Source organism: Giraffa tippelskirchi, chromosome 12 (assembly GCF_054371585.1).
Source record: "Giraffa tippelskirchi isolate mGirTip1 chromosome 12, T2T-mGirTip1v1.2.pri, whole genome shotgun sequence".
In the NCBI taxonomy this organism is placed as follows: domain Eukaryota; kingdom Metazoa; phylum Chordata; class Mammalia; order Artiodactyla; family Giraffidae; genus Giraffa; species Giraffa tippelskirchi.
In genome coordinates, this window is record NC_137286.1 from 79,025,119 (window position 1) to 79,147,014 (window position 121,896).

A 121,896-nucleotide genomic window follows, 5' to 3' on the forward strand; every position below is an offset into this window, starting at 1 on the left:
AACTTTGAAATATTAGCTAATTTGAAACTCACCATGTATGAAAGAATTATACACCCTGAATAGGTGGAGTTTATTTCAGGTATGCAAAACTGGATCTCGATCAACTTTAAAAAACCTTGAAAATACAACAAGTTGATGAATATAACAAAAGAGAAACAGATTCACTGGTATAGAGAACAAACTAGTGGTTACCAATGGGTGGAAAGGGGGCAGTAATACGAATGGAAGAGTGGGAGGTGCAAGTACTGGCTGTAAGATAGGCTCAAGGTATATTGTACAACTTGGTGAATATAGTCAGTATTGTGTAATAACTGTAAGTGGAAAATATTCTTTAAAGCTGTATAAACAATTTTTAAATTGTGGAAAAGATAACTAGCTAAATAAAAATCAATCAGTATAATCCACCATATGAAATAAGAAAACTCATGTAATATTATAAATCGGATCAGAAAAAAAAGAACAACATTTGACAAAATACGGTGTCATTTTTAATAAAAACTCTCAGCAAATTAGGCATATGGGGGACATTCTTAACCTGCTAACGAAGTACTATAAAAACTGTTATAGCTAACTTCATACTTAATGGTAAGAAACAGACATTTTCCCATTAAGATTAAGAAAAATGAAAATGTGTTGCTCTTGGCACCCCTTTCAACATCACACTGAAAAAACAAACAAAACAATACTGAAGAAGCACAACATTAGAGAACTGATACTGTTTCAAGATTTACTCTAGGACTATATTAATCAAAACAACTTGATGTTGGTGAGAAAGCAGACACATTGTCCAAATAAATAGAACGTGGAAACTAGAAATAAGCAAGAGAAATATAATAAACTTAAATTTTTGCAAGGGAGTAAAGATAATTCAATGGAGAAAGGATAATCTTTTCAAGAAATCATGCTGGGAAAACTGGACACAATTTTCACTTTAGCAAAAATGGAATCTAGATATAGACCATACTTCTTAAACAAAAAGTGACTCAGATTTAGAGCTAAATGAAAATGTGAAACTATAAAATTTCAAGACGAAAAAAATAGACCTCCATCTGGTGATACATTTTAAAACACAAGAATAATAATATTACTTATGAAAAAAATTATAATTTTATATTATTAAAATAAAAAAAATCATGTTTCCATCAGAAGATTTTAATCCAAAATAATAAAAAAAACCCTTAGGACTCAACCATTTGAAAACAAGCAACTCACTTTAAAAATGGGGGAAAAATACAAACTCTTACCTCATCCAAAAAATATAAAAGCAAGGAATAAGCAAAGACATGCTCAATAAGCTTTTTTTATTAGTGAAGTTCGAAAAAAAAATTGATTTATGTTAAAATAGTTAAATTAAAACAACGTGATACTACTACACTCTGTTCATAGAATCAAAGTCCAGATTCTAACTACATTAACTGTTAGTGAGGATCCAGGGAAATAGGAATTCTTATTTTTTATATATGGAAATACAAACAGTGCAGCCATTTTGTAATGTAATCTATCATTTTCCCCAAAGCTAAACATACTCTTTTCATGTCATCCAGCAAAATGTTCTCTTAGCTAGATTTTAAAACCTGTGTCTACACAAAAACCTGCATATAAATATTTTATATAAATTGTATTCAGGTTTCCTCAAATCAAACACTAAAGATATCTGTCAATAGGTAAATAAAGTTAGTGAATGCATGCAGTTGAATATTATTCAGCAATAAAAATAAATTAGTTTTCAATTAACAAAAAGATGTGAATGAATCGTAAGTATATAGCTCCAGGTGAAAGAAGCCAAGTGAGAGAGTCATCTATTGTATGATTAAGGTAATATGAAGTTTTGGAAAATGATAAACAATAGAGACAATAAACAGGGTAGTGGTTGCCAAAGTGTACTGAATAGATGGAGCACAAGGTTTATGTTTAGGGTGGTGAAAACATTTTATACAGTACTATAATGGTAAGTACAAGGTATTAAACATTTATCAAAATTCAGAGAACTTCACAGAATGTACAGTAAATTTAAAGCATGAAAACCAATAAAAAATATCAGGTAGGAACCCAGCAGGATCTCAGAATGGAAGGTAGACTCTGACAAAGTAATCTAAATATATTAAAAATGTGTGAAACAACTTCACTGAAGGGGATGGCCAAATAAAGCACTAAATTATATAAATGTCAAAATGATTGGAGTCTGTCAAGTCAAAGTAAAAGGAATTGTTGAAAAGCACTGACTCTCACTGAAAAAGTCTACCTCCATACTGTGGGGATAGAAGTTAATAGCTCTGAAACTACTATGCATGCATGATGGAGCCTAGAGTTAGTCACTTACTCATGTCTGACCCGGCAACCCCATGAACTGTAGCCTGACAGGCTCCTCTGTCCATGGGATCTTCCAGGCAAGAATACTAGGCTTGCCATTTCCTTATCCAAGGGATCTTCCTGACTCAGGGATCAAACATGGGCTGCCTGTATTCTGGGCAGATTCTTTACAATCTAAGCTACCAGGGAAGCCCTAGTCTGTGATGGGGCTGAATGATTAAGTAAATAAGTGGACATGTTGTGATTAATATTTTTCACTGTTGGAGTGGAAAGTTACAAGTAAGTAACAGAACGAAGCTAGAATAAACCATATAGTAAAGAATTCGAGTAGTAAATTTGCATAAATCCATATTAAGTGTAATAATGATACAGATGAACACATATAAAGCATTAATAGATATGTCTAAACACACAATATAAACACAGGTTAGAATATAGACATTTATATCTGTTTGGTCAATTGAAGTGCCTTGAAAAAGCAATATTCTATTAGCGTTGAGAATTTTTATCATCCAGACATGGACTTTTCATACCATTTATCATTAAAAGAAATGGATGGTCCTAGGACCGTAGCAGGAAATAAACAAATGAGCATGGTACATTATCTAATATAAGAACATACTCAAAAAAAAAAAAAAAACACCTTAAAACTGCTTATATTAATGGGGTTACATTAAAGCTATACAGAAGCCAAACAATTAGTCCCAATGTGAACTCTGAATGACTGGAGCAATAAAATGAAATTTTATGGAATTGTAACGCAAAGTATAGTATAAATATCATGAGTCCATATTGATATAAACAACTGATTAAACAAATAAATAACTGAGGCAGAAAAGAAAAATCCTCCTTAGAGAAGAACTCCAAATATTTGATGTATATAGTTAAAGTGTTAGTAGTTCAGTTGTGTCCAGCTTTGTGCGACACCATGGACTGTACCCTGCCAGGCTCCTCTGTCCATGGGATTTTTCAGGCAAAAATCCTGGAGTGGGTTGCCATTTCCTCCTCCAGAGGATCTTAACAACCCGGGAATCAAACCCAAGCCTGGCATTTGAGGCAGATTCTTTACCATCTGAGCCTGTGTATACTCCACCATTAAATGGTGAAGCATAATTTCCTACTCCTTAAGTGTCAACTGTTCATACTGACTTTCTTCTAGTATAGGATGGCAAATTAGTAAACAGAAGTAAGTTTAAGTAGTAAAAGTTGACAAGCACTATACCATTATTTACCTATACCAGGTAAATAATGTTTCAAGTGAATTATTTGGGGACTATGTTCCCTTGATATGGTGTAATTTACGCCATGATTATCCTCTCCAAATTCTGTTGGCCCAGTTTAGAAATGTGAAAAAAATAATGCAAAACCAAATGAAAAACAGTCTGCAAAAGAACTACCTCATCAGTACTTCTCAAGGTATTTCTTCTGGATCATAGGGAAAGCAAGATAATTCAATAAAAATATCTACTTCTTCTTCATTGACTATGCCAAAGGTTTTGACTGTGTTCAGTCCAGTTCAGTTAATTCACTCAGCCGGGTTCGACTTTTTGTGAAGCTATGAACTGCAGCACGCCAGGCCTCCCTGTCCATTATCAAATCCCGGAGATCACCCAAACCCATGACCATTGAGTGGGTGATGCCATCCAACAATCTCATCCTCTGTCGACCCCTGCTTCTCCTGCCCTCAATCTTTCCCAGCATCAGGGTCTTTTCCAATGAGTCAACTCTTCACATGAGGTGGCCAAAGTATTGGAGTTTCAGCTTCAGCATCAGTCCATCCAATGAACACCCAGGACTTATCTCCTTTGGTGTGGACTGGTTGGATCTCCTCGCAGTCCAAGAGACTCTCAAGAGTCTTCTCCAACACCAAAGTTCAAAAGCATCAATTTTTCAGTGCTCAGCTTTCTTTATACTCTAACTTTCACACCCACACATGACCACTGGAAAAACCATACCCTTGACTATACAGACATTTGTTGGCAAAGTAATGTCTCTGCTTTCTAATACGCTGTCTAGGTTGGTTATAACTTTCTTTCCAAAGAGTAAGCGTATTTTAATTTCATGGCTGCAGTCACCATCTGCAATGATTTTGGAGCCCAAAAAAATAAAGTCAGCCACTGTTTCCCCATCTGTTTCTCATGAAGTGATGGGACCAGATGCCATGATCTTAGTTTTCTGAATGTTGAACTTTAAGCCAACTTTTTCACTCTCCTCTTTCACCTTCATCAAGAGGCTCTTTAGTTCTTCTTCACTTTCTGCCAGAAGGGTGGTATCATCTGCATATCTGAGGTTATTGATATTTCTCTTGGCAATCTTGATTCCAACTTGTGGTTTCTCCAGCCCAGTATTTCTCATGATGTACTCTGCATATAAGTTAAAAAAATAGGGTGGCAATGTACAGCCTTGATGTACTCCTTTTCCTATTTGGAATCAGTGTGTTGTTCCATGTCCAGTTCTAACTGTTGCTTCCTGACCTGCATACAGGTTTCTCAAAAGGCAGGTCAGGTGGTCTGGTATTTCAGGCTCTTTCAGAATTTTCCACAGTTTCTTGTGATTCACACAGTCAAAAGCTTTGGCATAGTCAATAAAGCAGAAATAGATATATTTCTGGAACTCTCTTGCTTTTTCGATGATCCATTGGATATTGACAATTTGATCTCTGGTTCCTCTGCCTTTTCTAAAACCAGCTTGAACATCTGGAAGTTCACACTTCACGTATTGCTGAAGCCTGGCTTGGAGAATTTTGAGCATTACTTAACTAGCATGTGAGATAAATGCATCTGTGTGGTAGTTTGAGCATTCTTTGGCATTGCCTTTCTTTGCAATTGAAATGAAAACTGACCTTTTCCAGTCCTGTGGCCACTGCTGAGTTTTTCAAATTCACTGGCGTATTGAGTGCAGCACTTTCACAGCATCATTTTTCAGAATTTGAAATAGCTCAACAGAAATTCCATCACCTCCACTAGCTTTGTTTGTTGTGATGCTTCCTAAGGCCCACTTGACTTCACATTCCAGGATGTCTGGCTCTAGGTGAGTGATCACACCATCATGATTATCTGGGTCATGAAAATCTTTTTTGTACAGTTCTTCTGTGTATTCTTGTCATCTCTTCTTAATATCTTCTGCTTCTGTTAGGTCCCTACCATTTCTGTCCTTTATTGAGCCCACTTTTGCATGAAATGTTCCCTTGGTATCTTTAATTTTCTTGAAGAGATCTCTAGTCTTTCCCATTCTATTGTTTTCCTCTATGTCTTTGCATTGATCATTGAGGAAGGCTTTCTTATCTCTCCTTGCTATTCTTTGGTACTCTGCATTCAAATGGGTATATCTTTCCTTTTCTCCTTTGCTTTTTGATTCTCTTCTTTTCACAGCTATTTGTAAGGCCTCCTCAGACAGCCATTTTGCTTTTTTGCATTTTTTTTTCCTTGGGGATGATCTTGATTCCTGTCTCCTGTACAATGTCACGAACCTCTGTCCATAGTTCATCAGACACTCTGTGTCTCAGATCTAGTCCCTTAAATCTACTTCTCACTTCCACGGTATAGTCATAAGGGATTTGATTTAGGTCATACCTGAATGGTCTAGTGGTTTTCTCCACTTTCTTCAATTTCAGTCTGAATTTGGCAATAAGGAGTTCATGATCTGAGCCACTGTCAGCTCCTGGTCTTTTTTTGCTGACTGTATAGAGCTTCTCCATCTATGGCTTCAAATAATATAATCAATTTTATATTGGTGTCAACCATCTGGTGATGTCCATGTGTATAGTCTTCTCTTGTGTTGTTGGAAGAGGATGTTTGCTACGACCAGTGATTTCTCTTGGCAGAACTCTATTAGCCATGCCCTGCTTCATTCTGTACTCCAAGGCCAAATTTGCCTGTTATGCCAGGTGTTTATTGACTTCCTACTTTTTCATTCCAGTCACCTATTATTTGACTGTGTGCATCACAACAATCTGGAAAATTCTTCAAGAAATGGAAATTCCAGACCGTCTTATATGCTCCTTGAGAAACCTGTATGCCATTCAAGAAGCAACAGTTAGAACCGGACATAGAACAAGGGACTGGTTCCAAATTGGGCAAGGAGTATGTCAAGGCTGTATATCGCCACCCTGATAGCAGCAGCAGCAAATGCTCTGATTTTTTTTCAAGAGAAAATTACTTCCAACTCCGATTCTTGCAATCAGATTTCTGTCTCTGTTAATGGGATACCATCATTCCTAAGACTCAATCAGTAGCTTGATTGGCACACTTGAATTATCCTTCCCACATGTACAACCAAAGAGGCCACAAGTGAGATTTTTATTGTCTTCCTGTGATGAGCAATGTAAAACTGCTTTTAGAGCTTTTTTGTCAGTATTGTGTGTCTGTCTCTGCTTCCCACTGGATTAGAGGCTCTATCAGATGATGCCATATCTGAGTACATTTCTTCTGAGCACTTGGCACAAAATCTGCCAATTTTACTTTCTCAATAAATACTTGTTGAATAAAAACAAGTCCTTATGTCTTGTGAATTCCAATTCATTAATATATTTATAACCCTTTTGCCTCTCTCCATCCTTAGCACAGCCTCCTCTGTGACTTTACACTTCTAGTCTTATTTCTTTTCAGCCTCTTCTCTTTATTTCTCTGTATTGCAGCCAGAGTGGTTTTTCTAACCAGTATCATTAGCTTCCACCCCAACAGATAAGAGCCCTCTGTGGATCACCAATGCTCTTGGCATACAACCCACTTTTCCTTTTTTTTTTTTTGTCTTTTTACCACAATCTATCATCATTCACCTTGCCTCCTAGCTAACCTTACCAGTTTCATCTTTTCACACCTAATATTTCACTTCTACACCCCAGACATACAAACCACCATTATGTCCTTGAGCATGCCACACAGTTATTTACCTCTAAAGCTTGCACTCCCTTTTCCGTTTGAAACACTCTTTCCTTAATCTGTTCCAGGCTAACACCGAACCATTCTCATGTCTCAGGTTAAAGATGAGAATAAGTACAGATGCAAGAAAATATTATGAAAGGACAATTAGTTTGATTCTCTGTCCTAACAGTGCTGCAGAGGACATTGGGGTGCATGGATCTCTTTGAATTATTCTTTTCTCCATGTATAGGACCAGGAGTGGGATTGCTGAATCATGTAGTAGCTCTATTTTCAGTTTTTTAAAGAACCTGCATACAGTTCTTCATAGTGGTTGTACCAATTTATATACCTACCAACAGTGTAGGAAGGTTCCCTTTCTTCACACCCTCTCTGGCATTTATTGTTTGTAGATTTTTTTTAATGATGGCCATTCTGATGGATGTGAGGGGATACCATATTTTTGATTTGCATTTCTCTAATAATTAGTAATGCTGAGCATCTTTTCACCTGTATTTTAGCCATCTGTCTGTCTTCTTTGGAAAAATGTCTATTTAGATCTTCCACATATTTTTGATTGAAGTGTTTGTTTTTTAATATTGAGCTATATTTTACATTGAGCTTTATAAATATATAAAATATCTTTTATGTTGAGTTATATTTATATTATAAATGTGCTATATTAAGCTGTTTGCATATTTTGGAGATTAACCTCCTGTCAGTTGCTTTGTTTTCAAATATTTTCTCCCATTTTGAGAGTTGTCTTTTTGTTTGTTTGTTTGTTTATGGTTTCTTTTGCTATGCAAAGGCTTTTAAGTTTAATTAGATCCCACTTGCTTACTTTGGTTTTTATTTCCATTATAGTAGGAGGTGGATCAAAAAAGGTCTTGCCATAATTTTTTAATTTAATTTTTTTTATTATATTGGAGCATAGTTCATTTAGAACATTGCATTAGTTTCAGGTGTAGAGCAAAGTGGTATATATATGTATATATACACATATATATACTGTTCGGTGGCTAGGTTATGTCTGACTCTCTGACCCCATGGACTGCAGCACGCCAGACTTCCTGTCCTTCACTACGTTCCAGAGTTTGCTCAAACTCATGTCCATCGAGTCAGTGATGCCATCCAACGATTACATCTACTGCTGCCCCCTTCTCCTCCCATCTTCAGTCCTTCCCAGCATCAGAATCTTTCCCAATGAGTCAGTTCTCATCAGATGACCAAAGAATTAGACATTCAGCTTCAGCATCAGTCCTTCCAACGATTATTCAAGGTTGATTTCCTTTAGGAATGCCCGACTTGATCACCTTTCTGTCCAAATAACTCTCGAGAGTATATACATATATCCATTCTATTCCAGATTATTTTCCCATTTAGGTTATTGCAGAGTATTGAATAGGGTTCCTTATGCTATACAGTAAGTCCTTCATGGCTGTCTATCTTATGCATAGTACTGTAGGATGTGCTGGTATATGGGAGCAGTGGTGACCACTCCCCTTGAGTACCACTCAACAGTGGAGTTTCTTTCCTAGGTAGACCATGCTTCCTCTAGGGGAATTCCCAGCCACAAAACCCCTAATTCCTTTCTACCCTGCTGTAGCCATGCAGCCAACAGAGGTCCTCTCACTGATCCACTCTCTTAACTCCATGCTTTAGGACTCAACCCTTGTCATTATTGGTGGATTCCTATCTCAGAAACGGACACCCAGAGTTGATTCCCTAGAAGACTTTGGGGTGGGTGGCGCTTAAGACCCTGGGGTCCACTCGGGCGGAGGAAGACTTGACTCGAGGGGCAGGCGAGCCTGCTCTGATGGCTTCCCCTCCCAGTGCCCTTGGAGACAGATGGTGGGAAAGCGGTTGCAATTGTACCGCACTCAGCATCAACACCTTGCTTCTATGGTGTTCCAGGCTTTTCCCATAAACTTTCTTATTTGTGTAGCTCCTTACTCCAGTTCCATCAGGGACAGTTCCATCCGTGAACAGCTGTTCCTTCCCTGGACTGGTGCTTCAAACTTCACTTTTCAGCACCCAGTCCACCTCCGTAACAGGAGACAGGCTGGGTTGCGCAGGGCTGCAGCACAGACCATGTGTTAAGTTTTTACTTTGCCCTGCCTTCCACAGACCATCAGCTGTGTTCTCCTTTGCTCTCCTGGAGGTCCTTTTCTGTCCCAGCTGATTTCCCCACAATCAGGGTTTTTTGTTTTTTGAGTGAGGGAGCTTTCTTCATCTTCAGCTTCCTGCCGGGTTGCTGGTCCATTTTCTGATTCCTCTTTTCTTTCTTTCATCCTGTTTGGTTGCAAGGGGATTCTTCTTGTCTTTTAGGTGCCTGAAGTCTTCAGCTAGTGTTCAGGAAGAGCTCTGTGAGAACTGTTCCATTTGTAGATGCATTCTTGATGTACTGATGAGGAGAGATTAATTTCACATCCTCCTCTTCTGCCATCTTGACTGTGATTTATGTCAAACAGTGTTCTGTCTATGTTTTCCTCTAAGGATTTTAAAGTATCCAGCCTTATATTTAGGTCTTTAATCTGTTTTGAGTTTATTTTTGTGTATGGTGTCAGGGAATGTTCTAATTTCATTCATCAACATGCAGCTGTCTAGTTTTCCCAGCACTGTTTATTGAAGAGAATCTCTTTTCTCCATTGTATATTTTTGTCTCATTCTCATAGATTAGGTGACCATACATGTGTGAGTTTACCTCTGAACCTTCTATCCTGTTCCCCTGAGGCATGAATAAAGAAGTTGTGGTACATATATATAATGGGATATTAGTCTGCCATAAAAAATAAATGCCATCTGTAGCAATGAGGATGGACCTAGAAATTGTCATACTGAGTGAAGTAAGTGAGACAGAGAAAGACAAATATATGGTATCACTTATATGTGGGATCTAAAATGAACTTATTTACTAACAGAAATAGATTTGCAGGTGTAAAAAACAAACTTATGGTTACCAGAGAATAAGGTGGGGGGGAGTAAATTGGGAGATTGAGATTGACATATACACACCACAATATGTCAAATAGCTGACTAATAAGGACCTACTGAACAGCACAGGAAACTCTACCCAATACTCCGTAATGGCCCATATGGGAAAATAACCTAAAAAAGAGGGAATGTATGTATATGTATAACTGGTCCATTTTGCTCTACACCTGAGGCTAACACATTTTAAATCAAACACACTCCAATTTTTTAAAGAGTAAAAAGAAAAAAAAATGATATAAAAAGGAAAGAGAGAACTTCAGATTTCTGGTTGTTCATGTAAGACATTTGGAAATCATCTCTCCATATGTTGAATCAAGTCAAAAACTGAATCAACTGAAAAATGAACAATATTTCAGGTACCTGTAAGATAGAAGAGGACAGAGGATACTTCTGTCCCTAAGAATGTCCAGACAAGTGAATCAGGGAGTCACAGATTCGGATATGTTTCCTCTTCTATTATCTTAGAGTCCTGTGTAACTGTCCTTAATACTTAAAATTCGCCAAGGATGTAGTAGAGTGGAGGTTTCATTGTTTAAAATTTTCAGAAAGAGGTCAAAAGGTGCAAACTTCCAGGTGTAAAATTAAGTACTTGAAAATCCCTGCCAGTCCAGTGGTTAAGACCTGGGCTTTCACTGCCATGGATCTGAGTTCTATCCCTGGTTGGGGAACAAAGATATCATACTCTTCACGGTGCAGGAAAAAAAAAAAAGGATGAAGTACTCTGAACGAAATGTGTAATATGACGATTATTGTTAACGTGGCTTTACAGTATACAGAAAAGTTATTGAGTAAGTCCTAAGAGTACTCATCATAAGATTTTTTTTTCTTTTTTCCTGTTTTCTTAGTATTTATTTGACGTAGTAGATGTTAATTTACTGTGATAATCGTTGTACAGTATGTATAAGTCAAATCATTGCACTGTACACATTAAACTTACAGAGATGCTTTATGTCAATTATTCTATTTTTTCATGTGTATAGTTATTAATAACATTGATTTTTTATTGTGTAACTTTGTAAGGTGTATTTTTCAAAGAATCTTTGGATTTCATCTAATTTGGTGAATTTATTTTCATAATGTTGCTCATAATAACTATTTACTATGCTTTCAATGTCTAAGAACAGTAATGGTACCTTGTTCATTCTTTTACACTGGTTGTGTTCTTTTTTTTTTTTATTGTACTTGATAAACATTTGTCAATTGTAATTATCTTTTCAAAGAACCAATATTGTTTTATTGATATTCTATATTATTTTTTGTTTTATATTTCACTGATTTCTAGTCTACCATTAAACTGTTCCTTCTCTTTTATTTTCTTTGGGTTTCTTAAAGTTGGTAATTTGATAATCTTTAACTTTTCTTTGCTTCTAATGTAAGTACTTAAATGTATAAAAGTATACATTTCACACTGCAGACTATTAGAAGCAAGCCGCACACTTTGATATGTTTATTTTGTTATCATTTATTTAAAAATGTTTTCTATTTTCCCTTGTGATTAATTAGTTGACACTAGTTTTACATAAGAACTATTTTAATTTCTACATGACTTAATTAGTATTCTCATTCTGTTAGAATAAAAGATACAAATCTGTATAATTTTAATCCTGCAAAATAAATTATTGAGTGAATCTCAGCCTATGATATATCTTAGTAAAAATAGTATTGGTATTTGCAAATAATTTTTATACTTCTTTTGATGAATACTTTATCCCATAAATAGAAATTAGATCAATTCAGATATGTTGTTTAGATTTACCATATTTCTTCTGTTTGTTGTTTTGTTTTTTGGTTTTTTTACCAATTGTTCTATTCCACTTTTGAGAAAAATTTGGTACTCTTACTGTATTTTTCAATTTGTTTATTAATCTCTTACTTTATGAACTTCATTATGTATCTTTATGTTAGTAGTTGCAAATACATGTATGATTGCAATGTTTTTTTCAAAGTTTTGATAGTTTTACCAATTTGATTGTTCTTTTTTATCTTTGATAACAATCCTTGTCTACGTAGTTGGACATAAAACACACCTGATTTTTTATGCCTAATTTGATGATGGTATGTTTAGCTATCTTCTTTCTTTGAACCAGTCTGTCTTTACATTTACAGTACATCTAATATTAACAGTATATAATAATAAAACACCCTCTAAAAATCTAAGGTAATGATCATTTCCTTGTAACTAGTGTTTATTTACATATAATGTAATTACTGTTGAAATTGGTTTTAAGTTTTTCATCTTGTTATTTGTTCTTCATGTGTCCCCTGTTCTTTTGTAACTTATTTTATATTTTTAGTACTTATTTATTTATATGGGTGTGCAGGGTCTTAGTTGCAGCATGTGGGATCTAGTTACCTGAGCAGGGATCAAACCTTGGCCCCTGCATTGGGAACACAGAATCTTAGCCACTGGACTGCCAGGGAAGTCCCCTTTGTAACTTCTATTGAGATGATCAAGTATTTTTTTTAGGACTCCATGCAGTCTCTTCTGTTAGCTTTATAATTATGCCTCTTTGTATATAATAGTGGTTACTTCTGACAGCATAGTCAGTATTCTTAATTTATCACAGTCTACCTTGAATTAACATTGATTAATTTCATACATAATGTAAGAAATCACATTATAATGTCATTTACTCACCTTCCTATTTCCCTCTTGCTTTATTATTGCTAATTTTTTAATCATGAAAAATGTACTCTGTTGCAGAAGTCAGAAGCAGGGGAATAAAAGCAATGAAGACATATTAATGACATACATTTAGAAAAGTGACTCTCTCTGCTAGATAGATAAAAAAAGAGAACCATAGTCTTTGTATTCAAATGCTTTAAAATTTAAAATATTGAATATTATTTAAAATATTGAATATATTTAAGAGACTAATGACAGAAAAATGGGATATATCTACTTTTAATTATATAGAGAAAATGACCAGTATATATTAAATAATAAAACATGTTGCAACAAATATGTATTTCATGTTTGAATATGCATAAAAATGTCTGGAAAGATATGCCAAACTATTAATTGCAATTATTATTAACAATAGAATGTTAAGAAATTCTTTCAAAATAGAATTTCTATATTTTTGGATTTGCTGTTTTGGATTTGACATTTAATTAATAAAAAGGTATGAATTTTAAAAACTTAGTTCGGTCACTCAGTCATGTCAGACTCTTTGTGACCCCCATGGACTGTAGCATTCCAGGCTTTCCTGTCCATCATCAACACCTGGAGCTTGGTCAAACTCATGCCTATCCAGTTAATGATGACATCCAAACATCTTATCCTCTGTCATCCTGTTCTCCTCCCTCCCTCAATCTTTCCCAGCATCAGGGACTTTTCCAATGAGTTAGTTCTTCGCATCACGTGGCCAAAGTATTGGAGTTTCAGCATCTGTCTTTCTAATGAATATTCAGGACTGATTTCCTTTAGGATGGACTGTTTGGATCTCCTTGCAGTCCAAGGGACTCTCAAGAGTCTTTTCCAACACCATAGTTCAAAAGCATCGATTCTTCGGCGCTCAGCTTTCTTATAGTCCAACTCTCATATCCATACATGGCTGTTGGAAAAACCAAAGCTTTGACTAGATGAGCCTTTGTCAGCAAAGTAATACACATATATGAATTTTTTAAATTAGGGTTAAACCAAAAATAAATAGAAAAATATGAAAATAGAAAAAACAAATGACAGAAATAAAATCCAATCAGTTTAGCAAACATATTTTAGGTTATGGAGAGTTTTTTATTTTGCTTGCAGTCTGAGTATATATAGAGTCAGTAATGAGAAAGTATTGAAAAATATAAGAAATAGCTAATATATTTGATAGTTATTTTTCCAGAAGATGTCAGTGAGGAATGATATCCAGCTCACTGATCAATTCCAAATTTATACAACCCATCACTTCTGTGACTGGAGGTAGGGGATATCAGAAAAATTATTTTATTTGTAAATTAGTGTGGGAAAAGGAAGAAAAATCAGAGAATTCTTATTCCATCACTCATTTTGATGAGAAATACAGTTCATGTGTGGAGGCTAAAGCTAATTTGATAGAGGATTTAATGAAATAGATAAAGATCTAGAATAGTAAGGATAAAAATAAAATTAAAATAGCAAGCAGCAATATCAATTGCACATCTAGAATTCCACTTTTAAGTGAACTTATTTTTCTGTTGCATTCTCTAGACCCATAGAAGACATTGCTATTCTGTCTTCAAATTTGATGTTCAACATTTTCACATCGCTGTGTTTTCTCTTTTATTCCTGTCAGCTTCATCTTGGACATTCCATGCTAAAATCTCCCATTATGAATCTCTTAATCAAACTGTTATTGTTTTTGAGGGAAAAAAAAGGTAAAATTGAAACACTTTGGCCTATAAGTAACAGCAAGACATGTGTGCATTTCCCCAGGAACATAGCTTGCACATATTGTGAGCGATACAGCATGTATTTCTTGCTTGCTTGCTTACTCTTTTAATGTTGTCAGAGAGCAGTCCTTTGAACTTGCCTCAAATCAGATAAAAATATTATGACCAGCTACAACCAAGGCTTATTACTTGTCTCTCAAGGAATGTAATAAAGTTATTTCTAGCATCTCTTCTATTAAAAAACCGTTTCCGTCAGTGTATCTAAAGCATGCTTACATCTCCCAGAAGAGGTTGGAGGAAGAATTGTGAAGATTTGATAAAAGCAAAAATAAACTCCACTAGCTTAATTAATTATTGCTAATGTTTTATTTATTTTTTAATTGAAGTCTAATTGATTTACAAGGTTGTGTTTGTTTCTGGTATACAGCAAAATGATTTAGTTATATATATTTTTCTATTGCTTCCATTATGGTTTATTACAGGATACTGAATATAGTTCTCTGTGCTATACAGTAGGACCTTGTTGTATAAGCATTTTTATCTGTTAATTCTCAACTCCTAATTTATCCCCCTTTCAACCCTTTTTTTCTTTGGTAACCATAAATTTATTTTCTATGTCTATGAGTCTTTAGAATTTAAAACATTCATGACAATATATTAATCTAAAATGTTTGCAAAAGCAAACATTTTAGATTATTTGTTCAACCAGGTTAATTGATCCTAGGAATACCAAATTCCAGAACCAAATTTCCCTAGTATTGCATTTCCACCTCAGTCCCAATTAAAATAATTGACTATGGGTATGGATACATCAGTTTCATATAGAATTTTAGAAGAAATCTCATTATTCTACAAAATAACCCTCTAATAATAATGATGATAATGACATTTCTCAAATAATATTACATTTAATTTGTTTTAGCCATATTGCCTTGTTTTTCTCTCCTTTTCTAACACAAATTACATAACCAATGTTCTATTGATGACAAGTCTATATTAGAATAGTCATTTTCCTTTCATTTAATCAGAGAATTTTTCAAAAAAAAACACATCTTAAGCATTTAACATTAGGTATTCAAATAGAGTTTTATTTTTTCTGTTCTTTTCGAAATCTAAATTTCCATCAAACATCTCAAAGAAAAAGTTGCATTATTATTTCAAGGCCTGGACACCCCATGTATAAGCTGTTTCAAAATCTGCATAGTAAGAAAGCCATTTTTGAAACAACTTCATTATCGAACAATTCTGTCACTGAACAAAAGTGTGTCCTTCAATCCTCATTATCTGCTGTAGAGATCAAACTTATCTCATAATTTTGTGATTCCAGCCATAAAACTCTTAGAAATACTTTTGATTGGGATTGAGACAGCAACAGTTTTTCCAGGAATCTGATAAAAGCTTGCACAAGGCTTTCTTCTTTTTTCTTTTTACTTTTCAAATTTTTAAGAAATAATATCATATTCTTCTCTTCTATTATGTTTACTGTCAACTAATATTTCTACTTACACTTTAGGTAAACCTAATTCTCTAGTGTTTTGTTTGCTTTCCACATGCAATTGCATCCATTGAGTTTGTATTTTACAAAATGCAAATAATTATATTCATAAACTGTGCTTTATTCTTACTGCTAACTTTGGACCCAAATTTCAGAATACTGGATTTTTTTTATGTTTGAAACTGTTGTTGACTATTTTTGCACTGTTGATATATGTAAATAAACTGTGTTCCAAAGTATTGAGAAATGTATGATGACAAATTTCATAGATAGACTCTTGAACTCCTTTATCAGAAGTCATCCTAAATTATGTCTTTTAATAAATCATTGATTTGGATTAACCTGGAAGTTATCACTGGGTATCTTGAATACACAAACATTGCTAATTAGGTCAGTATTGGTATTAGACACAGTTTGCACTAGGTGTGTATAACAGAGTGAACATTTACTACAATAAATCCTAGAGAGGCTATCAATACAAACACCAGTTAACAAGTCTGAAAGAATGAGGATAAACCAATTCTTGTTCTATTGCAATGGACTATAGTTTTGTGATAATGGCTGAGTAACAGGGATTCTGAAAAGAGCTTAACAGTACCATGACAGGATATGAAATAGTGTCAGTTATTAATATTTCCAGGTATTTGGAAGTATACAGCTTTACTAAATTATGGAACAACTATTTCGTTGAGAACATGTTGAAAAACTTAGGTCTGTATTAGGTGACCTGATCTATAAATGAGAGAACCATAAACTATAATCCTTTAAAAATGTCTAAGCCCAATGGTCAGATCTACATTTAGATACAATCTTACAACATTAATATAAGAATAATTAATGCATTTTTAAAATTGAGATGAAATTCACATGACATAAAATTAATTCTTTTAAAATTTAAAATTCAATGACATTCACAATGTTATACAATCACCACCTATATAAGTTTTAAGAACATTTTTATTGCTCTTAAAGAAAACAGACATTAAATAATCACTTCTCATATCCACCTACTCAAATGCATCTGGCAACAAATGGATTTTTTCTATATGGATTTACTTAGTCTAGATATTTCATACAAATGGAATTATATAACATGTGACCATTTGAGTCTTTTTTAATTTTTTTTTCACTTTGCATGATGTTTTTAAGGCTCTTCTTCATTGTAACATGTACCAGGACTCCATTCATGTATATAGCAGTTTAATATTCCATTGTATGGACATACTAAATTTGGTTATCCATGATCTATTATTAGACAGTTGTTTCCAACTTTTGAATGTTGTAAATAGATTTCTATTACCAATAGTTAATATGTTTTGGTTTGAATATATATTTAATTATTTGGGGTGAGGAAAAGAAAAGGAAAGTGAAGTCGCTCAGTCGTGTCCGACTCTTTGTGACCCCATGGACTGTAGACTCCTCTGTCCAAGGGATACTGGAGTGAGTTGCCATTTCCTTCTCCTTCTTATTTGGGGTGTATATATATATATACAATAGAATGCTGTGATAATTCTCTTTAACTTTTTGAGAAACCACAAAACAGTCTCCCACAATAAGTGTACCATTTTTATTCCTACCATAAATGTATTCAATATGAGGATCCTAATTCCTCTGTACGCATGTCAATGCTTTTTATTTTTTAAATGCATTATTGTTATCATAGCCATTCTAGTGGATAGTTTTGTAGGCTTGATTCTGCTCTTTGGGTCTTTCAGGCTCTTTTAATTATTATCTTTTCTTTCTGTTCTTTCACTGGATATTTTCAGGCTCCGATCTTAAAGTTTGCTGATTCTTCTGCCTCTTCAAATCTGCTGTTAAAACCCTCTGGATTCATGTCAATGTATGGCAAAACAAATACAATATTGTAAAGTTAAAAAATAGATAAATAAACTAATTAAAAAAAAAACCCTCTAGTGAAAATTTAATTTCACTTACTGTATTTTTCAGCCCCAAAATTTTATTCAGTAACTTTTTTATATTTTTTTGTCTTTTTATGTAATCTCTGTTGTTATTTCAATTGATTTGCTTTAGTTCTTTACCCACATTTTTCCTTGCATGCATGAGCATATTTAGTAGAGCTGATTTAAAGTTTTGTTTAGTAAGTCCAATGTCTGTTTTCCTCAAGAATAATTCCTGTTCATTTTTCCTATGAAGGACTTCACACTTCAGTTTCATTTCATACTTTTTATTTTGATTGAAAATTGGACATATTGGATGTTATAATCAGTGATGATGAAAGTTGGATCGCCCACACCTCTTCAGAATCTGTTTCTGTTTCTTGCTCTGGTTGCAGGGTTTTGTTGTTGTTGTTATATAGTATATTTAGAAAATATTTTTTTAAACTCTGTGTCATTTGTCATCTGTGGCTTCTAAGCTCCTTATTCTTTAGATTCTGGTCAGCTAGTTTCTCAACAGAAAGTGAAATTTGCTCAGCTGTGTCTGACTCTTTGCAAACCCATGGACTATAGAGTCCACAGAATTCTCCAGGCCAGAATACTGGAGTGGGTAGCCTTTCCCTTCTCCAGGGGGTCTTCCCAACCCAGGAATCAAACCCAGTTCTCCTGTACTGCAGGGTTCTTTACCAACTGAGTCACAAAGGAAGCCCATCTCTTCTCAACAGAGATTTCCTTAAATTCTTAGAACTGAAATGAACAAATGAAAAGATAAAAGAAATGAAAAAAAAAACAAAACCTCTCCAAGTTTTTGCAGATTTACTTTATGCTGCAATAATCTTGCAATGATTACCTAGCTATTTACTACTCTGCTTTGGTCTTCACTTCATGTTTGCACTTACCCTAAATATAAGCCAGAGGTGTCAATGAAGACCCTTCTCAGGATTTTTCTGAGCATATGTCTTGAGCCAATCAATGCATGCTAATAGCCTTCTAAATTCCCTTGGTTACATGAACATTTGTAACGTACTAATTTCCCAAAGAAACTCTCTACCTGACTTTTCCTCCTAGTTTACTACAGCTTTTATATTTTATCCTAGTGAACTGTGGATATTTCACTTGACTCAAAAATATCTTCAAAAGACGCCAGTCACCTTCAAAGCTGTCATTCTGCTCTAATACCTTTCTAAATTAAATGAAACAAAGGTAAGCACTTTATATCCTCTCTAAGGTATCTCCTAAACAGGTTAAAAGAGATAAGCACAATTCTTTGATAATAAGGTCTTCACTTTTCTCCCCACAACAAATAATGAGAATCCTACACTGGGAACAGGTTTTGCCTTCTTCAAGACTGCTGAGACAAGAATGGTGGTGGTGTAAGAACAAGTGAAAACATCACAAAATTTCCTAATGTTTTTAAGTTACCATTTTCTGATTAACATTCTCTTGGTCACTATTAACTTTGGACTATTTTCTGAGTTCCTAAAAGTTAATTCTTAGAGTTATGCTTGACTGTTCAGTTGTCCATGAAGAATCATGACCTTGGAGCTACCTATACCACCACTTTCACTGATATTCATCACACCACACATGCATTCAAAAAATGGTAAACTATAATCACTATTGGTGTATTTCCTTTAATGCATTTGTTTAAAAATATACATCTTGAAAAAAGACAGCTTTAAACTCATCACAACCTAGAGATTTGCCTGAAAGGCTAACTGCTTATACATCATTTAGAAAACAAAAAGAATTATCAAGAAACATGCTATTTTCTATTTTGTAATTATTTCAAACTCTACCTATGGAAATGGCATTGTATATATATATACATATATATACACACACAAATATTACATATAATGAACCACTCCAGTCTTTTCAACTTCTGTTGTTTTAAAGCACTCTCAAATGTATTGCTATTATTTTTTCATGTAAGTGTACATTAAATCAATATACTTTTTATTTTAATTTTGCTGTTTCTCACCTCCAATATTTTCTCCATTCTGCTGTTTAGGATATTTAAACATGAGTGTTTAGAAATTCAAAACATTTCTAATCTACCTTCAGTTTTAGACATTTATCACTGAAATAAAAATTATTTCCAAAGAAACTGAGTCATTCAATTTTATCTAGAAAACATTTAATTCAACAGCTATTCTATCAGAAATTGAACCAGTCATTGGGAATGAAATAAGGAATGAAGTATGCCCTTGAAGAAGTTCATAATTAAGCAGCATAAGGGGAAATAAATTGATGTGAGTCTTTAGTGGCCTCTGGGAGAAAAACTCTGGAACTTATAAATTTGGATAATCTTCAACAGTCACGGTGAAATATTTTCCTATTTCCTTTGTATTAGATATTGCAGAAAAATATTGGCTCCATTTAATATGAATTTCCACTTCCTAAATATCACTATTTTATTGGAGTTTTGCAAATTAGCAAATAAGGCAGTATGTTAAAATCAAGAGCCTAGCAGAAAAGCAGAATGAAATCCAATGTGATGTATTTAATATTTTAAAGATTTTTTATATTAAAACGTGTGGCAAAAAACTACATTCACCAGGCAGCTATAACAATAAATTAACCAACCAAATACATTGCAATTTTTACTTTGAAGTGGGAAAAAAACATAATTCTCTTCTTATAGCCTTTGTATAATTACAATGCACTGTCTGGTTCTAGGTATGAAATTTGGAAATAGTTAAATATGATTTCATTTTAGAGACCTATTTATAATAGAAGAAGATAAGGAACAAGGATGAAACAAAATTATGGGTAAACATTCCAAATCTTTTGTTTTAATTCATATCCACTATATATAAGATTATCATTGCCACCTTTTTTAAATTCATTAATTCCAAGGTATAGATGTTGACGTCAAATATACTTATGTTCATGCAAGTTCTAATTCTGAATTGTATTTATTTTCTTTATAACTATACTATATCAATATAAAGCAAACAGTTAGCAAGAGGAATTTTAAACTTATTTTGAATGTTTAAGTTTACATTTTCTCTATTACCAAATTTCCTGTTTTTCCTCTACTACCACCCACCCCTGAAAACACAACCCTTTATATTATTTTTCTGTGTAGTTATTCTTTGAAATAATTAGTTTTCTCTATAGTACATGGCTGATAACATGACATAATGTAGCTTGTCAAGTGCCAAATAACTCTCTAAACCATCCAAGCATTAGAAGGAAATTAAATCATCCATCTAGATACAACTTTATATAAGTCAAGCCCAATAATTCACCAAATAAATTGACAGTGTTAACGAAGGTCATGTATAAAGTACATATAGTAATTTTTGTTACTCTATCAACATTAATAGAGATCAGATATTTAAGTTAGGATAAGTATGCAACAAAAGAAAAACAATATTATTGTATAAACACAAGTTTTCAGCTTTTGTCACTGATTTATATACTTGATTAATCTATCATCAGTGTGTTACTATTAACCATTGATTCCCCCTCATTTAAATGGACATTGTTTTTTACAACAGTTTTATTTTCACAGAAAATTGAGCTTAAAGTACAAGTCCCCATATCTCAGCACATACCCACACACACACACACACATAGGCAAGTGTACAAACTCTCTTACCAGCACCATTCATACCTCTTGTATGTTGATAGTGAGGGAGGCTTTGCATGTACAGGGACTAGGTACTTGGGAAGTTGATTCTGATGCAGATTTATTTATGTACAGATAAGTAATCTCTTATCTGCAGCAACTCCTACATAAATTAATAGAAGCTTTAAAAGTAAGTTTGGTCCCACTTACAGTGTCTTCTTTTTCTTTTTGTAAAAGTAAACAATTTTCCATACTTATACATGATTTATGAATTTTTTGTTCAAGAATATATGATAAAGGTGACTTTTTAAAATTAATTATCTTTATTACATTTTATTTTTTATTTTTTCAATAAACTGTTTTTGAAAATCTGGAACACTAATATGAAAGAGGTGTTCAATTACTATGCTGTTGTTCAGTTGCTCATGTTTAGAATAAAAGCATTTTCTTTATAAATAAATAAATATTTATCTTTGAAGATGCCCTCTCATCTTAAACATATTTGCTGTTGTTCAGTCACTCAGTCATGTCCAGCTGTTTGCAGGCCCATGGACTGCAGCACATCAGGCTTCCCCGTCCATCACCAACAACCAGAGCTTGCTTAAATTCATCTCCACCAAGGCAGTGATGCCATCCAACCATCTCATCCTCCGTCGCCCCTTTCTCCTCCTGCCTTCAATCTTTCCCAGCATCAGGGTCATTTCCAATCAGTCAGCTCTTCATATCAGGTGGCCAAAGTATTAGAGCTTCAGCATCAGTCCTTCTAATGAATATTCAGGACTGATTTCCTTTAAAATTGACTGGTTTGATCTCCTTGCTGTTCAAGGGACTCTCAAGAGTCTTCTTCAGCACCACTATTAGAAAGCATCAGTTCTTTGGCACTCAGGCTTCTTTATGGTCCAACTCTCACATCCATACATGACTACTGGAAAAACCATAACTTTGACTGGATGGATCTTTGTCAGCAAAGTGATGTCTCTGCTTTTTAATATGCTGTCTCTATTTGTCACAGCTTTTTTTCCAAGGAGCAAGCATCTTTTAATTTCGTAGCTGCAGTTACCATCCTCAGTGATTTTGCAGCCCAAGAAATAAAGTTTGCAACTATTTACATTTTTCCCCATCTATTTGCAGTGAATTGATGAGACTAGATGCCATATTAATTTATTGAAAGTTGAGTTTTAAACGAGTTTTTTCACTCTTGTCTTTCACCTTCTTCAAGAGGCTCTTAAATACATAAGTGAACTCATATCTCATACAGCAATTTTATATATATATATATATATGTATGTATGTATACATAGCCAAAGAGACTGACATATATCCTTTAATGAGGAGTTTTTAAATTTCATTTTATGCTATAGTTTTTTAGTTAGAGTTAAAATATAATGCTTTCTTTGGATTGTAGAATGCTTGTCTATAAAATAGACATAAAATATGCAATAAGTTTTTGCTTTAACAATATATGTCTTTTATAACAGACAAAGTAAGTTCAGGTACATTTTTATCTTCTTAAGAGTTCATCATTTAGTGTTTAGTGTTAAGGTAATACATATTCTTTTATCTACACTTTATTATTTAATTTAGCAATCAAAGTTATTATAATTTTCATATAATTTATACATCAAAATCAATGCTTTGAATAGAAAATTTCCACTGAATTTAGCACTGATAATATTTGTTTCCTACTCAATTGGTTCATTTTACTTTTGAGTTGAAGGCTTATCCATATTTGCCTTTGTATAAGATTTGTTAACAGAAATATATTTGAACATTTTATTAAGACAAAGGCAATATTTTTTTGAAAATGTTCATGAGGAAGAAATGTCTATCTCTATAAGGGTGCAGAATGAATATGATTATCTCAATCTGACTAACTTCAGGTTGTGATAAGAGTGTGTGTGGGGGCAGTTTTTTTTTTTTTTTCCCTAATAACCATTGGATTTCATTATTAACATGATGGTGAGGAAACCATTATTGTATAATTTTCTTGACTGTTTTTCACGTTCAATATTTATTGACAATCTATGCATCAAATTCATCCTTAAAGATTTTGCTTTGAAACTGTTCAAAATATTTAGATGATATTAAATGTTACCAAAATTTCAAGATACTCTGCATTTTAATTTTTATTCATTATTTCATTCAACAAATTTTCAGTGAGCATCTGCTGTGTTCCAGGCACTTTTCTAACAGCTGGGGATACAAGAGTGATCAAAAGACAAATGAGTCTACAGATTCAGGGTATTTATTTTTTAGAGATGGGATCTGCAAAATAAGCACCAAAAATAATAAAGCAAGTTAGCCAGTGACATGTGCGAACGAGATAGATAAATCAGGGAAACACAGGTAGTCGTGAGCAACTGGGGTGTTTGGTAGTCATTTTTGTTAGTGGATCCAGATTAGATTACATGAGAGGAGGTAATATTTAAGTAAATAACTAATATTTAAGTAAGACATTTAAGTAAGACCTGCAAGAGTCCCTGAAATCTGAACATGCTGGCAGTGTTAGAGAAAAATGCAAAAAGGCAACTGCTGTGCTCACTGAGTGGAAGATTATTAGGAAAATAACTCTGAGAGACAATTGGTTAGATGGAAGAGGACAAAATAGGTCATTGTAAATAGTTTGTCTTTTACTATGAGTGAAATGGAACACATGGCATGAATAGGAGGAGAGAAACAACATGATCTGTCTAAAGTTGCTAAGATTGCTTTGGCTGATGTGCTGAAAATAAGCATGCAGTAGACACAAAAGTAAAAACAAGAAGAAAGGTTAGGAGGATATTTCAATAACTCTGAAAAGAAATGATGTGACCCAGACAAGCAGTCTGGGTATGTTCCATGGGTTAATATATATATATATATATATATTTTTTTTTGAGAATCAGTTAAGCAACATTTTATAAGGAGATACATAGATATAATATTATATTTTATACTAGTATTAGTACATATATAAAGACTAATTTAATGCATTTTCATATAAATAACTGAAATTTACTTTTTAAGTGAATAAATCTTATGACATAAGAATAGAATCTCTTTTCATCTGGTGTGGTTATAATTTTTAAATTACTAGTGGTCTTATTCTGTCTCTAGACCATTCTTATCTCATACTAGTGCACTGTAATAAATTATATATGTTATTTCTAATTATATTTCTAAGATGAAGATAAAATATGTGTGGAGCCCATTATACAGAGTGAAGTAAGCCAGAAAGAAAAACAACAATACAGTATACTAATGCATATATATGGAATTTGAAAGATGGTAACGATAACCCTATATGCGAGTCAGAATAAGAGACACAGATGCATAGAACAATTTTATGGACTCTGAGGGAGAAGGTGAGGGTGGGACGTTCTGGGAGAATAGCATTGAAACATGTATATTATCCTATGTGAAACAGAACACCATTCCATGTTCGATGCATGAGACAAGGGCTCAGGGCCGGGGCAATGGGATGACCCAGAGGGATGGGATGGGGAGGGAGGTGGGTGGGGGGTCCAGGAAGGGGAACACATGTAAACCCATGGCTGATTCATGTCAATGTATGGCAAAAACTATTACAATATTGTAAAGTAATTAGCCCCCAACTAAAATAAATAAATTTATAAAAAAAAATATGTGTGGATATCATTTTTAAACAAGACCATATGATTCAGTTTTGCTGATGTAACTGCTGCTGTTGTTTGCTGTTGTTTAGTCACAGAGTCGTGTCTGACTCTTTTGCAAACCTATGTACTGTAACCTCCCAGGCTCCTCTGTCCATGGGATTTCTCAGGCAAGAGTACTGGAGTGGGTTGTCACTTCCTTTTCCAGGCGTTCTTCCCAATCAAGGGATCTATGTCTCCTGCATTGGCAAGCAGATTCTTTACCACTGAACTATCAGATACACAATGTAACTATTAAAAATCAAATATAATTTTCATCACTTTTATCCATAAGACAGATTTGTCTCTGTCAATATCTTATGAAGACGAAATGACTTTTTGAATGATTTTATTACCTCAAATAAACTATGCTCTTTTTAGGTATTTTCTATAGACTTTTGGGAAAGGATGTATACTTTCCATTGCTTTAAGAGAGTAACTTCCTTTTATTTTTTGGATATCTATAGTCAGAAGTATGAGGATAGATGACTCTTCCTCTTAATGGAATAGGTTGGATGACAAGTTGTTACCTTGGTGCTACTACTCCCACTCAAAGCCAGTGAAACTGTTTTCTGTAATATCCTCCCTATGTTGTTCGAAGTGAGACTTAGACAAGAAAGGATATCAGCAAGATTTAGAAGGCAGAAAGGAAACAAAAATTCTTATTCTTGGTAGGTTGTGATACACAGACATGATGATAAATTGGGGCAAGTTCACAGTATTTCCTCCTGCTTGCATTAGAGCTGAGCAGTGCCCCCTAGAGGAGGAAATGGTGACCCACTCCAGTATTCTTGCCTGGGAAATCCCGTGGACAGAGGAGCCTGGTGCGCTAGAGTAGGATATGAATTAGCAACTAAGTAACAACAGCAACAACTACACAAAGCCCATCACCTAAAATTATAAAAGTGACACTTCCCCTAGAGGTAATGGTCTTCACAGAAGCAGAAGCTTTCTTAAAAGTGATTTCTTTCTTTCAATTATTTTTAAAATATTTATTATAATATAGTTGATTTGCAATGTTATGTTAGTTTCAGGTGGCCATTGACAGATGAATGGATGAACATCATGTGGTAAATATATATATGTGTGTGTGTGTGTGTGTGTGTGTATACACATACATACATATATATGTATATCTACAATGAAAACTTACTCAGCCATAAAAAATAATGAAATAATGCCATTTGCAGCAACATAGATGGATCTCAAGTGTATTAAACTAAGTGAAGTAACTCATACAAAGATATGTATATGATATCGCTTATATGTGGAATTTAAAAAAAAAGTGATACAAACAAACTTAGTTACATAACAGGAAAAGACTCACAGACAGAAAACAAACTCTGGTTACCAAAGGGGAACAAGAAAGAGGGATAGATTAGGAGTTTAGAATTAACATACACATACTACCAAATATAAAATATATAGCCAATAAGGACTTATAAGTAACTATGCTCAATATCTTGCAATAACCTTTAATGGAAGAAAATGTGAAAGTGGTTTCTTAAAACTTTCTCAAAAGTTCTAGGTCTTCACAAGCTGACTTTCATGGTTCTATTTCAGCTTCCAGATATACAAGGTTTCTCAGACTTTCCTACAAGTTCCACTTTATCCACCGCTGCTGATGCTTCAGACGGATTCACTGACTTTCAGTCCAATTCACCTCACTCCCTTTCCAAAGTTTCACTTGGCATCTCCTTCTACATTTACTTAAGTGCTTATTTCCACACTGGGACAATATTCTACTGATTGCTACACAGGAATATATATTCCATCTTACTGAATCAGCTTGTGGGAGAAGCTCTTTTAGTGATTTTAAACTCTATATTATACAGACAATAGAAGAATATGTGGAAAGTATATTGGTATTCATCTAAATTTATAGAAAAGAAAACTGGCCACTTATTGTTCTTCAAGATATAACTTATCCATGTGTAATTCAAAGTCTTTATATGGGAATTAGATAACACTGAATATAGATGAAGAGGAAATTATTGTTTTAACAACATAAAATGTCATATATTGACTGGCATGTATATTAATACCTATTGTTAACATTTTTTGAGTGGATTAGGCATGAGAACTAAAACTTTTCACAAGTCAATATAGTGAGGAAAAGCCACATTCTCATTACAAGTGAAGAGATTAAGGCTTGAGATATTAAGTTTAAAGAGATCCTTCAAAATATGAGTCCAAATTGAATTATTTTACAATTGAAGATGTTATACACCTATATGGTGAACACTTTATGAGAGAGAAACACATGTAACTCATGGGAAAACATATAACTTTCGGTAGCCTTGAATCATTCCCTTCTATTTTTAGTTGAATAATTGAGCATCATTATTTCCTACATTAATATAATATGTTTAGGTCGGCAAAGATTTTGAATGTGCAAAATAACCCATGTTACATAGAGGACATATTTATTTTTGAAGTCAAGACCTCTCATATAGTTCTCAGACTTTCTCTCTAGAAAATGGGGAGAAATAAAAAATATTGTGATATACAGAGAATCATCAGTCTTAAGATCAGTGCACATTTTCTTTTCCTGATAGAATTGAACCTGAGAGACATAGGTAAAAAGAATAACCAAGTAAGTTCATCTTTGTCCTAGACTTATTAACCGAGATTTAGATCCTCTCATTACGGTGTCCACATTATCACTTAAAGTGATAAACTGTAGAATTTAGTGACTCTGAAAGAGCTATACAATTCTGAATTTGCCCAATTTGTAGAATGAAATTATCACTAGCAGTAAGAGACTCTGTTCCATTCACTAAATCATACAAATACAAATTACTAATTGACACTCAAATAAAATAGTATTTTATCATCTTTATTGGTTAATTAGAGATTAAATGAGTATTTATACACTTATCCTTAAGGAAGTGTCATTGACTTAATACCATAAAGTAAGATATTCATAGTTCTATAGATAAATACAGTGGGATTATATACATAATCATAACTTGTACTTATATATAACCTGTAAAAAATACTTTTACAGTTAAAAATCAAAGATGTGATGAAGCAATTCTGAGAGATTCATTTGATAGTTAGCCTACAAAACTATCTAAAGACATATGATTAATAACTTAGTTTCCTTTCTTCAGGAAATAAAATACTGTATTAATAGGCATGTGTCTAAGTCATTTTGACTGGAATATTATGCTGATAAAATAAACCAAATTAAAAAGATAATATGAGTATAGCTTTAAAATAAACTGTGAAAAGTGGCATCAATGCAAAAACAGTATTTTATGATATATTTAAGATGCAGTTACTTCCTTATTCCTATCATGACCATATATGCATTTAATTCCATACATACATCAGGCCTTCACTCTGCTTTCTTGGGTGCCACACCTAAGCTTTTGAGTGATGCTTGCGCTAAACCCTTGATCATGTAGGCTAGTTCTAGGACAAAGTAATCGTCTCAAGTTGCAGTAAAATCCTTATTGCCCCTTGAAAGCCATTCTGTTTTTCCTACATCTAAATACTCTACCTATTTACTCATTAGTCAAAATCTTCTCTATTCCCTTTAAGTTATCCATCCATCCCACTTCATTTGCACACCATTAGATGGCCTTATCTCTTGCCCATTAAGTGTAAACTATTTCCAAGTATTAACCTTTTCTACAAATTTATGTGCATGTGTACACATTCTTACTATTGACTCTTTAGTCTCAGATATGTTAGATTATCTTCCTGTTAAACAAACAGCTCCTAATCCTAAGATCTGATGCTCACCTCCTGTTATCACAAGCAGAAATTTGACTTGTATAGTTATTTTGTCTTTCTCCTATGTCTTCAACTTCTCCTTGTCCAGTAACTTTTTCATTCCCTTAGATACACAGATACCTTCTAATTCACAAGTTTTCCCCATGATTTGATCCTTATTTCCCCCATCTTCTCTCATTGCTGCTCCAACTATGCCTATTATTTCAAAAAGAAATGTTCAAAGACAAAATGTTTTGGAAAAAAAATAATATACATACAAAATGGAATATATTATATACATATGTTTATGTAAACATTGTTCAATGAAGAAATCAATGGAATGGAAGATAGCAAGTACTACAAATTATGATTTAAGCAAAATTCTGAAATAAAAGATTACATATAGTGTATATTTACACAGTATCCCATAATTGGATAAAACTTACCCAGAAGGTCAATAGTGAAAAACATGGTGATACAATTTTTGAATTTTAAAATCAACTTTTCTTTGGCCTCCAGCAAAAATATCAAGTCAAATATAAAGGAGCAAAAAATAAATAATTGTCATAAATTTTGGCAACATCCTTTTATGCCAAAAGATAATACAGTAACTTTTAAAAGACATTCAAGGAGCCAACGATTTTATATTTATCAACAATATAAAAGTTCCAAATAGTCTCTAATAATGACACTTGAGTCTTATAAAGATTCAAGAAGTCAAGGAATAATGAGTTATTCTGAAAAATGTAAAATGGAATTTGACTGTAATAATCAGAAAAACAGAGATATATCAACATAAAAATGAAGGTTACAAAATAAATACATATTTACTTACAGAACTACCAAAAAATTGCATGATTTTTGAAACAGAGTTGGCTCTAAGGATAGTCTCAAGTATACAGATGAATAATAGGCACTAAAATATTTATCTTTGATGTTACCCTTTGCAAAAACAAAACAATAAAAAACTGTAGTTAGAGAAAAGTACATTTTTTTTTTTTTATCCAAAACACACAACTCCGGCAAATCTAGTACTTATTTTAGAACAATTTAAAATCTCTGGTAGTTTATAATCACTTGCCACACAATTATCCACCTTAAACTCTTTATCTCTCAAAATGTTTAAGCTACTGATTTGTAAGACAAATCAATATATTTCCTCCAATAAGTTATTATTAAATGAGACCTAAGATTTAATATTTGTTTTTTGACTGTTCAATAAATTTGAGAAAGGGTGACAAAATATGCAAAATTTTTAACATTTTATTATTTCTCTTGTACAAAATTATCATCTTCATTATTTCTGGACTGCTTCAATTGTAATCAGCAGCCACCATATTTACAGCAACAAAATTAGTGCTTTATTTCTTAATGCAATTGAGTAGCTATGCTATTAAAGGTAATTGTTTGTAGTCTATTGAAACATTAAATATAACTTGCAGGTCACACCAAAATAAAGAAAAACCTGTTTTCATCATACTTATTGGTTATTAGAATATTTCTCTAAAATTTAAATTGAACTTCAAAATACAATTTAAAATAATTCTTCTTATTATGATTATTATAAGTTTATTTTATTATTTAAAAGTAAAGCAATTATCCTCTAGTTAAAAACAGAAAAACTATGGCTAACTGCATTAAAAATCACTAAAAACATAGTGCTGTGAAATGTAATCACTTTCATACTTTAGTTATTTTACACACACACACACACTCAAATAAGTGCATGTAAAAACTGGTGAAATAGAAGTAAGGTCTACGCCGCTGTTAATTGCATTGTACCGGTATGAATTTTCTGGTTTTTGTTGTTCGGTTGCCCAGTCGTGTCTGACTCTGAGACATCAGGGACTGCAGCACGCCGGGCCTCCTTGTCCCTCACCATCTCTTGGAGTTTGCCCAAGTTTAGGTCCATTGCATCGGTGATGCCATCCAGCGATCTCATCCTCTGACACCCTCTTCTCCTTCTGCGCTCAATGTTTCCCAGGATCAGGGACTTTTCTAGTGAGTCGGCTGTTCACATCATATGACCAAAATATTGGAGCTTCAGCATCAGTCCTTCCAGTGAGTATTCAGGGTTGATTTCTCTAAAGATTGACTGGTTTGATCTCCTTGCTATCCAAGGGACTCTCAGGAGTCTTCTCCAGCATCATAGTTCAAATTCATCAATTTTTTTGGTGTTCTGTCTTTTTTGTGGTCCAGCTTTCACAACCATAGGTGACCATTGGGAAAACCACAGCTTTGACTATACAGACCTTTGTTGGCAGAGTAATGCCCCTGCTTTTCAACACACTGTCTAGGTTTGTCATAGCTTGCCTACCATGAAGCAATCATCTTCTGATTTCATTGCTGCCCTTAACCATCCACAATGATTTTAGAGCCCAAGAAGAAGATATGTCTCTGCTTCCACGTTGTCTCCTTCTATTTGCCATGAAGTAATGGGGGCGGATGCCATAATCTTATTATTATTATTTAATATTTAGCTTTAAGCCTGTTTTTTCACTCTCTACCTCATCAAGAGGCTGTTTAGTTCCTCTTTCCTTTTTGCCATTAGAGTGATATCATCCACATATTTGAGGTTGTTTACGTTTCTCCTGCCTAGCTTGATACCACTTATAACTCAACTAGCCTGGTTTTGGTACTATACAATAATTAGGTAAGATATTATCTTTAGTGGAAAGTATATAAACGGTGAAAGACACCTCTTTGTACCATTTAACAGCTTCTCTGGGTCTATAATTGTGCCAAAATTAAAAGTTAAAAAGTAAACTAAAAGTTTACTATAATTATCATAGCTAGCTAAGTTACAAAAAAAAAAGTTTGAAAAAGTACAATGTTCCCTTTGGGACATAGCAAGTCATTCATTTTAACTGTCAATTTTCCCACAAAATCTTTTTGAACAATAAAGAATAACTAAATTCTTGGAGTGGGGCACTGTTTTCACCCAAGGGCAGTCGTATTGAAATTTGACTCTTCGCAGGTAAAGTTGACTTAGCATCAGCGAATCCAGCAGTTTGAAGCTCTTTTTGCAGCAGGAACACTTGAATCTGACGCAGCAGTGTACCTTGACGCCAGAGGCTCCACAGACCAGAGAACAGTCCTTCGGTGACCTGCAGACTCACCTCCATGAGCTGATGACACGGCTGGAAGATCAGCAGAGGAAAGGCATTTCCGGGAGGGCACCGTCTGCTCCCTCCCCTGCCCCTTGTTCTTGTCTTAACTTTAAGTGTCAAAATGAGAGGGCAGGTGGTCTGGTTTCACTAGAGTGATCCTGATCCATCAGTTCAGGTCAAGGCGATAGGGTTCTTCCGTGCGGTGATTGTTGTGATTGACTCCCAGGAAATGTCAGTGAGAAGAATGCCCTGTGGTACTATCCAGAGTAGTGTCCTGTGCAAACGTGTGCCTCCGTAGGCAAAGCATCTTCACAGGAAACTGTCACTGTCATGGGCTGTTAAGATTAGGCAGGGAGAACAGTTCCTTTCATCTGGTTACTATTGGGGATGTATCCAGTTTTGGGGGCTGCAGAGGACTCTTTAGCCAGCCACACCCTGAGATAGGTGTCCACCGGCACCTCTCTAATGCCTGGATTTTGACCACCTGTCCATGCCCCGGCAGGTACTGAACAGGGTTCTTTCTCTTTTTTTAAATAATAATTTCTCTTGTGAAAATAAAAAAAGAAATGTATACATTTTAATATCTTACACAAAATAACATCATCACATAAAAAATAACTGAAAATTTAACAGACTGGTATGACAAAATCTTACACGGAGCAATTTTTTAAAGACAACTTGTTTTGCCCATCTAAATTTAGGAAAAGTTTATATATATATTTATATATATATATATCATAAGATAATATGAGCTAAATAATTAATTTTCTTAATCTATTGGGAAATTTAATATTATTTCATAATATATTGCATTTCTTTAATGTTCTATGTGTTTTGTAGCTTTAAACTATTAATTTGATTTTATCTTCCAGTTTAACAAAGGAAAAACACCTTATTTGGTTTGACAAATTTATAAATAGAAGATATAAATCTGAAATATTTAATATTTTTAATTTTCCTTGTGCTTAAAAAGTATTTACTATATTCTAAAAAGTGATCTATCTATTGAGAGAGAAATCAATCTTATCATTTTTTGACTTCTGATGATGTAAGTTTTTGTTTTTCTGAATACCAGTATTCATTCATTCTTCCAATAGATCAGTTCTTTAGGAAGTAGATTTGTAAATATGATTTACAGGATGAATTTCAAAATATATAAATAGAAAGTAAAATATTATTTTGATTATACTATTTGTAATGTCCATTTCAATTCCTCAGTTGAGTTTCATTATGAGATTTAATGTGGTGTTACTATTGAATATAGTTCTTTACCTTACAAAACAATCAGTGTGTTTTGTTTCCAATTTCATTAACGATAAGCCTCTCAATTCAAATAGTCATTTAAGTACAATATAAAAATAATATTCAATTTATCTTATAACATGATCCCTATACTTAATTTTAATATTAATTGAGAGTGAATATTGGAATGCCAATCTTTGTGAATACTGGCACAAGTAATATCTATTGGCTATTAGATAATAAAGGGAAAGGGTGTAAACTGGTAATAACTTCTAATTTCTTATGAATGATATGAGTTAAGCACTCATATTGTGTTTCAATCACATAATCTCTATATATTTTCTCACCAAAGCACAATTGAGCTAGTAACACTTGTCCTGTCTAGATCATAAAGGATTAAATGTGAATGTGATAAGCTCAGAGACAAATTTAAAATTACTTTTATTTCAATTATATTCATGTGACAGAAGCTATGTGAGAATTTATAAAAGAAGAAATCACAAGAGGAAAACAATTGAACCTTCTAGATGCAAAGTACTGAGTAGGCATGATAAGTTTCTAAAAAGTTTGTACTTTAGAATAAGGACTAATTCACAAGTGGAGAAAAAAAAAAAAGCAATGCAATTAGAACCATTTCCTTAAATGGTTTAATTTACAACGTTTTTTTTTTTTTTAACTGACCGACATATCTTTATTGGCAGAAAAATCATAAGACCAATGAGGAAAAGAAATGATTGGTGCCCAAACCTCAAAAGAACAATGAGGTCTTAGATATAGAGAATAAACTCGTGGTTACCAGTAGGGAGAGAGAAGGGAGGAGGGGCAATATAGGGGTAGGAAAGTGAGAGGTACAAGCTATAAGTACAAAATAAACTACAAGGCTATATTGTGCAACATGGGAATATAGCCAATATTTTATAATAACTACAAATGGATATAATCTTTAAAAATCATGAATCACTATACATAATACAGCAACTATACTTTTTTTTTTAGCTTTTTTATTTTTATTTATTTTTTTTATTTTAATTGGAGGCTAATTACTTTACAATATTGTGGTGGTTTTGCCATACATTCACGTGAATCAGCCATGGTTGTACATGTGTTCCCCATTCTGACCCTCCCTCCCACCTCCCATCTCTTAGGGTCATCCCAGTGCACCAGCCCTGAGCACCCTGCCTCATGCATCAAAGCTGGACTGGCAATCTATTTCACATATTATAATATACATGTTTCAGTGCTATTCTCTCAAATCATTCCACCCTTGCCTTCTTCCACTGAGTCCAACAATCTGTTATCTGTGTCTCTTTTGCTGTGTCACATACAGGATTATAGTTACCATCTTTCTAAACTCCATATATATGCGTTAATATACTGTATTGGTGTTTTTCTTTCTGGCTTACTTCACTCTTTATAATAGGCTCCAGTTTCATCCACCTCATCAGAACAGATTCAAATGTATTCTTTTTAATAGCTGAGTAATATTCCATTGTGTATATGTACCACAGCTTTCTTATCCATTTGTCTGCCAATGGACATCTAGGTTCCTTCCATGTCCTGGCTATTGTAAACAGTGCTGCGATGAACAATGGGGTGCATGTGTCTCTTTCAGTTCTGGTTTCCTCAGTGTGTATGCCCAGCAGTAGGATTGCTGGGTCATATGACAGTTCTATTTCCAGCTTTTTAACGAATCTCCACACTGTTCTCCATAGTGCCTGTACTAGTTTGCATTCCCACCAACAGTGTAAGAGGGTTCCTTTTTCTCTGCACCCTCTCCAGCATTTATTGTTTGTAGACTTTTGGATAGCAGCCATTATGATCGGTGTGAGATACCTCATTGTGGTTTTGATTTGCATTTCTCTGATGAGTGATGTTGAGCATCTTTTCATGTGTTTGTTAGCCATCTGTATGTCTTCTTTGGAGAAATGTCTGTTTGGTTCTTTGGCCCACTTTTTGACTGGGTCGTTTATTTTTCTGGAATTGAGCTGCAGGAGTTGCTTGTATATTTTTGAGATTAATTGTTTGTCCATTGTTACGTTTGGTATTATTTTCTCCCATTCTGAAGGCTGTCGTTTCACCTTGCTTATAGTCTCCTTTGTTGTGCAGAAGCTTTTAATTTTAATTAGGTCCCATTTGTTTATTTTTGCTTTTATTTCCAATATTCTGGGAGGTGGGTCATAGAGAATCCTGCTGTGGTTTATGTCAGAGAGTGTTTTGCCTATGTTTTCCTCTAGGAGTTTTATAGTTTCTGGTCTTATGTTTAGATCTTTAATCCATTTTGAGTTTATTTTTGTGTATGGTGTTAGCAAGTGTTCTAGTTTCATTCTTTTACAAGTGGTTGACCAGTTTTCCCAGCACCACTTGTTAAAGAGATTGTCTTTTCTCCATTGTATATTCTTGTCTCCTTTGTCAAAGATAAGGTGTCCATAGGTGCATGGATTTATCTCTGGGCTTTCTATTTTGTTCCATTGATATATATTTCTATCTTTGTGCCAGTACCATACTGTCTTGTTGACTGTTGCTATGTAGTATAGCCTGGAGTCAGGTAGGTTGATTCCTCCAGTTCCATTCTTCTTTCTCAATATTGCTTTGGCTATTCGAGGTTTTTTGTAATTCCATACAAATTTTGAAATGATTTGTTCTAGCTCTCTTAAAAATACCATTGGTAGCTTGATAGGGATTGATTGAATCTATAGATTGCTTTGGGAAGTATACTCATTTTCACTATATTGATTCTTCCGATCCATGAACATGGTATATTTCTTCATCTATTTGTGTCATATTTGATTTCCTTCTTCAGTGTTTTATAGTTTTCTATATATAGGTCTTTTGTTTCTTTAGGTAGATTTATTCCTAAGTATTTTATTCTTTTCATTGCAATGGTGAATGGAATTGTTTCCTTAATTTCTCTGTTTTCTCGTTGTTAGTGTATAGGAATGCAAGGGATTTCTGTGTGTTAATTTTATATCCTGTAAATTTACTGTATTCATTAATTAGCTCTAGTAATTTTCTGGTGAAGTCTTTAGGGTTTTCTATGTAGAGGATCATGCCATCTGCAAACAGTGAGAGTTTTACTTCTTCTTTTCCAATCTGGATTCCTTTTATTTCTTTTTCTGCTCTGATTGCTGTGGCCAAAACTTTCAAAACCATGTTGAATAGTAGTGGTGAGAGTGGGCATCCTTGTCTTGTTCCTGATTTAGGGGAAATGCTTTCAATTTTTCACCATTGAGGATAATGTTTGCTATGGGTTTATCATACATGGCTTTTATTATGTTGAGGTATGTTCCTTCTATTCCTGCTCTCTGGAGGGTTTTTATCATAAATGGATGTTGAATTGTGTCAAAGGCATTCTCGGCATCTATTGAGATAATCATATTGTTTTATCTTTTAATTTGTTAATGAAGTGTATCACATTGATTGATTTATGAATATCGAAGAATCCTTGCATCCCTGAGATAAAGCCCACTTGGTCATGATGTATGATCTTTTTAAAATGTTGTTGGATTCTGTTTGCTAGAATTTTGTTAACGATTTTTGCACTTATGTTCATCAGTGATATTGGCCTGTAGTTTTCTTTTCTTTTCTTTTTTTTTCCTGTGGCATCTTTGTCTGGTTTTGGTATTAGGGTGATGGTGGCCTCATAAAAGGGGGTTTGAAAATTTACCTTCCTCTGCAATTTTCTGGAAGAGTTTGAGCAGGATAGGTGTTAGCTCTTCTCAATTTTTGATAGAACTCAGCTGTGAAGCCATCTGGTCCTGGGCTTTTGTTTGCTGGAAGATTTCTGATTACAATTTCAATTTCTGTCCTTGTGATGGGTCTATTAAGATTTTGTATTTCTTCCTGGTTCAGTTTTGGAAAGTCATACTTTTCTAAGAATTTGTCCATTTCTTCCAAGTTGTCCATTTTATTGGCATATAGTTGCTGATAGTAGTCTCTTATGATCCTTGGTATTTCTGTGTTGTCTGTTGTTATTTCTCCATTTTCATTTCTAATTTTGTTGATTTGATTCTTCTCCCTTTGTTTCTTGATGAGTCTGACTAACAGTTTGTCTATTTTATTTATCCTCTCGAAGAACCAGCTTTTAGCTTTATTGATTTTTGCTATGGTCTCTTTTGTTTCTTTTGCATTTATTTCTGCCCTAATTTTAAGATTTCTTTCCTTCTACTAACCCTGGGGTTCTTCATTTCTTCCTTTTTTAATTGCTTTAGGTTTAGAGTTCGGTTATTTATTTGATTTCTCTCCTGTTTCTTGAGGTAGGCTTGTATTGCTATGAACCTTCCCCTTAGCACTGCTTTTACTGAATCCCATAGATTTGGTGTTGTTGTGTTTTCATTTGTTTCTATGCATATTTTCATTTCTTTTTTTTATTTCTTCTGTGATTTGTTAGTTATTCAGAAGTGTGTTGTTGAACCTCCATATTTGTATTTTTCATAGTTTTTTTTTTTTTGTCGTTGGTATCTAATCTTAACACATTGTGATCAGAAAAGATGCTTGAAATGATTTCAATTTTTTTTTTTAATTTACCAAGACTAGATTTATGGCCCAGGATGTGATCTATCCTGGAGAAGGTTCTGTGTGCACTTGAAAAAATGGTGAAATTCATTGTTTTAGGGTGAAATGTCCTATAGATATCAATTAGGTTTAACTGGTCCATTGTATCATTTAAAGTTTGTGTTTCCTTGCTGATTTTCTGTTTAGTTGATCTATCCATAGGTGTGAGTGGGGTATTAAAGTCTCCCACTGTTGTTGTGTTATTGTTAATTTCCCCTTTCATACTTGGAGGAGAAGGGGAGGAGAGAGGATGAGATGGCTGGATGGCATCACTGACTCAATGTACATGAGTTTGAGCAAACTCTAGGAGTTGGCAATGGACAGGGAGGCCTGGCATGCTGCAGTCCATGGGATCACAAAGAGTCGGACATGACTGAGCAACTGAACTGAACTGACTGAAGCCTAAAACTGCTCTAAATAATTAGTTTTAATATATATATATTTTTTTAAATCAAACATCATTCTGTCAGAAAAGTTCATACTATATCATAAGAATGACCAATAAACAAGGATAATTTATTGTAATGTTTCTATGCATTTTTGTTTCTGTATACATAATAAGCCTACTGGAAATATGTATAATAAAAATCAAAATCCTATTTCTAACTTGTGCTTGTGGTTATAAACAATTATGCAGAAATTATAAGTGCAAATGCAAATTAAGACATGACAATACTATCACCTTCCTGATTAACATATTTTATAATGTTTAAAAATAGGGATACAATTTACAACAACATATTTACATTGGAAATGTTATTTCCTAGCCTACTTTTAATCATAAAATTAATTGCTAATATTTTCTACCAGTATTATATATATGGACATATACATATATAAAAACTCTCAAAAATTTTAGAATAACTACCTACTAATCTGTATAATTGATATATTGTGTTTATGCAACCAAACATCATATTAACCAAGTAAAATACTAATAAGCATTTGCAAATCTTTTTTACCCTAATCATAATACAAAGTACACTTAAGACTTGCATTACTGCTAATATATTTCCTCTGCCTTTGATAAATTTTTAAAGTGAATTAAGTGTCTCCATTGTTAGGTCTTCTATAATTTGGTTTGAATTTTGAAATATGTATTTTTAATTTGATTTTATCTACCGTCATAGAAATTTTGCCAGTAAGTATTGAAATAATATAACAGGTAATGATGTGTGCTAAAATGTATAGTGATAATAATTTCTGTCCTGCTTCTCAGTCTATGAAATGTTTTGTATACATTATGTGATTTCATCGCTCATGTCATATTAAAAATTAGTTATTCCACAAGTTGATATGCTTATAAAGATTATGATTTTTATTTGTTAAAATAGGGAATATTTTCTGAGATTAGGATAAAAAGAAAGAAGCAACAATAGACTCACTGCCCTTTAAATCTGTTATCTGCCTCTGTACAACACAGAGTTTCTCAAAGAAGAAACTACAATATATGTTAAAATAAAATGATCTTATTTAGAAAAGTTAAATGCAATATGTTATATAATGTAAAAATCATATATTATTTATTCCATTGTATGCTAAAGCCATAAAAATATAAGTTTCTATGCTTCAATTTACCTGAGAAGGAACAAAAAAAAATTTGTTTTGATCTCATCTTAAGGAAATAAGAAAATTTAGAGAAAATCTCAGTCGGGGATTTGAAGATAGGAATTAACAAAAGCAAGTTTGGCAAGTCTAGGAGAGTCAGCACGGCACTGTAAACCTAATGAACTAAGATTTGACAGGTAGGCTTGACGGGTAGGCGATAGGGGACAATGAATGGGAGCCTGAAAGATTTATCCCTTTCATTTAGTGAAGCATGACTGAAGATAATTTTTGTTTGTTCATTTTTGTATTATAATTGTTCTTATAACTCAGGGAAACATAAATCCACTTGGAAAACTTGAAGCATTTTCAGTTGTCTATAAACAGACCACCTTGTTAGGCACTGAGCATCATCACAAACAAGGTAATAGGATATTTTCACCTTCTTCTTACTTCATTAAATTTTTAAAGAAGGGAAAATAAAATGGAGATAATTATCCCTCACAATACAGCATTGTATAAGATGCTATATTATACATATATATACTATATATATATATATAGTATAAGATGCAAGAAAAGACTTGTGTGTATGCTCAGTCATGTCTGATTATTTCCAACCCCATGGACTGTCGGAGAAGGCAATGGCAACCCACTCCAGTTCTCTTGCCTGGAACTCCCATGGAGGGAGAAGCCTGGTGGGCTACAATCCATGGGGTCCCGAAGAGTCGGACACTACTGAGCGACTTCACTTTCACTTTTCACTTTCATGCATTGGAGAAGGAAATGGCAATCCATTCCAGCGTTCTTGCCTGGAGAATCCCAGGAACGGGGGAGCCTGGTGGGCTGCCGTCTACGGGGTCACATAGATTTAGACACGACTGAAGCGACTTAGTGGCTGCAGCATGGACTGTAGCCGTTCAGGCTCCTCTGTCAATGGGATATCCCAGGGGAAAATGCTGAAGTGAGTTGCCATTACCTCCTCCAGCTCGTCTTCCTGACTCAGGGATCAAACTCCTGTCTACTGTGTCTGCTGTATTAGCCGGCAGATCCTTTACTACTGTGTCACCTGGGAAGCCCAGGAGAAGATACAGATAAAGCATATTTACATTTTCATGCCTTGACCCATATTCATACATATGTGATGGGCTTAGTTACTTTTTCTGTTACTTTAACAGAGTGATTGTAAAGGGATTATTTTTCCCTCACATTGAGAAATTCTGGAGTGATTTCTATAGGAGCAGGAGCAATATCTACCCGCGGCCCCCCGCCCCAAGCACTGGAAACTATCATTAGTTTAACCAGTTTTAGAGGACTTTTTTTTCCTATTCCTTTTATCATTTCTACAAATGTCAAGAAAAAAGATATTTTAGCTTTTTCCCCATCAACTGAGTACTCAACACATTGTCATTACAACTGATGACACTGTGAATACCTTAAGAGCAAAGCTGAATAACAAATAACATCCAAGCATTCACATTTATTAAAATGATTCCATCAGTATTTTCTTCTTTATTTTACCAGAGAACTCCTTCTATTGTTCAGGAAAAAAAAAAAAAAAATCTGACAGGGTAGATAATAACAATCACATGCCAGTGCTCCAGAAAGTCACTTCTTTTAGCTTCTAAGAGAAAACCTGCCTTTCTAGAAAACAAAATGCTGTTGGTTTGTGTTCTTTGTACCTTGGAAGATAGGAATGCGCTTGCGATTTAGACCTCCGTAGTTGAGAGTTTATCTCAAGAGAAACAGTTTACAGGTGCTTTGACCGGGTGTGATTGCATTTGTGCATGTTTGCATGCCTTTTTATCTCATCGATTTTCCACAATTAGCCCCAGGATCCGTTTGACTTGTAAAAGTCCTGAACTAAAAAGTTCCTCTTGAAATAACAATATCTTTGTGTTTTTTCTCTTGTCTTAAAGACTAGATTATTCTCCACTACCATTCATTAAAGATTAATGAGCACTAATTAATTATTAATTACTGGGAGGAAAGATTACGTGCATTTGCCTTGGGCTTGACAAGCTGTCAAGGACTCCTGCCAAGGCTGCCAGACTCAGCAAGTTCCAGAGAAGGTGTGACACTGAAATTGAAAGTTCAGTGACATTGTTAAGAACTGGAGGAAAAGCATGCAAACAACGACAACAGAAAATGTCCCTTTAAGTTTCTCTTTGTAGAAGGATGACGGAGTTTTTTTCACTGCTTAGAAGCCACATTAACTGCATATCATGTAATAATTTCTTGCAATAGTGCCCCCCCCCCAAAAAAAGAGATTCCTAAAAGTAATAATCAAAGAAAGGATCATTAATTATCTTTATTTTAATAAATAAAACATTTGTAGTAAATGTTTCTGCAAATAAAAATAATGCATTTAAAGTTATATTTAAAAATTAAAAATCGCAAGCACACTGATGAGAAGTGTGTCTGAGACTCAGACTCAAGGATCGAGTGCATTACTCACACTTTAAAATTTAATTTCTGTATTCAAGATCTGCTCAACTGAATAGAAAATGAGGTATTCTGCTATTCTGAGTGTGCAGAGTTCAGCTTAACTAAAAGATATTTAATGGTAATAAAATGTGTATCTTTGATTTGAAAAAGACTATTTTGAACTATATTTAACAGCATTGTGAGGAAAACTGTACAGATGACAGCCAAGCACTGTAGTGCACTCTTGTTTATGTCACCTTAGCATAAGAGATGCTTCATTATTAATTGCAAATTTTTACCATTTAAAATATTTAACAAATCAATATTTCTAAAATAAGTTAATTCCTGTATTTACTCAATTCACTATGTAGTTGATAGGCTGTCTATTTTCTTATTCTCAAATAAAGATAGGGACAGATTAACATTTGAGCTTCCTTTACACAGGAAATGTCATTAAGAATATTTTAACATATTACAAGTGTTTTATGCTCATAGGCCATTGGTATTATAAAAAATGGGAAATAATGTTAAAAGTCCAAGGAAAACCAATCATAAGCAACTATGAATTTTCTCTAATAAGGTTTATCTGTTATATTTAAATGTTTATATAGCATATTACTTTTATTAATGTGGGCAAAATAAGCATATAGGCACAGTTTTTCAGGAGAAAAATTCAGATAAACTAACATAAGAATATTATGCCAATTTTTTGACCTCCCCATCAATTTCTAGAACAAACTCATCAAAACTTATTCTTACCAGTTTCTCCCATTAAAGTTGCACATTTAAGTTATGCTCCTGCAACACCATAGTTTTTTCCACCCTTGGAAAAGTATTTTCTATTATTCCATTATTTTTATATTTTAACTCTCCTTCTTATCCTGCCCTTATTTTGCTATATCATTATCCCATATAATAATGAATATAATTAAACCTTATAATGAGTTAGTATGAAAGATCTCATTTTCTGGGATCCTTACACATTGTGTCTTGTGTAGAAGTTAAAAGGCTGACTATTTTGAGCAAAACTGGCTTAACCAACTTCAACACACTGAAACAAAGAACAAACTCTTGAGATCCTGGCTGTGCCCTGACACTCCTGTTCCAGAACTGCTATAACCAAATGATGACATTTTTGTGGAGACAAGGAAATATGGGATGCTTTTCAGAATCTCTTGTATCAAAGGGTGATCATAACCTGTCTCTCTGATCTGGTTAAGGTCTCTTTGTCTTTCAAAATTAAGAACTGAGAAATCTATTCTTATATGCATTCTAATTGGGTACTGATAAGATCTGGACACCATCGGTAAAATTGAGAGTCTTAGGTACTGACATTAGTCTTTCAATTACTTACTGCACATGAGGCATTACATCCTTGTGTGTGAGAAAAACAGCTTAACTTTCTGAATGTCTGTGAAGGTTTTGCAAACTGACTTTATATAGAAGAGGATTTTCAAATTTCAGCACTATTGATATTTGGGGCCAGATAATTCTTTGTTAGGGAAGTTGTCTTGCACAATGGAACATATTTAATGGAATCTCTGACCTGTACCCACTAGATGACAGTAGTAACCTACCTGGCCACTCCTCAGTTCTGCTAATTTTTGCAACTAATACTTCTTCAGCCAAATATCCCTCAGAGGAGGATTTTAGGCAAAACAACCCCCAGTTGAAAAACATCAAAGTAGTATAATAGACTTGTAGCTTTACCACTGTGTTTACTGTAGCTTGTTTGAAGAATATTTCAAATTCTAGAGTCTGAGCACTGCAAATTTCCAGAGTGAATGAGAAATAAAACCTAAGAAATCTACAACTCCTTTATGACAAATGTGACAAATGGAGAAAATTTATGCAAAAACATTGGGAAACTATCCATTCTTTCTGTTTACAATTGTTTATTATCTTTTTCTTACAGGTGTAGTACACATGTACATTCTGTCTAGGTTGAAATTGCTGCCAGATCTCTGCTTGTCTATAAGAAGGAAAGATTTTACTAGTTTCTCAAGGAAGCAGAGTAATTAGCCAATTACAATGGGATATTTTTAATTGCAACCATATGTAACTGTGTACAGATTTGAGTGACATTTTTGGAAATTACTTATTCATTCAAATATGTCATTCTTGCATACTACAGAAACAAATTATCTTAAATTGAAAGATGATTCAATATAAAAAATAAAAAAAAATACAAATGAGTACCAAGATAGCAACTATAAGTAATAAAGTAGGACTATATTTCTGTAAAATATTTTTAATGATTAATAAATGAAGATTTATATATGGATACAAATGTAATGATGGATAGAAATGTAGTAATCTGGATACAATATGTAGTATGTTAAAACTGATGAATTGTGGGTGAATAAAACTTAATTGAAACGTTTGTTTAAAATCATACTAAATGTGTTTTTCTTGAATATTATCAGAATTTAAAATAAAGCATTGCGTGAACTTAATTTCATATAAGATTTTGAGATTATTTCCTAATGAAAACTCTAATTGTTTTGAACTTCCTGCTGGTTTCCTCCACTGATTTCATGGGTCAGAGAAATTATCAGTGTTTCCACAAAACATTTAAAGTCATTAGAATGTAAGTATATGCGTTCAGATAAACTGACTTACAAAAAGTCATTGTTTATATCAAACTGATTATTTCTGATTAACCACTTCAAGAGCTGTTTATGAAAAAATGTGTCATAGTTATTTTTGTGACAAACATATACGAGAATCATGTTGTACTAAAATGCAAACTTAAATACAATGTCCTAGATCCTTTAATTGCTTTAAGATCTTGTGTGGCTATTTGAAATGAGTTAATTAATAAATCATCCTTTGTTTGGTGAAAAACATTTAAGCTAACTTAAAGTCATAAAAAAAAGAATAAGAGATCAAGGAGAAGGATCTCCACTTGCTTTTTTAGATAGTACACGTATAAAAATGAGTGTCTTTCTTTGTACTATTAATATAAGGTCAATTTTATTTTGAAACTAACTTTGGAAGCTTTAAACAATATTGCCTTCTAGCCATATCTGTTTGCATGTATTTGTATATATAAATATACCTATAAATATACCCTTACATTTGTATACACTAATGTATGTATATTCTTACCATCTTCTGCTTGACCACATCCAATTTTCCCTGATTCATGGACCTAACATTCCAGGTTCTTATATAATAGGTGTCGGATTTTACTTCACCAGACACATCCACAACTGAGTGTTCTATCCACTTTGGCCCAGCCACTTCATTCATTCTAGGGCTATTGGCAATTCTCCTCCCTCTACCCCAGTAGCATACTGGGCACCTTCAGACCTGTGGGATTCATCTTTTGGTGTCATATATTTTTCGCCTTTTATACTGTTCATGAGGTGAACTGTATATGGGGGGTGTTTTGTCATTCCCTTCTCCAGTGGATCACGTTTTGTCTGAACTCTCTGCTATGACCCGTCCATCTCGGGTGGCCCTGCACAGCATGATTCATAGCTTCACTGAATTACACAAACCCTCTCACCATGAGAAGGCAGTAATCCAAGAAGGGGTACCTGAGTCAGTTGCCATGCCCTCCTCCAGGGGATCTTCCCAACCCAGGGATCAAACCCATGTCTCCCTCATTGCAGACAGATTCTTTACCATCTGAGTCACCAAGGGAGACCAAGAATACTGGAATGGGTAGTCTATCCCTTCTCCAGGGAAATTTCCTGACTCAGGACTCGAACTGGGCTCTCCTGCATTGCAGGCAGATCCTTTACCAGCTGAGGAACCAGGGAAGCTCCCTGGTATGTCAGCAAATCTGGAAGACACAGCAGTGGCCACAGGACTGGAAAAGATCAATCCTCATCCCAATCCCCAAGAAGGGTAGTACCAAAGAACGTGCTAACTATCAGACAATTGCACGAATCTCCCATGCTAGTAAGGCCATGCTTAAAATCTAGCATGCTAGGCTTCAGCATTATGTGGACCAAGAACTTCCAGATGTCCAAGCAGAGTTTAGAAAAGAAAGAGGAACTAGAGATTAAGTTGTCAACATTTGCTGGCTTATAGAGAAAGCAAGGGAATTTCAGGAAAACATCTATCTCTGTTTCATTGACTACACTAAAGCCTTTGACCATGGATTATGACAAACTGTGGAAAACTCTTAGAGAGATGAGAATACCAGACCATTATACCTGTCTTTTAAGAAACCTGTATGCAGGTAAAAAAAGCAACAGTTAGAACCCTGTATGGAACCCCTGTATGGAACAACTGATTGGTTCAAGACAGAGAAAGGAGTACAACAGATCTGTCTTCTGTCATCCTATTTATTTAACCTATACAACGAGCACATCATGAATTACAAGCTGGAATCAAGATAGGTGGGAGAAACATCAACAACCTCAGATATGAGGTTGATACCACTCTAATGGCAGAAAGCAAAGAGAACTAAAGAGCCTCTTGATGAGGGAGATGGAGTAGTGTTAAAAAGCCAGCTTCAGACTAAATATTAAAAACAAAAAAACAAAAACTAAGATCATGCCATTCAGCCCCATCACTGCATGCAAAGAGAAAGAGAAAAGGTGAAAGTAGGGACAGATTTCCTTTTCTTGGTCTCCAAAATCACTGTACAGTGACTGCAGCCACGAAATCAGGAGACTATTGCTTCTTGGAAGGAAAGTGATGACAAACCTAGACAGTGTTGAAAACCAGAGACATTTCTCTGCCAACGGAGGTCTGTAGAGTCAATACTATCGTCTTCCCAGTGATCATGTTTGGTTGTGACAGCTGGATCCTAAATAAGGCAGAGCACCAAAGAACTGATGCCTTCAAAACATTGGTATTGGAGAAGACTCCTGAAAGTCCCTTGGACAGTAAGGAGATTAAACCGGACAGTCTTAACAGAGAGCAACCCTGAATTTTCACTGGAAGGACTGATGCTGAAGCTGAAGCTCTGGTATGTTGGTCATCTGACATAAACAAGCAATTCATTGGAAAAGTCCCTGATGCTGGGAAAGACTGAGGACAGAAGGAGGAGAGGGCATCAGAGGATGAGATGCCTGGGTGGCATCACAGATGCAATGAACATGAACTTGGGCAAACTCCAGGAGATGGTGAGGGTCAGGGAGGGCTAGCGTGCTGCAGTTTGTGGGGTGACAAAGAGTCAGACATGACTGGGCAACTGAACAACAACAACAATGTTTGTGTATGTTTATAATATACATTTATAAGCTTTTTGAAGCTAATAATTTAACAAATTGTACGTATAGTAGAAGACATATAGTTTGATTCTGGCTTTGAATATTTAATCTACTGCTAATAAGTGCTAGTGAAGAGTTATTATTGTTTCATTGAAATACCAGCTCACAACTCTTAGGATAGCCACTACCAAAAACATGACAACAAGCAACAAATTTTGGCAAAGACATGAAGAAGTTGGAACCCATATGCACTGCTGTTGGGAATGGAAAATGGTGTAGCTGCTATGGAAAGCAGGGTGGTGGTTCCTCAAAAACTAAAAAGAGAATTATTAGCATCATGTCATCCAGCAATCTCACTCATGAGTGTACACCAAAAATAATTGAAGCAAGGTTTTTAAGAAATATTTGTACACCCATGATGATAGCAGCATTATTCACAATAGCTTTAAGTGTCCACAACAGATGAATGGATGAACACAATATGATGTTTTCATGCAATAGAACATTAAAAGAAATGAAATTATAACACACACTATCATATATATGAACTTGTAGAAAGTAGGCTAAGTGAATTAAGCCATTCATAAGAGTACAAACACTTTATGAACCCACTTACATGAGGTATCTAGAGTGGTCAAATTCATAGAAACAGAAGGTTGAACGGAGATTGCCAGGGGCTGGTAGTAGCTGAGAATGGGTGGTTATTATTTAATGAGCACGAGTTTCCGATTTGAAAGATGAAAAATTTCTAGCTATCTATTCCACAACTACATGAATTTATTCAACACTACTGAACAATGCTTCCCTGGTAGCTCAGACAGTAAAGCGTCTGCCTACAATGCGGGAGACCCGGGTTTGATCCTTGGGTCGGGAAGATCCCCTCCAGAAGGAAATGGCAACTCACTCCAGTATTCATGCCTGGAAAATCCCATGGATCAAGGAACCTGGCAGGCTACAGCCCATGGGGTTGCAAAGAGTCAGACACAACTGAGCGACTTCACTTTCACTGAACAATGCACTTATAATCATTGTGATGGTAAATTTCATTATGTATATTTTATCACAATATTTTAAAAAGTCATTATTTACCTTCTGTATAATCTTCCCAGATAGGAGAGTTTGCTTTTCTCATTATAATCTTATTTCAAAAGCTTAATGGCTTTAAGTTTATGTTTATCATGTTTTCAAAGTACTTTTTGAAAAACATGAATAGAAGTTTCTCGAGTCTGTAGGAGTTGATGTTGTTTTAATGAGGTTATCAAGCCAAATCACTCACTGGCCCTCCACCCTTTCTGTTCTGAGATGGGGGTACTTTCAGCACCAAAAGTAATTTTTTGTTCTCCCAAATGTGCAGAATATGAAGGGCTTGGTTTTTAATTTGTAAATCTTTGCTTGGTACTCAGAAGCAAGAGGAAAATTAGAAAGATATGGGTATAGTTTCAAAATCTTAGTTATCCATATTGCTTATTTAAGCCATAATGGAATAAAAGTTATCAGAAAAAAAAGAAACTCATCCTATAAAGTACATCAAGTTTATATCAAAAAAAGAAACAAAAATCGATGTTAAAAAGAATATATTAGCTTTAACTAACAGACCCAGGAGATTCTGTAAGGGCCTTACTGTATCCATTTATCAAACAATTTAAAAATGGTTATTTATTATACCAACACAGAAGTCTACTTTTCTCTAAACTGCTATTAATTAAGAGTTGGTCTGAAAAACATAATAACAACCCGTCACTTCATTTTTTTTTTTTCTTATAAACAAGGTGTTTGTGTTTTGCTGTTATGTTGCATTGCTTTACCTTCTGACTCGGGGTTTCCAGGGTGAGGGGATAGAAATAGAGAAATTCAGAGAAAAGTACTCTAACAAGTGTCCTTAACTATCAATATTGCAAAATGCAGATTCCTGATATCTCTACCATACCTAGGCTAGGCTGCTTGCCAGTAACTCAATAGGCAAGTGTCAGTAGAAAGTTAAGCTGTTTTAATCAAAAAAGTCAGCAACCTAGGGTGGTGGTGGAGTCATATCCAGAGACCAACTACAAAAAGCATGCTCAGCGACAATAGTTTTTAAAGAAAAAATCGGGGGAAGGGAGAATCTCAGTGAATCATCAAGGCAGGAGGTTGGGTTCTGCATGCTTCTCCATAGTGGGCAGTTTCTCCAGATGTTATCTTGTCCAAGTGTTCTGCCTGCAGGATCGCTTAGAGGGCTCTGGGGATAGAGAGCTAGTCATTTTTTAACTGCTTAATTCTTCATCCTTCTTTTATCTAGGATAAGGATCGACAGTTTAGACAAGGTAGGGTGACATTCGGGAGAGCATTAAGTCGGAAATTAGTTTCAAGTTGCTTAGAGAGCTCATCCCTATAATTATATTCTTCAAAGGTTAAAGGGAAACAGAAATGGGAAAACAGGAAAGGAGCAAAAAAACTGCTTTTAGTATAATCTGATTAATATTGCCACCAACTATATTACTGAAGTGAGGAACTAAGTCAAGACCTCCAGGACTCTTTGAAAACAGATGAGTTTGTGAAAGCAGGACCAAGATACAAGATCCAGTGCATTTAGGTTAATCATACATGAGTTAGTGAGACTCTTTAAGGAAATGGTCTGTGATCATGTATTTAAAAATATGCATTTTTTGCTATAAAGTATAATTTTCATTCTACATTTTTTCCCAGAGGCTAGTGGTTTCTTCTGTCTTCAAGTCCTCAGCTCCTTAAAAAGGGCTTCAGGAGAGGCTGTGGGGCAGCACCTTAAGATGAAAGTTGGGATGGGAGTTGGTTCCTGATTACCTTGTTTTGAAAGACACAACTCATGCAGTAAGATAGCATCACAGACAGTTTGGAAAGCACACAGATTAGTGATACTCATTTTGAAATATCCCTAAGATTAGTGATACTCATTTTGAAATATCCCTAATGCCCGTGGCCTCTGGAATGTTTCAACTGATGAATTCCTTAATGACCTTTCTTTGGAAAGGCAGAAGCACTTTTTGGCATGACTGTTCTTATCTTTTTTTTTTCTTCATCTTGAAAGCAAAGACCCAAGAAAAGATGAGAAAGGTTTTTAATACGCTAATCTCTCATGAACATTTGGGGGAAAATATTTATTGTCTATCTTCTACTTCAATTTAACAGATAATAGAAACAGAAAACTTGAGTAAAATCTTCTTTGGGTAGCATCCAATTTTAACAAATATCTTAAGATTCATAAAACATGTCTTTGGAAAAATCTTAAAAGATTTTTAAGATTATAAAAGAAAAATATTTAAGGACATAAAGAAATGACTCTATAGAACTGATTTACTGACCTTATTTGTATTCTTGGGCTTCCCTGGTGGCTCAGATGGTAAAAAATCCACCTGCAATGCCGGAGACCTGGGTTCAATCCCTAGGGTGGCAAGATCCCCTGGAGAAGGGTATGGCAAGCCACTCCAGTATTTTTGTCTGGAGAATCCTCATGGACAGAGGAGCCTGGCGGGCTACAGTCCATGGGGTCACAAAGAGTCAGACACGACTGAGCAACTAGGCACAGCACTGAATAGTGACCAGTAAAATACACAAAGCTTTTACTCAGGCCCTTTATTTTCATGAGAATACAGTGATTTGCATATGTTTAAAGGACAAATTCTCATTTCTACCACCATACTCTATTGCTTATGGAGCCCCAGTCTTAGAGGTGGTAAAAAAATTATTTATAGCTTTGTAAATCCACAAGATAGAAGTTAACCTTGTATCTTTCTTATCCCATGACTTTATACTTACTGACAATATAACACATATTAAGTAACACAATTTATTCTTCTATGGAAATGAGTTGATCTGATACAATAGAAAAGACACAATATATTGCTTAAATTCACAGACTGCCTTAAGTAGCCACTGCTGAATTAGTGTAATATCAGTTTTTATGCAAATATTGTTTTAAATGAATCTATAGCTAATTTTCATTATCCATGAAAATAGGGTGATGAAAAGGTAAACAAGTCAAAAAATGTTTAAATGATCTTAGCATAAAAGCACAACAAACCCATTCTGTGATCAAGAAAATGTTTAGGTGTTGTTTAAGATCACAGGTTTCACTGTTGAGGATAAACCAAATTTAAGGCAAAAAAAGGCAAATATGTAATTGTGAATTTTTGTCATTCTGTAGCATTTTCTATTAAGCCCAGTAAGGGCCACCTGATTCTCAGGAAATGTAACTTTGTTTTCAATATATACTATAGGGTATGTGTTTTAAACTATATAGAGAGATTAATTTAAGAAAGCTTGTAAGTCCATTTACTCTTTGTTTTTGCACTAACTAATACAAAAGATATTATAGGAACCTGTCAGGCTCCCTTGTCCGTGGAATTCTCCAGACAGGAATACTGGAGTGGTTAGCCATTCTGTTCTCCAGAGTATCTTCCTGACCCAGGGACTGAACCCTGTTCTCCCACATTGCAGGCAGATTCTTTACTGTCTAAGCCACCAGAGAAGCCCAATATAGAAGATTCTAAGACATTAGGTTTTGTTGTCCATTGCAAATTATCCAATTTTGTGTCTAAATCAACTTTGGAAGATTGTTATACATCTAGTCTCTCCCGTTTCTACACACTTTGAAGGGAAGTCACTCTTTGTGACATACTCTCTTCCAGGGAGTTCTATAGCACACAGTCTGGAAGACAGAGATAGTGTCTTTTTCTGGAGTAAAATGAAAGAGATTGTTTATTTACAGTTTTGAAAAGTAGTGATGTGTCCCTCTGCAGCAAAGGGCAGCCATGATTACAGATCACTATCAAAAGATGGGCGATCTTTATATTCAAAATTCTCTGTCATGCAACCCACTGTATGGATCTAAGACTGGTCTTAATGTGCCCCTCAGCTTGGCCTAACTTTAGACAGTCTTATTCCAAACTCTAGGCCTCTGATTTTCCTTTTTAGGAGAGTTTATTTTAGCAAACTTACTGTAAATTCTTTCTTTGCCCCATTGAGATGTAAATCTTCTTCTAGTCTCTTGCCAGGTTTACAACCATCTTTCTCAAGGACCTAGGAATGGTCCTTTGAAATGGAATCATCAGAAAGTAGAAACTCCTAGCTCCCCAGTCTCTGTGGAAGGGTAGAAGGCTGACTTATAAATGTGCCAATTAAGAAGCACAGTTAACCTCATCATATTGCCACCTCCAGGGTACTGTCTTGTAGTTCTTTTCCACTAACCTACTACAACACTTAAAAACTCTAGTTCCTTTTCTTTCAATGAAATTGAGTTTGCTCTTTCTCCCTTATTGCGATAGACCTGCTCTTTTCTCCAACACCGTTTCTTCGGACTGGGCACAGAGATTATTTTGGCTCCTCAAGAAGGATGACGAAGAAGAAATCCTCTGGCTCCCTTATGGGGATTGTGCCTAGAATACACTTTATACCCCTTTTGCAATCATCTTGAATAAAGTCTGCACTGCCTGCTCAACCTATCTAGTACTGTTTTTCTTTGACATATCCAAATTCCATCATATTGCCTTGCATTCGTTTTGGAGCTCATAGAACCCTTTGTAAAAATGTTTTATTCTGATTCTTGATAGTTCTGTGAGTAATTAAATGTCCTCTTTCTTTTCCAGGGAGACTCATGCGTTCTACAAGCATCCATAAAACTGTAGCAAAACTAAGTTGTTAGCTTGCAAGTAAGACACAATTATTAGACTCTTCACAGTTCTTGAAACTAGAAATCCTATTTCAGCAATTCTCTCCACACTGACTATGCAAGTCTGAGCTCCTTATATCTAATTTTAATGAGCTCTGCCATCCTGCTAGTTCCCTCGTTAATGAGTTAAATGTGACATTGACACATGCCTATTATCTATTTGCATGACAGTGAGAATTTTAACAATTTGAGAACTGTGCTCTTCTTATAGTGTTAACATGCCAATGTGCAGCTATAATTTTCAATGACCTGGTTCACATAAGGAGATATCATAAAAAGGTATACTTTATACGCCATAGGATAAGATATGGGAGAAACTCAGTTTCATAATTTCCTCAGTCTGTTCACTTGCAGGAGGCAAATTCACATAAGATATTTCACCATGTCTCATCTGTCTGCAAGTAGTAATCTCCTACTGCTTTTATTAAATATTAAAAAGTCATAAAAGTGTTCCTTTTATACTAAATGATGTACTTGATTTTTAGTTCTTAAAACATTTTACTAAAAGCCTTTTTGTGTGTGTGTTCCATGATTAGACAACAACTAGTTTCTGAGTATCTACTATGCACTGAGCTCTTCATTGAGATATAGTAATAAATAAGAAAGTGTATGTTAACAGATTTTTAAAATATATAGATGTTTCCATTAGGTAAGGAGTCCAGAGATGTGTCTTAAAATGTAAATAATGAAGGACAAAAAGAAATTTTTTTTCTTTACTATAGACTAACATATCTGGCAGGGATTCCAGGTGGTAAACATTGGTATACAAAAGAGCATAGTCAGGATGGAAACCTTGTTTTGTTAAAAAAAAATAAGTATAGAAAAAAGATAATACCAATACTGCACAATCTCTTCCAAAAAATAGAAATAGAGGAAACAATTCCTAAATCATTCTAAGAGGCCAGTATTACCCTAATATTAAAATCAAATAGAGATATTACAGGAAAGAAAAACTACAAACCAATACCTCTCATGACCATAGACAAAAAAGAAATAAAATACAAATAACAGAAAAATAAATGTAAGAAGAAATAAACAAAAACTCAAAAACAAACAACAACAAATAAACCTACCTCAACAAAATATTAGGAAAATTGACTTAACAATTTATAAATTGATATTCATACCATGACAACCTGAGATTTATTCTAAGTATGCAAGTCTGGTCACACCGAAAATCTATCACTGTAATCAACCTTATCATGGGATAAAGAAGAGAAATCATATGAACACATTGGTTCAGAAGAATCATTTGATAAAATGCATCATCCATTTATAATAGAAATGCTCAGCAAAGGATGAATATGGAAGAACATCATCAATTTGGTAAAGAATATTAGAGAAATCCAAGAACTAATAGAATTAATGGTGAGAAACTGACAGAAGTATTCCCATAAGATCCTAATGTATAGATGAAAAACAAGCATATGACATGCTGCTCAAACTTACCATTGAGAAATTGCAAACTAAAACAACAATAAAACACAGCTACACACACGTAACAATGGCTACATTTTAAAAAAACTGACAATATTAATTGTTTGTGAGAGTGTGGATTGATAAGAACTCACATTCAATATCAGTGGAAATATAAAATAATTGCAATTTGGAAGGCAGTTTGGGAAATTTTTACAAAGTTGAACCTGCCTTGCCATACAATAGAGCTTTCATACTCCTAAGTATTTCTACATCTGACTTGAAAAGCTATACAAGAATATTTATAGAAAATTTATTCATAATTTTCAAAGCTGAAATTAAATAAGATATCCACAATAGCTGGATAAATGAACCAGTACATACAAATTATATGATGTTCAGTGATAAAATGAGTGAACTATCAATTCACAAAAAATATGGAGGAATCTAAGAAGTATATTGCTAAGTGAAAGAAGCTATTAATAGTATGAAAAGTCTGCATATTGTATGAGTCCAACTATATAGTATTTTGAAAACAGCAAATCTATAGAAACAATAAAAGACTGGAAGCTTCAAGGGGAGTGAGAGGGAAGAGGAATGCATAAGTGAAACTCAGGAGATTTAAGTTAGTAGAAATAGTCTTTATGATAGTGTGATGGTATATACATGATATTACATATTTTTCAAAATTACTAGGATTTTACAGCAGAAAGAGCACGCTACTGTATGTCAGCTTATATATATATATATATATATATATATATATAATTTATGAGTGAGGGAATCTCAGGAAGGCATGCAAGCAATGTTGAGGGAATTTAACTATTGCAAATGCATGAAACAGAACAATAAGGGCAGTGTGGGGGAAAAGGTGGTTATCTAAGCAATTCTAAGAATGAGTGGAACCTATAAACTGAAAGTAAAAGGAAACACACATATACATTGTAAAAGCTGCTTCCTTCAAGGATGTGGGTTAACAGTTCTGATAGTGCTATACATGTGTCAACTTTAATAACATAATACCAGCTATTTTACCAACAAGAGGATTTATTCCAAAATTTCAGAAAAATTGCAATTCAGGAAGTACAAGAGAAGGTAGACCACAAGCAGATAATGAAAGCCAAGGAGAGAGATTTGCTTTCATTGGAAAAAGGGTGGGAGTTGGGCAGAGCTTGGACAACCAAAGAGTCTATCGGAAGGACAGGGAGTCCATGGATGGAGGCTTCTGGTCAGTTGGGGTGTTACAGTCTCTGACTAGGTAGGTTCTCCTGCCACTGAGAGGAATATTTTTCTTCTGACTGGATAGTAAAGTAGAAGCATCCTCCTGGTGGAGATATAGATGTACATCCCTTCATATCCAAATAGGAATTAATGATTCATGGCAGTGTATGACAGCTGCCCTTAACAGGATGTCCCAACTCTAATTTTAGCTTTGTTTTATTGTGTGTTAGTTGTGCAGTTGTGTCCACCTCTTTGAGGACCCATGGACTGTAGCCCTCCAGGCTCCTCTGTCCATGGGATTCTCCAGGCAAGAGTGCTAGAGTGGATAGCCATTCGCTTCTGCAGGGGATCTTCCCAACACAGGGATCGAACTCAGGTCTCCTGCATTGCAGGTGGATTCTTTACTGTTTGAGCCACCATGGAAGCAGTTTTCTTTAAATAATCCCACACATGTATACTAGAAATAAACAATTAAATAGATACCAGATAATGGGAATAACCTTTCTTACTTTTGGAGTGGGAATTTACAGATCCTTAAGGGAGGGGATAAAATGATTCATTTTTAAGTAGATTAGCAGTGAAAACACCAATGAAACAAAGTTTATCCTTAATTTAGTTACAGATGGTTATATACAGAAAGGTTATACATATTTGCTTATATATAGTTTAGAATACATACATATGTGTTTCTATTTTAGATGAGATCACCTAAAATGAGCCATCAATAGTAATGAACACACCTAGAATCCAGATGTTTTTTTTTTTAAACCATTCTCCAATAAAAGGGACCAAAGTTCCTAAGAGAAAGCACTTATCTAAGACTGAGGCATGAAATACACAACATGAGTCTGGAGCATCTTGAAGTGCTAGGAAGTTGTTTTTTTTTTTTTTTTTTTAAGCACAAAAAGGTAAAACAAGCCAAGAAACAAAAACTATATTTATGGGGGAACATCACAAATATACATCAGCCAAATGAAAGATTTTCAGTAACCATATAAAGAACCATTTGAGAAATAAAATAAAGAGCATTGCATTATATCCCAAAGTATAACTTAAATGTGACTTCCCTGGTGGCTTAGTGGTAAAGAATTAGCCTGCAATGCAGGACACCATCTACAATACTGGAGGCGCTGCTTTGATCCTTGAGTCAAGAAGATTGCCTGGAGAAGGAAATGGCCATTCACTCCAGTATTCTTGCCTAGAAAATACTATGGACAGAGGAGCCTGGTGGGCTATATTCCATGAAATTGTAGAGTCGGACACGACTTAGTGACTAAACCACAAGCACCAACTAGATAATTGATAAATGTGGAAGAGAAAAATCTCACGCAAAATTATTTCAAAAACTTGCATAGTCTGCCCTTAATAGGAGGTAGCAAACACCCCATTCCTTAAAAGTAGTTTGTACTCAAGGACTTTCAAAATGTTATGGAATGAAAAGAGGGAATAGAAGATAAAATTCCACTGAAAATAGTACTTCAACCAAATAATTGAGGTTTATATCAACAGTAATAAGTCATTTTGATAGTATGCAGGCTATGCATGTCATGATAAGAATGTCTATTCCACTGGGGTGTTCCTCCCAAAAATATACTAACCCAGACCAATAACAAGAAAGAGACCAGACAAATTTTAATGGAGGGAGTTTCTACAAAATATCTGACAAACACTCCTCAGAAGTGTCAAAGTCATCAAAAAGAGGGGAAGTCTGAAAAACTCTCACATCCATGAGGAGCCTAAAGATATGAAAACTAAATGGAATATGGTATCCTATTTGGAACTTTAAGAAAAATAGCATGGAAAAACTGAGGATGTATGAATAGAGTAGATATGGACTTTAATGCAATGTATAAATATAATTTTATTAATAATAAAACTGTACCATACTAATATAAGATGTTAATAATTTGGGAAATAATTGATTATAGGGTATGTGAAATTTTGCTATTTTTATTTTTTCTCCTGTAAATCTAAAACTTTTATAAAAAATAAAGTTTATCAGCTTTTAAGACAAATGCATCAGCAAGTAGCTTGGTTCAAAGGAGGATAAGAAAAAGTTAATGGATAAATACGGATATGAAAATTTTCTTTTAAGACTAGAAAATGTTCCTTCCTTGCCTAGTGTGGGGGATTAGAATTGTACACATGATCTTTACTGGTGTGTGTGTGTGTGTGTGTGTGTGTGTGTGTGTGTGTGTGCCTGTGAAAAAGAGAGAAAGAAACAGAGAGAGAACAAGAAAGGACCCAAAGGAAAAGTGGACTATAGATCAGTCTTCCAAGCAAGACTTGCAATACAGACGAATATTTTTTTGCCGAAAACATAATATATTACTTTGTATTAGTATAATTCCAGTTAACATAATAGTTCACAAATCAAGGGAGGGAGTTATAAGTGACAAGTAAGTTATTTAACTAGGTATTATCTGCAATGTAAACAATGTACATTGTAAATAGAATTGTATTTCTGAAACCTCTGAGTTTTGCAACTGAAATTATGAATTATGACAAAAGGGACTAGCTAAATCTGATTATAATAGAGCATTTGACTTTTTCCTTTAAATTACCTTCATGTTTATGAATAAAACATTAATATTTTGTTGAATTTCCAAGTTTCTCCAGACATTTTTTTCTAGCAGTATTAAAGTTAGATATGTCACACTGCATCTACTCATTTTAGATTTTTAAGTCTCAGTTGCTTTTCTGTATTACAAGTCCACATATTTTATTCCAATATCTCATTATATTTTAAAATTATAATTATTTTACATTTTTAATTTTTTTCAATTTTTTGCTATATTCAAATGTTCAAAAGTATTTGTTACATGTCAATTTAAATTATAAGTATTCTATTCTTTAATTGCAACTACCATAAAAAACAGTAGAAAGGAATTACCATAGGTCAAAAGTGAAAAAATAATGTTAGAAAGTGAACTCAGCATTGGGCTTTCCAGGTGGCCGTTAGCGGTAAAGAACCCGCCTGCCAATGCAGAAGAAATAAGAGGTGCCGATTCGATCCTTGGATTGGGAAGATTTCCTGGAGAAGGGAATGGCAATCCACTCCAGTATTCTTGCCTGGAGAATCGCATGGACAACGGAGCCAGGTGGGCTACAGTTGAGAGGATTGCAAAGAATCAGACACAACTAAAGCGACTTAGCACACAAGATGGTAAAACAGGACCAACTTAGAACTTATGCAGAGGGAACTTGGAAGCAATAGTGTTGTAAAGGAAAAGATAAATTCTGATAGTCTTAAGTATTCTCAAATACAAATTGCCAAAAAATATTCTCAAAATGAGAGAGAACCATTCTAAATGGAATCCTCTAAAGAAAGATCTTTGATAAATAGTGGGATCTGTTTCTTGGCAGAGTGTAGAACATACACTCAGGGGCTCATGAAAACAATGTTGGAAGATCAGAGTACACTATGATGACAGACTTCACAATTTCAGATAGCTCACAAACGTTCCTTCTAGAAGACAGAAGCAAATCCAGAAGAAAAAAACAATAGCATTATAATCTTTGCTTGCTTATTAGATTAGAAAAATAAAATAATGAAATAAAAACCAAAAAAGAAACGTAAAATTTATCATCTGCCTCACTGAGGAAATATAAATGTGGATCGTATAGTACATTACAATATTATGTAAATGTGAAATTGTCTGATTGTATAAATATGCAATAGCTGTCATTGTGTAATAGAATGTCATTCTCCATAGGGTGTAAGCGTCAGATAACAAGTATTGTATCTATGAACTCTATTGTACTATTGTACTATGAACTCTAAAAATTATGTGGGTGCAGAGGAATTGAGACACAATTCTAACTACCGTTAAATCTACAAAATGTATTCATTATTATTTATAATGCTTGTAACACTTTTGTAGGCTTAAAATTAAAAAAAATATATATTGGGAAAAATAAAAATCAAAACTACTAGTATAAATACACTTTCATATCATTCCAAACTTCAGTTTTTTATTAATTTGAGAGGATTTTTTTATTTAAAGAAAAAATGTTAGAAACTTTTTTTTTTTATGGTAAGAAAATTCCTAGATGATATTAAAATCTTCAACTTTAGTACAGTAAAATTAGATTATATTAAATTAAACAGAGCATAGATATATATACACATTCATGATAAACTTTCTGACAGTTAAATTCTTAGATGTTCGGAGAAGAGTATTACTGAATAATGATGAAGGACTACTCTGAAATAAATTGTTCAATATTTTAAAATTATCTTTTACATGGGAATAAGGATACAATATGTTGTTATAAATATTTATAAACAACAAAATGTAAAGGTCAAAGTTCAATTATCATTATCATTATCATACAATACAACAAAGCTGACTTATTATGATAAATGACTTTAAAAACATGAAACCAAGTCTTCCCTTATTCAGATTAATATGATAACTAAAGACTATGCCCTATTTTATGGTTTACATAACTCATTCACACATATAATCAGAATGGATTTTCATAATATTTTTATTAAGATTTGTAAAGCATAGACAATTTTCTTCACTTTAAATGTGAAGAAAATAGGGTTCAAAAGGTCGGGTCTAATGCCATAGTACTAATACAACACAGGATTGTAGGCACATCTTTCCAAACCCTATGTTACAAACATAAATTTAATGACCCATATTTTCCAGTTAGTAGGTAGTCCAACTGGAAAAATTTCTCCAGGGAGCTCACATTTCTGTGAGACAGAGACATTGATAGGTTTTGTTCTAGATTATCTTTTTTAATACTTGTATAGCAAATAGCCCTGAAAAAGAAAGATAATCTCTTTGTCTAAAGCAGGGTCCAGACTTTTTTGATGCAAAATATAAAAAAGATAATGTCTTTCTATGGGGCAAAGGTTAAGAATGTTTTTTGTTTGCTTGTTTTCTTTTGTGGTTTTCTCTTTTTGGCTGCACTGGCTCTTCATTGAGATGTGAAGCTGTCTCTAAATATAATGCTGGAGGCTTCTCTAGTTTCTGCGTGTAGGCTCTCTAGTTGCCTTACAGCGTGTGAGATCCTAGTTCTTTCGACCAGGGATCAAACCTACGTCTCTTGCATTGGAAGGCAGATTCTTAACCACTGCATCACTAGGGAAATCTCAGGCATTTTTTAAAAGTACTTTATGATTGGGGTTTATGAAGCACAGGGTTTTAAGCTATGAAGCCAAAGTACGATGTGCATAGCATCCACCTTGGCCTACATCTCCCTGAGTCCCATAAGACTTCAAAAATACAAGTAACTGTTGGGAATAGAAAGTTCTGGCTGCCAGCTATGCTGTGGGTAACAGTTTTTGTCTCTGATACAGGAGTTCTGTGTTTCCTGCATGAAACTATGGCAGGTAGACTCTTTCTGTTCTTCAGACATAACACTGTCATCACGCTCAGATATAAGAGCTATGACATTGTGTTTATTCACTGCCTTATAAATCTAATGCAAAGAATTGGTAATATTGATCATTTTACTGATTTGTAACCTAGCTTTCCTTCCTTCTTCCTTTCTTTCCTCTTGTCTCTCCTTCCTTCATTCCTTTATTGTTTCCTATTTGCAGAAGGAAATCTAAGCATTATCAGTAGTAGTTTACCATCTTAGCTCCTGGAACAAAAGGAAAACAAGCCTCTTTATCAAATAATAGTGTTAACACAGAAAAATAAAATTCAATTTTGAGGGCTTATGTGGGAGAGACGAGCATGCACAGCTTATATATATATTTATTTGTAATTTCTCATTGGCAAAATCACCAGTAGTAAAGTAGGGAACATTATCTTTAGCATTTCAACATTATTTCTCAATCTGGAATTATCAAACATAGTTACTGAAAAACTTTTCCATCAAACTTTTGGAAATTTTGCTTCTCAAGTTTGTGTTCAACTTACCGACACTGTGATGGTTTCAATGAACTAATTAGTCTGTAGTCATTTAAAATTATTTTACATAATCGGGGCTATCATTTTAACTACACTTTTACCTTTAGTTTCATTTTTTCCCAAATAAAATGGGCCAGAGCACTAATGCGAATTAGAAACCTACATGAACAGCTTATATTAATATATTTCAATTCATAAATTGTTGCTTCTTTTAATTTTATGGGCACTTATGGTGATAGAAAGGATATTCTTTCTTTAAAAATATGGAAAACTGACAAAAACCTACCAACATAGTGATGAAAAAACAATATACATTTTAACAATTTGGCGACAAAGTTTTTGTGATATAAAAATCATAAAGACACAAGTCACAGAAATATGACAGATATGCTATATCTAAAACATTTTGATAATATATCAGCACGATGTACTATTTAAATTTTATTTAAAAATTGTGTTTACATGGAACATTTTTTAATTTTTAGCTTTTGCCTTTTTAAATAATCCATTGATTAGTTTTAATTCTAACAGGAAAACTTAGGACTCCTCTAGAAAATAATAAGAAAGAAGCAATTTTGTTTTTAAATCTAGTTATAAAGATTTCATATATATTATTTATTACATACCTCTCATATGTTAAAATATTTGACTTTACAATCAAAGTAAGTCTTCAAATGATCCACCAAATCATTAAGAAAAGATGAATGGTTCAACAAGACAGAGACCAAGTCTTGTATTTATCTTTATGTCTTCTGGAGAGTTGTAGTCAATCAATATTTGTTTATTAAAAACTTTTTAGAAATGAACCAATGGAAAGAGCAAAATACATGAAAAAGTTCTGGTTAAAATACATAGCAAATGCAAACAAGTGAAATTAAACCAATGAAAAACAAATACAAAACTAAAAGTCTTCTTTTTAATTTAAGTGAAAAACATAACAATAAACCAAAATGCTTGACTTATATTTTTATTAAAGAAGGAAGAGCACAGGATTGTCAGCAAAGACAGATTATTCCTGGTCCGTTTCCTAAGTCCCACACCTAATCCATCAGCAAAGCTTGTCAAATTTTTCACATGGGCACAGATTTCATTTTCATCATTGCCATAGTCCTAAATCAACTACCATCTTCTTTTAATTAGAGTGCTGCAAGAGACTCCTAAATTCCATCCATGGTTCACCTCACTTCATACACAGCAGGGCACATATCAGGTACGATGATTTATAGAACATAAATCAGACTCTCTCTTTTCCTGCTTAAAACTCTCCAGTGACTTCACAACAGATTTCAAATACACTCAAATACCTTACTATGGTGGAGAAAATGGCAACCCACTCCAGTATTCTTACCTGGAGAATCCTGTGGACAGAGGAGCCTGGTGGGCTGCTATCTATGGGGTCGCGCAGAGTTGGACACAACTGAAGTGATTTAGCAGCAGCAGCAGCAGCAAATACCTTATTATAGTCTTCAAGGCCCAATGTTATCTAGCCCTTGCTGATGTGTCCATGTTTATATTGGTCATGCTTTGCTTTTTGCTTTACTCCCTATGAATATTGAATTTCCTTCATTCTTTTTAGCTTAAGAAAAATTTTCCCACTCTTTCTTCCACTTAACTGTCATTCTTTAGAGAGGTATTTTTGACACTGACAACCATACATAAATTCTTTCCTCTAGTCTCTATAAGAAGTCTTCCATTTTCCTCATAATAGAAATTATTTGATACATAATTGCACACTTTACTGTAAAATATTCCATGAAAATAATAAAGAACCGTGTAATACACTATACTTGCTACAACAAAGCTTTGGCGACATTGTAAATTTTGCCTTAATTGCTTTAGCTATTTTCCTTTTTAAATGTTTAATTGTAGTGTACTATACACAGAAAAGAAATTTTGACAAAATGATATCATTATTACTATCACTGTTATTGTTAGACAATGGAAATATTAAAACGTGAACTTTATCAGTTTCTGGCTGCTGCTCTGCACAATATCACACAACAACAAAGAATTATTCTCTTATAGTTCTGGAGATCAGACATCTAAAATCAAGACATTATCAAAATTGTATCCTTTCTTTTTTAGTTAATATCATTTTATTTGATAAAATTAAATATTTAAATTTAATATAAAAAATGAAATACAATCGTAACCAGACTTTTTAAAATGTCAAAAATTGATAGAAGTTTAATATTTTACTTTATATATTTTTTAAAGTAAGTCTTTGTTGGGAATCTATTTTAAATATAGCAGTGTGCACATGTCCCAAACTCCCAACCTAACCCTCATTCCCACACTTTCCCCTTGGTAACCATGAACTCATACTCCAATTCTGTGAGTCTGTTTCTGTTTTGTAAATAAGTTAATTTGTATCATTTTTTTAAGAGTCCAAACATAATTGATATATGATGTTTGTCTTTCTGTGTCTGACTCCATTTAATATGATAATCTCTAGGTCCATCCATGTTGTTTTGAATGGTATTATTTTATTCTTTAAAATGACTGCATAATATTTCATCATATATGTTCACCATGTCTTCTTTATTCATTCATATGTGGTTATACATTTAGGTCACTTTCATATCTTGACTATGTAAGCAAAGATTGCAATGAACCCTGGGGTATATGTACCCTTTTGAGCCATTTTTTGCTCTGAATATATTCTGGATCATATAGCAGCTCTAGTTTTAGCTTTTTAAGGAATCTCCACACCATTCTCTGTAGTGGCTGTGCCAATTTGCATTTCCATCAGTGTGTAGGACAGTTGTGTTTTCTCCATACCCTCTCCAGCATTTATTGTTTCTAGATGATGTCCATTCTGACTGGTGTGAAGTGATATCTCATTATAGTTTTGATTTGCATTTCTCTAAAATTAGAGATGTTGATCATATTTTCATGTGCTTTTAAACCACATGTACGTCTTCTCATGATGCATCTGTATGAAGTGTAGAATACATAATGTGAAATGCTGAGCTGGTTGAAGCACAAGCTGAAATCAATATTTCTGGGATAAACACCAGTAACCTCAGATATGCAAGTGACATCACCTTAATGGCATAATGCAAAGAGGAAATAAAGAGCCATTTGATGAAAGTGAAAGAAGGGAGTGAAAAGCCTGGCTTAAAATTCAACATTCAGAAAAGGAGGATCATGGCTTCTATTTCCATCACTTCATGGCAAATCGATGGGCAAAAATGGAAACAGTGACAGACTTTTTTTCTTGGGCTCTGAAATCACTGCGGATGGTGACTGCAGCCATGAAATTGAAAGATGCTTGCTTCTTGGAAGAAAAGCTATGGCAAGCATAGATAGCATATTGAAAACAAGAGGCATCGCTTTGCCAACAAAGGTCTGTATAGTCAAAGCTATGGTTTTTCCAATATTCATGAATGGATGTGAAATTTGGACCATAAAGAAGGCTGAGCACTGAAGAATTGATGCTTTTGAACTGTGGTGTTGGAGAAGACTCTTGAGAGTCCCTTGGACTGCAAGGAGATCAAACCAGTCAATTAAAGGAAATCAACCTTGAATATTCATTGGAAGGAGTGGAGCTGAACTGAGGGTCCAAAACCTTGGCCACTTTACACGAAGAGCTGACTCATTGGAAAAGACCCTGATGCCGGGAAAGACTGAAGACAGGAGGAGAAGGAGACGACAGTGGATGAGATGCTTGAATGGCATCACTGACTCGATGGACACGAGTCTGTTCAGACTCCGGGATATAGTGAAGGACAAGAAAGCCGGGATGCTGCACTCCATGGGGTTTCAAAAGTTTGGACATGACTGTGAGACTGAACAACAGCAATGATGGTGTCCTTATCATAAGATTTCTTTGTGATGCTCATGATCGCCCTCTCCCAAATTACATGGTCTTCTATGGGTATAAAAAATTTCCCTTTTCCATTAAGTTCCTTCCATTTTTCAGACCTAGTGGCCTCCTGAAACCTGGATTACTCCACTGCTTCAGTGTCATTCTGAATATAGCTTCTGCGTATTGGAGAATGCTGCTTCCAATTGTCTCCCATTGAGGAATCAGTATAAATCTTCCCATTCGATAATTTATCAATACTAGCTAGAAGCTATGGATAACGTACTATGACTGCAAAATGCAAATGCTCAGGATGTAATTTTATGTATAATCATAGTTCGTTTCAATTGTTAATTTTATTAAAGTTATGTTCTCCTATTTCATTCTTGCTACTTGAAAACTTACCTCTGCATCAATGAATACTGAGCTAAATCAAGGAAAGGAACAGTTAGGAAAATGGTAGCAATAGCTTGATTATTATCACAACTATTCATTATATATCTTTAATTCCTTCTTAATACCCTCAGAGATGGGTAAAATTATGATGATTACTTTACACTTTTAAGGTTAGAAAATTGATAATCTGGTAACTTTCCCCCTAAAAGTTAGTAAATTGCAGATGAGTGTGTGTAAATCTTAGATTTCTCTCTTAGAATTCTGTTTAGAATATGTTTTTGTTTTTGTTTTTTTTTGACAATGATATTCTTCTGGTAAGAAACCAGAGGGAAAAGTTGTTGATTACAGCATCAGTTGATTGAAATTGATACATCACCTAAATAGTAAAAAAATATATATATTGTTAATTTATGTTGCATAGAAAGAAAATAATTTCTACTAATCTGTTTGATGATATTGCAGGTATTTCATGAATATGGCAAGGGAAGAGCAATCCCTTTTTAATTTCTTACAAGGGCACTGATTCAATTACGAAGGACCCGCTCTCATGACCTAATCTAACTCTGATTATTTCCCCATCTAAACATTATATCATGTTAGGGGTTAAGGTTTCAACATATGAATTTGAAACAATATAGGAACATAAACATTTAGTCCATAACAGGAATTTTTTTTCTTGACTTGGCATTTGTAGAACACTACAAGAAACAAGAATAGAATCTATACATTCTTTTCAAATGCATATGGTTAATTCACCATGTTAGACCAACTGTTGGGCAATTTTAAGAAGTCCCAATAAATTTAAGAAGATTTAAATAATTCAAACTTTCTTATATGAACAAAACAGAGATACGTGAGTTAGAACACACAGCAATTATTTTCAGAATCCAGATGTTTAAATTTTTTTCAAAGCAAGTCACAGAAAAATTGAACATTCCTAGATTTCCAAGATTCTAACGTATGGTTTAAAAATATCAGTTAGCATTAGAATGCCCTTCATTTTCCTGGCTTTATATAATTTATATTTTAGCAGCATGCTTCAAATATGTATGCTACTAGCTCAGAGGTAAGGTACAAAATTTATATGTCATACTTTCAAATGATCAGAACCAATCTCAGAGGATTCATTTGTTTTTGGACATATGTTCCATTTCATTGACTTTCAAATATGTTTGGGTGTATTTCCTGGCATTTTGATATCAGCCACTTCCATTTCATGCATTTAAGTCTGTTGGATCATAGAAAAGGAAAGAGAATTTCAGACAGAAACATTTACTTCTTCTTCGTTGACTATGCTAAAGCCTTTGACTGTGTGGGTCACAATAAAATGTAGGAAATTCTTAGAGAAGGGAATACCAGACTTAAAGTGATGGGAATACCAGATCACCTTACCTGCCTACAGAGAAATTTGTTTGCAGGTCAAGAAGCAACAGTTAGAACCAGACATGAAACAATGGACTGGTTCAAAATTGGGAAAGGAGTATGTCAAGGCTGTATATTATCACCCTGCTTATTTAACTTATATGCAGAGTACATCACATAAAATGTCTGGCTGGATGAAGCACAAGCTGGAATCATGTTTGCCAGGAGAAATACTGGTAACCTCGGATATGCAGATGACAGAAAGCAAAGAGAAACTAAAGAGTGTCATGATGAAAGTGAAAGAGGAAAGTGAAAAAGCTGGCTTAAAATTCAACATTTAAAACACTAAAATCATGGTCTCTGGTCCCATCACTTCATGGCAAATAGAGGGGGATAAACTGGAAACAGTGACAGACTATTTTCCTGGGCTCCAGAATGACTGCGGATGGTGACTGCAACCATGAAATTGAGACTCTTGCTCCTTGAAAGAAAAGCTAGGACAACTCTGAACACCACATTAAAAAGCAGAGACACCGCTTTGCCAACAAAAGTCCATCTAGTCAAAGCTATTTTTTTTCCAGTAGTCAAGGATGGATGTGAGAGTTGGACTATAAAGAAAGCTGAGCCCCAAAGAATTGATGCTTTTGAACTGGAGTGTTATGGAAGTCTCTTGAGAGTCCCTTGGACAGCAAGGAGATCAAACCAGTCAACCCTAAATGAAACCAGTCCCGAATATTCATTGGAAGGACTGATGTTGAAGCTGAAACTCCAATGTTTTGGCCACTTGATGTGAAGAACTGACTCATTGGAAAATACCCTACTGCTGGGAAAGATTGAAGGCAGGAGGAGAAGGGGAGGACAGAGGATGAGATGGTTGGGTGGCATCACTGACTCTATGGATATGAGTCTGACTAAGCTCTGGGAGTTGGTGATGGACAGGGAACTGAACTGAAGTTTGTACCACTAGAAAGTTTGTCTATTCCTGTAGGAAGGAGTCTGCACACTAACAGATCACAGGTCCTAAATTCCTCACTATCTAGCATGCTGCTCTAGACGTACATAATTTTCTAGAACAGAACATGCCCAAGGGATTGATGCAGAGACACTTAATAAAAGATCTTCATGAGTTTAAACAAAATTGAAGTTAAATAATCACAGAGTTGATAAATTAGTGGTATAAGGAATATTACCTAGATCTATGTCATTCTATCTACACATTAGCGAGAAAATAATTAATTACCTTTATATGGAATGTTTGATATACATATTAGCTTAAGAATGAAGGCAGACAGAAACAGAGGGCATGGATAAATAAGGTGCATTTAAAGAATATTTGTTTTCCTGAGGTTTTTAAATAAGATAACTTTCACAGGATGTGTCAGCATCTGCTTTAATTGATAAAATTTACGTGTGCTCTGTAGTGTAGCAGTTATAGGTAAAAACTCTGGTGCAATCTGCATATTTTAAAATTTGAGTTTCACCAATTACTATCTGAGGGACCCTCCATGAATTATGCACGTCAGCTTTATCTGTAAAATGTAGATGAGAGTAACTGCTTCACGAGTTTTTATGAAGATTTAATGAGTTAATATACATAAATCCCTTAGAATAGCATTCAGAACATATAGTAAATATTAAGTATCTGTTGTTATTATTGCTGAAACATAACTGATCAAGCCGAAGTGAGGAAATGAATAGTTTATCATGGTTGGTTAAGAACTAAAGCAGTTCCCAATAATAAAAACACAAATAAGAACCATGAGTGGCTGCTTAAAACAGTGTGCATAAGATTTAGTTATAAAGTAGGGCACTTTTGTCTATTAGAGAAATGGGTTGTGCTAGTTGAGAGGAACAGAGAGAGAGACATAGGTGAAAAGGGAGAGAAAGAAGGGAGATTAAAAAAAACAAAACAAAAAAAAACATGGTTTCTCATCTGTCTGAAGAAGTTGACTCATGGGATTACATGGATGATGATGGCGTCATTGACATTCACCTGTGTGACATTTTTATTAAAATAAAGAAATAATTATTTACGTGGATAAATTTGTACCTTGAAAACTAGATTGAGATTTCATCTATACATGAATAGACACACACCTGTTCTCAGCATTTTCTAATCCACAATTGTCTTAGATCATGTCCTAAAAGAGGTCAACACAGAATTTAGTGCAAAACCCGTGGAGACTGAATGGCTGAAGGATTTTTGAACAAGTCACTCAGCATCTGAGACGATAGCTTTTCATTAACTGATGAATTAACTATATGGCACTACAGTGCATTAGCTTCCCAGGTACCTCAGATGGTAAAGAATCTGCCTCCAGGTCCAGGGTTTGATCCCTGGGTCAGGAAGATCCCTTGGAGAAGGGAATGGCAACCCACTCCAGTATTCTTGCCTGGAGAATTCCATGGACAAATGAGCCTGGCAGGCTATAGTCCATGGGGTTGCAAAAAGTCAGGCACAACTGTGTGACTAACACTTTCAGTTTTCATAGTGTATTAAGTAGAGTTCCTTGTGCTATACCATATGTTCTCATTGGTTATCTATTTTATACATGGTGTCGATAGTGTTTATTTGCCGATCCCAATCTTCCAATTCCATGGCTGATTCATTTTGCTCTAGAAGCCAACAAAACATTGTAAAGCAACTGTACTCCAATAAAAATTAATTAAAAATAAAATAAAAAACTTAATAATTCAAAAAATGAATGTTTGACAAGGACCGCTAGTCTTACATTCTTCAAATACGCAAGGACGATCCTCACCCCTATCTCAAGGAAGAGATACTGTTCTTGCTTTACCACCTTGGCTTTCATGACAGTGATGGTTTCAGAGGCTTTTATTTGGCTTTCCTCTGTATGGAAGCCCTTACCAGATAGACCAAGGATGTAGTGAAAGTGTGACATAAACTACCAGTACCGCTATCCTAATCATGCATTCAGGGATCAAAAATAACCATTGGTCAAGCACCCTCAGTCTAGTCTTACATGAATATCTAATTCATTAGATATGAGTCACCCCTTGAAGGGTGTACCTTGGGTCAGATAACACTTTTCAATCAAGACAAACTAGCTACTGCAGTTTTTCTGCTGAGAGCACTCCCAGAAGTTGGGCAATATATCTGCATCAAAGCTTTCAGCTCGTAAGAAAATGTGCACTAGGTACTTTATCAAACTAAAATGACATTTTAGAAACTTTGCTTCATTCTCAATATACTAAGATATTAAAAATATTTGTTACAGCAAATGTCATCTTCTGTTGTTTTTCCTATTTATTCTTCACATAGCATCTGAATTCTTAGTGCCTGACATTCTAATTTATTTTCACTTTAAATTATTTGTAGTTTCACTTCAGTTCAGTCTCTCAGTCGTGTCTGACTCTTTATGATCCCATGGATTGCAGCACGCCAGGCCTCCCTGTCCATCACCAACTCCCGGAGTCTACCCAAACTCAAGTCCGTTGAGTTGGTGATGCCATCCAACCATCTCATCCTCTGTTGTCACCTTCTCCTTCTGGCTTCATATAATTTGGAGTTTATTGCTTTATAATTATTTTGTTTAATTTGAAAAACTGCTTAATTTAGAAACTTGAGGATCAATGATACCACCAATATTGAATTACAATAGTTTTAGACATTTATTTCAGAAAACAATATTAATACAATGTGGCTTTTGAAACTGAGAACTGTGAGAATGTTTAAATATACAGAGAAACTCATAAGCCAAAACCCCCAAAATGTTACCAGTTTTTAAAGACTTTCAATCCAGTTCTTTAAAACAGTTTTATTTTTACTAGTACATTTAAGAACATCACTGAGGACTTTTTTGTTTGTTTTACATCAGTTCGTTAAAGGAATTTACTTTCCATTGTTTGTTTAAGTTAAATTAAAAGAATGAACCAGTGTAGTTAAACAGATCCCTAACCAAAGAAGATGCATTGTTGGCAAATAAGCATATGAAAAAGTGTTCCACATTATATGTCTTCAGGGAAATGACAATTCAAACAATAAAATACAACTCAGTTCAGTTCAGTTGAGTTGCTCAGTCGTGTCCGACTCTTTGCGACCCCATGAACCACAGCACGCCAGGCCTCTCTGTCCATCACCAACTCCCGGAGTCTATCCAAACCCATGTCCATCGAGTCGGTGATGCCATCCAACCATCTCATCCTCTGTCGTCCCCTTCTCCTCCTGCTCCCAATCCTACCCAGCATTAGGGTCTTTTCCAATGAGCCAACTCGTTGCATGAGGTGGTCAAAGTATTGGAGTTTCAGCTTCAACATCAGTCCTTCCAATGAACACCCAGGACTGATCTCCTTTAGGATGGATTGATTGGATCTCCTTGCAATCCAAGGGACTCTCAAGAGTCTTCTCCAACACCACAGTTTAAAAGCATCAATTCTGTGGTGCTCAACTTTCTTCACCATCCAACTCTCACATCCATACATGACCACTGGAAAAACCATAGCCATGACTAGATGGACTTTTGTTGGCAAAGTAATGTCTCTGCTTTTAAATATGCTATCTAGGTTGGCCATAACCTTCCTTCCAAGGAGTAAGCATCTTTTAATTTCATGGCTGCAGTCACCATCAGCAGTGATTTTGGAGCCCAACAAATAAAGTCTGACACTGTTTCCACTGTTTCCCCATCTATTTCCCATGAAGTGATGGGACCAGATTCCATGATCTTAGTTTTCTGAAGGTTGAGCTTTAAGCCAACTTTTTCACTCTCCTCTTTCACTTTCGTCAAGAGGCTCTTTAGTTCTTCTTCACTTTCTGCCATAAGGGTGGTGTCCTCTGCATATCTGAGGTTATTGATATTTCTCCCGGCAATCTTGATTCCAGCTTGTGTTTCTACCAGCCCAGCGTTTCTCATGATGTACTCTGCATATAAGTTAAATAAGCAGGGTGACAATATACAGCCTTGACGTACTTCTTTTCCTATTTGGAACCAGTCTGTTGTTCCATGTCCAGTTCTAACTATTGCTTTCTGACCTGCATACAGGTTTCTCAAGAGACAGGTCAGATGGTCTGGTATTCCCATCTCTTTCAGAATTTTCCACAGTTTCTTGTGATCCACACAGTCAAAGGCTTTGGCATAGTCAATAAAGCGGAAATAGATGTTTTTCTGGTACTCTCTTGCTTTTTTGATGATCCAGCCGATATTGGCAATTTGATCTCTGGCTCCTCTGCCTTTTCTAAAACCAGCTTGAACATCTGGAAGTTCACGGTTCACATATTGCTGAAGCCTGGCTTGGAGAATTTTGAGCATTACTTTACTAGCATGTAAGATGAGTGCAATTGTGCGGTAGTTTGAGCATTCTTTGGCATTGCCTTTAGAGGCGAGAGGAGTTACCCCAGGCCCAAGGAGCAGGGGCTGCGTGGGCACAGAAGGGCCGAGAGGAGTTACTCCACATTCAAGGTCAGGAGGGGCCGTCGTGAGTAGATACCCCTTGTCCAAGGTAAGGAGCAACGGCTGCACTTTGCTGGAGCTTCCGTGAAGAAATAACCCACGTCCAAGGTAAGAAAAACCCAAGTTAGATGATAGGTGTTGCAAGAGGTTATCAGAGGGCAGACTCACTGAAACTAAAATTGTAGAAAACTAGCTAATCTGATCACATGGACCACAGCCTTGTCTATCTCAATGAAACTAAGCCATGCTGTGTGGGACCACCCAAGACGGATGGGTCATGGTGGAGAGGTCTGACAGAATGTGGTCCACTGGAGAAGGGCATGGCAAGCCACTACAGTATTCTTGCCTTGAGAACCCCATGAACAGTATGAAAAGGCAAAAGATAGGACACTGAAAGATGAACTCTCCAGGTCAGTAAGTGCCCAATATGCTACTGGAGATCAGTGGAGAAATAACTCCAGAAAGAATGATGGGATGGAGCCAAAGCAAAAACGATACCCAGTTGTGAATGGGACTGGTGCTAGAAGCAAAGTCCGATGCTATAAAATACCACTACACAAATTAAATTCTAGAACACTGACAATACCAAATTCTGACAAGGCTGTAGAGCAACAGAAACCCTCATTCACTGTTTGTGGAAATACTAAATAGCACAGGCACTTTGGAAAATAGTTGGCAATTTCTTACAAAACAAAACGTATTCCTACCATATGATCCAGGCATTGGAGTTCTTAGCATTTACCCAAAGGAGCTGAAAACTTATGTTCACACAAAAACCTACATGTAGATGTCTATAGAATATTTATTCATATTTACCAAAACTTGGAAGCAACCAAGATGGGCTTCAGTAGGTGGATGGATAAATAAACTCTGATACATCTGCTGCTGCTAAGTCGCTTCAGTCGTGTCTGACCCTTAGCGACCCCATGGACTGCAGCCTACTAGGCTCCTCTGTCCATGGGATTTTCCAGGCAAGAGTACTGGAGTGGGGTGCCATTGCCTTCTCCGCTGATACATCTAGACATTGGAATATTATTCAGTGCTAAAAAGAAATAAGCTCTTAAGCCTTGAAAACACATGAGAAAACTTCAATACATTCTACTAAGAGAAAGTAGCTAATCTGAAAAGGCTACATACTGTGTGCTTCCAACTATATGACATTCTAGAAAAGGCAAAACTATGATCAGTGATTGCCAAGGGTTGTGGGGAAAAGAGGAATAAATAGGCAGAGCACAGAGAATTCTTGGGACAGAAAAACACTCTATGTGATACTAAAATGATGGATACATGTCCTTACACATTTGTCCAAACCCATAGAGTGTACAGCACCAAGAGGGATCCCTGGTGTAAGCTGTGGATTGCAGGTGATTATAATGTGCCAATGTAGGCTCATCAATTTAAAAAAATGTACCAGTCTAGTGGGGGACGTTAATAGTGAGGGATGCTATGCATATGTGGTAAATATCTGTACTTTTTTCTCAATTTTGCTGTGAACCTTAAACTGCCGTAAACAGTTATTCTTTTTAAAGAAAAAATATTCCTCTACAAAATACATTACAAATTATGCTTTTAGTTCATTTCTTGTGAAAGTGACTGTTATTCAGAACCATTTTACAAATCGGATCAATACACAGTGAGATGAAATATCTCTTCTCTATTCTTTATTATAGATATATTAGAAATGTTTCATTATTTTTTATTTAGTCCTATCAAAAATTGTTTAGAATATAACTATCATAAATTATGTCTAGACCACAGCTATCATGATTAAGGGATTATAAAATAATATGCTGCTTTTAATTTTTAAATGTGATTGGCCTAATACAAAATCAAGGCTCTAGTAAAATATTCACACATGCACATACACTATTTATGTTTAACTTTCTATTATTTGGGTTTGATGTGAGCATTTGAAGCAAAAATATTGCACACATGAAGTTTAGGAAAATTAAATTACAAGTTCTGTTTGAGGGATATATAATGTTATATTTTTATTGTAATGTGTCTGGCATAAATTCATGTTATCTGTTTTATAGTTCTTTATTCCGAATTTGAAAAACTTTTACTTACTCAGTATTCCTCTCATATTATATGCAATAATGAGAATAAAGCAATGATTTACTATTATTAAAACAATTACTTTTCTAATAATTTCAATCCTCTGAAGTTCACCAAGTTAAGGAGAATTTTTGTGGCTCATCTCTTTTATAATCAGTGACATATAGATATTTGTACATTCTTCCACCTTAAAAAGCAAGTTTTCTCTGTGTAAACCTTTAACATCATCTCAATACTCAACTTTATAAAGGAGCAAACTTTCAGGATGTTTGTAATACATAAATGTGTATAATTTAGGAAACAATTTTATAGCCATAGAAATTCATTCACATCACAATACAAAATCGTAAAGTTAAAATAAGATAAATGATATAAAAATTTAACCATACAAAGAAGTAAATACACACAAAAGTAAATACATGTACATAAATATGTATGTGGTTGTTGTTTTATGGGTGTTTATTACTGGTACTGATTTATCATTACAAATATGAACTAGATCTTAAGAATATCCTCATATTATAGAAACTTGAGAATGAATTTAATATGTATATTTACGAGTTTTTAAAAATGTGCTTGATTTTTAGGAATTTGAAATATGAATCTGTACATAGGCAAAGATTTTATGCTTTCACGGTTTAGATAACATCACCAGTACTTAGGAAAGGGTTTGACATATAATTCACTCAGTAAAATTATATTTGGAATAAACTCCAGTATTCTTGCCTGGAGAATTCCATGGACTGTATAAACTCCATGGGGTGGCAAAGAGTTGGACATGACAGCAACTTTCACTTTCAACTTTCGTCTTGATAATAAGTAAATAAATAATGTTTTACATGCATAATATCTAAAATGAATGTACTGATACAAATTAAACTTTCAATTCTCAATATCTGCCTCTAATAACTGAATGTTGTCCTAAACAGTGATTTATCTTTTGGACTATGCTGAACTGTCACTTCCATAAAAATATTTTACTGCAGATTTGGGGTTCCCACCTACTCTCTAAGGGAGAAAATTACTTATCATTATTCTACCAGGTGCAAATTAATGCTATATTTGAGCTTTATCATGCATGCACTAGATTGTAATTAATGGCTTTCTTTCAAAGTTCAGTTCAGTTCAGTCACTCAGCCGTGTCCAACTCTTTGCGACCCCATGAACTACAGCACGCCAGGCCTCGCTGTCCATCATCAACTCCCGGAGTCTACCCAAACCCATGTCCATCGAGTCAGTGATGCCATCCAGCCATCTCACCATCTGTCATTCCCTTCTCCAGCTCTCAATTTTTCCCAGCATCAGGGTCTTTTCCAATGAGTCAGCTCTTCCCATCAGGTGGCCAAAGTATTGGGGTTTCAGCTTCAACATCAGTCCTTCCAATGAACACCCAGGACTGATCTCCTTTAGGATGGACTGGTTGGATCTCCTTGCAGTCCAAGGGACTCTCAAGAGTCTTCTTCAGCACCACAGTTCAAAAGCAACAATTCTTTGGTGTTCAGCTTTCGTCACAGTCCAACTCTCACATCCATACATGACTACTGGAAAAACCATAGCCTTGACTAGAGGGAACTTTTTTGGCAAAGTAATGTCTCTGCATTTTAATATGCTATCTAGGTTGGTCATAACTTTCCTTCCAAGGAGTAAGCATCTTCTAATTTCATGGCTGCAGTCACCATCTGCAGTGATTTTGGACCCCAGAAAAATAAAGTCAGCCACTGTTTCCACTGTTTCCCCATCTATCTGCCATGAAGTGATGGGACCAGATGCCATGGTCTTAGTTTTCTGAATGCTGAGCTTTAAGCCAACTTTTTCACTCTCCTCTTTCACTTTCGTCAAGAGGCTCTTTAGTTCTTCTTCACTTTCTGCCATAAGGGTGGTGTCCTCTGCATACCTGAGGTTATTGACATTTCTCCCAGCAATCTTGATTACAGCTTGTGCTTCCTCCAGCCCAGCATTTCTCATGATGTACTCTGCGTATAAGTTAAATAAGCAGGGTGACAATATACAGCCTTGACATACTCTTTTTCCTATTTGGAACCAGTCCATTGTTCTATGTTCAGTTCTAACTGTTGCTTCCTGACCTGCATACAGGTTTCTCAAGAGGCAGGTCAAGTGGTCTGGTATTCCCATCTTTTTCAGAATTTTCCACAGTTTCTTGTGATCCACACATTCAAAGGCTTTGACATAGTCAATAAAGCAGAAACAGATGTTTTTCTGGTACTCTCTTGCTTTTTCGGTGATCCATCGGATGTTGGCAATTTGATCTCTGGTTCCTCTGCCTTTTCTAAAACCAGCTTGAACATCTGGAAGTTCATGGTTCACGTATTGCTAAAGCCTGGCTTGGAGAATTTTGAGCATTACTTTACTAGCATGTGAGATGAGCGCAATTGTGTGGTAGTTTGAGCATTCTTTGGCATTGACTTTCTTTGGGATTAGAATGAAAACTAACCTTTTCCAGTCCTGTGGCCACTACTGAGTTTTCCATATTTGCTGACATATTGAGTGCAGCACTTTCACGACATCATCTTTCAGGATTTGAAATAGCTCAACTGGAATTCCATAACCTCCACTAGCTTTGTTCATAGTGATGCTTCCTAAGGCCCGTTTGACTTCACATTCCAGGATGTCTGCCTCTAGTTGAGTGATCACACCATCGTGATTGTCTCGGTCGTGAAGAACTTTTCTGTATAATTCTTTCAAAGTAAAATAGCATATTAAAATTGCTACATTCCTTAGCTTCATGAGAACAGTTCAAAAAGCATTAAAAAGAAAAAAAAATCAATGAAAGAATTTGTTGACTGCTTAAAGGAGAAATTAAAAGCAGTGGATGATTTACCTCTATGAGGCCTCAAGATCCAACAATACTCGTATGGAGATTTTGCACTACGTTAAGAGAATATTAAAAAAAGAAGAAATATGGTTTTAGGATGAAAATTGTAAGTTAGATTTCAGATGATTTGACTGGAGAACACAATATTCAAACAGAAGTATCCTGTAAGAGATAGGAAGCTTCAGTCACGGTAATAGTCATGTGGAAGGTATAAGTAAGGGTTTCAATTTTATAGATATAGTAATTAAAACTCTAGAAATGTGTGACATCTTCCAGAAATATTATATATAAAATGGAACAACTCTGCATGAGAAATGAAAAATGTTTTGAAGTGTTTAGAACTCCTAGCATGAGTAACAAATGAACAAGAGAAGTCTGATAAAGTAACAAAAGCCAAAGAATAAGACACTTTCAAATGTGATATAATAACTTGTGGAAACAATGGCATCCTTACCAGCCTCTCCTTAATGTTTCTTTGGGACGTATAAAAGCATTATAGGACTGATAGTTTTCTGTTAAGTCAATTGAATATGTTTTGTCAATATTTCAAAGTTTTATATTTATGTAAATATAAATATAAACAGTGGCTTAAAGACTATGTCAAACTGACATATCTTAATAGTGTCAATTAAAATATGTATGATTATAAATATGCAACACAGAATCTATAATTCAAAAGATTTTCCAAGTTTCAAAATTTCATAGGAAGCTTAAAATGTGAAATATTAAAATATTTCTACTCTAATACACTCATGTGAAAAAATTCAATTTCAAATATGATCTCCTATATCTCCATTAGGACGTTTGCTTTGTGTTACTGTTTGAGCTTCCTTCCTGGCTCTGCAATAAAGCATCCATTTGCAATGCAGGAGACCATCTGAAATGCAGAGAAAAGGTTTCAGTTCCTTGGTCCTGAAAATCCTCTGGAGAAGGAAATGGCAACCCACTCCAGCCTTCCTTCCTGAAAAATTCCATGGACAGAGGAGTCTGGTTGGCTATAATCCATGGGGTCACAAAGAGTTGGATACAACTGGGCACACATATACCTTAGTGAGAATTAAGAGTTCATGATTTCCCTCAAGTCCTCTCCTATGCTTATTAGTTCATATTCATACTCAAAATAGTATCCATTTTGTAACAAAAGCTTTAAAAATTCTAGAATAAAGAGTTCCTGTGATCAGATCATAAGCCAATCTTCCTTAATTAATCATGTTAGGCTCATTGTTAGTATTTATACCTGGTAACTGTTCTGAAGTTGATCAACATTTTATTTCTTATTGTTGTGAGCATAAGTAACCTTAAGTCATTGTTTAGAGACTTCCATAATTAACCATACAGCGCTTAATGGAATGTTTTAGAGAACATAAAGAATTTGTCATATTTTCCAAAACTGGTGTATTGTGAGAAAGAGTTGAACAAATGTTTTGAAATTCAGTAGTTTTCTGGTACTTAAAACAAAATATATTGTTCTATATTTGCATTTGGTGACAAGTAGGAGTTAAGTAACAATGAAAAAGCCCTATTTAGCTTTCCTCTAGAGGTCAACAAGAACCATCTTGTTCTTTTCTTTTAAGGACAATGGGGAAAGTAAAATGAGTGTCTTTAGAAATCTGGGAGAAAATCCATCTTAAAAAGAAAATGAAGCATTCATTTAAGAAAAGGCAGCAGCAGAAATCCCCAAGGCTAATTGTCCTGAGTAGTACTTGAGTCACTTAAGCCGCCTGGAAATTCAATGGCTGAATGCTTCACTGGTTCTGCCACCCAGTGGGCAGGGCTGAGCGCATAACTCAGACTATCACCTAAGGACTGAGAGTGCTACACCTCTGCTCATATCGTATCCTTTCCTACTGATAGGTGACTAACCCCATGTACTAGGTTTATATAGCAGGACTCAAGTGGTTAAACAAATTAAATCAGTGGTGGCCACCATTAACTGCTATTAATACATGGATTTCAGACGCATTTCTCCTTAAAGGGGAAGAGACTTCAGAGCCAAAAGGATGCCTGCTGAACGTCAAAGGGAAGAATAAACGGTGCCTCTAGGTCAAAGCTCCCCTTAAAGTGGCTCATAGCAATCATTTCAGAATAGTGTCAATTAAAACGATGGCAAACAGGTAGAATTGAGTCATATTGGTTCCAATTCTTATCAAAAACACATATAGAGCTTATCTACTCAAGGTATTTACTGAATTCATTGAATCACTAATTCATATTCCATTTCTTCATCAATTTACCTCATTACATTACCTACAGTTATTATTCATGTTTAGAAAACAGGTAAGTGGAATGTAAACAATTGGACCAAACAGAAAAGTACCACAGCGTTAAAGAAAATTCAAAGTGTAGAACAGTGAAGTTTTAAAAGAGGAAAACATGCTAGAATAAAATGAAGAAAAAATATGATACCTTTTAAAATATTAATACGTAAATATTTTTAAAAATGAAAGGAAATTCCAACAATTACTAAGTGATTTGGTGCAGCACACATCAATGGGATAACCAAATATCGTATATCAAAATATCTTAGGGATATAGGTGCTTTCCTCCCAGTAACATATTTTTGTCTACATTTGAGCAAGCAGTTTTATCTAGGGCAGCAATGTGTCCAGTTAAGGTAAAAACAACAACAGCAAAAAAAGGAGCAATTTGACCAATTCAAATAAACATACACATTTAAACACACAGCCTTTGCTCTCAAGAATGTATATCAGTGAGCTTAGTCACTGACGGTGGAGAGGACTGGACTGTATTTCAAAATGAGTGTTCAAATTCATAGCACCTATCAAAAGATTCAGCAACCTATCAACAAGAATAATGCACCTACCATCCCAACACTGTATGAAGCGAGAGGACAGGAGACAAGGGCATTCTTAAGCAACAAATTCTGAAGACAGACCAAAGCATTATGCATATCAAGCAGGTTGTGAGGTCAATGTGCAGAAAATATCACAACATAAGTTACTGCCAGCGAATGACACCCTGAAAACACCTTTTGAAAGTAGCCCTGACAGCTAGAGCATCTGCAGACATTACTCCACGTGGAAAGGCCCTTGGTGCAGCAGAAGGGCCTTATGGCTAAAAGAAAACATTTGACAGTTATGCAAAATAAATGTGAATTATAAATACACATTTATTTATAACATATATATATACATAACATATATGTTATATCTGTCTGTGCTAATAGATGACTGGATTTCTAGAAGATTTCTTTTTTAATTTTTAGATAATATGGCAAGAGTTGTTACATTTCTGCACTTTTCCGTTAATTATAAAAATATTTTGTTGAGAAATTTAGACGCCTGTTCAGTTCAGTTCAGTTCATTCAGTCATGTCCGACTCTTTGCGACCCCATGGACTGCAGCACGCCAGGCTTCCCTATCCATCACCAACTCCTGGAGTTTACTCAAACTCATGTTCATACAGTTGGTGATGCCATCCAACCATCTCATCCTCTGTTGCCCCTTTCTTCTCCTACCTTCAATCTTTCCCAGCATCAGGGTCTTTTCCAATGAGTCAGTTCTTCAAATCAGGTGGCCAAAGCATTAGAGCTTCAGCTTCAGCATCAGTCCTTCCAACGAATATTAAGGGTTGATTTCCTTTAGGATGGACTGGTTGGATCTCCTTGCTCTCCAAGGGATTCTCAAGAGTCTTCGACACCACCATTCAAAAGAGACCTGAATACTAAGAAAAAACTGTGCCTTAATTTATTCAGAATTTTATTAAGAGTTGAATGTTTAAAAATTGTGTTCTTCTTTCCATTTACTCTGACTTTCCCGTTTTTTACTACCCTCCCCTTTTCTAACGATATGTGAACCTCCTGTGTTTCCTCATTTTCTAACACGTTTTTACTTAGTCATTTAATTAAATCTGTCCTCAATTCTCAATGCCTTTCTTTGTATTCTTAATGTTTTTACCTCTCTAACTTTCAACATTTTGGCATTTTATAACTTATTCACTGGGGTTGCTCAGCTATTATTACACAAAGGGAATAAATACTAAAATACACCCCACCCCACCCCTTATGAATAGAGTGACAAGTGTATTTATCTACTGTATCATATATTTTATAGCCACATTTATAACAATAACCTAGTTGTTAGTGTTCTCATTTACACATGACTTAACCTAAGGCCAGAGAGATAGCTCACTTTTTTTAAATGTCAGTGACACTATAACTGGGCTTCCCTGGTGGCTCAGCTGATAAAGAATCCGCCTGCAATGCAGGATACCTGGGTTCGATCCCTGGGTTGGGAAGATCCCCTGGAGAAGGGAAAGGCTACCCACTCCAGTAGTCTGGCCTGGAGAATTCCATGGGCTGTATAGTCCATGAGGTCACAAAGAGTCGGACACGACTGAGCAACTTTCACTTTCACATTATAACTTGGGAATTTTAACTGATAAAAGGTGGAATATGGGTTTATTCTATGAGGTCTTTGTCCAGATCTGTGAGTGGAATTGGTATTTTCCCCACAGCACTTCCCAGTTTAGACTAGCTATTTTTTTCTAGCCTCAGGAATGTCTTCTCTAGCATTTCCGAGTATCATGACACTATTTCCACATGCAGAAAATTTAGAGATGTAAAGGGAACCTTTGATCATGATTTTGAGCTATTAAATAAGTCCTGATTCTTATTAATAAAAATGTATCCCAACCAAAAGCAGTGGTGACAATACTCGAAGTATTACTTATATTGGCATTTTCAATTATAGATCATCTCAGAAATGTGAGCAGGTGAGAATTTTTTTTTTTTTGAAAAATGGAAAAGCCTTTCTGCTTGCAATTTTGTTATGAAGTCAGGACCCATGGACTTAAAACTCATCTGGAAAGGAATTCCCATCAGAAGGTTTATTGTCATAGCATCATTTCCGTAACCTCGAGGAAACAATATTACCTATATCTGTCACTGCTAGTAATAAGTATCTAAGTAACAAATGACTAATTACTGTCCAAAAAGAGAGGGCAAACTCTGGGCATAGAGCAGGGACCTTCATCTGGAGTAAACAAAAAGAAGGCAAAACTTTAGCAATTATGTTGATCCAAAGGGCTTGAGACAAACAGGAAATCCACTTTGTGTATATCAGCTAGGGGACAGAGAACAACCTCGAGTAAGTGGAATTAAATCAAAGGGAGCATGGGAGGCCGAGGCCAGAAAAAGAGGGATCCCTTTTTTATAAGCTTGCAACCTCAGCTGTAAGCAGGGATAAAACTCTCATGTACAACAAGCCAACATGGACAGATGTTCAGAAACATCACTGATTAAAGCGTATTTGTTTAGCTGAAAAGTTAATTTACTATGATAGATGAGTATTTCACTGCAAATGAAAATTTCATTTTGCTTTATATTAACACCTTCCATAGATAATTTGAAACTAATTTTGATGTTATTTTTCTGGAATATTTTCATCATTTCAGAAAGAAATTTTAATTTTAAATGCCATTTTCCTTGAAAAGAAAAAAGGAAAATTAATTAGCATATTTTCTGTTTTAGAAGAATTAAACAGTTGTGATTCATCTCTCTGAAATTTATGCTCCAGTTCCTCAGGAAACACATACGATACAAACTCAACTGTATACAAACATATAGAAGTCTAATGGTTTTTGTTATCTGCAGAATGATCCAATGCTCACAGTATCTGGCATTTTCTTCTCCTTTCGTTAAATATGTGAATTCTGATGCACAGATATAAAGTAGAAATCGGACCATAAATTCACCATAGATTAGCATCTGAAAGTCATTAACATAGTTATCAATCTTAAAGATACTTTAAATTCCATTTTTAGCATTAAAAAAGATAGTTATCAGTACCAACAATAAATGAACAGTTTTCTATGAGTCAGAAAAAAGTGAAATAAAAAAATAATAAAGAAAAACCTTATAAAGGTATAACTGGGGACAGAGTTGTGCTAATGCTAAAATATAAGTCTGTATATAATTCTTTTTTAATTTTGGTGAAAACATAAATATACAGCTGTAGTTTTAGATGAGTTGTGCTTTTTAATTGTTATCTAATATTTTCCACAATAATGTGATAATAGGTAACTCAACAGCATACTTAGCAGTGAAGATACTTTTTTCTCATGCAAACCTTAAAACCAGCAAGGATTGAAGCTGAAGCTACTTTTGCCATTTACTTACCTGATATCTCAGATTGCAAGTATTTGGTTTCCTATTTTCCTTTCCTTTTTTTCTAAGTACACCCAGAAAAAAGTGGTGGGGAATTAACCGGTGAAATCAATTTAGCCAAAAGCCATGCAGCTCCAACCAGCTCTCCCTTCTGGAGAAAGAATTTATTCACGAGCTGCTGCACATTCTGCCAGCCCATGGCCCTCTGCTGTCAGCCGTCTCCACTGACCGCTTGCTAAATGCACACCCCTTTCCTCCTGCAGCCTCACACCCGAAGACTGACCAAGAAGGGGCAGATATCAAAGCCTGATCCTCTCTTCCAACTTCAGATAATATTGAGGGTCCATAGAGCTGTTCAGTTGTACAAAGGCTTCCCTGGTGGCTGAGCAGTAATGAATCCACTTGAACTGCAGGAGACTTGGGTTTGATCCTTAGGTCAGGAAGATGGCATCCCACTCCAGCATCTGTGGCTAGGAAATCCCATGAAATGAAGAACCTGGTTGGCTGCAGTCCAACTTAACTAAATAATGACAATAGCTGTACAATATTTGGAGAAGGCAGTGGCACCCCACTCCAGTACTCTTGCCTGGAGAATCCCATGGATGGAGGAGCCTGGTGGGCTGTAGTCCATGGGGTCGCTAAGAGTCAGACACGACCGAGCGACTTCACTTTCACTTTTCACTTTCATGCACTGGAGAAGGAAATGGCAACCCACTCCAGTGTTCTTGCCTGGAAAATCCCAGGGATGGGGGAGCCTGGTGGGCTGCTGTCTATGGGGTTGCACAGAGTCGGACACGACTGAAGTGACTTAGCAGCAGCAGCAGTACAATATTTGGTAGACCATGCTGCAGTCATACTTCTCTTTTTGCCCAATCCTGTTTCCTTCCCCTCACTTCCACAGGTTTTGACCTCTAGAGATGAAACGTCATATACTCTGTTCTCTTTCTCAGAGTTGGCTTCTCAAATAATCTAACCTGTGATATCAGAAAGTCCTTATAAATATAATACACTTTATCATGTCACTAAATATCAGTACAGAAGAGACCAACAGTCTAATCCCTTCATACCTTTAAGCATTAATTTCTCAGTCATGTCTGTCTCTTTGCGATCCCATGGACTGTAGCACACCAGGATCCTCTGTCCATGGAATCCTCTGGGCAAGAATACTGGAGTGGGTACCCATTCCCTTCTTTAGGAGATCTTCCCAACCCAGGGATCAAACCTGGGTCTCCTGCATTGCAAGCAGATTCTTTACCATCTGAACCACCAGGGAAGCCCTGTTATTTATTACTTCTAAGCGCTTTTGAAATTCAAGTCATCATGAGAAGCTGAAGAAATTTCCCGTCATCATAAGGTTTGTGCGTTCCCTACAACTTTCATATCACTCACCATATTCAACTCCTCACCCCTGAATTATTTGTAATTCATGAACTATCAGCAGCAAAATTCTCTATATCCTCAAGTTCCTTTCTGAACAGTTCCTTAAATTTCCTTTTCTGACTAAAAAAATTAGTGTTCTTTTCTCTAGAGTTCTGTTCAATGGTAGCTGTTTACTCTGCAGCCTTCCTTATACCACAGACGATCTTTATTCTAGTCTTTGCCATTTCTAAATTGTTTTCTATATTCAACCTTCATCCCCAGAAATGAAATTTAATGTTATTAGATTATATCCCTTATTCTTATTTGCTATAGTCATAAAAATAAATAGTATATCATTTCTTCTAATTATTCTAAAATATGGTTTGTTATTACTCCCAAAAATGCTGCTCTCAAAATGTCAGTGACTTCAATATCCTTATAATTGATATTTACTATGACCACCCAAGTTCTGTCAAAAATCCAGAAATAGAAACATTAAAGGTACCAAATTAATAAATAATATTTAATAAAAACTTATTTTGCATAAAATAAATTCACAAACTGGGAGCTTTCACATTCAAAACTGATATGAGACTCAGGGACCTGACATTACAGGGTGGCTTATAAGTTGAAAATGAGGAAATTGTTTAACCTTTACAGTGATTGGCTATTACAATGGAGTTTTGTAGACATCAGGGGATTGTTTAAAAGTGTGCAACACCATTGTAGGAAGATGACAGATTTATAGATTTATTTTATGGTTATTGTAGGTGTTTATGAGAAATAATCCAAGTTAAGTTTCACTTATGTCCATGAAATGAGCTAAATTTAGCTTCGTTTACATGACTTAAATGATCTTATCTGCTCAGGAAATTTTCATATCTGGTTTTCATTTTATACTTAACACTTCTCCATTCTTGAATTTTTCACATCCAACAGTCTTGAACACTTCTTTGCCACCTGATCCTATGTTATATTGCAGAATTGTCATTGTCAATGATGGCGTTCCTTCAGTTTCAAACCTGGTCTTCCTTTCTTCCTACAAAGCCACTTGTCTAACTGTTCTCTGTCATTATTCAATTTCGACAATCATTTGACCACATAGGAAATTCCAATCCATGGAACCAGCCAACTTATATTGTTTCTATGTCACTCCAGCCTGTCCCCTAGGTTACAAAAGATTAACACAATCTCAAAAAAGTTTCTGAAACGTGCTTTATTTGATAGTAAGGGATTGACTGTGTGGATCACAAAAACTGTGAAAAATTCTTAAAGAGATGGGAACATCAGACCATCTTATCTGTCTCCTTGGAAACCTGTATGCGGGTCAAGAAGCAACAGTTAGAACCTTAAATAGAACAACATACTGGTTCAAAATTGGGAAAGGAGTACCACAAGGCTATATACTGTCACCCTGTTTATTTAACTTATATGCAGAATATATCATGCAGAATGCCAGGCTGAATGAGTTACAAGCTGGAATCAAGATTGCCCTGAGAAATATCAATAATCTCAGATATGCAGATGATACCACTCTAATAGTGAAGAGGAACTAATGAGCCTCTTATTGAGGGTGAAAGAGGAAAGTCAAAAACTGGCTTAAAACTCAACATTCGAAAAACGAAGATCATGGCATCTGGTCCCATCACTTCATGACAAATAGAAGGGGAAAAAAATGGAAGCAGCGACAGATTGTCTCTTTGGGCTCCAAAATCACTGCAGATGGTAACTGTAGCCACAAATTTAGAAGACTCTTGCCTCTTGGAAGGAAAGCTATGACAAATCTAGACAGCATATTAAAAGCAAAGACATCATTTTGCCGACGAGGTTCATCTAGTCAAAGCTATGGTCTTTCCAGTAGTCATGTATGGATATGAGAGTTAGACCATACAGAAGGCTGAGCAACCGAATAATTGATGCTTTTGAATTGTGGTGCTTGAGAAGACTCTTGAGAGTATCTTGGGCAGCAAGGAGATCAAAGTAGCCAATCCTAAAGGAAATCAACTCTGAATACTCACTGGAAGGACTGATGCAGAAGTTGAAGCTCCAAGCTGAAACTTTGGCAACCTAACGTGAAGAGTCAAGTCACTGGAGGAAAAGAGGGTGGCAGAGGTTGAGATGGCTGGATAGCATCACCAACTCAGTGGACGTGAACTTAGGCAAACTCCGGAAGAAAGGCAGGGACCAGAGGCCTGGCGTGCTGCCTCTGTGGGATAGCAAAAGAGATGGACAGGAATTAGTGACTGAACAACAACAACAAGGGAAATAATAATAATAAAGAAATTCAGGGTAGCAATGAAGCTGGGCATCTGCATTGTAAAGCGGCTCCATCTATTTTCTCAGCAGTACATTAACTCCTACATGTCTGGAGCAAATCAGGTTGGGAGGTTGTGTAGTGGTAGTAAAAATAGTATATCTTTGGTAGCTCTGGCTGCTTTTCCTAATAATATGCACATATTCAGTATTATAAATTATGGGATATTGTTATAAAGCGCTACCAAAAATGATTCAACCCTGAATACCACTGAAAATATTTATTTGTTATTGCACACCTATGTGCATGAACACTAGCAAAAATATAATTTGCTAAGAGTAAAAGGCCTCACTGTATCTTGTCTTTATGCCTCTCTTTCAAGTAACTTATATTTCCTGGCACAACAATACAAAAATTGTTCTGAATATGTACTTAATTTCAGAATCCTCTATCACCCTCCATACATTCCTGGTTAAATCTCACTCTCTGAATCTGCATTCAGGCAGCTAGACAAGAGTGTAGAAAAATGACAAAACCATGTTGATTGGGACTTAAACTTGTATCACTAAATAAAGTGTTATATGGTAGACAATTGCATCTCATTTCCTTAGATTATTCTTATTCTAGATGAGATTTTACACCTCCTCCCTCTTCAAACCTCCAACGCTCTGCCACATTTTCTGATAATAATATCTACATGTTCTCATCTCCATATCCACACACAAATTTGAAATTTTTAGCCAATATGCTACTTCCTACATCCCCTTCCTACTCTACATCCTCCTGAATTCTGTCTCCCACATCTATAAAATATCCGCTCCCCAAATTATATCTTCTCTCACCTAAATTATCAAATGTGCCCTCTGTGAGGAATCATTCCATTTATCATACAACACTCGGCAGTGTCACTACATACTATAAAGTTCTTTTCACTCCATATACCCTCTAGCTACTCCTCCACCTCCCTGTTCCCTTTTAGCACAAAATCATTTAAAAGTCTATTATTAATGCACTTAAAATGTTAATGCAAAATGATGTATGTACCCCAATGTTCATAGCAGTGTTATTTACAGTAGCCATGATATGTGCCCATCCCCAGATGGAAGGAAGATGTGGTATCTATAGACAATGGGAAAGTTCAGCCATTAAAAGAATGGAACGATGTTATTTACATCAATATGGATGGACTTGGAGGGCATTATGCCAAATGAAATAAGAGAAAGATATATACTGTGAGATAGCACATTTTTTTGGAATCTAAAAAATACGACAAGCTACAGAACATAAGAAAAAAAAGCAGACTCACAGATATAGAGAACAAACTAGTGGTTACCAGTGAAGAGAAGGAAAGAAGGAGGGGCAGTGTCGGTGTAAGGAACTAAGAGATTCCAACTATTACATATAAAATAAACCACAAGAATATATTGTACAACACAGGGAATATAGCCAATATTTTATAGTAACTATAAAAGGAGTATAAGCTTAAAAATTGTGAATCATTATATTATACATCTATAATATATAATACTTAACAGCGATCTTATTTCAGTAAATAAATAGATAAATAAATAAATTAAATAATTAAATATGCTATTAGCCTTTAAAAATTGTAGTGTATTGCTTTCTATACTTTCATTCCTCAAATTCTATCTTAAGTCCACAAATTGGACCATTTCTTTCTCCATGTTTTACCAGGCACCACAAATTCTAACGATAATTTAACTGAAAATATATTTTCAGAAAGTCAAATGTGCTCACCGCTGTGATTCCCTTTCCGGGGCCTCCTCACCTCCTCACAGATACACCCTGAGTGTTCCCGGGCTTGATTTCTCTCATCCCTCAAGGCCCAGCCAGTCTGGAGGACTCGGATGCTCTTTATGTGCTGATGACTTCCACATCTACCTGGAGGCCCTGTTCTTCCCTGGATTTCAGGGTTGCATATCTTATTCCCTATCCTGTTTATCCACTTGGGTAACTTAAAAATCAATGTATCCAAAACCAAAGTTATGATTTCTACACTTCTCTCAGTAACAGACCTGTTCCTTTTGCTTCCTAATTCAATTCTTAAAAAAGAAATTTTGTCCCTTATTTGTTGAGGCTGAATTTAAACAGATAAATTATTATAGTTTTGTGTCCAAAGATGTTTACAAGGTTTCACCATTCTTCTCTACCTCCGTCATTGTCTGACACCTCCATTACCGGCGTTGACTCATAAATGCTTCCTGTGCTAGAACTTTCACTTCTGCAATTATTCATCACAGGGCAGCTGAGGCCCTCCATTAAAGAAAATCAAGTAAACAATTTCAGTCTTTCATTTATTATCTTCCAATGGCTTTCCTTTTTTTTTTTTTTTTCAAAATGATATCTAATCACCAACAGTAACAAAAGCTACCATTAATAGCTAATTGTCATCAGTTTTAGTGGAGAAGACAAAGGCAACCCACTCCAATGTTCTTGCCTGGAGAATCCCAGGGACGGGGGAGCCTGGTGGGCTGCCATCTATGGGGTCGCACAGAGTCAGACACAACTGAAGGGACTTAGCAGTGTCAGCAGCAGCAGCAGTTTTAGCAAAGGCTTTCCAACCTCGCATTTCATTCATTACTCTCCTCCTATTTCCAAGAGCTCCAGGACACTGACCTTCTTGCCAGTTATAGACAATACCACATGTCCATCTCTAGATCATGGTCCTGTCTCTCTTCCCTGTCTGGTGTGGCACTCTTCAAATGCTTGCAGAGTCATTTATTTACTGCAAGCCTCTGTCAAATATCTTGCTGAACATCCTCCACACATCACACTTTCCTGATTTTATCATCCCCCTTGTCTGTAGCACATGCAGCCTGAAATAGTAAACCTATTTACTTAAATATCTGCTTTCTTTCTCCAAAATATAAGTTATGGGAAGATAAGTGTTGTTTTTAGTTTGATTTTTCATTCCCTTGCAATTTCCAGTGCCTGTAACAATGTTGGAATATTGAGTATCCACTCAATTGTTACTTGTTGAATAAACAGATATACATTTATTCTTGAGAAACTTTTCCAATGATATCATCATAAAGTATGATTTAGTTGTAGAATCACTTTCATTGCCTCTCTGAAAGGAGAACTATTCTTTGTTTTGTCATATGCCTTATACCACTATATTCTGTCCCCACAAGTAGCAAATATATCTTTATTAATGAATGGAAATGGTTAACTTTTGGCCATGGAGTTGAAATCTCCTGTGGATCATATGCATCAGTAATATCTAAGGACTTTTTTAAGTTTTAGCTAATTTACACCATGCTTACACAAGTAATTTTCTCTTTCCAAAGCATAAGGTTCATTGACAACACTGCAAGGGATAAATTTGAAATTTAATAAATCAGATTTATTGAGCAGCTACAATATGACAGGCACAATGTTTGGTACTTTAAAACGGTGTGTGTCAGTTCCTGCAATAATTCTGCAGAGTTGGGTATTCCTACTTACAGAGGAAGATGATGCTTTGTAAAGGTAAGCAAGCTTCCATATTGAAGTACAATTCTCTTAAATTGAAGTCTTTAACCTTTTTATAAGGCCTCATTGAATTATGCAACCCACTCCGGCATTCCTGCCTGGGAAATCCCATGGACAGAGGAGCCTGGCGGGCTACAGTCCATGGGGTCACAAGAGCCAGACACGACTTAGTGACCACAGTGAGGAAAGCCATCAGCCCAAAATGATGGCCCCACAACAGGTGCACCACATCACCCATTACTTGCTTATAGTCTCTTCCCAGTAACACTTGGTCCTCTCCATGGAGCAGAGGCAATGACCACCAAATAGTTCACTTCTTGCCTACATATTTTTAGGCCTTTGGAAGTTGAATGAAACCCTATGCCATGTGAACTAAAGTGATGTGTATTAATTCTGGACTGAGCAAAGGCATGTGTGGGATTCTCCACTCTCTTCTTCCTCCACAGGGGAAGTGGAGGGCCAGCACTTTATAGAGTGTGGCTCCAGGGTGATGGGGCCTCAGCCACACTGGATTCCTGAATGAGTAACGAAGCAGAAACCATCTGCACCCCCTCGGCTCATCTCTTACTCATGCACCATAAGCAAGAAATAAACTTTTGCTTTAAACCAGTGGTTGGGGGAGGGGGTCTATTCTGGCAAATATAATCATTACGATCTTTATGTAGTCAACTTACTGATATAGCTACCAAATCACTCACTTATGGAAATATAGCTATTTAACAACTTCAGATCACAGTGTATTGACTATATTAAACTGAACCGTTAATCTGTTTTTTCCCAATTCATTGTTTTTAATCATGCAGACATAAATCCCATCAAGCTTCATCACTTCATCATTATTTCTACTATTAACTTTAGTAATATTGTTTTCTGTAATTTAATATCAAAATTTGCAGGCCAATCTTGCATTAAAAAAAATTTCATTTTTAGAGTATTTGCACTCTCTGAAAATGTCCAAATTCTATTGACTATGTAGGATGGTTTGTTTGTAAAATTCTCTCATATTTACATTTGTTTCTCACACTTTATTTATTTATTTTTTCTGAAGAAACAGAAAACTTTGATTTATTGAAGCCTTTTAAGCAAAACAAGCAACTAAAGTATAATTACTTTGAAAATTTGCAAGCAGAAATATAAGGATGCCAGGGATCTTATTCTCAGACCTAAGTCCCTGTTAATTGTTTAAATTATATAAAATATGGAGAAAAAAATCAGGCTGAAAAAATGCCATCCTGAAAAAGAATCAGTTTAGTATATACATTAATGTTCTCCTAAAGACCTGGTGAGTGAAACACATTTATGATCAACAGAAATGGCCTTCTGACAGAAAACAATTATGAGTTGCATAAAAGTATAATATGTTTCAACTCAACTTCTCTCCCCCTTCCAACTTTTAAAATATATTCTAATACTTTTAACTGCTTTTAAACAACTTTTAGACACACACAAATCCTTTAATGATAATATTATTTCAGTGTCGTAAAATAGACATGGGATCACAACTCCTCCTCCTAAAGGAGATAAGGACTGAGTGTTCATTGGAAGGACTGATGTTGAGGCTGAAACTTCAATATTTTGGCCAACTGATGCAAAAAACTGACTCATTTGAGAAGGTCTTGATGCGGGTGAAGATTGAGGGCAGGAGGAGAAGGGGACAACTGAGGATGAGATGGCTGGATGGCATCATCGACTCAATGGACATGGGTTTGGGTGGACTCTGGGAATTGGTGATGGACAGGGAGGCCTGGCGCTGAGGTTCATGGAGTCGCAAAGAGTCGGACATGACTGATTGACTGAATTGAACTGAACATAACTCCTCCTACCAATTTGGTTTATAGCCAGTATGTAGATATACTTTTTCCAATTAGTATATATTGGTTGTATCCTTGGGAAGTGGCACTGCTCAAAAATAGGATTCAGGTAGTAGGAGACTAGTAATACCTGCTTTGAAATGTTTTCCTTCTGAAATTAGTATAGAGCTCTGGGGTAATTCATTTGTATATCAGGGTGAATCAAACATAGATTTTTGGAGAAAAATCCCAGACTTGGTTTTCTGTATCTGAGGGCCCATCTCTAGGGTGATGATCTTCCAACCACATGGCAGTCTTGCTCTGGGTCTTAAAAAGTACAGTATTAGAGTACAATAGCTGGCATACTGGGGCTGGCTTCGAGTGAACAGACAAGAAGAATTATCAACAGGAGGAGGGAAAAGCAGTGGGATATGGTAGAGCTGAAGGATCAGCAGCAGTAGAAGATGAGACAAACTGCATGAATTTCATGCCTGAAATTCAAGTCTGAGAGTTCGTACTTGAAGGTTCATACGCATGGAACTTACTGAATACTAGTTTGCTCTTAACCAACCAGAAAAAATGCCAGTGATTTAATAAAGAGTAATATTTCTGTTCCGACTATTTTAGATGCAAGCATTATTCTGTTTCCCCCCCCCAAAGTATTTTTGATAAGTCTATTTCTCACATATTAAATATATGATTATTCCTTCTTCTTGATAAATCTAACCTTCTCCAACTTTCCTTTAAAAATAATTTTGTTATGTTAATTGGTGTTGGCAATGCCTCCGATTTCATATCTGCTACAAATTTCATTAACACACCGTTTTCTCCATCTTCCAGATCATTAATTAAGTTGTTAAACAAGATCAGCCCTCACACTGATCCCTGTGACGCTCCATTAAATACATTGACATTTTGTTTGGTATACTTCAGCTAGTTTTATATTCATAAGGCTCTGCTTTGATCCAAGTAAATTTGAATTTTTATCACTATTCCTTGACACTTAATGAAATATTTTATTTGCTATTCTTAAGTAGATATATTGCATATCATTGGCTACTCTGTGGTTGAAGTAGCCTGGAATTATTTAAAAATTATGAATTTTGAGGTATAATTACTTTAATAGAAAAGTTCCCAGTTATTTTTTCTTATAATCTTTTTCTTTAATTATGTGCAATATTAGTGTTTTATTCAATGCTATCTTTTTGAGACTCCCCCCCCAATCCCTTTTTTACAATGCAGGTTTCTCTATAAATCTATATCCTTTTTAAAAACATAATGACACTATTTTATTGACAGTTTTCTTCATACTGAAATATACATGATATCTAGATTCACTGAAACAAGTTTCATCACATAATTTTGTGTTTATTATTTGTTTTCTGTAATTCCTTTATTATTGATTTTTCAAGTCTGATACTTGTTAATTTCTCACTGTACATGACTTTCATTATTGATCCTAATTAATTCACATTCACTTTAAATACATTTTTTATGTAGATGTAACCATTTTATTTAAGACTTGGCTGAATTTCTTTCAGATTCTAACCTATTCACAAAGGCTGTTTATTTGGAAATTGAACTTATAATTGTGCAATAGTAGAGACTCCAATTATTTTTCAAGTTTTAAATCTATTTATTCATCTTGAACCTAAATAATACACAGTGTTTCTTACTTATGCAAAAGTTTAAATTTGTTTCTCCAAAATTAGAACTAAAATGCATTTCTTTCATTAGATATCATATTACTCATAGAAAAATATATTATTTAATTAAAAATAAGGATCAATTAATAGTAAACAAACCATGATTGGACTTTTTTTTCTAGTTTAAAGACTTATGGGCTACAAATTTTATATTTTAACAGTTCATTGTGTACTTATACATAATCTGCTATGTTTCAAAAAGTGTAATGGGCATTGAGGATTTCACAAGTTGAATGAGACTCAACTTGACTTATGACAGGACACAAGAGTGCTGATGAATTATTAGAGAAGACTATGAACCAGAAAATAATATAAATTGAACCTTGGTTTTCATAGAGAAGATCTCATAGGAAAATCAAGTGGATCTGACCAGAAGACACTTGCAAAGGCTCAGAAGTTCAAGATGTAAGAGATGAAGTAGATCAGGAAAACAGAAAAATCAGCTTTTATATTGATTAGGCGTGTAAGTTTGTCCTCTCCAGCTTTAAGCTTGCAATTTACCCAACTGCATTTCAGGAATAGGCATATTTTGTGGAATATTTTTCAGCTTCATTTCTCCTAGAGAAGCAAAAGTGGCAGTGAGACATAGAATTGAAAAAGTGGGAAAAAATCACACAGAGAAATGAAGAACCACACTTCATCTTTTTACTTGTCTTTTACTCAGATCAAAAATTGTAGGATTTGGAAGGTTTATTCTTGGGAAAAACTGAGCTACCTTAAGGGAGAGGACTTCTAGGTATGGATGTATATCAGCTATGCTTACTTACTCACTAACTGATCTTCATTTATACATTAGTAGAATACTCTAGCTGTTGACAAAGCATACAATATCTAAGTAAATATTGTTGAAAAAGTCAACAAGGACTTGTGAAACAACATTCCAATAATAAAGAGAGATCAAAATAAATAACTAAAAACCGTAACTCTGATGAAACAGAAGTAGAAGGAAATAGAAGAAAGGATTGCTAGATACTATGTTTCATATTTCAGAAAAATAATAAAAAGTGATCATTTAGCATTGGATGCTATTAAAACATAGAAAAAATAAAGTCACAAAATATAAAAGTAAAATTACATGCATTTTAAAACATCAAATTTGATGGATAAAACTCAGAACTTCCTAAGATAAAAAATGAGTACAGTGAGACAATTAGGAATCCATTAATTAAAATGTTGGGCTTCCCTAGTGGCTCAGTTGGTAAAGAATTTGCCTGCAGTGTAGGAGACTCAGGTTTGATCCCTGAGTTTGGAAAATCCCCTGGAGAAGGAATTGGCAACCTATTCTAGTATTTTTGCCTGGGAAATCCCATGGACAAAGGACCCTGGTGGGTTACAGCCCATGGGATTGCAAAGAGTCAGGTAAGACTTAGCGACTGAACCACCAATTATAAGGCTAGGAAAAAAAAAAAAAGCTAGGGAAAGTATTACATTAAAACAAACAAAATTTTTCCAAAACTGAAGAGCATGAGTCTACTATTGAAAGGATCCAGTGAGTGCCAATCCCCATGTAAAATGTTGAAGAAGAAGATGATACCAAGGTATCAGTATAAAAATCTCTAAACATATCTTAAGCTTTTAGAAAGGCATAAACCAAACTTTGTTATGTGAAAGTTGTTGAAAATTAGACTTGAGAAATAATTTAAAATGCAACACTGGGTGAAAATGATTTCTACTTAAAATTCTTATCTACCTGTATTAGTTTCCTAGGATTGTACAAATTTGTTTTTGTTTTTTTTTTAATAACAGAAGTGTATTCTTTCACAGCTTTGGAGACCAAGAAGTACAAAATCAAGTTCTTGTGAACACACTCCTTCCTGTGACTCTAGGGTAGAATATTTCCCTGACTTTTGTGTTTTATAGTGGCTCCAGGTATACCTGGTTTGGCATTGCATGGCTCCAATCTCTGCTTCAATCTTGGCATGGTTTTCTCTCCCCTAGGACTTAATCTCAAATCTCCCTATTCCTTTCTTTTATAAGGACACTTTCTCATTGAAATTAGAGACCATATTAAATCCAAAATAATTTCATCTCAAGATCCTTCACTAAATTGAATCTGTTAAGACCCTTTTACTAAAAATGGTCACATTCAGGGGTTATGAGAGTTAGGACACAGACATATCTGTTTTTATTGGGGCCATCATTTAGTCCACCGTGCTCATCAAACTATATATCAATATACATGTACTGTGTATATATATACACATATATAGGCTACTTTTTTAATAAAATCAAACCTTAGAATATTGCCTTCCCTTGTGCTCTTTCTTGAAATCTAATGGAGACTGGGCTGCAGTAAACAATAAATTAACCAAGAAAATGTACTACAAATTGCAGAGTGAATAAGAGCTCCAGCAGAGGAGATCATGGGTAGAAATTCCAAAAGGAAAGGACAATTTCATGGCACTAGCAGTGTACCAGGTCACAGAGTCCAAGTTGAAGCAGAATATGGTAAGTTTCCAAGAGAGAGGAAATCAGGAGAAGAAAAATAAAATTTGCACATTTGAGCATTTGAAAAATATTGGTAGATATTTGAAAGATCTGGTGAAATAGATAAAATAGCAATGTACATTTTATGAATAAAACTGTTATGTAAGGAGAATACTATCTCCAGAAAAAAATTAACATACAATGAAGAAAATCATACATGACACTTTTTAGTCCAGAAGAAACTATAATCATATAAAAAAGATACAGATTGACCACTGATTTAACTAAAAATTGTGATAAAACTACATTGAAAGAATAAAAAGAGGGGATGTGTTTTCAGAGAAGAAAGCCTGTAAGATGCCAATCTTATTCTGTGATGTAGGATGTAAGTAGATAATGTTGAGCTTAATAAAGAGCAGAACAGCAATATCTTATGTTGCTCGGAAGCATGAAGATAAGGGAGGGAGAGTGGGGAGGAAAGTACCAGATTAGTGTTCTGCCCTTTTTCAGCATCAGTCTTTTTGTTCAGTATGGTCTTTAAACTATGTGCATATAACATTTTAAATGTGACTTAAAAAATCAAATGCTACTGCTCTGAATGACCTTACCTGACATATGAGATAACACTGTCACTTAAAATTTAGAGTATTTTGTATTTTATAAATTATATAATTTGACCCTTTAAACAAACTTGAGCAAGAGCAAATATTATTAACTTCATTTTAATGCTGAAGATAATTTGGAAAGTAGGTGGCATTTCAAAGCCATATTTAATGAATTGCAATGCCTGATATGGTTTATTTCCGGTTTAATATTGTTTATGTTCCGGTGTAACTCACTCTGTTAAACATAGAGCAATTTACTTTCTCTTGCTTTAGTTTTTACTTTCTATTAAACAAAATATTATAGCATTGTATGTGTGTTTTGCTAAAATTCCTAGAAATTACTTGGAACTTATCTCTGAATTTTTCTAAATGACTTCTTGTCATTAGATTCCCCTAAACCCATTAAATTTGGCTGAGCATGGATATTTCCTTCCCTAAAAATCCTCAGAGGCACATGGCTACCATATGTAATTGGGCATCCTGACCCAAATTGCACTCATAAAATAGGGCTTAAGTTTTCAGATCTTAAATGTATCATCTGCGAAGGATTCCCTGTGGATGTTTACACCAAGTATTGTCTCATCAGCAGTCAGCAACACTGACAAGGCATAAAAGAGGGGAGAAAGCACAGACAGAACGGATGAAAAAAGAAAGATTCCTGAACAGAAAATCAACACCCACAAAGCTTCAAGGATTCTGGCTACAAAACCTTCTGTCTTTTAATGATACTCTCCATTGTTAAATCATTCTTGAGACCAGCAAATTGTTTAGTCTGCTCTGCTTAATAAGCATCTCTGCACACAACCCTACACATAGAGTTTAAGGATGAGATTTCTTTGGATATTTATCTAGTTTTATGAAATACAAGTTAAGGTAGTATTTGCATTTTTATCTTGAATAATCCTTCTATCTCAAATTTTAATTAACACTCAGGACCCCATATCACTAATTTTGTTGCATTATCATTTTTATTTTTCATTCATCTCCTCAAAGAATCTAACTAGCCCTTTCACTATAATGAAATTAACTATGATTTATTATCAATCAGTATTCTACTTGAGAACCAGATTCACTTAGTCTAAAGATAGAAATGAAGAAAGAGTAGATATTTAAGTGTTTTGCATAGTTCTTTTAAAGGAATCAAAAATGAAGGAAAATCTGATATTGGAATAAAGATGTACAAGATACAGGGGATAATGTTTATAATAAGATAAAATCATAATTTTCTATTGTGATCATAGGACCAGAAAAATGCAAATGGATTCCTTGCATTTAATAAATTACACTTTAACTATATATATATGTGTGTATTTATAAATAATATTCTGTACATTGTCCAAGCATATTCCTTTCACATAAATACTAAATTAGACAAGGTATTGAATATAAGTCACATATTTAAAGATCAATATGTAAAAGCATCTTTTTTAGTTATATCTCCCAGATTCTGTGATGAGAGATCCAGGATGAACTCAGCTGGGTTGTTCTAGAACTGGGTTTCTTGTAAGTTTATAATGAAGTTGTTGGTCACTGTTGCAGTTATCTCCAGGACACTTTTCCAAGTTCATTCACATTTTTGTTGGTAGGCAAAAAGGCATCTACATGCAAACTCACTCACACACTGGTGGTTCCTTGTCATGTGGACTTTGTGTTGGCTGTCTGAGTGTCCTTGCAACATGGCAGCTAGCTGCCCTGAGAATGAGTTATGCAGAAAATGAGAAAGAGAGAGAGAGAGAGGAAAGGAGAGAGAGACAGGGAGGAATGAGGGAGAGAGAGAGAAACTCAAGAGGGAAGTTGAAATCTTTTATAATCTAATGTTGGATGTATCATTTCTATGATGTTCTATTCACTAGAGGAAAGCCATGCAACCTAGACAACACAGGAGAGGCAGGAACTTGAGCACCACCTCTCTGGAGGAGAGATATCAAAGAACTTGTGACCTGTCTTTAAAACCACCTCAAGAGCTTGAATTGAAATGGTAAACACTCCTTAGATAATCTAAGCCACCTGCTTTGTGATCATCAGCTACTGATATTTTTCAGTCCCTCCCTTTTTAGGAATGACAATAATGACTGTCCTTGTCCAATCACAGGTTCAGTTCAGTTATTCAGTCGTGTCCGACTCTTGATGACCACATGGACTGCAGCACACCAGGCTTTCCTGTCCATCACCAACCTTCGGAGTTTACTCAAACTCATGTCCATTGAGTCGGTGATGCCATCCAGTCATCTCATCCTCGGTCGTCTCCTTCTCCTCCCGCCTTCAATCTTTCCCAGCATCATGGTCTTTTCCAGTGAGTAGTTCTTCACATCAGGTGGCCAAAATACTAGAGCTGCAGCATCAGTCCTTCCAGTGAATATTCAGGACTGATTTCCTTTAGAATGGACTGGTTGGATCTTCTCGTAGTTCAAGGGACTCTCAACACTCTTCTCAAACACCACAGTTCAAAAGCATCGATTCTTCGGCGCTCAGCTTTCTTTACAGTCCAACTGTCTCATCTGTACATGACTACTGGAAAGACCATAGCTTTGACTAGATGGACCTTTGTTGGAAAAGTAATGTCTCTGTTTTTTAATATGCTGTCTTAGGTTGGTTATAACTTTTCTTCCAACGAGCAAGAGTCTTTTAATTTTCTGGCTGCAGTCACCATCTGGAGTGATTTTGGAGCCCCCAAAAATAAAGTCAGCCACTGTTCCCACTGTTTCCGCATCTATTTGCCATGAAGTGATGGGACCAGATGCCATGAACTTAGTTTTCTGAAGGTTGAGCTTTAAGCCAACTTTTTCACTCTCCTCTTTCACTTTCATCAAGAGGCTCTTTAGTTCTTCTTCACTTTCTGCCATAAGGGTGGTGTCATCTGCATATCTGAGGTTATTGATATTTCTCCCGGCAATCTTGATTCCAGCTTGTGTTTCTTCCAGCCCAGCGTTTCTCATGATGTACTCTGCATAGAAGTTAAATAAGCAGGGTGACAATATACAGCCTTGATGTACTCCTTTTCCTATTTGGAACCAGTCTGTTGTTCCATGTCCATTTCTAACTATTGCTTCCTAACCTGCATACAGATTTCTGAGGAGGCAGGTCAGGTGGTCTGGTATTCCCATCTCTTTAAGAATTTTCCAGTTGGTTGTGATCCACACTGTCAAAGGCTTTGGCAGTTAATAAAGCAAAAGTAGATGTTTTTTCTGAAACTCTCCACTCACAAGTAAATAAAGCTAAGTTAGAAACCAGGAAATCTTTGCTTTATTATCTCTAATAATATGCTGTGCTGTCAGTGCTAATTTGTCCTCATAAAATGATGAGACATTTTCTCAGTCTGGAGAGCTCATGTTAAGGACCTACTGGGACAAAATGGGAAAGCTTCCTTGATTACTATCTTTCTCCTTCTGCTTCCCATGTGTGAGCTCTTCTAGAGCATTTTCTTATGTTATAGGCAGTCTATGTACATATGCCATAGAGCTGATTTTCCTAACTCTTCCACAGAGAATGAATTTCTTAAAAAAACAAGCAACAATACTTGTGACAACATGTTGTTTGGATTGTCATGGACAGGCTGTTACTCTCCTGGAATAGAATTAGAGATTCTGTTTCTGTTGTCCCTGCTTCACCAAATTTGCTGATTTATTAATGGTAATTCTAACATTCTCTCCTATTAGGAGGTTATTACTAACAAGGAGTTATCCTGAGACTAAATGGGATATTGACTGAACAGTGAAAGAACTAGAAGGATTTTTACTGAGCTAAGTAGAAGATAAAATACAGTCAACTTGTTGCCTTGTTTGGGTAATGAAATCGTCTCATTATTTTTCTAATTACTTGGTCACTTTATGATCCTCACATCTAAAAGTTGTTAAAAATGTGAAGAATAAAATCAAGTGAAGTGAACTAAAAACAAATAAGCACCAAAGGAAATAGATAAAAAGAAATAACTTATCTTTTAATTACAAAAAATCAATGTAGCAACCACTGAGAAGGGGGAAAAAAAGAGATACATGTCTTATTGGTAAATTTTAGATGAGTTAGCAAGGTTATTTATCATCAGTTTTAGCAGAATTAGTGCCCTTTGGTATATATCTTGAAAGGTGAGCCTCACCTCATATCATCACTGCCAATGAGGATACAGGTAGAAAGGATACAGACAAACATATATTCCCAAGATTATTTTTACCTTCCTACAACTCTAAAAATAAATAAATAAATGAAAATAATGCAATCATATCTTATTCTTTTATTTACTTTTAATTATTTTATTTTTCATGGGGCTTCTTTGGTGGCTCAGACAGTAAAGAATCTGCCTGCAATGGGCTTTGATCCCTGGAGAAAGGCATGGGAACCCACTCCAGCATTCTTGCTTAGAGAATTTCATGAACAGAGGAGCTTGGTGTGGGACACTCAATGGGGTTGCAAAGAGTTGGACATGAAAATCAGTGCTTTGGAATTTAAATCTTCCTAATTAGATAGATAATATTCTAACTTTATTTTAAAACTTTAAATTTTAATATCCTCATCTTTCCAATAAATATATTTTATATAACTTCTTGAAGATAATTGTTTATATCCACAAATATCTGATTCAATTGATTTGAAACTAATAAGCAATGTGAAAATTTGCAACTACGTGTTGTGACCACACTGCAGTATATGCAAATATAAAATCACTATGCTGTACATCTGAAACTAATATAATGTTATAAAATATGCAACATAATATGAGAAATAGAGAAATGAAATCTATTCAAAATTTTAACATAAAAAGTATTATAAAGAATGTTTTTTCTTCTACTTCATCTTTTTTTTTCAGTTTTATTCTGAGATTCACTAATGACTTTTGCTCAATTTATTTTTTAAAATGTTTATTTATTTACAGTAAGCCCTTGCTGGTGATCTGTTTTAATATAGCATTGTGTACATGTCAATCTCAATTTTTACTGTGGACCTACAGCTTCATCTAAGACCACAGAACACTTCTTTGAAATGCAAACCTTACTGAGTTTTCTAATAACAAGTCATTTTTCAAATAAACTATTGTATTGATTAGCTCTCTTGTGCATAACATTGAGGCATTCACATTCATTGTGGGTGGTAGCAGGTACATATCTGTGGTGTAATTTAGGAGAAATCTGTCAGTAGGAATTTTGTAGTGACTGCTACCTTGACAACCACAGGTAATACCTGGCTACTCAGCATGTGTTTCCACTGGATACTAGGTAATTTGCCAGATATTAATGATAGTTTACTTACTGAATTTGCATCTTGTAGAGACCGGCTCAACAAGCAGGGTTTCGAAAAGCACGATGCTGCGGGAGAATGAGAAACAAGGCACAAGAATTCAGTGAAAGGCGAGGATCAGGGGACCAACACGGCTCCAAGGTGAAGGTGCCGAAACTGAATCCAGGCCAGCTTTATTATACTCTCAGACATGAAGGAAAGAACGTGCAGGGAGTTAAGCTATAGCTCATGTGACTTCAGGGCCAAAGAACAAAGTGATCATTAACCACTGAGTAACTAAGAAACAGTAATCAATAACAAATCAGTAACAAAGACTAATATTCTTATCTATAGATTTTCCTCCAGATACAGAAAACATGTGACTCCGAGAGGCCAGTTGGGAAACAGTCTGGGGTCGGTTTTCAGACCCAGGATCAAATCTTGTTTTCAAGACTATGAGCTGTTCCCTATGGACTTGTTCCAAGAGACTCATGCCTTATAGCATCGTTTATCAGTAATTATTAATTCCTTTTGCAACCCTTGCTGGGGCCTGTTTTTCTTTTATTTCTCCTGTCTCCTACATATCTCTAAGATACTAGTCTTTACCTGACATTGGATATACTTGCCTTGTACTCTAATGTAGTCTGTGCCATAAGCGGAAAAGTGTTTTTACAAGGCTATCGCCTTGATTTCTCTCATATTTTAAATTAACTGCTCTGAGTAAAGACAACATGATTTTTAAGAAGGCATCTGAAATACCTTCTGGCTAGTTAATTTTCAAGAGTACCTTTATGCACATATATGGCAGGGGGTAATGTATGCATACATGTTTGTTGCATGGCTATCTAATTCAGCAACTAATAAAGCAGACATTTATATATGATTAATTAGTAAAATTTTATTAAGTAAACATAATGACAACAAAGCAAAATCTAACTGTTTATAAACTTAATTGAGGATTTTTATTATTACAGCTTGGCAGCTGTTAATTCTCTGTACATCTTTAACTTTAATAGTTAAAGCAAGGATCTGAGAAAGGACTAAAGTTTCTAAATAGTCAAGACTCTAAATTTGTATCTAAACTAGAGTGAATAATAATAAAAAGAAGTGTACTGAAGCCTAAATATCAGATATGTGAGAAAGCTTTAGAGGATCAGTCCTGGGTGTTCATTGGAAGGACTGATGTTGAAGCTGAAACTCCAATACTTTGGCCACCTCATGCAAAGAGTTGACTCATTGGAAAAGACCCTAATGCTGGGAAGGATTAGGGGCAGGAGGAAAAGGGGACGACAGAGGATGAGATGGCTGGATGGCATCACAGACTTGATGGACGTGGGTTTGGGTAATCTCCGGGAGTTGGTGATGGACAGGGAGGCCTGGCGTGCTGCGATTCATGGGGTCGCAAAGAGTCGGACACGACTGAGCGACTGAACTGAACTGAACTGAGAAAGCTTTACTCTCTAAAATGTACAATTTTACTACCAATTACAGTATAGAATTTTCTCCCTATTTTGTAGAATATATTTCTGAAAACTCCTGCTACAGGATAATCATCACTGAATAAATTAAACAATTATTAGGAAAAATAGATTTAGGTGTACACAAATATGAGTATATTAAATATATTAGATAAAGATTTTATTACTATAGTTCAATGGTTTATTTGATATAAGAATACACATTATTAATATTTTAAGATATTGATTAATAAAAATGAGTACTATCCATAAATTTTCAATAACTATATTTATAACTTATTTTTCAGATAACTCTTCATCAGAGTTCCACCGGGCACTCGTTTGTTTTTCGCCATGTTTCTGTCATGAAACAGCCCCACATTTAATTGGGTGACATAACCAAGTTTATTTTTTCTTCATGTTACATGGTCATCACAGTGTGCCAAGGGGGCCTCTGCTTATCTTTGTCTCTCAGTGACCCAGGCTGGTGATGATTCCATCTACACATGTCTTTCCATGATGCCAACAGCAAGAGACAATACTACAACAAAGAACACTCTGGCTCTGAAAGCTTCTGCCTGGAGTATAGAGAGGAGAACACATGTTCTCCAGGCAGAGCAAGTCACATAACTAGAAAAAGTTTAAAGTAGAGTGTTGTGCAAACATCCCACAGATGGGGAACTGAATATCTTGTGAACAAGGGTTTAGTCTACCACATCTAGAAAACACGGTCTCATGGCTGTTTTCTCTGACTTTTTTCCTTCCTCAGTTTAAGTGTTCATTCAACGAATGTTTGATGACCCTCTCTTTGGACTACGGATTGTAATTAGGCATGGTAATATAGAAGTAAAAAAAAATGCAAATTATGTTAGCAGTGAAGAAAAACAAACAAGCAGCAAAAATAATTTGTCTTTCTATGATCAAGATAATTTTTAATATTTCAGAAAAAACTCTTGGATACATAAAAATACCATATAGCAGGATGTATTATTACTGTCTTCACCTTTTAAGAAAACTTGTGTCAGTCAAAATATAACATTTTGTGATTTATAATGACAAGAAAAACAATAAAAGAGATACAGCATCTGCTGTAAAAGGAATGGTCCAGGTAGGTGAAGCTAAAGTGTTGTGTGTATGATGCAGAAGCTGAATGAAATCTCTAAAAATCCATTTATTTCTCTCTTCTACTCTGTCACCTGGGGTATATGCTTCATCCTAAAATTATGATCTATGATAGTGAGCAAAATTATGATCTATGATAGTGACCAAATACACAAGAAAAATTTCTTGTATATATACATCTTGAAAGTGAAAGTCATTCATTCATGTCCAACTCTTTGCGACCCCATGGACTCTACAGGCCATGGAATTCTCCAGGCCAGAATACTGGAGTGGGTAGCCTTTCCCTTCTCCAGGGGATTTTCCCAACCCAGTGATTGAACCCAGGTCTCCTGCATTGCAGGCGGATTCTTTACCAACTGAGCTATCAGGGAAGCCCAAATATGTACATCCTAGGCTAGTGGAAATTTAAAATTGATATGTGAATTTTCATTGAATTTTACTTTCACTATGCCTGAGCCATCTACTAACAGGCTAAACCCCCCACTGATGACAAACTTCATACCTGGGGATGGGAGAGCTACTTGAAGGGTATGAAAGATTAAAAAGGAGGCATTTGTTTTGTCAGAGTGAGGAGAACTGGAACAAGAGAGTTTCCTATGAGTTTCCTGTGTTTATGGTTTTAAACTGAGATCGTAACATGTCACATGATGGCAAAATTTATAATAGAAAATTACAATATTTCTGACTGACCTGAAGAACTAGAGGACAGAGATTGGGAAAGTATAACTACTGAAAAGTGAAGAAGGGGATTCTGGAAAAGAGAACAAACATAAGAAGAACCCCAAATTCTTTTCAAATACTGCCAACGTCTCCAGATGATCCTTGAACTGCCTATGAGTAGTGTTAGTCGCTTAGTCATGCCTGATTCTTTTCAATCAGATGGACTGTAGCCTCTGTCCATGGAATTCTCCAGGCAAGAATACTGGAGTGGGTTGCCATTTCCTTAGCCAGGGTGTCTTCCCCACCCAGGGATCAAACCCAGGTCTCCTGCATTGCAGGCAGATTCTTTACCATCTGAGTCACCAGAAAACCTATGAGTAAGTCCAACTCAAAATAGCTCATGACTAAGGAAAACTAAACAAGATAAAACAAAACAAAAATCAGAACTGATTTGTGACTTGCCAACCACCATAAAGAGAATGTAATTAGATTCCAACCAGGTTAATTGCTTTGTAAAACTTAAATTACTTTTTGCTTTGCTGTTTACATTATCGGTGTTATTTACTTTAACCAAGATAGGGAAGACTCAATATATATATATATATAATGGAACATTATTGGGTCACAAAAAGGAATGGAATCTTGTCATTTTCAAAAATACAGATGGGCTTGAGAACATTATTAAGAGAAATAAGTCATACAGAGAAATAAGTCATACACATGCTACATTATTCCACTTATATGTGGACTAAAACACACACACACACACACGCACACGCATTGCTCATAGATACAGAAAAGAGATTGATAATTGCCAGATGCAGTAAGTGAGGGGTAGGTAAAATGGGAGAAAGGGGTAAAATATACAAACTTCCAGCCATAAAATAAGTAATAGAGATGTACAACCAAGTTCTCATCACAAGAAAATGATTGCATAACTGTACAGGAACAGGTGTTAACTAGACTTATTGTAGTGATTATTTCCCAATATATACTGATACTGAATCATTATATTGTACACTTGAAACTATTACAATGTTACACATCAATTATACCTCAATAATTTAAAAAGAGAAGTGCAATTTTAAGATAATAAAATATTTCTTCAGAGGACTGTAACAGAATCTAGGGTCTAGTAAGTAACAATAATATTTAGTTGCAATCTGAAATTACATAACACACACACAAAAACACACAAAGCAAAATGATATGTGCTTGAGGTTAATGGCAAAAGCCATTCCTAAGATGGTACAGATATTGAAATGATCAGAAAAGGAATATAAAGCAGCTATCATAACTATGTTCCAGAAAGTATGAAGGTAAGTGAAAATATGCATATAATGGATGAAAACATAAGATATTCCAATAGAGAAAAAGATTCTGTTTAACAGAATCAAATAGGAAACTTATACATTTCTAGCTATCTGTTCTCTTTGTTTACATGGCTATGAGTTTATTTAGTTAAGAATAAATGTAGTAGATTTAAGTGATCTTTAAATATATTAATGTTATGAAAATACATTATACATATTTATCAAGTTTTGAGTCAATGTGTGCTAGATATTTTATTTAAAAACTTTCACTTGAGATCTGGATATTCACTCAATTCATCATTAATTGTATTTATAATGCATTTGGTAGTTAATCATTTCGCAGAAATATTTGGAAAACTTTTGTATAAAAAAATGTATGTTTTATTTAATATTGCTTTCTATTATCTTGATCTCAATATGTTTCTTAAGGAATTTTCTTTCAAAAAAAGCAGCTCTCAGTTACATTCCAAATAAAATTAAAATACGTGTATTTCCAAAAACTTTTAAAATTGAGTATTATTATTTTATCATTTATTATTATTGAATCCATACAGTTAAAAACAACCATAGCAGAGTTTTTGGAAATAGAAACATAGTTTATAATCTAACCTTATCATTAAGTTGCTCAGATATGCTCAGAATACCTTTTTACTGCTTTCTTACTTTATTTCCCTGTCTTTAGAACATAGGTAATATTATAATTTCTAACCCTAACTATTTAACATGGTTTTCACAATGAGGAAATAGAAAAGGCCTGTTAAGCTTGTTTGGGAATAGAAGCACTATATAAATATCTGTGGGTACCCATTGGCTTCAAACAGGTGATTTTAAGCAACATAACGCTAAACAAAGACATTTTGTCACATTTCATAACATCTGTCATCTTAAATGTCATAGAAAAGAATAAAGAAGTATCCTTTACTTGTTCTTCTCAGCAAGTATTGAACTGCTAATTTCTTCCTAGACATACACACACATACATAGGATTGGTCCAAAAGTTTGTTCAGGTTTTTCTGTATGTATGCATGTCTCAGGGCACATAAGCCTAGGTAAGTCTTCCCAGAGAATTCACTGTTGTAGGACATTTGGTAAAACCTAAAGTAGGAAGAGCTAGTACAGAAGGAACATCTCAAGAAGTTGTAAAAAACAAACTAGCAGAAAACTCAGCAGGTAAATATAAAAGACAACTGTTAAAACAAGGGATTCAAAGGAAAGGTAAAGAAAAAGTTGGAACAAATCAACTGGAAATAAACTCCAGATGAAATAGGAATCAATAAGCACACACAATATGCTGGACAAGCCTTTATTTCTACAAGTGTACTGGAGAAAACTGCCTTGAAGCTTCCATTTTTAATCTTCTTCTCACCCTGACTCCAAACTTTTTTTTTCCTTTGACTGAATAAAGTCTTACTTCAACAGAAGATCACAGCAAGCATTAATTTAAGAAAACAGAGCAACAATAACCAACAAAAGTTTTGACTCGCTCTTCTCCAGGTGGTTTCTCTACAAGTATTGGAGAATATGCCATCTGAACTTACCAGGAGGGGAAAACGGGAAAGAGTCAATACGCCTTTTTTAACTTTTCAAAATATTGTCAGCCATTTATACATTGCCGCCGTGCATAGACCAACATTAGGACAAAGGATTCATATGACAATATTATTTTATGTGTTCTTCACAACTATTAAAATCACAATGTTGTAAATAGAGTTAAGTGTTGTCAATTAAATTTTTAATAGAATACTAGCACAGTAATGTTTTAAATCTTTCTCGTCAATTTCTTTAAAATTTATCCTGAACAAATTTGAATGTGCATTTAGATATTTTATATTTCTGATATACTCAAAGTGGAATGAGTTTTGTTTGACAGATAAAAATATTAATGAAAGTCTTCATCATTTTGCCTTTATCTTGTTTCAATGTATCAGTAAATATTACACATCATATAATTGGCTTTTTAGGTAGTATGAGATATTTTTAATACAGATTAACTGGAGCATTATTCAAGTTATTTACATGATCAGATAGATTATGTGATTCAGCATTAAATTCTGAGTTTTTAAAATTAATATCATAAAACACCTATAAATTCAAGTGTTTTGTAATGTATAAGATTTATTGTAATATATTACTATCTGAATTAGGATAAATTTTACAGGCATAAATACAAAGACAATCAAATATATACATTTCAAGTTAAAAGTAGCAGCTGAGTTGAATTATATAGGTGGCTGCATTACTAAAGAGACTAAAAATGGGGGAAATATTTTTATCATGTATTTTTAAATTAATTTTTATTGAAGTGAGGATAATTTAAAAATGTGTGTTAGTTTCTGCTGTACAGCAAAGTGAATTAGTTTTACATACGAATATATCTACTCTTTTCAAGATTTGTTTTTCACAGAGATCATTAGAGTATCGAGTAGAACTTCCTGTGCTATATGGTAGGTTCTTAATAGTTTCTTATTTTATATATAGTAGTGTGTATATATCAATCCCAGCCTCCCAATTAAAGATAAATAGTTGGCTGTTTATCATATTAAAAAGTAAGTTAGTGGAATGATTCTAAGAGGGAAAGGTTTACTTTACCTGGAACCACTGATCAGTTCAAATTTAGGAAAGGAGTGTGGCAAGGCTGTATATGGTCATACTGTTTATTTAACTTATATGCAGAGTACATCATGCGAAATGTTAGGCTAGATGAATCACAAGCTGGAATCAAGATTGCTGGGAGAAGTATTAACAGTCTCAGGTATACAGATGATACCAACTAATGGGAGAAAGTGAAGAGGAACTAAAGAGCCTTTTGATGAAGGTGAAAGAGGTGAGTGATAAAGCCTGCTTGAAATTCAACATTTAAAAACAAAGATAATGACATTTTGCCCCATCACTTCATGATAAATAGAAGGGAAAAAGCGGAAGCAGTGATAGATTTTATTTGCTTGGGCTCCAAAATCACTGCAGACAGTGACTGCAGATGTGAAATTAAAAAAAAAAAAAAATGTGTGTTCCTTGTAAGGAAAGATATGACAAACCTAGACAGTGTATTAAAAATCAGAGACATCATTTTGCAGACAAAGGTCTATCTAGTTAAAGATATACTTTTTCCAATAGTCATGTATGGAGGTGAGAGTTGGATCATAAAAAAGGCTGAGCATCAAAGAATTGATGCTTTCAAGCTATGGTGCTGGAGAAGACTCTTTAGAGTTTCCCTTAGAATGCAAGGGGAGAAGGCAATGGCACCCCACTCCAGTACTCTTGCCTGGAGAATCCCATGGACAGAGGAGCCTGGTAGGCTGCAGTCCAGGGGGTCGCTGGGAGTCAGACATGACTGAGCGACTTCACTTTCACTTTTCACTTTGATGCATTGAGAAGGAAATGGCAACCCACTCCAGTGTTCTTGCCTGGAGAATCCCAGGGACGGGGGAGCCTGATGGGCTGCTGTCTATGGGATCGCACAGAGTCAGACACGACTGAAGCGACTTAGCAGCAGCAGCAGGAGCAGAATGCAAGGAGGAGATCGAACCAGTCAATCCTAAAGGAAATGATCCCTTTGTTCATTGAAAGGACTGATGCTGAAGCTGAAGCTCCAATATTTTGGCCACCTGATGTGAAGGGCCCTCTCATTGGAAATGACTCTGATGCTGGAAAAGATTGAAGGCCAAATCGAAGGGGATGGCAGAGTATGACATTATTAGACTGCATCACTGACTCAATGTACATGAATTTGAGCAAACCCTGGGAGAAAGTGGAGGGCAGAGGAGCCTGGCTTGATGCCGTCCATGCACAGAGCTGCACACTACATAGCAAGCCAAGAAAAACAACAATGTTAATATTTCTGAAGTTTTATTCATTATACACACAGGATCATCAATTTAACAAGGAGGGCATGATTAATTATTACCTACTTTAGTGTTTGAAAATTTCCTCTTATACTCTCTCTCAGCCATCCTCCTAGATAACTATTTAGAAACATATCTGCATAATCTCACATAGCTCCCATCCTACATTCTTGCAAAGCAATTACCAAAACATAAAATCACATGTCTGTATTGTATATATGTGATAAGGAACTGGCATACACTTTCTTTAACCTAGAAATTGTGGCTCTAAACAATATTCTGGGAAGCAAACAAAAAATGGATATTCTGGAAGGAATACATTCTTGGGGTTATAGTTTTATCAATAGCCCATTATTCACTATGGCAGACAGATACTTCAGGGTAGAAAACAGGTCTACAATTCATTACACCAGTATCAGATGTATGTTACTAAACACTAAAAGGGGAACTCTGAGCTAGGTGTTTGAGTTTGACTTTGAGAAGTATATCAGAAAATGAAATTCTATAGTATTGGCACAATAAAAGATAGTTGGACATTTTCTCTGTTAAGAACCCTTGACAGGAGATCTCCCTTTCTTTGAAATTAAAATAAATAAATAAATAAAATAAAGTATAAAAGGAAAAAATCTATAAGCATAATGTGCTATGCTGTGCTTAGTGACTCAGTCGTGTCCGACTCTCTGTGACCCCACGGACTGTGACCCAACAGGCTCCTTGGTCCGCGGGGATTCCCCAGGTAAGAATACAGAGGGTTGCCAGGCTCTCCTCCAGGGGATCTTCCCAACCCAGAGATCAAACCCAGGTCTCCTGCATTGCAGGCAGATTCTTTACCATCTGAGCCACCAGGGAAGCCCAAGAATCCTGGGGTAGGTAGCTTATCCCTTCTCCTGGGGAACTTCCTAATACAGGAATCAAACCAGAGTCTCTTGCATTGCAACTGGATTCTTTACCCACTTAGCTACCCAGGAAACCCCTATAGGCACAATACTGGGCTTATGAAAAAGTAAGTCTGGGGGTAGATAAAAAAAAGAAACAGAATATAATATTAAACAATAACAAGTCAGAAAGCATATAATAGAGAAAACTATTTTAAAAATTTCTCATTTTATCAAGATGTAACTGATCACTCTGGCACCTCAGAAGTGTCATATTTCAAAAGCATTGCCTTCTACTAAATCCTCACTACTTGCTAATAGCCCTATCCTAAATGTTTCACCTATTTTCTCTTTTCTTAACACATGATTTACTTTTTTTCTCTTTATAGATTTTCCATAGCTAAAAGAGTAAAACTGCCAGCCACTTGTCACTTTTAAAAGTTGAGATTTACTTCACTTAATATAAAGGGTAGGAAGCTATAGTAAGAATTCAATATCGGTAAGCAAATCATATAGGTCAGGGAGAAGCTAATGGATCACCTATTCTCATATGTCAGGCAACCATCTTTCACAATACAGGGGAGAAAAATAGAGTTATCATAAAATGGGGATAATTGTCTTATAGTTTTTATGCTCTTGCAATGCATTTTTCCCATTTTAAAATTTTCACAGAAATATAAAGCTGCCATTCACTTCTGTTCAACAATAATTAGTCATCAGTCATTTAGAATAGATGATAAAATGATATTTCACTGGCAGTACAGAGATGCCTGCAAGAAATGTGTCTAGTACTGGCTGTGAAATCTGGATTGCTTCATTATAGAAGACAGATGTGACTGGGAATTAAGATTTTATTTATTATCAATAAGCTAAAGAATTGATGCTTTTGAACTGTGTGTTGGAGAAGACTCTTGAGAGTCCCTTGGACTGCAAGGAGATGCAACCAGTCCATCCTAAAGGAAATCAGTCCTGAATATTCATTGGAAGAACTGATGCTGAAGCTGAAGCTCCAATACTTTGGCCACCTGATGTGAAGACCTGACTCATTGGAAAAGATCCTGATGTTGGGAAAGATTGAAGGCAGGAGGAGAAGGGGACGACAGAGGATGAGATGGTTGGCTGGCATCACTTACTCGATGGACATGAGTTTCAGTAAGCTCCAGGTGATGGTGAAAGACCGGGAAGACTGGTATGCTGCAGTTCATGCGGTTACAAAGAGTCGGACACAAATGAGCTACTGAACAAAAACAACAAGCAGAAGATGAGACATATGCCTCTTTAGTTTGTTAAACTACTGAGAAGCCACTGCAATCAATTTTATGATGAAAATATGTTTTCAATTATTTCATTAAATATAATTATTAGGTTATTTCCTTGGCTTACCAAGTAGAATAGATTGATGCAAAAGATACTTTTTAGTATACATCAGTGAGCAATACATTTGGAAAAATATCTCTGTGCTTCCTATAGCAAAAGATATTTAAAAATTAAAAAGGTATAAGAAAATAAAAATCTGAATTGAGGAAAATTGCATAATATAAAAAATTATACATCTTTGTAATAGTAACATTATTAATAGTACTCTAAATTGCCACTGAAGAACAAATTTGTTTCAGTGTAAGCTCAAATCAACAATCTGTAATAATTAGGACATGGAAGCAACCTAGATGTCCATTGGCAGACGAATGGATAAGGAAGTTTTGGTCCATATACAATGGAATATTACTCAGCTATAAAAAAAAAATGCATTTGAGTCAGTTCTAGTGAGGTGGATGAAATTGGAGCATATTATACAGAGTGAAGTAAGTCAGAAAGTGAAACACCAGTACAGTATATTAACGTATATGCATGGAATTTAGAAAGACGGTAACGACAACCATATATACAAGACAGCAAAAGAGACACAGATGTAAAGAAAAGACTTTGGACCTGTGGGAGGAGGAGAGGATGGGATGATTTCAGAGAACAGCACTGAAACATGTATATCACGCTGTGTAAAACAGATGACCATTGCAAGTTTGATGCATGAAACAGGGCACTCAAAGCCGGTGCTCTGGGACAGCCCAGAGGGATGGGAAGTGGGCGGGGAGTTCAGGATGGGAGTACACCTGTGGCAGATTCCTGTGGATGTATGACAAAAACTACCACAATACTGTAAGATCATTAACCTCCCATTAAAATAAATAAATTAATTTAAAAATATTAAAGAAAAAAAGAACAATATATAGAAAAACAAAAGAAGCTCTCCTGATATCTTGGGAACAGTGGAAACAAAACCAATGATGAATAAAATAATAGATATGAATATCAGAGAACACATTCCAAATTATAGATAATTACCATTTTTGGTAAAATCAACTGAAACAAAAAGATAAAATATAAGGTAGTTACTGTCATCATTACCATCATTATATCACTATCCTGTACCTTAATATACAAAAGGTATAATCTAAACACAAAATTGCCTATATAAAAGCAAAGTTATTAAGAAAAGGTTGATGTTGAAGTACACCCTAAATGATTTTGAATAAAAACATGCATTTAAAAATTTTAAAACATGTAGACATAAAAACCTAATTACTTACAAAGAGCAAGGCCCAGATGGTTAACTAACATAGTGACATTATGTGTGTATGTGTATATTTACATATATATGTATGTCTGTGTGTGTGTGTATATATATATATATATATACACACATACATATATATGTACACATACATATATGTATGTATACATACATATGTATATGTATGCATACATATATATACATATATATGCATATTCATATAATTACAATACATACAGAATTGCCATAGTAAATAATTAAGATACAAATTAGCTCCCATTTTATTAAATTTTGATTTAATTCATGAAGGTAAAAACAAGAGGATTTAAGATACATTATAGACGATATAGAAGATCATTTAATCAGCATTCGGTGTTGTGCTTAGTCACGCAGTAGCTCAGTCATGTACAGCTCTGTGACCCCGTGGACACAGCCCTGCCATCCCCAGGCTCTCTGTCCATGGGATTCTCCAGGCAAGAATACTAGAGTCTGGAGTTGGTAGCCATTCCCTCCTCCAGGGGAGCTAACAGACCCAGGAATCAAACTAGGGTCTCCTGAATTGCAGGAAGATTCTTTATCAATGAGCCACCAGGGAAATCCCTTAATCAGCATTGCAAGAGGCTAAATATATCATGTGTACATAAATGCTATCTTAATTAAAATTATAATGGTAAATATGTATCAAAATCTTAAAATATCCCAGGAATTCTTATCACCACTGTGGATTTTCTTACCTAATTTTGTCCTGAAAATAACTGAATGAATTAGGTACTATGTCTTAAATTTACAGACTTTAAAAAATGAGATAGAGGAACATAAAAGAAAAGAAATAAAACTAATTAAAACAGTAGTAGAAGTATAGCATTTCTATTGTGTAAATATGATGAGGGCTGCAAGAAAATAAAGAAATGAAAATATTTTATTGAGACAAAGGAAGATTGACTTTACCTCAGAGCATAAGTTTGTCTGTATCCAATGGTGTTTAATACTTTGCATTATTATCACTTTTATATCATAAGCATGTGTTATAATTTTTAACCCCAAATTATTAACTGAAGTCTACAAAGATTTTTTTCTTAAGTGGTTATTCATATATTCATTGATGGAATGATCCAGAAACTGTTTCTGCCCTACGAACAGCTTTATTTTTAAAATTATGATACAGTTATTTAAAACATATTATGTATACTTAAAAGAAGACATTTTCTTTTTTAGCATAACACACACACTAGAGTGTATAGCTAGATAGCACATACATGAATAACATATATGTAATATGTAAGATATTCACACAACTTTTCATTTGAATGTATCAAGTAGGTACTTATAACTTTTATTATGTACACTCACACAGCATACACAAACTACTCATTTTCCTTCCAAGGATAGTACCTTAATAATAAAAATAAAATAATTTATGTTTGCTTGCATTTTTTATGTGACTTAACATTATACTAACACAGGCAAGAGAAAATAATTTTGCATTCATTATGCATGGATATCAAGAGTCCAGATAACACCTTTGGAAACAAAGATTGTCATGTAGTAAACAAACACATGTTCTTTCTTCAATAAAGACATCTGTAAAACTTAAGAAATGATTAAAAAAGCAACTTTTTCCTTTATATGCTTCAACAGAGCAGTAAAGCATTGAAATTATATTTCCCAATGGAAAATTATTTGAAAGTTCAACCTTTTTCAAACAAGGGCTAATGGCAATATAAAGTTCAAGTTAGCTCAATAAAGAACACATAAATCATTAGAAAAGTCAAATATATATATATATATATTTTATTTTTTTGCAGTTCATAAACTAAAATTTTTTGTACTTAGTTTTATTCAGACATAGTTATGCAAATGTTTCTCAATGCCTTAAATCATTCCATGGAAAGTGGATAATTTTTCTGATCAATTTTCTTGGAGGCACATGTTTAGATTTCTCAGAACTGATTTTATGTGCTTGATAATATAATCCAAGATGATTTTAAGTGTTTTAATTCCTAAATTTTCAGCTACTGCATGATACTGCAAAATTATTACTTCCAGTATAATCAGTTACACTATCACAATGAAAAATTCTGTGTATCTAAATAATAGTTTCATATAATAAAAATAAATTACAACTGATATGAATACAGTGCTGAACTAGATACATTAAAATGTTTTATCCTTTTCAGCAAATTACATTCAAAAGAAAGAAACTTAGAGGCTTCCCTCATAGCTCAGTCCTACAATGCAAGAAATCTGGGTTTGATTCCTGGGTGGGGAAGATCCCCTGGAGAAGGAAATGGCAACCCACTCCAGTATTCTTGCCAGGAGAATCCCACGGACAGAGGAGCCTGGCAGGCTAAGGCCTTTGGGTGGCAAGAGTCAGACATGACTGAGCAACTAAGCACACACATAGACAAGATTCAACATACCAATTAACTTTATTCTCTAAAATCTCATAGTCTTCTGTAATTCAACAATGATAACATCTCTTGCACACTTCCATCTCTTGTATTTTTCCTTCTTCACATTTATTTTCTTGCAAAACATCTAAGTTGAACATTACATGTCTTTTTTTTGTTTTACTTGATCTTCTCTGATAGAAAGTACATTAAATATTAATAACACTAGGGAAAATAAGCACTTATATTTAGATTCTGATATTCAATTGAAAGTTCTATATTAATGTTGAGTCTCACAAAAATCTAGTAAAATGACAAATTTTCTTGATGCCTGAAAGGAAAATAAAAGAGTAAATCTTCTTCAATCAATGTTGAACATTTTATTCAGCTGATATAAACTAATTTTACATTTGTTTTTGTTGTTCAGTTGCTCAGTTGTTCATTTTCTAATTAATTCATCAACTTAGAGTTTATTTTTCTAAAAAAACTATGCTTTCCTAGACATAGTTTAAGTACCAGGCATAACAAGTGTGAACAAATAACAACAAAAATAAACTCACAAATAAAAACAACCAGAATCACTGTCTTTATGAAGATTATGATCGTTGCTGTTGTTCAGTCACTCAGTCGTGTCTGATTCTTTGCAACCCCATGGATTGAAGCACATCAGGCTTCCCTGTCCTTCACCATCCTCTGGAGTTTGCTCAAACTCATGTCCATTGAGTTGGTGATGCCATCAAACCATTTCGTCCTCTGTCATCCCCTTCTCCTCCTGCCTTCAATCTTTCCCAGCATCAGGGTCTTTTCCAGTGAGTTGGCTTTTCACACCAGATGGCCAAAGTACTGGTTTCATACTCAGCATCAGTCCTTTCAATGAATATTCAGGGTTCATTTCCTTTGGATTGACTGGTTTGATCTCCTTGCTGCCCGAGAGACTTTCAAGAGTCTTCTCCAGTACCATAGTTTGAAAGCATCAATTCTTTGGCACTCAGGTTACTTTATGGTCTAACTGTCACATCAATACATGACTATTGGAAAAACTAGTAGTGTAGACGGACCTTTGTCAGAAAAGTGATGTCTCTGCTTTTTAATATGCTGTATAGGTTTGTCATAACTTTTCTTCCAAGAAGCAAGTGTCTTTTAATTTCATGGCTGCAGTCACTATCCACAGTGATTTTGGAGCCCAAGAAAATAAAGTATGTCACTGTTTCCATTGTTTTCCCATCTGTTTGCCATGAAGTGAAGGACATACACAAATATTTATTGTAGAAAACATCTAACTTACATAATTCTTAAATTTATAGATACACAATGCTCAGTATGTTATTGTCTAATTTTGTATAATTGAGATACTAATGCATTTCAATAATGACATTTCTATTATATCAAATAGCCATCAGAGTTGACTAGCATCTGAAAATCAAGGAAAACAGATTACATTTTCATAGATAAAGGGAGGAGAATCCTATGTACTCATTTATGGAATCTGTTCCATCTCTTATTCACCTTTTTGGTAAAATAAAAATTTTAATAATTCATTTGTTCCTTGAAACCAATGAAGGTTCTGTATACTTAATACAGAAATTGAGCAGAAGATTTTTAGTCATTTTATCCACCACTCAGTTAAAGGCTGCTTCTGAAGCTTGTGATGATGTGATCTTTAAGTTATTCATTTTGTGACAAAGAAAGGGATCTTGAAAGCATTTTTGTATTCATTCTGCAAAGGCTGTGCTCAAAGACAAACTGAAATTGTTCACTCTTTATATGAATACTTTAAGCGTCAATAAAAAGGTTATTCTAGGGACTTCCCCGATTGTCCAGTGGGTTCGATCCCTGTTTGGGGAATTAGATCTCACATGGCACAACTAAAAAAAAGAATCTTCATGCTGCAACTAGGAACCAGCCCGGTTAAATAAATAAATACTTAAAAAAAAGGATTATTCTAGTTCTTAAAACTGAGGTCAACTAATGTCATCAGATGTCCAAATATGACACTAATTTTCATAATATGTTTTTAAAATAAAGTGTTGCCCAAGACACACAGTACAGCCTAAGTTATCTTCCATAGATGTCAATCATTGAAATCATTCTTCCTGTTTAATACATATATCTTTATTTTTAATTTTGTTTTGGTTCAGATAACTTCCATTCAAATATTACATCTGAATATGTAGCTTAACAGTTCTACTTATCCGAAAGTCCAGAAAAAAAATCTATATTATGGAGCTAAAATGTGTTAACTCTCAGAAATGTAAAAAAATTCTAAGAAAAATGATGGAATTTGTATCAGGAACAAACAAATACTGAAGTGTTTCTGTACAAAGCCAGTTCCAAGTTAGGCAAAAGCAATGGCCCTTGGAAAATGAAATGCCATAGTTTCAATGCAGGCTTTTCAACTCACTATAGACTTGACCCTGAGCAAGTACATTAAAAGCTTTTTTGAACCTTGAGTTCCCAAATTAAAATAAATTAAATCATCCCATAGTTGTAATACTTGACTCCCCAAATTCCATCATTAAAATAGACTAATCAGGCAAATCTAAATTTGTATGAGCATCATTTTGACTGAAATTTCGTAGGGCCTCAATTTGGGAAATTAGATGATGATCTTTTCAGAGTTTGGGGGCATAGACTTGTTACTTTTAAGAAGGATTTAATGAGAAGAAGTAGTAGAGGTTGGCCAGAATTCATGACATAATAATTTTAGATCAGTGGCCATAGTATGACAAGCATCTTGAAGTATGTTGTGATGAGAAAGAGATCAATATTCAGAAGAATTTTTTTTTAATTGGTTTGCTGTCTCATTTGCCACAAGTATTTGCTGAAGCAAGTAGCTAAGTGAATTTTTCTTGGTCTCAGTATTTTGTAACACATGGACAGAGAATACCTGGTCTTAAATTTAGGAAGTAACAAGTTTAGGGAGTAATATTGGTTTCAGATCTTACTGTTTGTTTGTTTGTTTGTTTTGGTGGGGGGAGAATTAAACAAGGACACATACACTAAACAACATATATAATGGCTAGTTCATAACAGATGCTTAATAAATATTAATTTCCTTATTAAAATATGGAACTAAATGTTTCGAATCTTGGATTTAAAGTGTGATATTACTATCAACAGGGTTTTCCCTTTGGTATAAATGGTGAAGAATCTGCCTGCAATGTGGGAGACTCACGTTCAATTGCTGGGTCAGGAAGATCCACTGGAGAAGGGAATGGCAACCCACTCTAGTATTCTTACCTGGACAACTGCATGAATGGAGGAGCCTGGCAGACTACAGTCCATGGAGTTGCAGAGTCAGACATGACTGTGTGACTAACACACACACACATTGCTATCAATGATCAAGGTAAAATAAGAAAAATATATTTATGCTTCTATGTGTGTGTGCAAATATACACCTACTTTTTTTCTTCTGATTTGAATTCCTTACCTAGGAAATGCATGTTATAATTCTCTAAGTATATTAAAGCAATAAAATCTAGTTAACACATAAATACATTTTTATACATTTTTATACATTTTATACATTTTTAAAGAAAACCCAAAGTGATATTTGTGAGGAAGAGAAAGTCACCTTATATAATGCTATATATAATTTCACTTTGTTATGAGAAAATTATCTCAGTCCTCCAGTAGTTTTGTTCCTGCATAAGGAATGTATAAGAAGCTCTTCCGTATTTTTGAAGAACTTGATAGAATATCAAGGTCATTCTCCCTGGCCATCTCCTCACATCAAACCTGCTGGTTGGAAGCTGTGCCTGTGACATTGATTTCCTTCACTTACACTCTTCAAGCTCTAGATCTTCGTAGTATTTTTCTTTTTTCTAGATTATGATCCACATGTTTCTTGGGGGAAGTGGTAGAAACTTTTTCTTACTTATTTTTGCTATGCTTTTCACCTGAATTCTTGCCTGACCTCCAGATCAAAAAAGAGTATTTACTTTTTATATTATCCTTTGATTTATACTTTGTTAAGCCTAACAACTGGTATATGACATGTGCCATTTTCTTACAGTTTTTGCTATTTTGAGTGAAATATTATCTGTCTTTGCCTTTGATATCTGCCATTCAGCTTACTTGGATTTTTGGTCTGGATAGTATACCCAATTCTGCCATATTCAATGAGTCCTGATGAGGTTAAAAAATCTAGTAACCTTAATATGGCAAAAACACGATTGGAGATACATTTCACCAGGGAAAATACTTGGCTATTATTTAGAAAAATTTATCAGAGATTACATCAGCTATATCACTTAACTGGGCTTCGCTTGTGGCTCAGATGGTAAAGAATCTGCCTGCAATGCGAGAGACCCAGGTCCGACCCATGGGTCAGGAAGATCCTTTGGAGAAGGAAATGGCTACCCACTCCTGTATTCTTTCCTGGAGAAATCCATGGGCAGAAGAGACTGGTGGGCTACAGCCCACGGGGTCACAAATAGTCAGGCACGACTGAGCCACTAACACGCACACAGAAGAATCATAAATATAAAAAGTTGCTCATTCATCTTTTCCAAATCTACCATATACAATTTTCTGTATGTATCTTTCTCATGTTTCTGTGAATATAAAATTTGTTTAGATTGAAAGAAATATGATGCTTTTGAAAAGGCTTCCCCAGTGGCTCAGTGGTAATGAATCCACTTGTATGCAGGAGACACTGGTTTGATCTTTGGACTGGGAATGGCAACCGACTCCAATATTCTTGACGGGAAAATCTCATGGACAGAGGAACGTGGTGGGCTATGGTCCATGGGATCACAAAGAGTCAGATTTGACTGAAGCAACTGAGCCTGCATGCACACAATGCCTTGAAGACCCACTGATTTATTTTTTTAAATTTCTTTCATCATTCAGGTTGCTCTTAGTTCAACAAACTCTGTTGAGTGGTCACACTTGGAGGACACTTCACGTATAAATTTCAACTCTGACCCCTACATGCCTCCATTTGCTAGCTGTGTGACTTGAGCAAGTTACTTTTCCTCACAGGTTTTCAATTCCCTCATTAGTAATAGTGAATTAATAATAATAACACATTTGTTAAATTGTAAAAAGGACTAAAGGAGTTAGCATAATTGCATGCTTAAGGCAATACCTGGAATATAATTAGCAGTGATGAGTTTATGCTATTATTACTGTCATGACTACCATAAGGAATCCAGCTCCTGGTTAAACCCTACATGGGATTTTTCAGGTCTATTAATATAAGCAATTAGAAAGACTTTGCCTGCCAGGCTTCAAGGGGAAAACAGCCTTTTTCACGTGAAGCTTGGTACACTGTCCCTACTCTGTAGTCAAGGAATCAGGGCCCCTGTCTGATCATGCTTCACACAATCCTAGCCTGGTTCCTTCAAGCCTCTGTCTAGTTGAGGCTTTGTGCAAAGGTTTTTTGGGGGTTTTTTTTGTTTTCTTCTTTTCCTTTCCTCTCACTTCTTTTTTGCTCAGAGGTCTTTTTTAAGCAGCTCTGCCCAAATCCTCATTATAGGTACGAAAGGGCAAACCATGGGCACACTTTTCCTACTCAGCACTAGTACTTTTCCACTCCTAGCTCCCCACTCCTCACACCCCCCCCCTTTCACCCCAAAGCCCATATCCTGATCATTTTGTTGTTTAAGTCTCCCTCAACCACAGGAGGATTTCCACATCTGTGATGATCCACCTGACCCTCCACCATCCTGCTCAGGAAAATGGAACATGGAGGAATCTGCACTTTTCAGTTTTT

General features: G+C 34.9%; 2 long non-coding RNA genes across 2 annotated transcripts; one reads left to right on the forward strand and one right to left on the reverse strand.

The window, feature by feature from the left end:
• Window positions 1–74,413: 74,413 nt before the first annotated feature.
• On the reverse strand, window positions 74,414–81,288 carry LOC145530620 (uncharacterized). Its single transcript, XR_014071939.1, has 3 exons — window positions 81,208–81,288; window positions 80,454–80,659; window positions 74,414–77,137 (listed from the first exon to the last, which is right to left on the reverse strand). It is a non-coding gene; the product is annotated as an uncharacterized LOC145530620 (long non-coding RNA).
• A 24,574-nt stretch (window positions 81,289–105,862) lies between these two features.
• Window positions 105,863–119,671, forward strand: LOC145530621 (uncharacterized). Its single transcript, XR_014071940.1, has 3 exons — window positions 105,863–106,504; window positions 109,172–109,322; window positions 119,295–119,671. It is a non-coding gene; the product is annotated as an uncharacterized LOC145530621 (long non-coding RNA).
• The last annotated feature ends 2,225 nt before the right edge of the window (window positions 119,672–121,896 follow it).